Source organism: Eschrichtius robustus, chromosome 6 (assembly GCF_028021215.1).
Source record: "Eschrichtius robustus isolate mEscRob2 chromosome 6, mEscRob2.pri, whole genome shotgun sequence".
NCBI classification, from domain to species: domain Eukaryota; kingdom Metazoa; phylum Chordata; class Mammalia; order Artiodactyla; family Eschrichtiidae; genus Eschrichtius; species Eschrichtius robustus.
The window spans coordinates 58,803,203-58,947,381 of NC_090829.1; the positions used below are offsets into that span (position 1 = coordinate 58,803,203).

The following is a 144,179-nucleotide window of genomic DNA, read 5'->3' on the forward strand; positions in this document are numbered from 1 at the left end:
ATTACATTTGACAAATGTAAAAACTTCTTTGTATGTCAAGTATGTGGGTTTCGGAGTAGACTTCATACAAATGTTAACAGGCATGTTGCTATTGAACATACTAAAATTTTTCCTCATGTTTGTGATGACTGTGGGAAAGGCTTTTCAAGTATGCTAGAATATTGCAAACATTTAAATTCACATTTATCTGAAGGGATTTATTTATGTCAATATTGTGAATATTCAACAGGGCAGATTGAAGATCTTAAAATTCATCTAGATTTCAAGCATTCGGCTGATTTACCTCATAAATGTAGTGACTGCTTAATGAGGTTTGGAAATGAAAGGGAATTAATAAGTCACCTTCCGGTCCATGAGACAACTTGATTGTTCTCTTTAATTTCCATAATGTTGATGTAAAATAAGAAATTTGACTTTTTTGCAGATGTTAAAATGGATGATTTTAAACACAACTTATGAGAACTGTTTTTAACAAGATCTTTTTAAATTTTTTTTCTTGGCATTGCTATCTTTTTCAGTGTATAATTGTATCCTAAATGTGGTATTTTCAATGTATTGTAGTTGGTAGTTTTAACCACTTTTGGTGACTATCATGTTTCTTGCATGTTCTCTGATTTCATAAATTGATAAGAAACAGATGTACTGAAGAAATTAGACTATAGTTTTCCTTCCGTAAACATAGGTGCTCTAAACTTTTTCTTCTTTAAACTCAAAAAAACAAGATCAGTTTTTCATGTATGAAGTCGTTGAAGTACTGTACTATCAGAACTAAAGTGCAACATAATACGCACTTAAGTCCACTGATACTCCCATTAATAAGATCCAGACCCTCCTTTTGCATTCCCCAACAATTATTATCCCCAAGACAATCAATGAACTCCCCATCTGTGTGATTCTTTCAGTGACACTAGGAGGCCAGTGTTATGGTAAGGAGAGATCTGGTTTTCTTGGCAGTCTTTTTTTAATTCTTATTCTACTTTAACCCCATCTATGTGCTAAATAATTTTAAAGGGGGAGGAACTGGTAAGGGGTTTGACAATAAAGTAACATTTCATAACTCATTTATAAATGAATAAACAAGTTATTTATAATCTGTTCACATTTCATTTTCAGTTATGCAACTACAAAGTCATGCCTGAACTTCTGATATCAAATCATTTTCTGAGAAAACCCACTGAAGTATTAAAATAGAAATAGGAAGATGTGGGAGATAGGGGTTGCTGTATGAAAATGTATAGATTACTTACGATAGTGGTAAATCAATCTTCTATATTAGTTTCCTGTGGCTGCCATAACAAATTATCACAAACTGAGTAGCTTAAACAATAGAAATTTATTACCTCACAGTTCTAGAGGCTAGAAATTCAAAATTGAAATATTAGCATAGTTGATTGCTTCTGAGAGCTGTGAGAGAAGGAGCTCTTCCCCGCTACTCTCCTTGGCTTGTACGTGGCTGTCTTCATGTTCACATGGTCTTCTCCCTGAGTGCAAGTCTGTTTCCAACTTTGCCCCTTTTACAAGGAACCAACCAGTCATTGGATTAGGGCCCACCCTGATAACCTCATTTTAACTTGATAAAGACACTATACCCAAATAAGTTCATATTTTGATGTACTGGGGCCCAGGACTTCAACATATGAACTGAGGGGAGTGAGGGAGAGGCACAACAACTACAATTCAGTAACAGCTTTTTATAGTATCAAGGAGATAGCATCTTGTGCATCATTGACCTCAAATATAATAAACACTGCCGCTGACAAACTATATTGTCATTCAGAAATACTGATATAGTTGAAAAGACTGATTTATGACCCACAGTGTTTTTTTTTACTTCAAGACCCATGGGAGTTCAGTCTGTTTTGAGAATGGTGGCAGCAACAAGTTTTTCAAAACCAATCATTTTTATTTCCACCATGTTGTTATATGTGCATACCTGTATTCCTAGAAACTACCATTCCATCTGCTTATCACATTCTGGGTAGAGCTGTCTGATGTAAATGTTTCTTAGAAGATTTAAAATTATAATGAAATTGGAAGAAAACATTAGAAACCATCTGGTCTACACCCTCTAGTTTTCTTAAGTTTCTTATAGAAACAGAAACTTAGGTTATTATTAGGCCAGGGTCCCAAAACTAGTTATAGCAGACAGGAGTGGAATCCAAGTTATTTGGCTTCCAGTGTAGTTATGTTTCCATTACACCATGTTACATAAAAATCTAAGGTTTGTCCTTGGGATGTTTTTCATAACTACGTAACCTAGCCATTCAACTACTGTATTGGTAATTCTGTCTTTATACTTTTTTAATATACATCCAGCTTCAGGAATTTGATTTTCAGAAAAACAAACCTTAAGTAATGCCTGGGTTTTTTTTTTTAATTGTGTATTTTACAGCTTTACTTTTGATCAGGTGTTAGTAATCAAATTAGAGATTGTAATGCAACTACTCCAGAGGTATTAAATCCAAGTTTTAGAACCATATAATTTAGGGCTTTTTTGCTGAATCTGCAGCTTGAGGCCACATCTCACTGACAGTTTGTCCAATAAAACCTTTTTGCTTTGACTCAGCTTTCAAATAAGCCTATGATTGTCCATAAATTGCTGAGGTAGCAAGTCTGTATTTTTAGCTAAATGAACTTCTTTGGAAAAACAAACCTACCTAAAAAGAAAATTTTCTAATTGCTTCTAGATTTTTTCTGCGCAAAGACAGACATTTCCACTGTACTCTTTTGTGACTCGAGCATACATAACAGATGGTGATGTTTATTAGCACTACAATAGAATTCTTGGCAGTAGTGAACAATAGTGATGGATCTCTTTTTTTAATCTTCACTTTGCAGTTCATGTTGTTTGAAAATGATTGTGTGGTACTCAAAAGCTTGTAAATTTGTAAATTTCCTGCTTGTGAATTTGCCAGTTTTACCATTTTAAATCACCTTTCTTATTCCTCTGAGTGTGTATCATCACATATTAACCAGTTTCTCTGTTTCACAGGGTCTGTAGCCTGTTAGGTGATTGCTGAATTATTGGCAGGTGTAGCCAGTAGTGTTTCGTTTTTCCCCAATAAACTAACACTATTCCTAGTTTTTAAATCTGATTTTCAAAGCATTGAATTACTTAATTCCTGGCAATTTACAGTTAATCTTACTCAGCTTGTTTTCCCAGTCTTACCTTTTGCAAGCTGGTTAATATATTCCCCAAACTACTGTGATTAATTTTTGATGGAATTTTCATGACTTTAAAGCACTGTAAGTGACATAAATTTGAAAAAGCTAATAAAAATCAAATAGCCATGGGAATTCCCTGGCGGTCCAATCGTTAAGACTCCATGCTTCCACGGCAGGGGGCATGAGTGAGATCCCTGGTCGGGGAACAAAGACGCCCCAAGACGTGCGGCACAGCCAAAAGAAAAAAAATACATATCAAATAGCCACAATCCTCTTGAGAAGCAGATTGACTTAAAAAAATCAATACTTTTTATTTAATTGAAAATAAATAGTTTAACTGTAAATCCCAACAGAGAAGCAAATCTGGCTAGTCAGTTTTACCCTACAATTTAACAGTCTCATTCCTATAAATTAAAAATGAACTTTTGAATATATATTCCTTTGTAACTCAAGTTCTGATGACTGAAGATAGAGTATCTACAAGAATTATTCATGGCATTGAGTTTATGGATTTACAAATATATTGGTTTAGCTTTCCATAAATTAAGCTCTTAAGACAACAGTCAAATCTAAGAGGAAGAAATGTGTATGTACATTTATGGTGTAAAATATAAATTCACAAAGCTAAAAGTTGTCACATGTAATTTACATGTTTATTACATGAAGTTACATGCTCAATTTGTAAGTTTAAAAAACTAAAAATATTAACAGTCTATTAGTTGCTTGGAGTCTACTTCATACTAGTGATTTGAAAAATAATTTTCTATATAAAGATTTTTCCATATTAAAGCATCACCACAACTTCCTTATTAAGTTCATTCTCCTTAGTAACCTTGGTATTAAACTGGTAACTACCTGAACCCAAAATAAATCACATTTATGAAAAGTAATTTCTTCATTGTAGAAAGAAACAATTTTCTCACATTGCTTAATAGGAATATTGTGTCATCTACTAGTCTTAATCCCATACTTTAAAAGGGATGACTATTTAGGTACTTTTTTAGGGTAATTTTTGTTGTCGAAAACTTGAAGTTTGTTGTTGTTTATTTTGAGTTTCAAATAGGCAAACGAATATGACCTGGATAATTTTTTGCTTGCTAAAAATATTGAGCTGAATGAATTACACATTGAAAAATTTAATGAAAAGTATGTTTTGAATAAAAACTCAATGTTTTCTAGTTTTTAAATATCTTATCCAGATAGTGTCCACTACTGAAAAACATTACAGTTGAAATCATTGACACTTCTGCCCTTATTCTTCAGAATAAGCTGAGATTAGGAATTGGAATCATACCAAAATAACACAGAAATGTAATTTCTGGTGGGTAGTGGGGTTTTTTTTGTTTGTTTGTTTTTGTTTTTGTTTTTGTTTTGTTTAAAGATTGATTGATTGATTGATTGATTGCTATGTTGGGTCTTCGTTTCTCTGCGAGGGCTTTCTCTAGTTGCGGCAAGCGGGGGCCACTCTTCATCGCGGTGCGCGGGCCTCTCACTATCGCGGCCTCTCTCGTTGCGGAGCACAGGCTCCAGACGCGCAGGCTCAGTAGTTGTGGCTCACGGGCCTAGCCGCTCCGCGGCATGTGGGATCTTTCCAGACCACGGTGTGAACCCATGTCCCCTGCACTGGCAGGCAGATTCTCAACCACTGCGCCACCAGGGAAGCCCCTTTTTGTTTGTTTTTTGATCCTCTGCCTAAAGACCATTTACCATGACGTTTTGGATTTTAGTTGGCTGAAATCTGAGATTATTGAATTCTCTTTTCTTGCCTACCCTGCACGTTTTATTTAGGGTTACCACTTCTCTGCTATAGCATTATGTTTTTTAAAAAAACGTTGCTCGAACTATATTCTATGACTGATTACCCTCCTCTGTGCAACTCTTCCTCACCTCATTTGGATTTTCAGAAAGTCTCAAAAGATTAAAATTTTCCCAATTAGCAAGGTGAGAGTGGATTTGTTTTCTTTAATTCTTCCTTCTCTGTATTCTCCAAACTGTGTTTAAAATAACTTAATCCTTTCATACCATATACCCACCACATCACTCGCTTCTATACCCTGTAAATATTTTATAAATTCCTGTCTAACAGCAGTGCTGAATTTAGAAATTTTAATGTGTCTATTTTGGATTTTTAAAAAGCAGAATATCATGGCACTTTTTTGGGGGGGGGGGTGTGGGCGGGCAGGGAGGAGGCTGCACAGCTCTTGCAGAATCTTAGTTCCCCAACCAGGGATGGAGCACAGGCCATGGAGTAAAAGCACCAAGTCCTAACCACTGGACCACCAGGAAATTCCCTCATGGCACTTCTTTCTTTATGGTTACAAGATTACGGTTAAGTGCCTTGTGGCACTGATCCAGTGTTCTTTAGTGAACAACTAAGTTGCTGAAGTAGAGAAACTAACACAAAATGACAGAATGTTAGTTTAAGAGGAACCTCAAATCATCTAATCCAGACTCATAAAGCGCACAACATATAAAAATAATTATATATAGTACATAGTTTTATTTTCATGGTTGTAAATTTTATGTTGTAAGATGTAACATCAAATCTGATTCATGAATATTTTTACTTAGGACAGAACTTTTTTTTTTTAAAGCAAACAGTTAAGGAAAAACATGAAGTAAATAATGATACATGGACATGGAAAAAATTGAGCAGGTGAAACATGAATGACTGAAGTTTGAGAATACAAAATTCTGATCTAAATTTCTTGTTTATAGCTTAGAAAAATGGTTCTCTAACATCATTAGACAAATGCTTTTTAAGCTAGAATAAACAGGACTTTATAACTCTCTACCACTCTTCAAAGAATTTTCTATAGAAAAAGTGAAAATGTGCCCTATTTTTTCCATGGAATGTCATACCAGACAATTGAGAGAAAATAATGTAATAGAGAGTACTGGACCATGGCATGTGACTTTGTTTTCTAGTCCCTGTTTGCTAACCATAAATTGTGTGACTAACCAAGGACAATGGATGTAATGTTACCAAATTTTTCTTGCAGCTCCTTAAAAACTTCTACTTCACTACTAGTCAGTTTAATAAACAGCTATGGAATATCTCCTATCAAGCCATATGCACAGGGATACACAGATAAACTATGGTTCTTGTCCTCAAAGAAATTTACCATATAGGGCAGGAAACTCTTCTCTGTCACCTTTCTGAACTCGAATTCAGTTAAATATCAGGCTGAGTGCCTTCTGTGTTTCTAAGTATTCACTTTGTAGATAAGGCTACCATAAACATTCTTGTATGTTTTAAGGTGTTTTGGGGTTTTGTTCTCTTTTTTTCTGAGGGGGGGGTGGGCTTTGTGTATATATTTTTTTGTATGCTTGTGATTAAATACCTCCAAAATATTATCCAGAATGGCTCAAGTTTACACGCCCATCAGCTGATCATGTTTCCCTACATCCTTATCGACAGTTTTATACAACTTTTTAATTTTGGTAAATCTGAGGGGCATAAAGTAGTATGTTACTATTGTTTGAATTTGCATTATTTGATTACTAACAAGGTTGAAAATATCTTAATATGCTTATGAGACATTTTGGTTTCTCATTTTGTAAAGTGCCTCTCCATAGCTTGCAGGATCTTGGTTTGCAGAGCAGGGATTGGACCCAGGCCACGGCAGTGAAAGTGCTGAGTCCTAACTGCTGGACCGCCAAGGAATTCCCCTTTGTTCACTTTTCTATTGGGTTTTCTGGTTAATTTTCAGAAGTTCTTTAAAAATTTTAAATATTGGTCCTTAGTTGATGATATACACAGCAAAAAATAGATTCCCAGATTGCCATCCGTTACTTATGTCTTTTTATGAACAGAAATCTTTACATTGGGACTTCTCTGGAGGTCCAATGGTTAAGACTCTACGCTCTCAATGCAGGGGGCACAGGTTCAATCCCTGGTCGGGGAACTAAGATCCCACATGCTGCACGGTGAGGAAGGAAGGAAGGAAGGAAAGAAAGAGAAAGAGAGAAAGAAAGAGAAGAGAGAGACAGAGGAGGGAGGGAGGAAGGGAGGGGGGAAAGATCTAATGTAGATAGATCCATCACATTTTACCTCACAGGCTGTGCTTTCTACATCTTGTTAACAAACTGTTTTCCTACATTTTCTCCTAGTAATGTTCTGGTTGTACCTTTTGTGTTTAGGTCTGAGTTTCTTTGTGTGTAAGAATGATTCACGTTTTATTTTTGTTCATTCAAGTGAGCTGATTTCGTCAATACTATTTGTTAAATAATGCATCTTCCCCCAGTGATTCATGATACCAATTTGATCATATATCCACTCCCCATGGGCATAATTGGCATATGGATCTGTGTCTGTACTCATTATATTCCTGTTTGTTCCTGCAATCGTATCACATGTTTTAACAGTTGCTTTAAACATTATAGCCTTCCAATATGTCTTAATATCAGGTAGTGTGAATGTATTCTCCCTGCTCTTCTTTTTTTTTTTTTTTAATTTATTTATTTATTATTTATTTATTTTTGGCTGCGTTGGGTTTCTGTTGCTGCGCACGGGCTTTCTCTAGTTGCAGCGAGCGGGGACTACTCTTCATTGCAGTGCACAGGCTTCTCATTGTGGTGGCTTCTCTTGTTGCGGAGCAGGGGCTCTAGGTGCATGAGCTTCAGTAGCTGTGGCATGCAGTCTCAGTAGTTGTGGTGCACGGTCTTACTTGCTCCACGGCATGTGGGATCTTCCTGGACCAGGGCTCGAACCCGTGTGCCCTGCATTGGCAGGCGGATTCTTAATCACTGCGCCACCAGGGAAGTCCTCTGCTCTTCTTTTGAGAACTGTTTTAGTTATTGGTAGACTTTTTCTTCTTCCATGTAAATTTAGCATTAGTTCCAATTCCATTTAAGTCTTGTTGGAATTGCATTATAGTTATGATCATTTTTGAGGGAATCAACATCTTTACAACGTTAAATCTTTTCTTTTGTAAGCATTGTATATTTCTCCAGTTACTTAGGTCTCTTTTAATGTTTTTTTAAATTTTTTCCATAAAGGTTGTGTGCGGCTTTTGTTAAGTCAATTCCTAGATTCTTTACAGTTTTGGTTGCTTTGACATGCTATCTTATTTTCTAATTGGCTACTGCATGTATAGGAAAACGTCTGAGTTTTGAAACATGGATTTTTGTATACAGAAATAATGTTGTTTGGGTTTTAATTTTTTTAGTTCTAATAGCTGTCTTTGCTTAATTTTTAATGTAAATAACCATATAATCTGCCGTAAATTATATATTTGTCTCTTTACTTCCAGTCTGCGAGTCCAAATGGCTCTTTTTTCTTATCATCGAATTTGTCAGTACTTCCACTACTATAAGGAGGAGAAATAGCATTAGCAGGCATTCTTTTTTTTGTTCCTAGCCTTAGATGTAAGACTCCTAAAGTTTCCCCATTAAGTGTATTTTCTGTAGGTTTTGATAAGTAGCCTTTAGCAGTTTTCTTAGTTTTTTAAGACTTTTTATTGTAAGTAGGTATTAAACTTTAGCAATGACTTTTTCTATAGCTATTGAGATAAACAGGTGGGTTTTCTCCTTTAAGTCCACGAATATGAATTCCATTGGTTGATTTTCTAATGTTGAATTATCTTTGTATTTTTAGGGAAACTCTACCTGTACAAAATTTTTTTTCTAATACAATGTCGGATTCAGTTAGGTAATATTTCACATAGGATGTTTGCCTTATTCATACGTGTGATTTTCTTTACTTACACCTCCTATCCAGTGTGGTATCAAGGTTTTTCTAGTCTTATAAGTGAGTTGGAGTGTTTTTTCTCTTTTTCTATGCTCTGCAAAAACCTGTATGAGAAAATATTAATCTTTTCTTTAAAGATTTGGTAAAATGTTACCTCTAAAATCATCTAGGCTCTCTTTTTTTGTATATATGGGAAATTGCCATTTCAATTTTTTGAATGCTTATTAGCTTATTCAAGTTTTCTATTTTTTTCCTCAGGCTAATTTTGGTATTTGATGGTTTCCCAGAAATTTTACACTTCATCCGAGTTTTCAAGTTTTTTGGCATTTATGATATTTTGTATCTAGAGTTATTTCCCCTTTGGTTTGTGTCTTCCCTCACTTTTGACATTCTTAAACAGATTTGGCAGTGGTATGTCAAATTTATAAGTTTTTTTAATAATTAAATTTTACTTTTTGTTAATCTCTATTTGTTTTAGCCCTTATATTTTAATTTTTTTCTTCTTTCTTCTTTATGTTTACTCTGCTGGTTTTTGCCTATGAGTCTGTTCCATAAAAAGAAAAACAATGGATTAAATTAGTTATTACTTATACAAAAACATTTATTACTTATTATTTTTATAATTTATAACATGCAATGTTACTTTTACTTTGATATACAATAATTATATTAAAGATGTAATTATTTATAAAACTAATAAAGGGATACCATTATGATTTTAAAAATTCAAACAATATAAATAAAGCAAAAGTTTCCTTTGAAATTCCCTATGCTCAAAACTGACTTGAGTGGTTATGGGTTTCACATAGCTATCAACTGGCATAGTCTAGATTTGAACTGAGGTCTTCAGATCAAGTTCCATGCTCTTTCATTAAAAGATTTCTTCTTCAGTATATATTTGTTTAATGAACATATGAATGATCTCAAGTGTAGTAACTGCCTTCACCCTTCACATGCTGGCTGATGCTTGAAATTCATCCTTAAAATTTCATTCCTTTTTGCTTAATGCCTTAACATGATTGTAAATTATAGTGCTTATTGGTCAGGTAAGTACAAAGGAAATCTTTTGATTTCAAAGTGTTTTGTACTTTTTAATGCCTTATCTCTTCTCCCCACCCTCCCTCTCCACACCATAAACAAAAACACTTACAGAAACAGTATGCTAATTATTTCTGCTAGGAATCCTTAGAATTGTACTTGTATCAAAATGTGTTTTACAATGAAGATCTTTATTTATTTAAAAAATTTCATATTATGATGCAAATGACCAAGCATAGTCTCTTATTTTGCTGGCAGGAGGGTTAGAGTGTGTGTCAGTTAGGGTTCAGAGGGTAAGAAATTTATTGCAAGGAATATTACAAGGAATTGAGGGCTGGCTAGGCAAATCCAAAATATATAGGGATAAAGAAGATGTGATATATATATATATATATTATACAATGGAATATTAGTCATAAAAAAGAGTGCGATACTGTAATGCCATTTGCAGCAACACAGGTGCACCTAGAGATTATTATATTGAATACTAAGTGAAGTAAGTCAGACAGAGAAGGACAAATATCATATGATATCACTTATATGTGGAATCTAAAAAACGATACAAATGAACTTATATACAAACAGAAACAGACTCACAGACATAGAAAACAAACTGATGATTACCAAAAGGGAAAGCAGGGGTGGGAGGAAGGAGGGATAAATTAGGAGTTTGGGTTTAGCAGATACAAACTACTGTATACAAAGTAGGTAAACAACAAGGTCCTAATGTATAGCACAGGGAACTATATTCAATATCTTGTAATAAACTATAATGAAAAAGAATATGAGGGCTTCCCTGGTGGCGCAGTGGTTGAGAATCTGCCTGCCAATGCAGGGGACACGGGTTCGAGCCCTGGTCTGGGAAGATCCCACATGCCGCGGAGCAACTGGGCCCGTGAGCCACAACTACTGAGCCTGCGCGTCTGGAGCCTGTGCTCCGCAACAAGAGAGGCCGCGATAGTGAGAGGCCCGCGGACCGCGTTGAAGAGTGGCCCCTGCTTGCCGCAACTAGAGAAAGCCCTCGCACAGAAACGAAGACCCAACACAGCCATAAATAAATAAATTAATTTTTAAAAAAAGAATATGAAGAAGAATGTATGTATATTTATGTATAACTGAATCACTTTGCTGTACACCAGAAACTAACAAAACATTGTAAATCAACTAAATTTCAATTTGTCTGTGAAAAATCAAATACCAATCAAGCTGAGAAGAAAGAAAAGAGAATTTTATGTGAGCCAAACTGAGGATTATAACCCAGGAAACAGATTCTCAGAACCTCTGAGAACTGCTCCATTGATCAGGAATTAGAGGTGCAGTTTTATAGATTTTTGAGAGAAAGAAATTATGTATCATATTGACAGGTTAACATTGTATCTATAGTTCAATCAACAATGGTTTTTTTTTTCCTTTTTTTTCAATTACGCATGTACAGACAAGCCTTTGTAAATGTGACCCCTTGTACCTTTGTATGAGATGAAAAATAAATATATTAATCATAGAATTACAATGTTATAATGCTGGAGCCTGAAGAAAGGAGCGGGCTTTTTCTCATAGGTTGATTTCATCCTCCTGCTTTGAGGAGGTCTGGTTCAAGTGCATAATGTAGATGCACATTGCACATTGGGAAAGGCCTGCCACAAAGGGGGCATGTCATTTGTCTTTTTTTTCCTTCTTTCTATCTTAGTTTGATTGTCCTGCCACGGAATATTTACGATTCTCCTCATCAGATTAAAAAAAAATTTTTTTTAAAGGGTGAAAAGGCAAACCATGGACTAAAGAAAGTATTTATAATACATGTGTAATAGGTTGAATAGTATCTCCCAAAAATATGTCTCCAAGTCCTAACTCTTGATACTTTGTGAATATGATCTTACTTGGAAATAGGGCCTTTGAAGATGTAATTAAGTTAAGGATTTTGAGATGAGATCATCCTGGATTTAGGATCCAGGATCCAAATCCCCATACTGGATCTAGTGACCGGTGTCCATATAAAAGGAAGGAGAGAGAGATTCTAGACAAAGAGACACAGGGGAGAAGGCCATGTGAAGATTCACGAGAAGATAGAGGCAGAGGTTGGTGCCATGTAGCCTCAAGCCAGGGAATGCCTCTAGCCACCAGAAACTGGAAGAGGCAAGGGAAGGAACCTCCCCCTAGAGACTCCAGAGAGAGCTCAGCCCTGCTGACACATAGATTGTAGACATCTGGCCTCTGTAACTGTGAGAGAATAAATTTTTTGTTGTTAAAAAACAAACAAACAAACAAACATTAGGGCAAGTCATCAGTAAGGGCAGAATGGAAATTCTTGGCCAGGAACTGACACTGCAGTCCACAGAAAGAATTCCTTCATTAGGGAAACCTCGGTTCTGCTCTTAAAGTCTATTAACTGATTGGATCAAGCACACCCAGATTACCCAAACTAATCTCTTTTACATAGAGTCAACTGATTATAGATATTAATCACAAATACTTTCCCAGTAATACCTAGATTAGTGTTTGGTTGAATAACTGGGTACTAGAGCCTACCCACAAAGTAGGTATTATTAGTACTCTGATTTTGTAGACGAGGTTCAGAAAGATGAAGTGGCCTCACTTGTAAAACTGTATCTCACTTGCCAACTCTAGAAAGAAATCCCAGGAGTTTCCTCTGAGCAATGTGCAGACCAGCAGCAGCAGCAATCCACGGATGTTAGAAATGCACACTCTAACCCAAAGAATCAGAATCTGCAGTTTAACAAGATCCTTAAGTACAAAATTCCCAAGTACAAAATTTGAGAAGCAGTTGCCAACGATACATCAATTTTCTAAGTCTCACTTTTAATTCAACACACACACACACCGCTGTACTCCAAGCTCAGGAAGTGAATCACACGAGAACAGAGGGTAGTGGAGAGGTCAAAAGGTTTTCCTTTATTGCTGCTGGCCGAGTAAGCAGGAATCCTCGTCTGACACCCTAACTCCACCTCATCTCATCTCACCCCTCCTCCTTTTAGCTCTCCCTCACTAAACGAGCCACTAACAGCTAGCTACGCCTAGGCTGGGCAGAGCTTTGGAAACTCTGAAGGGAGAGGGAGGCGATGCAGAAGTTGGGGGTGAAAGGAAAAGCATTCTTCTGGTTGCATTGCCTGCTCACAACAATTCCTTGCCTTCTGCCCTTAAGAAAAATGGCGCTCGGAGTAGATCACTTCCGGTTACGGAGCCAAACCAAATCGGGAAGGGCAAGAGACCGGAAGTAACCGCCCTCCTGCTACTCCTCCCGCCGCCTTCCAGTCTCCCAGCCTCTCTTGGGAGAATGAGGCGGCTTGAGGGCTGTGGCTGAGGTGCGGTTGCTGGGTTACAAGTCGGAGCCGGGACAGGGTGAGTGCCCGCAGCCTCGGCCGCGGGCCGGTTCACTTTGCTCGGGTGACGTTCGTCCTGCCGGGGGCAGGGAGCGGGGAGTCGTGCGTGGGGCGCTCTGTGACGAGGCGCCGCCGCAGTCCTGCGGAAAAGGAGGGAGCTGCTGCGGTTGCGAGTAGGGCTGGCGGCCGGGTTAGGCCCGCGGAGCCCGCGAGCCCGGAGCCCGGGGTACCGGGAGCCGGGGCCGGCGCACGCGCGCCGGGGGTGGGGTCTGGCCCCGAGCCCTACGGGCGGGGCTCCAGCGCCTGTTGTGGAGGACAGGGAAGGCCTTTCTCCAAGGTCGGCGTTCACCACCAGCTGAACCGAGTTGTTACCCCCACCGTGCTTTCCCGCTCGTCCCCTTTGGTCAGTCATTTCCTGACGCTTTGGAAGGCTCAGCCTTCTTTATGGCCCCTCTGCTCCATTTGACACACATGCATACCAGGATTAGACTGGTGTGTGATCGTTCTTGTTTGGTGTCTTTTCAGGAGAAGCTGCCACCAAAACTTATTTTTCTTAACTTACACTCCTTGAAGTTCTTGGTACTTTGGCTGGAAACGTTAATACTCGCTTTAAGGCTTGCCTCCTTATTTGTTGCGATGAGAACTACTTCTTTCTAAACGTTAGTATTGCATTATGATCTTGGAATTTTATTTCCGCATTATGATCTTGGAATTTTATTTCCTCATTCTGTATATCCACCTCCACCCACCTAGAGGTCCAGGTTGAAAAACTTAATAACTTTGTTACTGTTCATGAACTTGGCTTCATGTCACCCGCTGCCGTGTTCCCTGATGTAGTTAAGAGTCACATGCAATCAGAATTTGGCCAGTTTCATCATCAGCAAAGGGAACTAAAGTAATTGCAATCAAGATTTTGGCCAATAGAATTCACTTATTTTAGTGGAATATCACCCAAAAGTAGTCTTTAATTGTCTGACTAAAACACTTCTCCCCCAGGGACTTCCCTGGTGGTCCAGTGGTTAGGAATCCGTCCTGCAATGCCGGGGGACGCAGGTTCAATCTACCCCTGGTTGGGGAACTAAGATCCCATATGCCATGGGGTAACTAAGCCCACGCTCCACAACTAGAGAGCCCGCGTGCCCCAACTACAGAGCCCACGCACTCTGGAACCCCCCGCGCCGCACCCGACGCAGCCAAAAAGTGAATATATAAGTAAAACACTTATTTTCCCCAGAAATATATCTAAAAGTTTGGAAGTTTGGAAGTTTGTTTCATTGGGGAGTTAATGTTGCTGGAGTGTTGTTAACTCACATGTCTTTATCATTCAGTTTAATTTGTACTTTTCTAACTTTTTATTTTCAGCATAATGGCAGAAAGTGCTTCTCCACTGAAGCACTTTGTGCTGGCTAAGAAGACAATTACAGCAATCTTTGACCAGTTACTGGAGTTTGTTACTGAAGGATCACATTTTGTTGAAGGTTAGCTCCTCTAAGTTTTTTAAATAATTACTTTTGAAAATATATAAAGGTGCTTTATTCTTTCAACCTTGGTTACTGAACACATACAGGGGATTGTGCTCAATGAGAGATACCATAACAAATAAAACCCATTTCTGCCCTCCAAAGGAGGAAGATTGAATTATATTAATAGCAACTAAGAAAGAAGTGCACATGTGAGGTCCTATTCTAAGCACTTTATTTTATTAATAACTCGTTTAATCCTCAAATCAACACTGAGGCAGATTTTAATCACACTCATTTTAAAAATGAAGGAACTAAGGCACAGAAAAGGTAAGCAGCTTACCAAAGGTCACGCAGCTAGTAAATGCCCAGACAAAGTCAGGCAGCCCACATTTAGCCATTATACTTATCACCCCCATCAACTCAGCAGTTAAGCCAAGATCTGAGACCTATCTTATCTTCTCAAATGAGGCTGGGATGCAGTGGGAAAAGGGCAAAAGGAGTTTTCTTAAACAGAGTGTAACTGTTCAAACAAAGGTGGTGAGAATGTCATACTGGGAAATACTACTTTAGAGATAATTGTTGACCTTCAAGCGTACAGTGAAAAGGGAGGGATTCTGTAAACTCCTGTGACAGTGGGAAAACATTTGGTAGGTTGGTAGAATCAAACATTTTTCCTTGTCCCTCCTAATTCTCTTTCACCAGATTTTGAGTTTCTTGCGAGTAGGGATCCTGCCTCATTATTTTGTCCGTATTACCAGATCTGACACAAGTTTTGCTGTTGAATGAGGAAAAAAATACTGGTTCAGAATCTTAGTTTTCAATTTGGAAAGAATTTGAGCTGGCATGGTGACTTTTGAATAATATTTTATTCTGAAAAAGTTGATGGGAAGTGAAAATGAAGTTAAACATAACATCTTCTGTGTATTGAGCATGTAATAGATGCTAGGAGCTATTACTCTAGGAGCTAGTGAATTCAGCTTTAGAATCTGAATTCAATGTTACTGTTATTGGTGGGTATCGAGCCAGTAGACATAACCAAACCACAGAGCGGGAGAAGGAAGGATTTATTACTTGCAGCAGGTGAGGAGAACACTGGGGATCTTTCCCAAAGCAGTGTGTCCCCAAACAGCAAAATTGGGGAAGTTTTAAGCTAAGGGTACATGTGTATTCATGAAGGGGCTTGAGCAGAGGAGAATTCAGCATAGAATTGGAGCAAAGATCAACAGAGTCCAGGTCTTGGTTGACTCAAGTCAGGAGGGTCAACATCATCATTCAGTTCTCCACCTGGGTGGGGACTTTAGTTCCTGCAGATCTCAAAGATCGATAGATAGATAGATAGATACACACACACACTTATATGTATGTCTCTTGAGGAGGAACTAGGACTCTGCTTTATCACTCACTATTGTTTGACTGCCTTTTCTCTTTTGCTGCATTCCCTTAAGATCATCGGTACTGAGACCTGTTCAAGGGCAAGCATTGTGGCCAGGCTTAGATCACAAAATGGCTTAGGCCAGAATGGATTCTCTTAAGTCAAGAAAGCCATTCCTGGTTCTCTTTCTCCAGGGACCCCCTAACCTATCTGCTTACATTACTGGTTCTAAAACCTCAGAAAAAAATGTTGCAAAAAAGAGGCAAAGCAAGTAAATCAGGAAGCACGTAGAAGAGCAAGAATGAAATGAAAAACAAAGATGAATGTAATGGTATTTAAGCCAGTCTTGCCTTTATTCACCAAATTGCACATATTTTATCAATGTACTTGAAAAGTATGGTGAGATGTGAAGCTTAAGTTTAATTAGATGGTCACTCAGTAAGTTGTGTCAGTATTTGTCTCTAATTAGGACCATTCAGATAGCCAAATGAATCTTCATGTGTTCACCTTCAAAACGAGATGATAAAAATGTAAAAATGTATATTCCTGAAATACAAACAAAACTGAGATACTTTCCTACTTTTCAAATCGTTGCTTTCCCAGCTATCCCCATCTCTGGAGGAAGAGAGATTGGGGCTGGGGTAGGCAGTTACTCCCAGACCTGACAGGAGTGGGTTACAGTCTGCAATTCTCTTTTCATTCATGTTCAAGGAGCTGTCTTGCTCCATCCCTGTGGGAAGCAGACAAGAAGTAGTAAGACAGCAAGGTCTAACCTAGCTTGAAGACCTCCTTGAACCATATCTTTATTTTGGGGGGACTACCCATTCAGACCTCACTCTTAGCATGTGAATCCCTCTTCTCAGTTCAAGATTTGAAGCTCCTGTCAGGATGGAATAATAATAGGTGGATATTAGGTTCTAGTTTCACTGTTCAGAAATGCTTTTTTGTCTTAGGTGGGTATTTTGTATCTTTGAGACCTAGATGAATAATAAATACCCTTTTGACTGGACCCCTGTAATTTTTAATAATTTTGAAATTCTTTTGGGCAGTATTCTTATGACCCATTGCAACGAGGCATTCACCTTTTACCAAATATTCAGATACCATGTTATTTTTATTTTCAAATATCATGTTAATATAGAACAAAACCCAAATATATGCATATCTTAAGTATTCTGTTTTATAATTAACTTAATATTCATCTATATTACTTTCTCTAATACCGTTTCAATTTTACAGCAACATACAAGAATCCAGAACTTGACCGAGTAGCTACTGAGGATGATCTGATAGAAATACAGAGGTATAAAAATAAGCTTTCCATCATTGGTGAGGTGTTGTCTCGGAGACACATGAAAGTGGCATTTTTTGGCAGGTAATCCTTTATTTCTTCTCAAGGGTAGTTTCCAGATATTAGCTTTTCTTGATCATATCCGCAGCTTTGTTTCTGATGTTGCAGCAAGTGGTATTCTTCCCCCTTCTCTTCACAACAGTTTCTGCCTGTATTAAATGTTAAAGCTATTAGCATGTAAAAGAACTTGTTCATTTTAGCTCCTGGTTTAAAATAAAGCTTTATGAAGGTCAATCATATTTTTATTTTTTAAGGATGCTCATCTCTAAGAATTGGCTTCTTAGCCAGCTATAAGGATAGAAAAACAGATAAGTATAATTTGTGACTTACTCTTTTTAAGTTTCTGTTGATTGTCTGGTGTGCCTTCCAAAAGGATTTTCAGCTACATGATTCCCAGAGGGAGAATGAGAAGTGCCATTCCTTAATGAAACTTCTGGAGTGGTAGAATGATTTCTGCCACAGCTTACACATTAATTTAAGGACCATTTGTTAACTACCTATGTACCAATCACTCTGTTAGGTACTAGAGATGCAAAGAGAAATGACGAGGCCCCCACTTGGTTGTTCAGATATCATGTGCTGTTCACCAATAGAAGCATTTATTTACTCACTAACCTCGTAGGCCTTCTAAGCTATTTCCCATCTTAGGGCTTTAGCACTTGCAATTTCCTATGCCTAGAATTCTCTTTGCCTTGTTGTATGTCTGACTCCTTCTCACTCTTCAAATCTCATCCTAAATGTTACTACAGCAGAAACCTTTCCGGACCACTCTAAGGTATTCCTTCTCAGTTATTCTCTGCTAAAGCACCCTGTTTATGTCCTTGGAAACTTTTCTCAAAGCTCTGTTTTTGTTTGTTTTTTGTTTTATGTTGTTATCTGCTTCTTCCACTTGACCATATTCTCAGAGCCTTAAACAGAGTCTAGTATGAAGTAGGTCCATGAAAGAGGCCCTACCGCAGGTTAGGGTGGTATAGGAGTGGGAGGGAAGAGGCCTCCTGGAGAAGTGATGACTCAGTTGTCCTGCTTGAGAAGAAGAAATAGGAATGAGCTTTGCATGTGAAAAAGGTCCAGCCCAGATTTAAGATGGGATGTTAGACCACATCTTGTGATGGGAAGAGTGGGCTGTGATTTCAGATTGTAATCTGATGAAATTTTTTTTTTTACAAAATTTGCATTCTAAAAAAGTTGGCCTTTGACCCAGTGAAAGAACAAAGTTTTTACCATTATGTTTTGTCATGATTTTGTGTATTCATTCTTCAGGACAAGCAGTGGGAAGAGCTCTGTTATCAATGCCATGTTGTGGGATAAAGTCCTCCCTAGTGGAATTGGCCATACAACCAATTGCTTCCTGAGTGTTGAAGGAACAGATGGAGATAAAGCCTATCTCATGACAGAAGGGTCAGATGAAAAAAAGAATGTGAAGGTATACTGTTTGATCTTTAGCAACATAATGTACCTGAAATAATGTCCTTAACTTGTTCTTTTAAAAAATTTTTTACAAGATGTCTGCATTGCTAGAGATGGAAGAACCATTAGTATTTCTATTCATAGCTTTTAAAACCATCACTAATATTGTGAATTTTCTAAAATTCTTTTGCTTCAGAGCTAAGTTACTGGAAGAATAAAACCTGTCCTCAACTAAATGAAAGTAAATTAGAATTAAAAGTTTATAAAATTTTTAAAATAGTGTTCCTGGTGAAAAGAACATTATTGAAGTGTGTTGTTGCTGTTTAATCTCAAATCTTGTCTTTCTAAAGAAAACTTTGTTTAAAAAATTGGGCTCTGGAATCTGTTTTTGACACATCTGTGCCTTTAGAAACTGTTTTTGCCTTTGGAGTATTTGGTAAACATATTCATTAGTAAATGTTATAGCTTTATCAGATAAAGGCCAGTGGTAGTTCCCTACCTTTCATAAATTTCTTAAGGAATTCAGTGGCACTAGATTTTTTTCAGCCAAACAAAAATAAAAAGCAGTTAGGATGCAAGATGTTTACTCTGGAATGAAAGCAATTGGTAAAAGGCACTGCTTCTCACTATACTCACTTTATCTTAAGTCGTAAGATCTCTCCCACAAATGCAAAAGTTCAGTGTGTGAAGATCCATGCTATTTTAGTTTTGGCTAAACTGTGGGTGAATTCATAGGTCTAGTCCTCCTTCTGTGAGTTTGCTGTTTGATCAGAGAAGGTAACTCAATCTGTCTAATACCCTTCAGATTACTTACAAACAATAAATAAGATGATATTTATGAAAATATTTTTCAAGGTTTTAAGCCATACAAATGAAGGAATCACTTATTTTGTAATCAAGATAAGTAGCAGACACTATTCTAAAATACTTGTAATAACTCAAACCTCACCACAACTCTGTCAGATGGGTGCTTTTATTATTTTAATTTTATAGGTAAGGTATCAGGATTTTTTTTTTTTAATTAAATTTATTTATTTATTTATTTTTGACTGCGTTGGGTCTTCGTTGCTACGCACGGGCTTCCTCTAGTTGCCGTGAGCGGGGGTTACTCTTCATTGCAGCGCACTGGTTTCTCACTGCGGTAGCTTCTCTTGTGGAGCACAGGCTCTAGGCACGCGGGCTTCAGTAGTTGTGGCTCCCGGGCTTCAGTAGTTGTGGCACGTGGGCTCTAGAGAGCAGGCTCAGTAGTTGTGGCGCACGGCCCTAGCTGCTCCGCGGCATGTGGGATCCTCCCGGACTAGGGCTCGAACCCGCGTCCCCTGCATTGGCAGGCAGATTCCTAACCACTGCGCCACCAGGGAAGCCCAGGTATCAGGATTTTAATACAGGTTTATAATTCTATCAAAAAGTTTATGAAAGCAAGCAGAAAAACCCCTACCTAACATTGTCACTGTGGAGATTCACTTCAAGCCTGATCAGGACCATTGTGCCCATTTGAAAATAGATGTTTCCCTTTAAAATTTCATACAAATCACAAAAGAACCATCGAGGTATGTGTACTGATGCCCTTTCCTTGATTATTAATTTTGTCTTAAGCCCTTTGTACTTAATTGTGTGTTTAACACATACATGAAAGGTAATGAACTAATGTATGTCAGAAGTCAACTTGAGAAATAGAAATATTTTAGGAAATTTAAATGGAAAGAGAAGGCATAGTCATTGATATAAAGCAGGCTTGTGTGAATAAATAACTGCCTAGTGACGTTCCTTTATTTTTCCCCCCCTTATTAGTAAGCAATAAACTCAGTTTAGAAGAGTCAGAAAATACAGTTCGGCAAAAAGAAAAGAAACTCCAAAACTCTTACACTTCCAAAACCAGTGGAAATTCTTTGGTAGAGTTAAATTGGTGTTTCTCTGTATTTTTAAAACAAAATGGTTTTATATCATATATGCTATTTACTTTCTTTTTTTTTTAATAATTTTATTTATTTATTATTTATTTGGCTGCACTGGGTCTTCATTGCTACGTGTGGCCTTTCTTTAGTTGCAATGAGCAGGGGCTACTCTTCGTTGTAGTGTGCGGGCTTCTCATTGCGATGGCTTCTCTTGTTGTGGAGCACGGGCTCTAGGCGCACAGGTGGGCTTCAATAGTTGTGGCATGCAGGCTCAGTAGTTGTGGTGCACAGGCTTTGTTGCTCCGCAACATGTGGGATCTTCCTGGACCAGGGATCGAACCCATGTACCCTGCATTGGCAGGTGGATTCTTAACCACTGCACCACCAGGGAAGTCCCATATATGCTATTTTCTGATTTGCTTTTTTTCTCTTAATATATTGTGAATTTCTTTTCATACATACAATATCAATTTCAGGGGTTGCATGGGATTCATTGCCAGAGTTCCATTTGTTGGACATTTAGAATGTTTCCAGCCCAGATTATTGTTGTAGAATGGTATGAGTAAACCGTTTCAAGGCCTTATTTTTTTTCCTACTTGGTAATTTTAAACCTCAGGTTTCTCAATATTGCTCAGATGGTTTTATTTCAAAAGATTTAAAGTTCTGTTTTTTCTACACGTTTTGCAAAAATAAATGTACCAAATCATAATATTTTAAATTTTTATTGAATTTTGTTACAAGTAGAGTTTTATTTTTTCTTTCCTTCCCACTTTAGACAGTTAATCAGCTGGCCCATGCCCTTCACATGGACAAAGACTTGAAAGCTGGCTGTCTTGTACATGTGTTTTGGCCAAAGGCAAAATGTGCCCTCTTGAGAGATGACCTGGTTTTAGTGGATAGGTAAAATTACATATGAATTGTTTTCTACGTATGTATTTGTATTTTTTTTTTTTAGAAATGCTGCTTGCTTTTAGCATGTAGTACGTAAAAATTTTAGATGTTCAATTGCTTAAAAAAAAATGTTCAATTGCTGCTTTGTTCTCATTTGCTAGATTGTAATGGAACGGATAAGTTATTATTTTTTTGTTTTTTAATGGTTTCATAAAAGTGCAAATTTATCAGTTTAATTCTATTACACGAAATTTCAAGAATTGTCACTTTTTTCTCTAGACTGTAGTTTGGATAATTGGTTGGGCCTTAGAGATTGTCTCATTCTAGATACCTAGATAGATAACTCTAAATAAGTATTATTTTTAATCAGTAATTATTCTTGAGACTTAGTTTCCCAAAATGACCGCTGGACAGTTCATACAGCTTTTCATCATTCAAGAATTAATTGAATGCTTTTGTAATTTATTCGGGCTCTTCTGATTAACCTGCATTTAATATGTTTTTTCAGAAATCATCCTACTATACTGGTGCTTAATAAAATGGTAATGCATATCTGTTTAGCAGAGTCCTTAACCAAAAAAAGTAGTTAAATGATTTTTTTAAATTGTGGTGTGCTCTTTTGTTTTCTTCAGTTAAAATTTCAGTGTTCTATGGAAATCTTTATTTTTTTGGTTGAGGGTCTTCCCTTTTGATTGAAAGAGAGTTTCAAGTAATCAACAGAAATAGCTCAGATGAGAGAAGGTGCTTGGGAAATTAAAATATTTGGTTTAAATATAATATTAACTAATTAATTTTTCTTTATTTCATGGCCAGACTGTATCCATGACCCCAACCTGTTAACTTGCCAATTTGTCACAGGACATATCAAGTCAATGTATAGACAGTTGGACTATACTTTTTATAGTATAGATTGTATATTAGCCTAGGTTTTTTTTTTCTTTTTTTCCTTTGCTTATTTTCAGTCTTCCAAAGCATAAAGATTTAAATGATTAAAATAGTGAACATGTTACTTGCTTTGTCAAAAATCACGAAGTTTTCTCTCTTTAGTAAATAAACTTTTTTAGCATTTGTTAAGTTGTTGATTGGACAGGCTCTGGGGGTTGTCAGCAGAATAGAAGTATATAAAGCACAGATTCTCAGCTTTCCACAACTGCTGTCTTATAGCTGAGAAAGTAATTTAAATCTAGGCTTCAGACTGATAACTGGTAGAAATCCTATCCTTTAGACTTCAACTAATTCTTAAAAGTTTAAAAAAATTATCTCTCTGTAATCTAAATTTTCTTTTAAAGAATATATAATACAATTCTTATTTTATTCCCATTAGTCCAGGTACAGATGTCACTACAGAGCTGGATAGCTGGATTGATAAGTTTTGCTTAGATGCCGATGTCTTCGTTTTGGTTGCAAACTCTGAATCAACTCTAATGAATACGGTAGGGTCTAATCATTATTTTGTTTGAATGATAGGAAATGATGTCTGTTTTAATTCTGAAAAGTGAAGGAAATCTAAGTCATGGATTAGAAAGAAGCTCTAATATCAGAGGTGAACAAAGGGGTTTGTGTTTCTGTGGGATTGGAAGGGCTGATTCCGGTTTGATGGCTCTAGCTTCTAGTAAATATTTGAGTTCATGGTGTGATACATGTGTGTTGTTGACATTCACTGTGGTTATTTACAAGTTTCTGAAGGAATAGGCATCAGAATTGTTAGGCTGTTGGCTTAAGTCTTTTGAATAAAGTATAACACTCCCACCTCACCTCCCTATCTGGCAGGCAAGGCTTTTCATACTTTGAGTTTTGTCAGCCTTTTCCGGCTTTATCTGTGTGCACTGTAGATTTCAGCTTACCTGTGTACACTATAAGCTGCTATCAAACATAGAAGATTATTTATCCAGAATGTCTAGAGCCAGACTTATTTCAAATAAACTTTCCAGAGTTTCAATATCTAATATCCAAAACTATTGTATAATCTTAAAAAAATGTTATTCATCAAAAGCATATAAATGGCCAAACACCATTAAAACCTAGGTGTTACCAGCAAGACCTGTTTTGTCACCGTGTTATTAGTGTTTATATGGCCCAATCTATATCACACAAACCATGTTGCTGTGACCACACTGACAGTTGTTTACAACCTGATGGTATAAAAAATAGGGAAATGTTTAAAATCTGTTTTAGAGTAACTACATTATTTAGGTGTTGGATAAACAAACTTTGATACACATCCTGACTTTGGTACCTTTGTTTATGTTATTCTTTGTGCGCAGTTCTTCGCCCTCCCAATTTTTCATCCTTCAGAAGGCCCTGTTGTCAGTACTTTTCAAGCCCATCTTTACCACCGCTTCCTTCTTTATGGAGCATTTCCTAATTTCAATTGGATATTTATACTATTTATGGCATATACCTTTATTGTTTATTATGATGTGTTGTACATGTGTCTTACATTATTATTTACTTAGTCTAAATCTTCAAAAAGATTTGAGGTAGCTTTTTGAAAATATGGACTGTCATATCTCACAGTATCTTTTATGTCATGCATATAGTAGAAACAGATAAATATTGGTTAAATTGAATTTCAGAAAAAGACTGATGGGAGGAGTAGGAAAATCTTAACTTTTGCTTTCCTATATCTTAGTTTTGTCATCTTTGAAAGTTTAATGCTCAGAGTGCTTTGGGATCCTTTATCAGTTGGTGTTATCACCGTTGTTAAATGGTTCAAACTTTGAGATTCAAATAAAGTTTCAAGTATAAAGGTAAAAATAAAGTGGCTTTAAAAAGTAAACATACTGTTGGATATTTCATGTTTTTCAGGAAAAACAGTTTTTTCACAAGGTAAATGAGCGACTTTCCAAGCCTAATATTTTTATTCTGAATAATCGTTGGGATGCCTCTGCATCAGAGCCAGAATATATGGAAGATGTAAGTTATTTTTTTCTTTAAGTTTTGAAATACAGTCATGTACATTGCTATCTGAAGAAACAATACACCTCATAGAATAGAACATCATAAGCAGCTATTCTCTTGAGAAGAATATAGTTATAGAAAACCTGAAGTGGATATGTGATAGAGACAGAGTATTAAGCTACTTTGAAGGAAAGTTATGATATAAAAGTACTATCTAATCATTTTAGATCTTGAAATGTCATTTTGTTTCTGTTGTGTTTTTTTTTAAAATATTTATTTATTTATTTGGTTGTGCTGGGTCTTAGTCGCAGGCAGGCAGGCTCCTTAGTTGCAGCTCGCCGATCTAGTTTCCTGACCAGGGATCGAACCCGGGCCCCTTGCATTGGGAGGGCGAAGTCTTAACCACTGTGCCACCAGGGAAGTCCCCTGTTTTTTTAATTCTCTATTTAAGTATAACATGACAGAAAAGTGTACAAATCATAAGTGTCCAGCTCAGTGAATTTACAAATTTGACACCTGTGTAAGGATCCAGATCAAGAAGGATCCGGATCAAGAAGCAGAACATTCCAGCACCCCAGTACCCCCCGTTTCCAGCCTCTATCCTCCAACCCAAGAATAGCCACTTACCATGTCTTCTGATACCCTAGATTAATTTTTCTGGGTGTTCAACTTTATGTAATGAGATCACATAGTATCTACTTCTATGTCAGGTTTTTTGCTCAACATTACATTTGTGGTATGTATGCATACTGTTGTGCATAGCTGAAGTGCATTGCTGTGTGGTATTTCATCCTATGAAATAACAGTTGATGTGTTCATTCTGATAGTTATGGACATTTGGATAAATATCCTGTTTTTAGCTATCATGAATAATGCTGCTGTGCATATTCTTTTTTATTTATTTATTTTTTGGCTGTGTCGGGTCCTGTTGCGGTGCGCGGGCTTCTCTCTAGTTGTGGCATGCGAGCTCTGTAGTTGTGGCACGTGGGCTTAGTTGCCCTGTGGCATGTGGGATCCTAGTTCCCCGACCAGGGATTGAACCAGCGTCCCCTGCGTTGCAAGACGGATTCTTAACCACTGGGTCACCAGAGAAGTCCCTGTGCATATTCTTGTATATGTCTTTTTGGTGCACATTGGTGTATATTTCTGCTGAGTATATACCAATGGTTCTCAATGTAAGTGGCTGGGCGATTTTGGCCCCCAGGGAATATTTTGGTTGCCACAATTGAGGGTGTGTGCTACTGGCATCTGGTCGGTAGAGGCTAGTGATGCTGTTAAGCATCCTATAACACAGAACAGCTCCTGCCCCCAAACCAAAGATTTATCTGACTCAAAGTGTCAATAACACAGGAATCAGTAATCCATGGGTATAATCTAGGAGTAGAATTGCTGGATTACAGATTAAGAATATGCTGGGGGTTTATTGTTTGTTTTTTGGCCTCACCACATGGCTTACAGGATCTTAGTTCCCTGACCAGGGATTGAACTCTCCCCCTTGGCAGTGAAAACAAAAGAGTCCTAACCACTGAACTATCAGGGAATTCCCAAGAATATGCTGTTTTAATAAATATAGCCCAAGTGTTTTCTGAAGTGCTCATACCAGTTTATATTCCCACCACCAGACTGAGAGTTCCACATGATTTATATCCTTGCCAACACTTGGTATTTTTTGTTTCTGTTTTTCATTTTAGTCATGCTGGTGGTTTTAGAAACTTCATTTTAGAAAGGATAGAGAATTTGGTATTTGGTCTACAAATAATATTTAATTTGCTTGATACTACTTTTTCTGATTTTAATAGTAGTATGTGTTTATTATTTAAAAAAACCTTAGAAAATGCATTAAAAAATAAAATTTACACTATCCCATCACTATTCACATGTTAGATCATTTGCTTTCATTCTTCCCCTCACCCCTCAAATTGAAATTTTGCTTAATATGACGATTTATATCCTGTTGTTATTAACTCTTGCCTTATAGTCATACTCTTTCAAATTGGGGTCTCATTTAATCATCAGAGAATTAGGAAATATCACCCACAGATTGTTCTTCTCCATTCCTATTAAGCTTAATTTTATTAAGTCTTAACATGGAGATCTCTTATCATAGCCATAATACTAAAGGCTGGTACTAAACCCTAACTAACTTCCAATCCTGATTCCTAATTTAGATACCCAAGTGCTATTGTTAAACCTAACTTTAGAGCTCCAATCCCTAGCTAATGCATTCTCCCCAATTTTAATTCCAGGTAGTTTTTTTAAAAAATATTTATCTTTATTTATTTATTTAGGCTGCACTGGGTCTTATTTGCAGCGTGTGGGATCTTTGTTCCAGCATGCGGAACCTTTTTAGTTGCAGCATGCAGGCTTCTTAGTTGTGGCCTGCTCTTAGTTGCGGCATGCATGTGGGATCTAGTTCCCCAATCAGGGATTGAACCTGGGCCCCCTACATAGGGAGCGTGAAGTCTTACCCACTGGACCACCAGGGAAGTCCCCCCAGTGTTTTTTAGAAGAAAAATATACCATCTATGTTCTGATTTCAAAATATAAATAACTTCATTATAGCAAATTTATTGTAGCACTTAATTTCTGATTTTAAAGGTATTAATAGCTTCACTGTAGAAAATTTGGAAAATAAAAGCTTAAGGAAGAAATTAAAGTGCCACCTAGTTTTGTGGGTATTGCCTGCATGCCACCTGTTAATTTACATAAATATATGTACACATCATATATCCTTAATACAGAATTAGGAACCTTTCCCCATGCCATTAAACACTAATGTTCATCTACAGTATGTTTTTTTTTTTTTTTAAATGGTTTTCCTTCTTTTTTTTTTTTTTTTTTTTATAGCACTGCTCCAGGATGGTAGGGCCATCAGAAAGCAGGTTTTTTTTTTTTAAATTTATTTATTTATTTATTTATTTATTCATTTATGGCTGTGCTGGGTCCTCGTCTCTGTGCGAGGGCTCTCTCCAGTTGTGGCAAGCAGGGGCCACTCTTCATCGCGGTGCGCGGGCCTCCCACTATCGCGGCCCCTCCCGCTGCGGAGCACAGGCTCCAGACGCGCAGGCTCAGTAATTGTGGCTCACGGGCCCAGCCGCTCCGCGGCATGTGGGATCCTCCCAGACCAGGGCTCGAACCCGTGTCCCCCGCATTGGCAGGCAGACTCTCAACCACTGCGCCACCGGGGAAGCCCCCCCCTTTTTTTTTTTTTTTTTAAATTTTTATTTATTATTTATTTTTTGCTGTGTTGGGTCTTCGTTTCTGTGCGAGGGCTTTCTCCAGCTGCGGCAAGCAGGGGCCACTCCTCATCGCGGTGCGCGGGCCTCTCACTATTGTGGCCCCTCTTGTTGCGGAGCACAGGCTCCAGACGCGCAGGCTCAGTAGCTGTGGCCCACGGGCCCAGCCGCTCCGCGGCATGTGGGATCCTCCCAGATCAGGGCTCGAACCCGTGTCCCCTGCGTTGGCAGGCAGACTCTCAACCACTGCGCCACCAGGGAAGCCCTACAGTATGTTTCTTAACGGTTGTGTAGTATTTGATGATCCATCAGAATTTTAAATTAAATGTTCAAGGAAGAATCATTAAGTTAAGAGGAAGATTTCCTGTCAGCAAGTATCAAACTTCATTTATTAGAATTTTTGGATTTGTTACATATAAGGCAACTGTTACTATATCATACAGTAATAATATCACTATAAATGGAGTTTAGTATAGGCCGGTAACTGTTATATTTGTTTATTAGAATTCTTTTAATACCCTGTTTTTCTCTAGGTACGCAGACAGCACATGGAAAGATGCCTACATTTCTTGGTGGAGGAGCTCAAAGTTGTGGATCCTTTAGAAGCACAGAGTCGTATCTTTTTTGTTTCTGCAAAGGAAGTTCTTAGTGCTAGAAAGCACAAAGCCCAGGGGATGCCAGAAGGTGGTATGTATTCGTTATTTCATCCTTTTGAAATACAAATAGATTACAAAAATAGCATGCTAGAAATCTTATCTTGCTATATACTAGGTTTTAAAATCTTCACCTAAATATTACAGGTGGGGCACTTGCAGAAGGATTTCAGGCAAGATTGCAGGAGTTTCAGAATTTTGAACAAATCTTTGAGGTAGGAATTTTGTGAATGTACTGACTAATGTAAAACCGTAGCATTGGTTGGAGAGTGATCATAATCTTCTGTTTTCACTGCTTATCTTTGTCAATAACCTTTGGTGTTATTTAGTGTAGTTTCTGACACAGCAAGTAAAACGAGGAAAGTTGGAAGAAAGAAAGTCCCTGCAAAATGGATGATCCATAAGAACAGAAAATTAAAGATTGTAATTTCTTCCTATTCTTTTTCTTTAATGTATTTGTGTTTAAATGAGACACTAGTTTCTAATATTTTGTTGTTCAGTGGGTAAAATATTCTATATTCAATAGTCAGGCACAAGATTAAAGAAATGTAGTTGCTGTTGGAATGGATAATAGAGCAAAATGAAGATTTTTTTTCTTTTGATAGAACATAGTTAATGTCATTGGACAGAAGTTAATTACATTTCTAAACTGTTTCGTCACCTGTTAATTCTCCATGTTTTATGCCAAATGTCCGGAACAAACGAAGACAAAAATAATTAAGATATAGGTCCTGTATTTTAGGAATCTAAACTGCTGAGGTGCATGAATAGATAATGTGTGTGCAGCACTGGGGAGGGAAGATACTCTTATGTTTTGGTGTAGGTGTTTTATTCAGAGACATTAAAACTTTCTACATTGACTGAAAAATTCTTTAGCTGTTAATCTTTTTTTTTTTTTTTTGCCGTTAATCTTCTTGACTCTCATTTAGCTCTTAGTTGTGCTTATTAGATTGCATATCTCCTTCTCACCCCCAGATGAACACAAATACTTCAGAACTGAAAAAAAACTTCCATCAGTAATTATTCTTCCTTACAAGTAGTAACTGTCTTAATAGTAAGGACATAAATGTTGAATGTACTTGGCGGAATTTTTTTAAAATTAACCATTTGCTCACTATCCCCTATTTTTAATTTGATGAGAGGGAGAAAGACCATTAGGTAGATAAAGACAAGGTGTTTAAGAAAACCCACTCTCTGCTATCTTGGTAAGATGTTTCTGATTGTTCAGAGGCCCCTGGGATATCAGTAGGTGTCTTGTCAAGCTAAGCTATAGGATATATGATATCCCAGTTACTCAAAGACCGTTGTTTATCTTCTTTCCCTTTTGCTTTCACAAGAGATTCAATGCTCTCCTCACTCTTACCAGTTACAGTCATTGCATCCATGGAGAAAATATTGGGGAGCGTATCAGTTTCCCTTGTCTTTTCTTATTTATTGAGCTTTTCTTTCTTCCTGTGTGTTTGTGTGCATGTGTGTTTGTCATTGACTTCTCCTACCAAATCATATACTGTTCAGTTATACGTTTATACCTGTTTCATACTGGTTCCTGGTACAGCATTTGATTTCCCAGAATATCTCCTTGAAGAGGTGGGAATGAGAAGAATAAAAGATGTGCTGTAGAGCACTGGTTTTCAAACCGGGCTGATGATGGGAAACACATGAGGTACTTTAGAGAACTGCAGACTCCTGACTCATCTGAGAGACTAATCCAGTAGGGCTAGGATGGACCTAGGAATCTGTTATATATTTAAAGCTTCCTGAGTGATTGCAGTAATCAGGCAGACTTAGGAACTATTTTTAATGTTTTTAGAAGAAACTTGGCATTTCACTTTTTTATTGTAAAAGTTCATTTGAGCATCTAAAAATTATATATGGAAAAAACTGTTTATGAGCAAGAGCTTTTACATGAAGTTGTGGAGAATGTTAGGCTTTAGAGTTTGAAAGTTTTGTTTAAAACTATGATATAAAATGAGAATCAGCTAGAAATTATTTGAATTTACCTAAAGAAATAATCAGATGGCAAAAAATTTTTGTCTGGATGGCCAAACCTTTTTTTGGTAACTGCACTGACAACTCTTTTCCACTTTTTGCCAAAGCTGAAATTTGTTACTTTTAAAACTAATTTTGGTAATTTATGATTTCCTATAAATTGGTGCATTTCTGAGAATTTATGATTTAGCATAAAATTGTTTATTTAAAACATTTTTGTATTCCTTTTCTATATCTATATATATACTTATATGTAGATATATATAGATAAAGGATATAAGAAATATCTGTGTATTTTAAACCTTAATTGGATTTACCAGTGATCTGATTGCTTTGCTTTTCCTCCAAAGACTTTGGTTAATTTATCAGTTGATACATAGTATTTTTTGGTTTTTATACATTAAGTTCTATGTTAATCTTTACACAAAGTTTCTTTCTGCTTTCATTATATGTGGGATCGTTTTTTGCTTTTTGGTCTTTAAGAAAGAATTTAGGGCCATGAATTTGTCTGTGAGTGTAGCTTTGGATATATTCTATAGGGTTTCAGTATCCAGTTTCATTGTTGATTAATTTTTAATGATAGCTTTTGGCATTTCCTATTCAATACAGGAGTTATTAAAATTCAGATGTTTTGATTGTTATCATCTAACTTTTCTTGATTTTTTTTGCATTGTGATCACAAAATGTGGCCTTTACACACATTTTCTCTGTTTTTAGAATTCAGTATTGTGTGTGTAGTCTTATAAGATGATTTTTGTGTAAAGAAAAACTGTACCAAGTTAATCATTTTATCAAACAGTCTGATCTTTGCCATGGACCTCTTGAGATTTATTTGGTTTAAAAGAAGCTGAATGTTATGAACTTTCAGGGTACCAAGTTAAATAAGGCTTGGAAATTAAATAAAATCAATCAAGAAAATCAATGTTAATTCTATTCATATGTTTTCTTGTTTTCAACCTATACTTGGACAGGTGTATATTCTGAACGCAGTTTAGAAATCTAAAATTTTTTTGCCCAAATATTTGGCCATTAACTATTCTTAATAGTTTTGTGTCAGTGAATTTGTTGTGAAGGACATTTCTGGGACAACTGGTGAAATTTGGAAATGGACTGTAGGTTAATAGTATTTTCCCGGTGATAAAAGTTCTGAATACAGTAATTGTTTTGTGGTTGTATAGGAAAATGTCCCCGTTCTTAGGAGACACGTGTTAGTATATTTAGTAGTAAGGCTGTGGTGGTTACAATGAACTGTCAAATTGTTCAGCAGGAAGAAATATATACAGGTATGTATAAAGATGAATATCTATATAGACTTATCTATATAGATCTGCATGGAGAGAGAGAAGGAAAGGTAAACAAAGCTGAATGTTAACATTTGGTATATTTACTTGAAAGGTATATTGTATCTTGGTGTTCTTTCTTGCAATTTTCCTGTCAGTTTAAGATATTACGAAATAATACGTTGGGAGTGGTAAATAGCATGTTATTGGGTATTTAGGGTCTTTTATCAAGGGGACCTGACAAGCTTGTTATATGTCTTAATTACACATAAATATTAATATTTACAAATTTCTAACTACATATGACTAAATCATCAGCTGTTTTCTATAGATGTTATTAGAAAATCGGAAGATGATCATAATTGAGATGTGATTGTTGTTTTGGTTCTAAATCTTTAATAAGTTTTAAAACAGCCTACAGGATACTCTGACAAGATGGAATTTAAATTGTCTGGTGTAGTATTTTAAACTTCTCCTTGGAAAATTAGAGTTCCTGATAAAATAAGTCTGGGAACTGCTGCATGCTATATATGTCCCTTTATTTAAATTAGCATTCCCTGGGACTTCCTCAGTGGTCCAGTGGCTAAGACTCAGTGCTGCCAATGCAGGGGGCCCGGGGTCAATCCCTGGTCAGGGAACTAGATCCCACATGCTGCAACTAAGACCCGGTGCAGCCAAATAAGTAAGTATTAAAAAAAATAAATTAGCATTCCCTATACTTAGTTTGGAATAGAGTATTCCTTTTGCAGTTGACTTTTGATATTTTTCTGATCAGCGGGAACGTCAGTGTGGGATACTTTTTAATTAGAAAAAGATTGCCTGTTTTCTTCTTTATACTTATTCACCAATGTATATTTTTGAATCAAGGAGTAACTTGTATGTTGCCTAATAACTTTTGGAGGTCTTTTCTTTTTCTCTAGTCTAGCTCTAATACTGTGCTGTTATTTACAAATTTGGGGTCTTCATTGCTGATATCTAGATCTGCTTCATCGAGGAACAGAATTTCTTTTAACTTTTTTTTCTTTTAAAAATATTTTTATTCTTTTATTATAGTCTTTGTGACGGTTAATTTGGCAATTTATGAGATAGTTATTTAAAGTAAAATCAAAACTTTGTTTTGGTCATTAAAAAATAAGCAGTTTGCACTTTAAATGTTTAATATTGTGTAGTTATTGGTGGCTTCTGCTTTGGCATATACAGAACAGGAATACTGTAACTTCTTATTACTAATCTCTTCAGGATTAGTGATAATTGAGTGATGTATAAATGAGCTTGACAATGAGCAAAAGTAAGACTATGCATTGAAAAAAAGTAATGGGCTCTGAGTTAAGACATAAACTGTTAACTAAATGAATTACCCTCATGTGCCCTATAGCTAAAGAAATGAATCTGCTTTGTTTTCTATACCTCAAAAAAATACCAAAGAGAGAATTTAAAAGTCTCTTCTGTCCTAGTGAAATAATCATTTTAGAGATGTGAAGGCTCAGCATAGGTTATAAATAGAACACTAAATAAATAGAGTATTGTGACTACCTTTTAAAGCTTAAAAGCTATTTATTTTGATAAAGGATAGTAATTACTTTCAGAAGTAATTACCACAATTTGTACTGGTTTTATATTAAGTTCAAGAAGATGAATTCATGGAAATATTGGAGAGTTGGGGGGGTATATCCCTAATTTGATGTTGTGACCCAGATGAGTGTTCTTGGTTGTTCAAAGACCAGATAATATTTCTCTACACTTGCAGTTGTTTTCAAATGTTATGTCAGTACAGAATTTGACTTTTCTATGATGTAAAAGTGAAAGGCCAATTTTAATTTAATAATTTTGCTAGCACTTAAATGATGAATCACAGTAAATGTTTTAAATAACAAGTAATATGCACATATATTGAAACTGAAACAAAGTTTCACAAAAGAAACATCCGTCATCATATGTGGTGCATTCTGATGTATTCTCTGCGTAAAAAACACTGGTCGTGAAACACTAATTGATTTGTACAACTGTTAGTAAGTTGTGAGCTACAGTTAGCTTGAAAGTGAAACATGAGATAAGGCATCATTCTGACCTGTATGCACACACTATAGTCCAATGACAATAATGGGATTATCTTAGAAATAGCTTTAGATATTTTTCTATAAACAATTTAAAATATTACTTAGGTTGTTTGCTGTTAAATAGTATTTTTCAATTTGTTCAAGCTTTAATCTATAGAAGTCCTTTTTACTAACTTTATGTGAATCGTATCATTCATTTTTTTCAATGTAGAATTCTATTTCATGGCTTAAGAACTTCATGAGGTTTTCATTGCAAATATGAGGAAAGTCAAGATAGATGGACTAGAAGTAGATTAAAGGTGATCCAAATAAAATTAGTCATCCTAATAGGAAACCTTTTTTAACATTGAAAATAGCAGCCTTTTTTATTTATTTTAAAAAAATAATATAGTCAAACAACCATTGCACATTACTGTGTAAAATTACACAAAGCTATGAACTTGCTGTTAAAGCCTTTTAACTTTTAAATTTTTGACATTTTTTTTTACCTTTATAATTTTAAGTTGTGTTTGTCTTCCATTTATTTTCTATCCTTATGTCTGTTTTGGTTAACATTACAAACAGCAAGTTTTTGTGTTTAAATTCCTGAAAATGTTGGGATGGAATTACAGTAATGTGTTATGGCTTGGGCCCCTCGCAGGAGTGTATCTCGCAGTCAGCAGTGAAAACAAAGTTTGAACAGCACACTATCAGAGCTAAACAGATACTAGAAACTGTGAAAAACATAATGGATTCAATAAACGTGGCAGCAGCAGAGAAAAGGTATGAATTCATTTTATTGCAAAATAAAAATTACTTTTGTGTCAATATGAATTCTTTAGAGTAAGGTTTAAAATTTTTATATTATTAAATACCTTTCACACTAACATCAACCTTGTAGGTTTAGCTGATGCCTACTTGCATGTTTTTTAATGAATATTTGAAACTGTAAATATTTTTTTTACAACCTTGAACAAGTACATCATTTACATCCCCTGGATCTCAGTATTCTCGTGTGTGAGCTGTGATTTTAAAATGTTCAGTGGCTTTAAATGTCTTTAAAACAGTGAAAGAACCATTTCTTCCAGCAGAATTTCTCGAAGAAGTCCAAAACAGGTGACCCTCTTTTTACATTCAATCTATCACTCATCTTTCATATATTCATACATTGAAACCTTGAAATCACTCCTTTATGTCAGTTGTGGTTTTATATCAGCTGGTAAACAAACAAGGTGATACTACCTGCCAGCCAGAAAGTGAATTTGGTAAGCATTACTCTATATGTCATACTATACTGCAGTATTTTATTCCATTTATTACCTTGTAATGATGAAAATGAATACACAAAAGTGCCAACACTAGTCGAAGAAAAGGGTAGTTCTCACGAACTTGGTATACTTGAAACAGAGATCAAGATGTTATTAGATGTTATAAGCATAATGATGTTAATTAAGCCTCAATTGGACCTTTAAGTGGGCTTAAGCCAATCAATGGAAAGATATAAAGCATCTAAGATTAAATCCAAGATATAAAATTGGGGATTTTAAATGTATTTGATCTTGCTGAGAACAAAACTCCACTCATATCTAGGTCTGTTGCCTAATTTTGACACTTTTGCAGGAATGCATCATGTACAACATTAGAGAATTTGCAGCATATAAAACTCAAGGATCAGAACCCAGATTCTGATCTCTGGCCCTGTGCACACTGTTTCTGTATAGTGAGCTCAGTTGCTTTATTATGGTAGCCAAAGTAAGTAAGTATTCGTCCACTGGATTGACCTTAATTTTTATAAAAATACAGGACATTGAAGTAAACGTAGCACAAAAAAGATGTGATTTGAGGGTGGTTTGTATAATCGTGCGTTGGGAACAGATGTCTTGGGAAAGATGATCTTAAAAGGATCTCAGGCTTTTGTTTTGCTATATCATCCAGGGGTTGACAAATTTTAGCAGATAGTAAATATTCTAGGCTTTGTAGGCCATACTGTCTCTTTGGCAACTACTCAATTCTGCAGTTTTAGAGCAAAAGCAGCCATATACACAATAGGTTCATGAATGCTTGTGGCTCTATTCCAAGAAAACTTTAACAGAAACTAGCGGATGGCTGGATTGGGCTTGCAGAGTGCTGTTTACTGGCCCCTGTTTATTACGTAGACTTAATATTGAGTTAGTTCTGTTTTGACTGTTCATATCTATGAAATGGGTGGAGATTTAGCATCCTTATTAATCTTTTGTGGGATTCAGGTACCACATGAGCAGAGAGACAGTTTATATCCAATCATCTGTAAAACATTTTATAAGTGAAATATTATTTGAATCCTTTTAGATGTTGAAATACAAGATTTTTTTTTCTTCTATCATGCTAACAGATGGTTCAATATATAAGTGAGTGTTTGTACTTAATTTCTTCGGGACTTTAATATACCCTGAATGTTAATTACTTTTCATACTATAATAGGGTTTATTCAATAGAAGAGAGGGAAGACCAAATTGATAGACTGGACTTTATCCGAAACCAGATGAACCTTTTAACACTGGATGTTAAGAAAAAAATCAGGGAGGTTACAGAGGAGGTTGCAAATAAGGTGGGTAACATTAGCTTTGTGATTATAATATCTGGGAATGGAAATACTTTTGATAATGCTAAAAATGTTATCTGTTACCTTAAAGGAATATTTAAGTTTTTTTCAATTTAATTTTTTTGAGTAGTTGGTAATCGTGTTTAAATATTTTAATTCTGATTTTTTAATATTTTTAGGTTTCATGTGCAATGACAGATGAAATTTGTCGACTCTCTGTTTTGGTTGATGAATTTTGCTCTGAGTTTCATCCTACTCCAAGTGTATTGAAAGTATATAAAAATGTAAGTTAAATTGTAGTTAAGTGTTATTCAGATACAGTTTCCTTATCTTATTCTGACTCTTATTCCACTCTTTAGTGGTTTGGCCATTTTAGTGTCTTCATGGCAATCGGTACATGATTAAACTATTACATCTCCTGTGCACTCTTGTAATAAATCTAAACTGTAAAGTACACAGAAGAATTATCATCTTAGAAAAGAATACGATCATTTTAGTGTTTACTACTTTTTTGACATTTTAATAAAATCTGCATATATTCTAGAGAAAAAATAATGTGGACATTTACCATTGTTAACAGGAGTTAAATAAGCACATAGAAGATGGAATGGGAAGAAATTTGGCTGATCGGTGCACTAATGAAGTCAATGCTTCAATGCTTCAATCCCAGCAAGAAATTATTGGTAATATTTGTCTGCAAGTTCGTGTGTAGTTTTTTCTTTATGTCGTTGTTAAAAGATTTATTATAAAATCCTTTAGATATTTTATAAAATATTATTTACTGTTGTTAACTAAAATATCATAATTCGGTTCTTTCTAGAAAATTTGAAGCCATTACTTCCAGCTGGTATACAGAATAAACTACATACACTGATTCCTTGCAAGAAATTTGATCTCAGCTATGACCTAAATTGCCACAAGTTATGTTCAGATTTTCAAGAGGATATTGTATTTCATTTTTCCTTGGGCTGGTGCTCCCTTGTCCATCGTTTCTTGGGTCCTACAAATGCTCAGCGGGTGCTTCTAGGATTATCAGACCCTATCTTTCAGGTATATATATATATATTTTTTTTTTTTTTTTTTTTTTTTTTTGAGTAGGCTTTTTATTAGGTGGTTATTGCTGTACTATACAGGTATGTATCTGATTCTACCAGTTTAGAGTCTCTTTTTAAAAACTTTTTTGAATTTATCAATTCAATAATTTTTTTAATTAATTAATTAATTTTTTTGGCTGCGTTGGGTCTTCATTGCTGCGCGTGGGCTTTCTCTAGTTGCAGCGAGCGGGGGCTGCTCTTCGTTGCGGTGCGTGGGCTTCTCATTGCGGTGGCTTCTCTTGTTGCAGAGCATGGGCCCTAGGCACGCGGGCTTCAGTAGTTGTGGCATGCAGGCTCAGTAGTTGTGGCTCGTGGGCTCTAGGGCGCAGGCTCAGTAGTTGTGGTGCATGAGCTTAGCTGCTCCGCAGCACGTGGGATCTTCCCGGACCAGGGCTCGAACCTGTGTCCCCTGCATTAGCAGGCGGATTCTTAACCACTACACCACCAGCGAAGTCCCTCAATTCAATAATTTTTCAGAAAACTTACAGAGTTGTAAAACCATCGCCACAATCCAGTTTTAGAACATGTCTGTCACCCCAAAGGCTACCCTTGTGCCCATTTGCAGTCAGTTGTCATTTCCACCTCCAGCCCTACTGCTAGTCAGGTTTCTCTAGCTGTCATTTTTACCCTTCTGGACATTTCATATCAATGGAATCACACAAAATGTGGCCTTTTGTGACTGGCTACTTTCACTTAGCGTAATGTTCTCAAGGTTTGTCATCATGGTATATGAATGTTGTAGCATGTATCAATACTCCATTTCTTTTTTTGGATGAATAATATCCCATTATGGATATCACACATTTTATTTATCCATTCACCAACTGATGGGCATTTGAGTTGTTTGTAGTTTTTGGCTATTATGAATAATGATGTTTTAAATACACATAGACTGTTTTTATGTGGACATCTGTTTTCATTCCTCTTGAGTGTATGTCTAGGAGTGAAATTGCTGGACCACATGGTAACTCCATGTTTAACTTTCTGAGGAACTGCCAAACTGTTTTCCAAAGCAGCTGCACCATTTTACATTCCCACCAGCAATGTATTAAGGTTCTCTTTCTCCACATGCTCATCAAGACTTGTTATCATCTTTTTTATTATGGCAGATGTGAAGTTGTACCTCATTGTAGTTTTGATTTGTATTTCCTTAATGACTGATGATTTTGAACATCTTTTCATGTGCTTATTCATGTATCTTATTTTGTAACATGTCTTTTCAAATCATTTGTCCATTTTTAAATTAGGTTATTTGGCTTCTTATCGACTTGTGGGAGTTCTTTATATATATTCCAGATACAAGTCTTTATCAGATACATGATTTCCAAATACGTATGTTTTTCTAGTCTGTAGCTTGTCTTTTAATTTTCTTATGGTGTATTTTGAAGTGTAAAAGATTCTAATTTTGCTTTTATTATTTTTTTATTTTTTATTTTTATTTATTTTTTTTGGCCACGCAGCTTGTGGGATCTTAGTTCCCCAACCAGAGATTGAAACCGGGCCCTCGGCAGTGAAAGCGTATAGTCCTAACCACTGGACCGCCAGGGAATTCCCAGGGTTTTAAATTTGAAGTCCAGGTTTTTTTAAAGGATTGTGTTTTTGGTGTAAAAAAATTTTTTTAAAAAACGTAATTTTATTTATTTATTTATTTATTTATTTATGGCTGTGTTGGATCTTCGTTTCTGTGCGAGGGCTTTCTGTAGTTGTGGCAAGTGGGGGTGACTCTTCATCGCAGTGCGCAGGCCTCTGACTATTGCGGCCTCTCTTGTTGCGGAGCGCAGGCTCAGTAATTGTGGCTCATGGGCCCATTTGCTCCGCTGCATGTGGGATCTTCTCAGACCAGGGCTCGAACCCGTGTCCCCTGCATTGGCAGGCAGATTCTCAACCACTGTGCCACCAGGGAAGCCCCCCAAAATTTTTTTTAATATACAGTTTTAATTTCACTTGAGAGTTGAAGGCCTGTTGTTTTAGGTAGACTCATTGTACGTTACGAAGATTCATTCTTCATGATATCATTGGTTCATGTCACAGGAGATAATTTTCAGACCATTTTTATTTTCTTCATGTATTTATGGTAAACTCATTAATTGGAGTCATTCTTTTTGTAGCTTGACTACTGTAATTTTTAAAAGAATACAGTCAAATTTTGTAAATGTAACTATTCCATTTGTAGTGGTTTAATTGAATTAATCCTTTCCCCCCACCCCGCAACCTTATTAGCTTCCCAGATCTTTAGCTTCTACTCCCACTGCTCCTACCAATCCAGCAACACCAGATAATGCGTCACAGGAAGAACTCATGGTTACCTTAATAACAGCATTAGCTTCTCTTACGTCTCGAACTTCTATGGGCATCATTGTTGTTGGAGGAGTGGTAAGAAATAGTACCTTTTTTTTTGAAACAGTATTTTTTAGTGTAATTGAAATTGAAATTATTGCAAAGCTACCTGCTAGATAAGGAAAAGAAAGATATATTTACTTCAGTTTCCAGGATCTATAAGATGACATGAAAAGTTGTAAGTTAAAATTAGTGAATTGGGTTTCACAAGTCTAATCTTAAAAATAAATATTTAAAAAAATTTTTAATTGAAATATAATTGACATATAAAATAGTATTAGCTTTAGGTGTATGACATGATTTAATATATGTATTGTGAAATGATTACCACAACATAAACAGTACTTCCTACTTTTACATCATAGCACACGAAGAAACAATATTTGTGCATTGGAGTAACAGGAATGATCCAGGTCCCTTATCTAGCCTTCTCCAAATACCAAAGGGATCTGCCTTAAAGTATTAAATATTATTTTTTGTAGTAGTTCTTATATGCTAAAAGTTTTTTTCATATCATTAACAGCATAGGTTTATTTTGGTTTTTTGTTTTATTTTTATTGACGTATAGTTGATTTACAATGTTGTGTTTCAGGTGTACAGCAAATGATTCAGTTATGCAAATATATATCTCTCTATTCTTTTTCAGATTCTTTCCCCTTATAGGTTATTACAAAATATTGAGTATAGTTTTCTGTGCTATACAGTAGGTCCTTGTTGGTTATCTTTTTTTTTTCCTTCTTTTTTTTTTTGGCCACACCACGCAGCATGTGGGATCTTAGTTCCCCAACCAGGGATCGAACCTGTGCCCCCTGCAGTGGAAGCATGCAGTCTTAACCACTGGACCGCCAGGGAACTCCCAGTTAACTATTTTATATATAGTTCATTTTGGTTTTTTAAACCTTTGACCTAAAAAACTTAACATCCCTTTTTGAGATACATTGAATCAACTTGCCAAATGCCTGGCAGGTTATAAAAGTTCGTGCCTGGTATTTATGTGCTGCTCCTTTTTTCGGCTTGATTTCTGGTAATTTCATATTTTCTCATAGAGAAGGAATATACATTTTTTAAAAACGGATCTGACTCAAAGATCTGTAGGGAGCCAATGAGTTTTCTAAAATGCCTTTTAGTACAATCTCCCTAGTGGTATTTTTCTTTCTCAAAGTAAGCTGTGAATTTATCTTACAGATTTGGAAAACTGTAGGCTGGAAACTCATATCTGTTTCATTAAGTATGTACGGAGCTTTGTATCTTTATGAAAGGCTGACTTGGACCACCCGTGCCAAGGAGAGAGCCTTTAAACAGCAATTTGTGAATTATGCAACTGAAAAACTGCAACTGATTGTTAGCTTCACGAGCGCCAACTGCAGCCATCAAGTACAACAGTAAGTTGAAAGATTCATCTGTTTTTGTTTTAAAGCTTTACTGAAGTAGGACATACATGCAGAAATGCATAAATAAGAGTACAGCTCGAAGAATTATCACAACATGAACACATTTTATAATTGCCACCAAAGTGGAAAACAGAATGATACCAAACAAGTGGGCTCAAAATGCATGGTGGTAAACGTAATTTATTTTTACTATTATAGCCCAGATTTGTAGGTTTAAAGGCATGATTTTTTAAAACTCAAGAGAATTTTATTATAATAATAAATACCTGGGTCCACCGAGTTTACGTATCTTAAATATTTGTTTCATTGATTTAGTGAAGATATATAGAACTCCAGTCAAATCAATGCATAATATTCTGTATTAGAGTGCTCCTGAGAGCTGAATTAGAAAGTTTTCTGAGCTAAAGATGATTGCAATTTAATAGAAGAAACAACATGTACATAATTATAATAAAAGGTGAAAAGTGAAAAGTAACGAGAGCTTCATAATGTGAGGCTCTAGAATCTTTTTTTTTAAAATCACATTGAGTATTTATGTATTTATTTATTTATTGGCTGCATTGGGTCTTCGTTGCTGTGCGTGGGCTTTCTCTAGTTGCGGCGAGCGGGGGGGCTACCCTTTGTTGTGGTGCGTGGGCTTCTCACTGTGGTGGCTTCTCTAAGCGCGCAGGCTTCAGTAGCTGTGGCTCGCAGGCTCTAGAGCGCAGGCTCAGTAGTTGCGGCACATGGGCTTAGTTGCTCCGCGACACGTGGGATCTTCCCGAACCAGGGCTCGAACGCGTGCCCCCTGCATTGGCAGGCGGATTCTTAACCACTCTGCCACCAGGGAAGTCCCTAGAATCTTAAATCATGAAGGACAGTGGATCAGCAAAGGTTTCCTAGAGGAGAGGTAGCCTGATGAGACTTGAACATCAGAATAGAAAGAGCGAGACAAGAGAAAACAGCTCAAACCAAAGGCAAGAATGTTGGGGGAAAAGGAATGTGTTCAGAAACATGAGATAATTTCAGTGTGGCAGATGTGTACATAAGAAGGGGTCCATTCAAGTATAAGCCTAACACTAGGACTGAGGTTTGGATAATTAGGAACCCTGGGAGTGATATCATTAACATTTAGCTCTAGAACAGATAACTTTGCAGTGGTGTGGTGTGTAAAGTGGTTTAGACTCAGGAGACAAGAATTGCAGGGAGATTAAACTGTTTCAGACACAAGATCAGAGCCTGTACTAGCCTTGTTAGAGCTGTAGGGAATGGAAACAATGAGGGCACAGAATTGAGACACTGAATTAGTTCACTCATTTACCAAATATTTCTTGAGCTCCTATTTTACATAACCGTGTTTAATTTTGATTTATTTATATTAAGATCTTTTCTTTAATGAGGATAACCTGGACCTCCAAACAAAATCAGCTGAGGTTCACATTCATAAAAACAGAATTAATGAAGCTTACTATTCATTTCATCATCAAACATTTATTAATTGCCTACCGTGTGACAATAACTACGCTAGAACTTATGGGAAATTAAGTTAAAGATGACTTATATTATTCCTTAGAGGACTTTACACTCTAATGGAGGCAACCTCAAATAATTACTCCAGTTAAAATAATACTAGCTAAATATTAATGTAATAAAATATTAAAATAAAAAGATGCTTCATTTGTCTAATATTGGTATTTGGTCAGATAGGGAGAGAATGGAGGGGGAAAGGACCCTGGGAAAGATGAAGATGCGCAGGAGAATAGTTGCAGAGAAAAACAAGTCAGTTCATCAGATTCCAGCGGTACACACCTACTAGGCATGCTCCCAGTTGCAAAAATATAAATATAATATTTGCCGAAGTTAACATATTAACTAGCACACAAATACAGCCGTTTTGTTCTAGAAATGTGGTTAAATGTTGCTATAGTTTAAAGTATTTTTGACTGTCACAGAAGTTCATGAAATTTTCTTTCCTGTTCTCAGTAATTTATTTTTATAGGCAGGGGACAAGAGTAAGGCTTATTATGCTTCTGAAGAAATATACCCATCCTTTGCCTTTTTATAGCTTATTCATATTCACAGCAATATGGCAGAGTAATATTATTACCCACTGAGCATTTGTCTTGAGGCCAGATGAAATTAAGCCCACAGTCATATTAAGCTTATAAGTGCCATACCCTCCCTCATACCAGTCTTAGCCGTGTTCTTTGATACCTTACATTTTTGGGAATTTTTTAAACTTGTGATCTGTTTTTTATATAAGCTTTAAATTAAAGCTTATTCATTTTAAAAGACATTCATGACTGCTGATAAAATTATTTTTTATTTGAAGGGAAATGGCAACCACTTTTGCTCGCCTGTGCCAACAAGTTGATATTACACAAAGACATCTAGAAGAGGAAATTGCCAGATTATCCAAAGAGATAGATCAACTGGAGAAAATACAGAACAATTCAAAGCGCTTAAGGTATTTGAACCTTTTTTCCTCAATAATATGAACATTTATTGGTTTCATTACCAAAATATAATTATGTAAAATCACTAGCAAATTTATGTTAAAATTTTTGGCTTTCTGCATTGGCTTAATTGTAATTTTGCAATTTCAGTGAAAGCTAATTTGAACAACAACAAAAAAATCTGAATTTAAAGGAAATTTTTAGATCTAAGCTTATAGCTCTATGTTAAGCTATACTAGTCCTTTTTCAGAGCAGAAGTTTTGTAATTAAAAGTATGAATTTTCAGTCCTACATATCCAAGACCCATAGCTTTTCTTCTCATTGGGGACTGTTAGGTATACTTAAATTTGAAGCAACAGAAGTAAACAAGATATCCTAATATAATTTGGAATTCTGGTTTAATATGATTTGCCATGGATTCTTTGGAGTCTAAATAAATTGTGCTTTGGGGGTCAAGACCAGAAGTGTCACCACGAGATCTATGCTTCTTGGCAGTTCTTAACTTTCAGCTTTATTACCCATTAGCTGACTCACCTACAAGTCTGGTAGAATCATTAAGCATCATTTACTTCCTGCTGCTACTTACCAGGGCACATGCTACATACAGTTGCCTGTATAAAAACAGTTTGCAACGTCTGCAAATTGGAGAGGCTGTCCTTATGACGTGGATTTTGGGACATTATACTTAAAACACCTGTGATAGTGTCCATCCCTGGTACCTTAATCTGAAAAGATTAAGATTAAGCAGTCACATTCTCATTGCATCTCCGTTTCAGGGTCTCTGAAAAAGGTGACTGCCTATCACTTAAACCCCAGCATCACTTCACACACACAAACACACCCAAATGAATTTCACATATTCCATTGCTCCTATTTTAAGTTAGATCATCCCAAGTACAGCCTTTCAAATTTGGTGAAACTATATCCAATAGAAATTTTTTTTTTAACCTAGGTAGGTTTTTAAATATTTTTTCATCTTGCTATAGTAAAAAGCCGTAACTGATAAAATAGATTATTGGTACTTATGTAGCTTTCAGATTTTGGCAGGACTGACTTGAATAAGTATCAATATTTTTGATCTGCTAATTCTTCTAATTGGAAAGTTTAGAATATTATTAACATAATATTTGGAATCTCCCTTGTTACTAAATTAGGCTTAGCCATTCAGATATAATTTAACTTAACTAATGCTTCAGGAGCGTTACCTGAAGAAATATACAGTGGAGTTCACATGAACATTTAACTTAACGACCTTGACCATATGCACTTAGCAACAAACAAAACAGGACCAAGAAGAAAAGAGAGAAACTCGTTTAAGTATGTGTGTGTGCCCTGGCAGAGTATGAGAATGGGAGATACAAACCTGCATTCCCCTGTCAATTTACATTGTTTTCCCTCTTGTTATGGGCATTTGGCTGCATCAAGTACAATTTTAATATTAAAAAAAAATATTTTTGGTAACTATGGTCCTTTGACATCTGCCAGCTACTTTGTGAATACATAAAACCACTTATTCTACGCTTTATGCTTAACAGGAATTCAAGAACAATTATGTCTTTATGTGACTTAGGATGTAACTCCCATGTAAGGTGATATGACTCCACTGTCTCTTAGGCTTTTCATTCTTATTAAAGATTTTATCTCAGTATACCTTTCTTCTGGCCATTGGATTCTGTGTTTATTGCAAAGTTACAGTAGCACGTATAATAAATGCTTTAGAAAGAGTTGATGATCTGAGTTCAGACAAATGTAGCAACAGCTGGCTAGTGATTTTTTTTTAAGATTTGCATGGGATGCATTTTTTCTCATTGACCTTTATGATAATTAGATTGGTGTTTTATTCATTTTTTTAAATTAGAAATAAAGCTGTTCAACTTGAAAATGAGCTGGAGAATTTTACTAAGCAGTTTCTACATTCAAGCAATGAAGAAGAATCTTAACAATAGAGATTGCTTTGGTGATCATGATAGGAGAAGATGGAACTTGGAAGATTGGGGCAGTTATTTTTATGAAGTGACTTTAAATATGAATTATACGAACTATACCTAAATAGCAAATCCTTGAGTAGATCCTGGTATTGATCTATCTCAGGGTGTGTGCATTTTTGCAAAGTGTTGTGATGTCTCTTTAGTTTTAGTTTTGGGTAAAGAAAAATCCTTTGATATGTGAAAATGATGAATTAGTTTAAAGCAAAAGAACCAACTCTCTGACCCCTGAGGGGTGGGGCCTTGCTCTTAATTAGGGCTCTCTTTGTTTTTGATTCTGAAAAACTCTGCTTCCTGGCATCCAGGAGTTAGAGAATGCTCCTTTCATCTTCTTTCTCAAAACGAATTTTTGATGCCTATTTCAATGGGCATAGTCACATTTTTGTTTTATAAAACTGCATTGCTCTAACCACAAAGGAGTGTGGAATGTTCTTGAGTGTATTATTTATGCAGGTTACAATCACTTTTGCCATCCTGGCAGGTATGTAAACCACTAATAAATAATGCTGTTTTTACTCCCTCTTTTATTCCCATTAAAATTGATGTAAAACAGTATATAGGTTTGTTATTATAGAGTCCTTATAAAGGTATTTGGGTCTAAATAGTTTTCTCATGTTTCTCAAGAAACACTTCCAGCCTCAACTCTGATTCCAGTAAGGAAAGCTTTCTATCTCAGTTTTAAGAGTTAAGTTTGAAGTGATAAAAATAGCCAGAGATATGGGAGATCTGAATTTTGGGTGGCTACAGTCATGTACAAATGCTGTTCTTTATTTGCCAAGGATACTGCTGGGTTGTCCCCCGGGGTGGCTTTTAAACATTTATTTAATTGTATGAATTTGACAGGTCACGGTTAAAAATTATTACGTTTTTTACCTTAATGAAATGTTTATGAGTTCAAGTATTGTTTGTTTCTGTGTTAAAAACTAATAGAAAACTTATATGGAAACATTAAAAAACTGACATTCTAAGGCTTTGCTACTACACAAAACGTAGTTTTGAGAACCACCAAATCAGCATCACCTAGACGCTTGTTAGAAAGGCACAATCCCAGAAGACACAGCACATTTGGCCAGTATAGTTTATGCTGCTTTTCCATGGGAGGGATAACATTTCATGCTTTTTTCTTTTAATACTCAGTACTTCTTTTTCTGTGCCTTTAAGGCTCCGGGATGCTATTCAGTCTTTTCACAACAGGTGCAACACTGTTTTCCAGGATATTTTAAGGAGAAAATAACATTATTTAGGCCATAGAAGCCTTTCAAAAATATTTTTTATGCGAATCAGATATTAGAATGCAATATTCAAATCCAAATAAATATTCATTTATGGCTAATATTATTGCTTTATAACCAAAAAATGATACAAGCCACCAAGAAGTGGGATTAGGTTAACAATTGCAACATGAAAAACATGTCTAAGACTGGGTACTGCTAATTAAGTTTACAATTTCAAGGCCTTAATCATCTTATTTTTTTTTTTTTTTTTTTTTGGCCTTAATCTTTATACGCAAGTACTTGAACTTTTGCAATAGCATAGTGGTTTGGTATCACCTCATTAGTATAGTACAGTGCTCCTCACAGTTTAGTCCCTAACAGTAGCACTAGGGAAGTTGTAAGAATTACATTCTTGGGTCTCATCCTAGACCTACTGAATCAAATAGTAGGTTTGGGGACCAGTAGTCTCTGGTCTAACAAGCCTTCAAGGTGATCTGATGCATGCTGAAGTTTGGGAACTACAGAATGGTGGTTCTCGTATAGTAAGTAAGTTTATACTAAGTTTTTCATCACTAGTTTGAATCCAGTTCCGCCTGATCAAGCTTGAAAATATGAGTGTTGGAAATGGGACACTAAAATAATGAAGCCCAGCCTTTATGCTTAGGGATAATAAGTGCACCTATGACCAAGCCCATGAATTATAAAGAATTGTAGCTGTTGTCGTTCAAAGTTATTGCACATTTACTTGACTGTCTACTATGTATGTTTGCAGGATTATTTATAAACTTTGTGTAACCTTCAACTTTTTAAAACTAGATTTTTTATAAGAAGTATGCAAGGTGAAAATAAAATTTGTTTGCCTGATTGATAGTTGATTGATAAATGTAGCATTTATACTGGCATTTAGTGAGTTTTAATCTTTTAATGATTTTTATGGCTCTCTTGGGGAGACTGGCTCATCTTTTTCCTAAGGGAGCTTTAAGGGAAAAAAATGACAATTTCGCTTTTTGATGAAAATCTGTGGCCTTTTAACAGTAGGCTAACAAACATTCACAGTACTACAGAATAGGTCAGTGGCACGCCAATCTCTTCCTTGCTTCCAGCAGCCCATTCATTTTTCATGAAGAAAATAATTACCAATGTTTAGATAAAGGAATTAGAACTGAACATGAACTATTGGGCTTGGAGTTTAGTTCTGGGACTTACAAGTAATTCTAAAAACATGCTACATGAAATCTGTTAAAAGCACTTTATTGATTACAGTATCAATTCACAGCAACATTATTTCACAGAGCTACTGTACAACTAAAGGAACAAATTACTGCAAGAAAGATTCAAGAATACTGTTAAATCATGATACAAGTCCATAGTTGTGTGGTTTAAAGCTTTTTTCTAAGAGCTTTAATCTAATACATTCACCTTTCCCACAAACTACTGACATTCAGATTCAGTTGGCCACAGCTGTTGTAGAAACCATTCTAGGTGAAGAAAAACATTTTAATCAACTTAAAAAACCCACTTAGACGTGAATGCCTTTGGATAAGAATATGCAAATGCAAGTGTTCAGATGCTTCTTTGAAAAGAGAAAACAATAGGATAGAGCACCATTGTGTAAGACACAGAAAAGGCTTGAAATATCTACCAAGTATATCATCACTGAAGTTCTATTAATTAAAAAATACTGTATGATGTAAGATTTTGTCAGGCACATTTAACACCAGTTGAAACATATAACCAGCTTTTTCATATGCTGCATTAATCAACTATTTTGTAGGATCAATTGGATTTAAGAAAAAAGACTTAGGAAATTTTATCAACATGCAAACAAATTTGCTAAACACAAGGTGTACCATCATTCTGATTAATAAATTACTTTTTAAAACAATGCTAGCTTAGACATTCAACTACAGACCACTTTACTGAGTACCTATTATAACCAATACTTTTAAATATAGCACTGAATTTAAGGCAACTTACAAAGAACAATGGGAGAAAAACTAGTAAATATGAAGGGTACTTCACATTCTACTTAACCTAATTTAAAATACCAATTTTATTCACTGTGCTACCATTTCTCACAAGATAGTCTGACTGGTGGGTGTTTTAAAAATCCTAACAGGAGGTAAGAAACACTTTAAAAGTTTGCTTTCCGCAGTGGCAAAAGGGAGATTAGAAACTGAACATAGTACTTAATTTAAAAATGTTTTTAAGTCTGACTCACACCGTGAAGATTTTAGAAAAAGAACATCTTTATTACTAAAATCATAGGTCCATTTGGGAGATTGTTTAATCACTTTCCATTAACGTTTAAACACATCAACAGGTAAGCCACAAGTATTCAACTGTTACACTTTAAACTGAGACAATTCACCAATGATCAAGCATAAATTTCCCTGAATGTCTTCATTTTTAAAAGTCTTAATAATATTACTAAATCTAAGACATCAAAAGTGTTGGAGAAGGTTAGTTATATAATATTGGCACAGTATTTTTTTTTTAGCAACAATAAAAATTTCACTTTGTCACCTGGAGAAGCCAAGATCCATTTCTCTTTCAATATGTTAACTTTAAAATCACTTAACACATTCCAGAAGCACCTACCTCCGTTATGTCTAGGAAACTAGTTTACTATCATCATGCAGTGTTCATCAGTTCAACTGAGTCTAAATTAAAATAAGGAGATTGCTTACTAGGCTCTCTTGAAGAATTAAGTATCTCTTGATACTTAAGTATCTCATGAAATACTAAGCCTAAATCTTTGCCTCTCTGAAGATGGAATTCAATATGCTGTTGTAACTGCAGACTCACAACTATAAAAATCTGAGCTAGGGAGGGATCTTGGATATTTAGTCTAAATCTCTGATAGCACAGCTGCCCAAAATGAGGCCTGTCCATCAAAGTGGAGGTGATGGTCTTGGCTGAGAGCACAGAGTGCTTTCTTTAGCAGGTTTATGGGATGAGTTGCTGAAACACATGGCAATCAATCACTCCACTTTGCTTTAGAAAAGAATATGTGCCTTTAAAATATTCTTGCCACATCTTAAAAAAAACTGTTCTTTATGAAGTGATTAAAGACTCTACAAATAAACCTAACTGAGGCGCATGACGTTTAAATGTTTCTCAGGTAAAAAGAAAAAAAATCAGGCACCAGAACTGCAACATTGATAAAATTCCTTAAAACTACTTTTGGCCATATTTTTTTTTTAAGTTTTGAAAAACTGAGATTCAAACTGTACTGTGCTTCTACAAATTATACTGACTTTAGGAAGTTCTTATGCACAAAAGAATTAGACGAGCACATGAACTCAAACTGCAAGTAAACAAGTATTGAGCAACTGGAACCCATATCACTAAACAAAGGTTTAAATAGTAAGTTAATGTAATGAGGTCACCATTCGGTCATATGTATAATACGGTCATAACAGCCGTAGTAGTTGTTAGTTTTCAGTTGCCTAGTACATATTTAATTACGGGAATTGCTTTTTAACTATCTACAAAAACTTTAATAACATTAAATCATCTTTATTAATATTTTGAAGACCACAGACTTCTTATAGTCTGTGTGCCTCTGACTAAAGTATCTTGTTACTAGAACCACTTCCAAAGTAGAGGAGATACTCTCTTTTTATATATATAAGGCTATTTTGCACATGGTAGAAGTGCTTTCTTGAAGAGGATTTTGGAATAAATTGCTGAACTACATGGTAAACCCTCACCCCTCTCTATTTTTGGAAATGAATATGTCTGTTTGAAGTATTCTTGCCTTATCTCAAAGAGCTGCTCTTTATGAAGTGATACAAATGGTCCACAAACATTAACAGCTAAAGTTCATAGAAATCTTGAATGTGTATATAAATATACATTCATGCCTGCCATCTACAACAGTCTGTTTTTTTGGTCCTATATCTTAATCTTCCTCTTTCCATTTTATTCTTTTTAGTATCTTAAAACAGTTACTGATTTCATTATGGTTGATGCACTTACTAGCACATCCACAATATAAAAATGAAAATTTACAAGTAAAATTTGGGAGTATTTAGGTTAGGGTTACAGGTGATCAAAAGTTAACAGACCTATCTCAACAGTTACTGACACAGTTTACTTAAAGTTACAAAACACAATGCACTCCTACATCAGAAAAACCCCACGACTTTACCATCAAAGAAGACTAACAATCTTCTACTGTCAATCATTTAGATTATTTTTAAGAGAGAAATCTAAGGGGCAAGGATCTCTGTTTAAGTTCAAGGGGGCCCGTTCTAGTAATGCACACATTATTATATCACTGACAAGCAGAGGAATTGCTTAGTATTTCCCTCTGACCCCTTCAAGAACTGCTCTTAGAATCTTCTTTTGGCTTTAAAGTGGGGGTCACTTTGATCTTGGTATCCTTTGAAGCAAAACCACTTAGAAACCAATATTTTGTGCTAATGGGAGGAAATATTATAGAAGATCAAAAAGCTTGAATGTCTGCTTTTTAAATTTTTGAAGGCACAGAGAGTTAACATCAATTCAGATTTTATATTATGTGAACATAAATTCATAAAGCAACCTTCTTAATGATTATAACTAGTTATAACTAGACCTGGTGACTGGTTAGATTTTATACTTCTTTCAAAAACGTAATGCCATCACATTATTTTTCCTACCTAGATACACATTGATGGAGAACACTGGGAAAAATCCTTCAGATGCAAGGACAGTCCAAATGTTCATCTTCTGAAATGAGTGCACCTTACAAACTCAGTTCTAGAATATGAAATCAATAGGAAAGCCCAGCTATTTCGAATGCTACCTAAGTGTCATTTGATCATAACCAGCTTTTTAAAATAACAAGAACCATTCTCATGTGATTACTGCTATCTACCAATTAATGTAATATGAGTTTCTTATGTATGTCTAAAATTTCAGAGTGAGATCTCTATTCCCTGGCCATCAGATTATGTCCCCTTCAAAAGACTAAACATGAGCACGAATTTAAATTGATAAGATGGCAGAGGATATAGCAGAAACTAATGATATTCACAAGGACTCCCTTCAGTGGTACCTAGGCCTGTCAGCATTCTTAAACAGTAAGCAACCAGTATCTCTTTCAGATCAAAATGGTCAGAATACAAGGAGACTTGCTTCAAACATCAGTACACACATCAATGGTATCACTTCCATCTATTACTGTGCCTGGTTCCTCCACTACAAAACTCAAAACTATGACACTTTTTAAGGTATACAAGGTTAAAAATGTAGTTCTTAAAAAATGCAAACACATACTCTCAAACATGATAGGCTGCTATAATGTGTACATTCTGTTCTACACAAAGAAAAAAATTATAGACAGTACAAGCAAAAATTCATCAAGGTTAAATTAGCTCAACTCCTCAAATTAATACACTGGTCCTGATCTCAGCAAGCACCTTTACCTTGTTTTCACCTTTTTTTGTTTTGTAGTTTACTGAAAGCTTCTTTTTGTGTATAATAATCTTAATAGAAAAATCTTCACCTGCAAATATAAGGTAAATTCTTTTTCACAGCTATAGGCTGTAGTACGGATTTCTCCAGGTATCAGTGGAGAACAGAAAATTTGTGCTGTTAATTCCAGATTCTAAGAAAACTGTCCCAAGACCCTGTTGCCACAGCCATGCCATCATCAGTTACACCTAAACAGCTGACACGGTTGTCATGACCAGCAAGAACACCTGAAAAACAAAAGTTCAGTAAAAAGTTAGCAATGGGCAAGTTTTAGAATTAAACAAGTGTATGCATAAAAGATCTGGGAGGGTACTTAAAAGCTAACAGGTTCCCCTGAGTTGAGAGACTGAGTGCCAGGGGTAAGCTGGGCATGTAGGTAAAATAAAATTCTTTGTATTACGTGAACTTCTGACATGTGCATCAAATTGTGTTTTTCATTTTTGAAAAATTATTTTATAATTATGCTTATGTTCAAAATCATCTGTTCGACATGTAGACTTTTATTTTACATCTCTAATAAGTTCACGACACTTCTAAATTTTGCCAATAAGCTATGCTATTTTCAACAAAAACAAAATTTTAAATGAAGTTCAATGAACTTTTACCACCAGAACAACAAAAACATGAGAATGAAGCTGACTTAAACTACCACTTCCAAAAATAACAACATAATTTATTTACTTTATTCCTTTAACCACCAAACCCTGGAATGTTTTTGGTCATAACTTTCTGAAACCATCAAACTCATCTAGTCTTAGTTTTCTTTTGTATATTTAACCTATTTGATCTTCTGACCACTACAAAGAATAAAATTAAATATTCCCAAATATTTGGGAGGAAAATGAGAAAAGTAAAGATTTAAAAGAAAAATTAGAATATATCAAATTCTCAAAAAGAATTTTTTCTTTAATATACTGTTTGAGTTTTCATTATCTCCATATGTAATTAAGCATATGATTTTCACCCAATCTCAGGAACAGAAGTTCATCTTGTCTAACTCGTTAATATTCTGTGCAGTACCTTCAGTATGGCAATGTTTGGCAACGGGCAAATTTACCATTATGGGTTGAAATAACAAAAAATGACCATTGTGACTAAATACTCCAAGTCACATTGGAAAGAAGAATGAATTAGCAATTCATGAGTCACATTTCAATTTTAAGGTCAAAGTATCCAGTTGAGTCAACTTGAAACCAAACAGCTGTAAGCAAAGCAAAACTAAAACTCAAGCATATGTTTAAAAAAATATGGAAAACAAACATGTTTTTATTTTGTTATGGATATTAATTGATTCGATCCAAGCAAAACACCTAATACCTCAAAAAAGTAATTGGCTTTGGACAAGAGAGTATCTCCAAAAATTTACTTGCAAAATGCTAACCCGTGAACTTTTCTGCAGTCTCAAGAGAGGTTGTAGAAAATTATTCCTGGTAATGTTGACATTGCCTCCACTCCCTCAGAAACCTCAACAACTGTATAGGTGTTTAAAAGGGCAAGGACATAAACCCACAAGGACAGCAAGGATATGAGAGCAAGCAGTGGCAACAAAATTTTGTGAGATGTATGATGGTAAGTGTGTTAGTGGACCCCAAAATGCTAAGTTCAAAGCAAATGGTCTGATAAGCCAAGAAACAAAAGCAAACTGCAGAACCTCCAAAAGAGTCAGATACTAGTGGAACCAGGTATCTCTGGAACTGGACATGGGCAAAGATGGGGTAAACTGAGGCTGCATTAGAAAGTGTCCAGGAATCAGACTCCCCAGGTCTCTTCCTTCACTCTGCAGAGTCAGATGATTTATCATCCTGCACTAGAACATAAGACTAGAGACTTATTTGCCAGAAAGAGTAAAAGAGGGTCTCTTAACTAGAAGAAAATAGGCACAGTTGAGATTGGTGAAACTGCTGAAAATGGGGAATAAGTGAGTTTACTTGCTAATTGTCTTGCACCCCAGCTTTTTCCCGGAAATCAGCCCCCAAACTGTCAGTCAGCTTATATACTTCAGGTAGAAAAGTGGAACAATCCACCTCAGAGAAGACAGCTGGCCCAAGGGAGAAAAGGCCATAAGATATATCAGAGGTTCCCCAATGAAAGCCCGGCCAGATTCACTGTTCAGTGAGGCCTACAGTCAGTACACCCCAACCATGGGCAGAGGGCTTTCAAACAGTTTTAGTGCCTCACTCTTAAGGATAAATAAGAGGCTAAGAATCATCAGAGTTTTAAGGAAATATAATAGATAGGAGACTGAAAAAATAAGAAAGAAGGGGGAAAAAAGGCAACTTGGAAAACAAAAGATTATGCTTACAGAAGAAAACTTCAAAAAAGGCTTTCATTAATGGCCCCAGAAAAACAAAAGACTTTTATTCATGAAAAAAAGAATGGGGGCCCTGAAAAAAAAACTCTCAAAAAGATGGTAGCAAAAATGGAAAACCAAAGCTTAACAGAAGGTTCATGGAAAGAAAAGGCAAGGATTTCTCCCAGAACATGGAGCAAAAAAAGACAGATGGAAAATATGAGAGAAACTAATAAGAAAGTCCAAGAAGTCCAACATCAGAATAAGGGGAGTTCTGGGCTTCCCTGGTGGCGCAGTGGTTAAGAATCCGCCTGCCAATGCAGGGGACAGGGGTTCGAGTCCTGGTCCGGGAAGATCCCACATGCTGCGGAGCAACTAAGCCCTTGGGCCACAACTACTGAGCCTGCACTCTAGAGCCTGTGAGCCACAACAACTGAGCCTGCGTGCTGCAACTACTGAAGCCCGCATGCCTAGAGCCTGTGCTCCACAACAAGAGAAGACACCACAATAAGAAGCCTGCACACCGCAACGAAGAGTAGCCCCCGCTCGCCACAACTAGAGAAAGCCTGTGTGCAGTAACGAAGACCCAGTGCAGCCATAAATAAACAAACAAATAAATAAAGTTATATATATATATATATATAAAAGAATAATGGGAGTTCTATAAACAGAATGATAATGGAGAAAAAAGTCCAACCAATTAAATAAGCCTCCTAAACTTCCAAGTACTACAGGGTATACGTTTCCAGGTTGAAAAGGTCCACTGAATGCCCAGAATGAGGGATGAAAATGGATCTACTCCCAAACATATCAAAACTTGCAAAAAGTTTGAAGATTAATTAGTGAGAAGTACATCAAAACTAAGAATGTAAGCCAAAAAATTAATTTGACCCTAGAGAATATTCAAAAGCAGCACAGCAAAAGAAGTCACAGCATATACCTCACTGCTTGGCAGTAAGTACTGTTTAAAAATTCATAATTGTGTAATAAACACTGACTGATGTTCTAAACAAAATTCACTACATGGGAAAAACTGGAAGATGGAAGCTGTGGTGGGAGGAGGGATGTTGAAACCAAACCCTCAACAGATAATGCTTAAAAGTAAAAAAAAAAAAAAAAAAAAATCAATACAGGATGTTCTTTAAAGATATAAAAGTAAATACTTAAAAGTAGCTACCACTGGGAGCAGAGAACATGGGCTGGGGTCAGAGGACTGCTGTGTTTTGGTAACAAGCCATGTAGACCTATTTGATTCCTTGAGTATAATTTTGATGCTAAAAAAATTTTAAGTCACTCTGTAATTTGTTATTAATGACAGTCCCCAGTAGGACTTGATGCTAATATTCTGGAATCTGCAGGGAAGAACACAGAGTATGGGGTTAAGGGGAGACAGTGGTTCCATGTCCTGTCCCATACAAGATCTGAGCCAAAAAGAAGATCCATGTTTCCTGTCAGGTTATAAGAGAACTGTAATTTGGAAAAGACCATACTAAATTATATTCACTATTCATCTTTATGTCAAAACTTACCAAACAAGAAAATATAGAATCAGATATTACTCTTCAGAAAACAGAAACATAAATATGGTTTATGGACTGTAACTGCACTCAAAGATCAACAATGACCATGAATGAGAACTGCCACGTTGCCATTCCCCAGGGTGTCCATGGGGGCCCCAGAAACAACCGATGGGAACCTTTTCACATTTCCTGACAAAATCAAAACCTAATGTGTACTTATTCACTAACCTGCACGATCTCCTTTTAGTGTGTCCCATACGTTACAATTGAAGTCATCATACCCAGCCAACAGGAGACGCCCACTTTTTGAGAAGGCTACGGAAGTGATCCCACAGATGATATTATCATGAGAATACAATAATAACTCTTGGTCTGCACGAAGGTCAAAGAGCCGGCAAGTAGCATCATCAGAGCCAGTGGCAAAGGCATATCCATTTGGGAAAAACTAGAAAGAAAAGCAACAAACATTTATTCCGTAGAAGTACACAAAAATTATGTGAGGCAGTGTAATAATAGACTCTGGGGTAAGACAGACCTAGATTCAAATTCCAACTTGGCTTCGTACCAGGTGAATGATGTTAGGCACTAAAGATTCTTAAACACTTGAGTCTTAGTTTCAGAATTTAGTGTGTTGGTTAGGGCTGAATGAAATAACACATGCAAAGTACCCATAACCCACTGTTCAGCACAAAGCAAGCACTCAAAACATCCTGGCTCTGGTCCTCCATATGTCTTACTAAAACGTTTAAATCAAATATTACTATTTATAGAATTTATATATGTACGTATACTCTTAAATGTTCCAATAATCTCATTATGAGAAATAAATAGGAAACATTTTATAAAAGAGAACAAAACTCACCCAGTTAGGCTAGGTTATAAAGTTAAGCTAGTAGTAAAGAAAACTATGCATTATTAGTTTGTGAATCCCCTTTCTCAGATACTGTGGCACTGCTCAACACTTTTTACAAAGAGGAAATCACTTCATATATCTATTGGTCATCTGTATTACTCTGTTAGTACTTGCTGATGTGTAGGAATAAAATGAAGAATATAAATTTGTTTTCTTTGTGGCAGATATTTTATAGTTTGTCATTTGCCTTCTAATATTGTTTACTTTTTTAAAAATATAAAGCCATTTTTTGGAGGTATCACTCTCCCTGATTTCAAACTACTACAAAACTATAGTAATCAAAACAGTATGTTACTGACACTAAAACAGACACATAGATCAATGGAACAGAATAGAAAGCCCAGAAATAAACCCATGCACACACAGTCAACAACAAAGGAGGCAAGAATATAAAATGAGGAAAAGGCAGCCTCTTCAATAAATGGTGTTGGGAAAACTGGTCAGCTGGATGCAAAAGCATCGAACTGGATGACTTTCTCACACCATATATAAAAATAAACTCAAAATGGATTAAATACTTACATGTAAGACCTGAAATCATAAAACTCCCAGAAGAAAATACAGGCAGTATGCTTTTTTCTTTTCTTTTTTTTTTTTTTGGCTGCATTGCGCAGCTTGTGGGATCTTAGTTCCCTGACCAGGGATCAAACCCAGGTCTCCCTCAGCAGTGAAAGCACAAGGTCCTAACCACCAGACCACCGGGGAGTTCCCAGGCAGTACGCTCTTTGACACTGGTCTTAGCAGTATTTTTTTGGATCTGTCTCCTCAGGCAAGGAAAACAAAAGCAAAAATAAACAAATGGGACTACATCAAACTAGAAAAAGCTTTTGCACAGTGAAGAAAACTACTGACAAAAGGAAAAGGCAGCCTACTGAATGGGAGAAGATATTTGCAAACAATATATCCAAAACATACAAAGAATTCACAAAAGTCAATATCAAAAAAACAAACAACCCAATTAAAATATGAGCAGAGGAACTGAATAGACATTTTTCCAAAGAAGACATACAAATGGCAAATAGACACACGAAAAGATGCTCAACATCACTAATCATCAAGGAAATGCAAATAAAAACCACAATGAGACAGCACCTCACACCTGTCAAAATGGTTATTATCAAAAAGACAACAAATAACAAGTGTTGGCAAGGATGTGGAGAAAATATCCCTCATGTGTTGTTGGTGGGAATGTAAACTGGTGTAGCCACTATGGAAAACAGTATGTAGGTTCCTCAAAAAATTAAAAATAGAACTACCATATGATCCAGCAATTTCACTTCTGTGTATTTACCTCAAGAAAACAAAAACACTAATTGGAAAAGATATACATGCACCCTGTTCACTGCAGCATTGTTTAGAATAGCCAAGATCTGGAAGCAACCTCAGTGTCCATCGATAGAAGAATGGATAAAGAAGATGTGAGATATACACATACACACACACATACATACACACAATGGAATATTAGCCATAAAAAAAGGAAATCTTATACCATGTTCTTGAATTGGAAGAATCAATATTGCCAAAATGAGTATACTACCCAAGGCAATCTACAGATTCAATGCAATTCCTATCAAACTACCAAGGGCATTTTTTCACAGAACTAGAACAAAAAAATTTTAAATTTGTATGGAAACACAAAAGACCCTGAAGAGCCAAAGCAATCTTGAGAAAGAAAAACAAAGCTGGAGGAATCAGGCTCCCTGACTTCAGAGTATACTACAAAGCTACAGTAATCAAAACAGTATGTTACTGGCACAAAAACAAACATACAAATCAATGGAACAGGATAGAAAGCCCAGAAATAAACCCACACACTTATGGTCAATTAATCTACAACAAAAGAAGCAAGAAGATACAATGGAGAAAAGACAGTCTCTTCAATAAGTGGTGCTGGGAAAACTGGACAGCTACATGGAAAAGCATGAGAGTAGAACATTCTCTAACACTACACACAAAAATAAACTCAAAATGGATTAAAGATCCAAGCATAAGACTGGATACTGTAAAACTCTTAGAGGAAAACATAGGCAGAACACCCTTTGATATAAATTGCAGCAATATCTTTTTGGATCCTTTCCTAGAGTAATGGAAATAAAAACAAAAATAAACAAATGAGACCTAATCAAATTTAAAAGCTTTTGCACAGCAAAGGAAACCATAAACAAAACAAAAAGACAGGGACTTCCCTGGTGGTCCAGTGGTAAAGAATCCGCCTTCCAATGCAGGGGACGTGGGTTCAATTCCTGGTCAGGGAACTAAGATTCCACATGCCGCAGGGCAACTAAGCCCATGCACCACAACTACTGAGCTCGTGCACCTCGATGAGAGAGCCCACGTACCGCAACTACAGAGCCCATGTGCCCTGGAGCCCATGTGCCACAACCAGAGAGAGAAAATCCACATGCCACAACTAGAGAGAAGCCCATGCACCACAACAAAGAGCCTGCACCGCAATGAAAGATCCTGCATGCCGCAACTAAGACCCAACGCAGCCAAAAAAATAAAGAAAATAAATAAATAAAATAAATAAATATTAACAAAACAAAAAGACAACCTACAGAATGGCATAAAATATCTACAAATGATGCGACTGACAAGGGATTAATCTCCAAAACACACAAACAGCTCATGCAGCTCAATATCAAAAAAACAAAGAACCCAATCAAAAAATGGGCAGAAGATCTAAATAGACATTTCTCCAAAGAAGACATACAGATGACTCAACATCACTAATTATCAGAGAAATGCAAATCAAAACTACAATGAGGTATCATCTCACACTGGTCAGAATGGCCATCATCAAAAAATCTACAAACAATAAATGCTGAAGAGGATGTGGAGAAAAGGGAACCCTTTCAAAATGAGAAAAAAACATTTCAAGAAATGAAAAATCATATAATAACTTATCAATATGGATGCAAAATTTAGAATTTTAACAAATCAAATCCACTAGTAACTAAAAAGGATTACGCATTATAACCCAGTGAGGTTTGTCCTAGAAATGTAGGGTTGGGTTAATATTTGAAAACTAATCCACATAAATTCACCATTTAACAGACTGAAAAAGAAAAACCACATGATCATCTCAATAGATGAAGAGAAGACATCTGATAAACTTCAACACTCATTCCTGATAAATCTGTAGCAAACTAGGAACAGAAGAGAAGCTCATCAACTTGATAAAGGTGGTGGGATGAGAGATGGAGAGGATTGTGTTTGCCTGCTCCAAAATTCTAGTCTTCAAACCAGGTTGGCCTAATATGGGGTGGGGGTAACAGCCTTTACTTTCTCTGATATTCTCTAAAGATTATATAAAATTGACTTTCAATATGCACATGATAAATAAAAACCGATTTTTCCCAAAAAATATCTTCTTGCAAAATTAGAGTGTATCTTATACCCATAAACACTTGCAATTACAGTACTTTAGGAAATTCTAGTCATATCTATACATTTTGGCATCTGATCCGCATAGGACAATTTACCTAAGTCAAGCAGTATCCCACCTCCTCTTAATATCCCTCCCCTCAATTCTGACTGTTTGATAAATCATTTTGATGTTCATTCAAAATGCCATTTTAGTTTTAGTTTATAAAGACGTATGACTAGTTCATTCTCGTATATACTAAGTACTTATTGTCTGGCTTAATCTATTTGTGGATACCTGTTTGAGGGTTTTTTTTTTTCCAATATGAAGGAGATTATAAATAATTTATACCATTTATTGAGCATCCAATCTATAGTTTCATTTAGTCTTCACATTATTCTTTAATGTAGGTAGCATTATTCCTACTGAGGAATGTGTAGCTCACAGAGGTTAAGTAGCCCACCTGATCTCACACAGCTGGTTCCCAGCAGAACTAAGATCCAGAGTTTGCTGACTTCAAAAGCTATACTCTCTATACTAAACAGCTGCCTCTGTCTTCCTGACTGTCTCTCTTTGGGTTGTTCCCTTGACCCCAGAGAGATGGGACTTTGTTCTCCTCTTAACACACTGTTGATATTCATGATCTGCTTGTTTGCTCAAGATGATCTATCCCTCTAAATCTGGAAAAAAAAAAAAAAACTTATTCCTGTTTACCTGCAAATAAGGACCTAGGCCTATGGTTTAAAACCTTTCCAGTTTTAAAAATCAAACCCTTGTTATTTGGGGGTTAAATGTTATAAAAGCATACTATTTATAAGAATCCTTGAAGGCAATGTGTTGTTAAAATCATACTATAGAGTTCAACACTTTATATGCACAATAAATTTTCCTTAGAAATGCTCTTCACTTACACTGACAGCATTAATATCCGACACATGGCCAGTGAAAGACTGTCTACACATTCCATCTCGAATATCCCATAATTTTGAAGAGGCATCACAAGCACCAGAAACAAAAGTCCTCATGTCAGGACTCAGAGAAAGACTCATCACATCTCCAGAATGCCCAGTGAATGTAGTGGTCTGCTGGGCAGTTTCGATGTCCCATAAAGCACTATAATTAAAAATAGAAATAATTAATGACTGTTCTCTCTTCTTACATTAGTTCCTACTACCACCCTCAACCTCAAAATCAGTAATCTTCTGGAATAAACTTACCAAGTTGTATCTCCTGAACTTGTAACAATTTGGCTGTCATCTAAAAAACGACAGCAGGACAAGTAGCCTACAGCATAGAGAGTAACAAATGTTAGGTTATCACTGATTAATTCAATTACCATATGAAATAGCAATATATATTTTAAAAAATATGATACCTGGGCAACAAGTGTTTGTTAGTATAATCTATAGTTCTACTTTTAATTACTTCCAACTCTATGCTGCCTGCAACTGAATTTTATCAACAAACTCTCTTAGGTATTTGCTGTGTTGATGACTCTGAAAGTTACAAACTTGAGTAAAAGACACAGTCCTTTCCACCTACTACAATTACCTAAGAGAAAGATATCCTTAATACAAATATCTATTATAATCTATAGCAGACTAGGTTAGGTACCTTGGAGAAATACTTTAAAAACCTCAGTGAAGGAAAGGTGGCACTCAAATGCTCAGAATTCACCTGTGCTTCAAAATATGGAAATTGCAGGAACAATACCATTATTGAGATTGTGTAAAAAGCACAGCCAAACAGTACTTCCAAGAATCCAGAGAGGCTGAAACCTGGTGAGTGGCGATAAATTCCTAATTAACACTGCTAACCAAATACTGTATTACTGAACTACAGTGTACACATTGGCAAATAAAGCAATGCACTATCACATAGTGAAAAATACTTCATAAATGTATCTTGATACACACTTTCAATTACATAATTAAGCACCAAAATCCCATAATTGTTATAGGTTTGCAGAGAACACAGAAAATTATATTTGCTTTCTTTTTGTATTTTTCATTATTGTTCGAATTTTTCGCAATAAATTTATAATTTTTACAAAAACAATACTATTTTTTGGAGTTATTTATTTTCTTTCTTTTTCACTGATGTATAATTGATGTACAATATTAAAAACAATACTATTTTTGAAAGAAAAATAGAAGTATGGTCGTATCATTTGTATAATTATAAAAAGTCAGTGTTTCCCAGATTCATGGTAATTTCTACTCTCACTTGATTAATATGCATCCTTTGGCCAGCTGATTCCACTTTGTCACTCCTTCTCCTTGATCAGCGCATTCTTCAGGAGGAATCAGGTTTAGGAGAAAAGGACAATATGCAGTGAGGCTCACCCGTGTGACCCGGTAACTCTCGGCTCACTCTCACATTTCCCTCTCTGGTTTTCAGGTTATATATAGAGCAGATGTTGTCCAGTCCTCCACAAGCAACATAATTACCAGAGGGAGCATAAGCACAGGTCATCACCCAGGAGGACCTCAAAGGAATAGCATGCATCTGTAGGATAAATACAGCACAAAAACTAAGTCAAGAGCACAAAAACAGTAATTTTTCAAACCTATTTACAGTGAAGCAAATATTACTGCAATTTAAATGTACTTAAAAAACAGGCCAAGTAAAATAAAGAATGAACTGGTTTGAGAAAGTGAACAATAAAAAATAAAATACTAATGCACACTGAAATGCCTGTTATATTTTCTGTATTATTATCAAATCATTTGGATTGAAGTGCTCTTTTCAGAATGTATTCTTTTAAGAAGAACAAGAACATACAGGACATTTCAACACTAACAGAGCCATTTGAAATAGTAAGTGTAAATGTTAAAGAACTTAATAAAATTTTTTGGTTTTGCATTAGTGCTCAAAAGATGAATTTCCTCTAACATAACACTGAACAATATAAGTACTGGAGTTGAACAGAATGGTTCTTCCACAAAGAACTATGACCTTCTAATAACACATATTCTGGGCTCAAATTCAAATAATGGTAATAGTTTGCACTGATCTACTCATACCACTGTATGATGCCTTATTACCCAACACCAAGCATTTGCAGGTTAGGTAGCAAAGTTTAATGTGAATGGGAACATAAAGGCTAAGTGGCCCATACACAGAATCAACACATTGTGGGATTACTATGCTCTCACTTAACCTAAAAGAATATTTTTCTGTTTTAGGAAAATATAGTTGAAAGACACACTCAATTCTGATTGATACAGGAAAACTATTATATTACAAATGTGTCTTGGCTAGCTTTAAATTCTCAACCAGGCTGAAGTTACTGTTTATTTCACAAAATAGTACTTCTAAATCTTTACTAGAAACAGTGGTGTAAGTGCACACAGAATCTAGAAGTATTTGACTTGTGAGCATTTTCCTGGAGCTTCTTCACGACCACTCAACACCTCTATGTCAGGGGTTCCTTCCAGTGGACACATTAAGAGGACCCACTGGCTTTTACCACCAAGGGATCTAAACAAGTTGTAATTTGCCTCCAATCTACTGTAACTTCTGAGCAGTCCAGAAACACAAATCAATGCCTAGTGTGGACCAAAGAAAACATTCTAGCTTATCCACAACTAAAAATAAAAATTGCAGGGTCGCTGTCACATTAGGAAATGGGACCTTTTAAAAAAGTCATTTATATGTAAAACTGATGCACACTGTCTTCTAATATTCAAGTATGAAATATGGGACTCAAATAAGACACACTGAACTATATTCCTGTAGTTGTCACTGGGAATAAAAAAAAAAAGGCTAAATATTAAAAGCAAACACTAGGTCTAAAGAAAGAATCTGAGTTAAAATCAACGGAGTAAATTTATCCTGGAAAGAAATTAAAGCTTGAAGTAATAGAATAAAGGAAAGAACTGGTGGACATCAAACCAAATAAAAGGTTATGTAAGAGGATGATTAAGAAACTCTACCTTATTTGTTGTATAGCTATCCCAAATAATTAATTTTCCATCTTGGGAAGCACTGACTAGTAGCCTAGAGGAACAAACACAAAAATAACGTGACACTTAGAGGAAAAAAGTAGTTTAAATTAGTTATGCATTGCATTAATGTAGAACAGTTCAGAAAAGACAAAAATAATTTTTCGAATTAAAAACTTGATACCAGAAAATATTCTCACAACTTTAAAAAAAAATCTATTCTGCATGCCAAAAAATTTCAACATTAAATTTTTTTAGACATTTTACTAAAAATGTCTCTGGTTATAATTCAACTTTTTCATGGTAATAACATTCTAGTTCTTATTCAAGATTCTGGTAGCTATTAGCCGACTGGTTTAGTATGTACTGACTTAAATATAATGACAGTAGAGTGCATATAAGCCTAAGAACCACGTTTCATTCAATCTAAAAATATCAATTGAGAGCCTGTGAATGCAAGGCAGTGTTATGGGTACAATACAGGCTATACCGCCTACCCTGGGCCCTCCATCATCTGGTGGAGATAAGACATTTAATAAAATAAATTAGGTAAATGAAAATAGTCAGAGGAGTGGTATAAAATAAAGGCCATAGGAAAACAAATGAGGGACAAATAAGTGCTAACTGGGTTACTCAAGTAGTCTCGCAAAAGAAAACAAGTCTTGAAAAAATGGAATTTCGAAAGCTAAAGATAGAGAAGTCTGTGTTCTATGAGGAGGGTATGTTCCATGGCAAGAGGTGGAAAAATACAACAGGTGTTTCAGGAATTGTGAATTTTCCATTTACACAGAGTTTGTAAGAAATGGGAAAAACAGTTTAGAAAAGTAGACTGGGCTTAAACTACAGAAAGCTCTGTTTGCCAGGCTAAATATATGAACTCTTGACTAAGTTGCCTGCCACTGATTTTTTTGTTTTGTTTTGGAATTTTATTTTTCACTATGGTATAAAATTCAAAAACTACAAAAGGATAGATATACAGTGAAAAGAATCACCCTCCTGTCCCTATCACCCTTCACTGTAGGTAAATAACATCAGGTTCTTACGTAGTAATTACTGTAAGTTTTATGAAAGGGAAGATCTAACCACAGGGTATGGGATGGAACCTAAAGTTCTTCAAAAATCAGTTGGCATCATCAACATTGAGTTGAGAAGGACATTAAGTTACAAGTTGATAATCAGAATGGGTAGAAAGACAATGTGAGATAGGTTCTGTTGACACTTTTGGTTCTCTATTAAGATTAATAGTCTTGAGAAAACTATAAGAAAGTAAGAACCATTAACATTGTTTCAAGTGATTGTATTTCGAGTTACACATTTGCTATCTCAATGGATAGATTACTTCTTAAACTTCTTTAAGAAAAAGAATAAAACATTTGGCCAAGCTTTATGTCAGTTGCCAATTATATAATTTTATTTATTCCCTCCTAAGAGGCACAAGTTCTATATTACTGTATTCAAGTATCTTATTTACATCAAGATGTGCCAGGCATTAGCAACAGGTAGCAACATTTTTAGGTTCTCCTGGAAGAAGAGAAAAAATATGCAACTTCTATTAAAAAATAATTTTTTAGTTAAGACTTTTTCCCAATTAGATGAACCAAATCAAAGGAACAAGTCAACCACTATGGAAGCAGTGCCAGATACTCTGCACTATTGCCAGATACTCTGGAAAAAGCACAGACCACACTGTAACCCTATGAACAAAGTAAATCATCATGACCAACCATCCAACTGCAATCCAGATGGCGGCTGTGTGTGTGTGTGTGTGTGTGTGTGTGTGTGTGTGTGTTTGTGTTCAATACACACACACTTGTATGATGAGGTTAGGGGAATAAAAGATGTATTCAACAAAAATGTCATTGTTTTATGTAATTCCATCCTTTGTGAATTTAGGTAATAAATAATTACAGCAATATCTGGTAACTTGTACATAGCAATATTCAACAAATATTTCCTTATTAACTGAAATTTCAATGTTAATACACAATAAAACTGCCTTGGCATGTTAAAAAAAAAACAAAGTATAATACCCCACTGCAAAGAAAAGAAATCCTAAACACTTTTCCTAAATCATTTGATAAAGGATATTTCTGAGAGGTAAATTTGTTTTCCATATTAAAGGTTTCTAAACTTTTAAAGTGTCAATGAATATTTTTATTAAGCAAAGAGTTCATATTAGATGTATTTTCTGCAAATACTTCATAGATATAGGTTGTTTCTAAAAAGAAAATGAAATGACGACTCAACAAAAATAATTCTGCACACAGTCTGAAAATGGCAGGTACAAACCTCGAATCATATCCCCAGTGCATAGCATAGATTTTAGCTAGGTGACCCCTCAGTGTACGTCTTGTTCGCATTTGTATTCGACCCACGGAATCCATATTTGATGTGATCTATAGGAAGTGACGAGAATGTCATTCTTTACCTTAGACATAGCTCAGAAAATAAAGTAGAAACAATTAATAGGCAAAAAAGCAGACATAAAACAAATTTATAGCTATTGAAAGTATTTTAATACAAACAATTCCTAGAATCATTATAGGATTAATATGCTGTTCAAGAAGAAGTATGATTTATTTGCACACCCTTCCAGTGAGAACATCTTCTGTAGACTATTAAGTAAAAAGAACAGACATACCTTCCAACCTTAGTAAAAAACCAGCCACAAATAAAAATCTAATAGTAGATGATCAAATAGTAAAACATTTCTGATTTTAACTATCTAAAGAAAGCCAATTTTATATTTAAACAGCACATAAAATATCTCCTTAATAAAAATGATCAATATTAATTAAACTAATGAAACCTTCCTAATAGTTTATATAAGAAAAAAAAATCTTAACCAGGGCATATCAAAAGAATCAGAAGCTACCTAAAAAGAAACATATACTATATGAATCTACATATTTTTATTGTATTTTTTCGCAGACTTCCATTTTAACAGGTATGCTTTAAAAAGCACTTCTACCAGCATCTGACAAATTACAAAGTGTTTTAAAATAGAGATCTCATTTTTCTTTCAATTAAATACTAATAAAGAGAATCTGAACATCATTTGCATCAGTATCAAGCAGTTTCATGTGAATTAATAAAATGAATTGAGGAAAATAAAAACTTTACCTGAACAAGCGTGGCATCATTACATGCTTTTCTAGCATCCTGAAGTAAAGAAAGATGATTATACATTTAGATATGGAAATCCCTAGATATGATTTAAAATAATATTTTCATTGGAAATATAGATTTGAAATATACTTCTTACTGTACCACACAATCTTTATTTTTAAAAGGTTTAATGAGATAAAATTCACATAACATAAAATTAACTATTTTAATCATTTTAAGGTGTGTAGTTGTATTGCTTAGCATATTTACAACGCTGTGCAACCATCACCATTACCTAATTCCAGAACATTTCCATCACTCCAAAAAAAGAAACCCTATACCTTCCAATTCCTTCCTCCCCCATCCCCAGGTGATCACTAATTTACTTTCCAATGGATCGCTCATTCTGGACATTGCATACAAATGGAATCGTACAATATATGACCTTTTTTGTGTCTGGCTTCTTTCACTTAGTGTAATGTTTTCAAGGTTCATTCAGTTGTAGCATGTGTCAGTATTTCATTTCTTTTTATGGCTGAGTAATATTCCACTGTATAAATGACATTTGGTTTATCCATTAATTAATTTGATGGAAATTTATGCTGTTTCTACTTTTTGGTTTTACGATTAATGATGCTTTGAACATACGTTTTCAATTCTCCTGGGTATATACCTAAAAGTGGAATTGGTGGGTGATAAGGTAACTATGTTTAACATTTTAAGAAACTGTCAAATGGTTTTTCACAGTAGCTGCACCGTTTTACATACCCACAAGGAATGTATGAGGGTTCCAATTTCTTCCAACACTATTCTTGTCTTTTTATTCTTCTTCTTCTTTTCAAAAAAAATTATTACAGCCACTTAGTGGATGTCAAGTAGCATCTTATTGTGGTTTTGATTTACATTTCCCTAATGATTAGTGATGCTAAGCATCTTTTCATGTGGCGTGTCTTTACATGCACTTATTAGCCATTTGTATATCTTCTTTGGAGAAATGTCTATCAACTTCTCTGCTCATTTTTAAATTGGGTTATTTGTTTATTGTTGAGTTATAGGAGATCTTTATATATTCTGGATACTAGACCCTTATCAGATTATGATTTGCAAATATTTTCTCCCATTCTGTAGGTTGTTTTCATTTTCTTGATAGTTTCCTCTGACACACAAGTTTTTATAGTTTTGATGAAGACCAATTTGTCTATCTATTTTTTTCTTTCTTGCTTGTGCTTTAGTGTCATATTAAACTGTTGCCTAATTCAAGGTCACAAAGATTAACAACTAGGTTTACTTCTAAAAACTCTACACTTTCAGCTGTTATATTTAGGTGCCATTTTGAGTTAATCCTTATATATGGTATGAGGTAGGAGTCCAAACTCATTCTTTTACATGTGGATATCTAGCTGTCCCAGCAATATTTGTTGAAAAGACTATTCTTTCCCTATTGAATTGTCTTGTTACCCTTGCTAAAAAATCAATTGGCCATAGATATATGGCTTTATATATAGACACACAATTCTATTCTATTGCACAAATATACTTTTGGTTTATGGTTAAAAGATTTTTAATTGCATCCCCCGAATAAACTGAACTAGACTGATTTAATAAGCCCATCGTATTCAGAGTTATATTTGTTAATAAGCTTCACCAAAAAGCAAGAGTTCTGAGTTCCCTTCTATTTGTTCTGGCAACTAGAAATTGAGGTGATGGGAAGAATATTTACAGTATAACCCAAGTCATTTCAGAAATATTTTAAAAAATACATAGTACTTGAAAACTGGACAGCTACATGTAAAAGAATGAAATTAGAACATTCTCTAATACCATATACAAAAATAAACTCAAAATGGATTAAAGACCTAAATGTAAGACCAGAAACCATAAAACTCCTACAAGAAAACATAGGCAGAACACTCTTTTACATAAATCGTACCAATATTTTTTTTGGCTATGTCTCCTAAAGCAAAAGAAATAAAAGCAAAAATAAACAAATGGAATCTAATTAAACTTAAAATCTTTGCACAGCAAAGGAAACCATCAACAAAACGAAAAGAAAGTTAGACAAAATAAGACAGCAGAGAAATATGTTCCAGACAAAGGAACAAGATAAAACCCAAGAAGAACAACTAAGTGAAGTGGAGATGGACAATCTGCTTGAAAAAGAATTCAGAGAAATGATAGTAAAGATGATCCAAGATCTTGGAAAAAGAATAGAGGCACAGACCGAGAAGATACAAGAAATGTTTAAAAAGAGCTAGAAGATTTAAAGAACAAAGAGAGATGAACAATACAATAACTGAAGTGAACAATACACTAAAAGGAATCAATAGCAGAATAAATGAAGCAGAAGAACGAATAAGTGAGCTGGAAGACAGATTGGTGGAAATCACTGCTGCAAAACAGAACAAAGGAAAAAAAGAATGAAAAGAAATGAGGACAGTCCAAGAGACCTCTGGGACAACATTAAATGCACCAACATTTGCATTATAGGAGTCCCAGAAGGAGAAGAGAGTGAAAGGCACAGAGAGTCCCATACAGGATAAACCCAAGGAGGAACACGCCAAGATACATATTAATTAAACTGATAAAAATTAAAGACAAAGAGAAAATATTAAAAGCAACAAGGGAAAAGCAACAGACAACAAACAAAGGAATCCCCATATGGTTGTCAGCTGATTTTTCAGCAGAAACTACGCAGGCCAGAAGGAAGTGGCACAATATATTTAAAGTGATGAAAGGGAAAAACCTACAAGCAAGAAGACTACCCAGCAAGGCTCTCGTTCAGATTTGACGGAGAAATCAAAAACTTTACAGATAAGCAAAAGCTAAGAGAATTCAACACCACCAAACCAGCTTTACAACAAATGTTAAAGGAACATCTCTAGACAGAAAAGAAAAGGCCACAACTAGAAACAAGAAAATTACAAAAAGGAATGCTCACCCGTAAAGGCAAACATAGAGTAAAGGAAGAAAATCATCCCCAAACAAATATGATATCAAAACCAGCAATCATGAGGAGAATGCAAATGCAGGATATTTGAAATGTATTTGAAATTAAAAGACCAGCAAATCAAAACAATCTTGCATATATATAGACTGCTATATCAAAACCTCATGATAACCGCAAACTGAAAATCTACGATAGATACACACACAAAAAAAGAAAAAGCAATCCAAACACAAGACTAAAGATAGTCATCAAATCACAGGAGAACAAAGGGGGAAGAAAAAAGACCTACCAAAACAAATCCTAAACAATTAACAAAATGGCAATAAGAAAAACATATTGATAATTACCTTAAATGTAAATGGATTAAATGCTCCAACCAAAAGACACAGAGTGGCTGAATGGATGCAAAAACAAGACCTGTACATATGCTGTCTACAAGAGACCCACTTCAGATCTAGGGACACATACAGACTGAAAGTGAGGGGACATAAAAAGGTATTCCATGCAAATAGAAATCAAAAGAAAGCTGGAGTACCAATACTCATATCAAACAAAGTAGACTTTATTTTTTTTTATTTTTTTAAATCAAAGTAGAGTTGATTTACAATGTTGTGCCAATCTCTGCTGTACAGCCAAGTTGACTCAGTTTTACACATATATACTTTTTTTTTTAATATTCTTTTCCATTTTGGTTTATCCCAGGAGACTGGATATAGTTCCCTGTGCTATACAATAGGACCTTGTTGTTTAACCATTCTAAATGTAATAGTTTGCACCTACCAACTCCAAATTCCCAGCCCATCCCTCTCCCTCCCCCCTCCCCCTTGGCAACCACAAGTCTGATCTCTGTGTCACAAGTCTGATCTCTATCTCTGCGAATCTGGTTCTGTTTCACAGATAGGTTCATTTGTGCCATATTTTAGATTCCACATATAAGTGATATCATATCGTATTTGTCTTTCTCTTTCTGGCTTACTTTGCCTGTGTGTCACAACTAGAGAGCCCATGCACTGCGTCTACTGAGCCCATGCGCTCTGGAGCCTGTGCGCCACAACTAGAGAGAAGCCCGTGCGCTGCAACGAAGAGCCTGTGTGCCACAACAAAAGATCCCACATGCCGCAACTAAGACCCTGCAGTGGAAGGGCAGAGTCTTAACCACTGGACCACCAGGGAAGTCCTCCTTATATATGTTTTTCTTCTCTGATTGCCATGGCTAGGACTTCCAAAACCATGTTGAATAAAAGTGGTGAGAGTGGACATCCTTGTTCCTGATGTTAGAGGAAATGCTTTCAGCTTTTCACCATTAAGTATGATGTTTGCTGTGGGTTTGTCATATATGGTCTTTATTATGTTGGTAGTTTCCCTCTATGCCCACTTTCTGGAGAGTTTTTTATCATAAATGGGTGTTGAATTGTGTCAAAAGCTTTTTCTGCATCTACTGAGATGATCATATGGTGTTTATTCTTCAATTTCTTAATGTGGTGTATCACACTGATCGATTTGCGGATATTGAAAAATCCTTGCATCCTTGGAATAAATCCCACTTGATCATGATGTATGATCCTTTTAATGTATATTGGATCTGGCTTGCTAGTATTTTGTTGAGAATTTTTGCATTTATGTTCATCAGTGATACTGGCCTGTAATTTTCTTTTTTTTGTGGTACCTTTGTCTGGTTTTAGTATCAGGGTGATGGTGGCCACATAGAATGAGATTGGGAGTGTTCCTTCCTCTGCAGTTTTCTGGAATAGTTTCAGAAGGATAAGTGTTAACTCTTCTCTAAATGTTTGACAGAATTCGCCTGTGAAGCCATCTGGTCCTGGACTTTTGTTTGTTGGAGGTTTTTTAATCACAGTTTCAATTTCAGTACTTGTGATTCTGCTGTTCATATTTTCTATTTCTTCCTGGTTCAGTCTTGGAAGGTTGTACCTTTCTAAGAATTCATCCATTTCTTCTAGGTTGTCCAGCTTATTGTCATATAGTTGCCTGTAGTAGTCTCTTATGATTCTTTGTATTTCTGTGGTGTCCATTGTAGCTTCTCCTTTTTCATTTCTAATTTTATTGATTTGAGCCCTATCCCTTTTTTCTTGATGACTCTGGCTAAAGCTTTATCAATTTTGTTTATGTTTTCAAAGAAGCAGCTTTTAGTTTAGACAAATATTGTATGGTATCATTTAGATGTGGAATCTAAAGAATAAAACAAATTAGTGAATACAACAAAAAAGAAAAAGACTTAACAGATATAGAGAGCAAACTACTGGTTACCAGTGGGGAGAGGGAAGAGGGAGGGGCAAGATAGGCTTAGGAAATTAAGAGGTATAAACTACTATGTATAAAATAAATAACGTACAAGGACATATTGCACAACACAGGGAATATAGCCAATATTTTATAATAACTATAAATGGAATATAACCTTTAAAAATTATGAATCACTATGTTGTACATCTGAAACTTATATAATATTGTACAACTATACCTCAATTAAAATTTTTTAATTAAAAAATAACACTTCTTCAAAATACTTTGCAAGTATACTGTATACAGGTGCTATTAGAAATAAAATACTTTTGATCTAACATGATAAAAAGATACAGTATGTCAGGAAAATAATTTTTTATATAATGAGTTATATTTTTATATTAAAAGCAAATTCCCTACATGTAAGCAGGTGTTTTTGCCTAAGTATTATAGGGTAGCCTTTCAAAGAGACCTTAAATTTTTACACAAACTGAAGAGAATTATTAAAAGGAAAATAGTGAAACAAAAATTAATGTAACAAAATAAGTAACGGCAAGCAAAGAACATGTTTAATAAGCAACAAAATGTTTTAAATCAAGTTTATCAGTTAATAATAAATTTAGAGGATTCATATACATGGGAAGCACAATTAATTCTTCCGACTAGATTTGTTCCAATTTTTTCCCCCAAAGGTTAGGGTAGTGTTGTCTTCAACTTTGTTCTTCCCCAGTGTGCTGTGCACGCTTCTGTGCAGAGAGGCACACACGATTTGTTGAATTACTGTCCCCAAAGGACAACCTGTTCCATTCAGCCAGGGGATGCCTGCCACCGTCTGCAACAAAGACTGGATAAGTATGCAATCTTTTTGGCGGCCTTTTCAACCTATTTATAAGCACTTAGACTATTTCTATGTAAGGGTGTTCATAAGTAGTTACACAAACATATGATTTGATTCTCTCATTCTCAGATTGTGGGTTTAGAAACCTCATTTGGCAAGGAATAATTTAGCCCACTTTCCTACAATGAAGAGAATTTCCAGAAACGACAGTGACAGCCTGAGCCATGTCCAAAAATGCTGGAGTAGAAGACAATTCTATAAAAAGACCTGATTTTAAGCTTTATGAAAATGAACTATCACTGTTTAGATCATCTTTCTTAATTAATTCAGTCATTCAATTAAAAAAATCTGTTGCACACTGTGTCAGGTACTATGCTAGGCACGATGGATAGAGCAGTAGACAAACCAAAAATCCCTGCCCTGATAGAGCTTACCTTAATATTAACAACACAATTAAAACACTGCAAGTTAAAATTACTGAACTTATGAACACTTTTATCCATTATAAAACTGAATATAAGAGAATCATTCCCAATTAACAGCTGAATTCCTTATTGCCCACCTTAAGAAATAAAGCTCTGATATTAATATCTTTGTGCAAAATAAAAGTGGTGTTTCTCACTCCAAATCAAACAAGTAACAACTACAAAAGACAATCTACATTTTCTCTATTTCTGTTTTTTTAATTTAAAATGAATTATAGTTAATCAATGCTACTCCAATATAAAATAAAATAAACTTTTAAAATGAATCATGTATTGCACCAAACAGCATATATTTCCATTATGTCATGTGTTTATAGCACAGTTAAATATATAGTTAAATTATATTTCTGGAATTAAGGGGGGAAAAAAAAGGAAAGAAGGAAGAAATGGTCTTTAAATATAGCATGACATGATTAAACTGATAAGAAAAGTACATGGTATTTTACATACACGTGGTTACTTGAAATCATGGAAGATGATTCAGTGAGCAACTATGCCCATGACATTCAGCTTGGATGCTGGTGAGATACAAAGATAATTAAAACACAGAATTTCCCAGCCAAGTACAGGTAGTAAAGACAAATGTGCACAAGGAGCTATAATACAAGGTGGGCTGTAATCAGCCTTGTAACACAAATCCAAAGGGCTGTACAAGTAAGGAACTGCCACTTACTGGCATTGATCTAAATCCTTTACATGTCATTTTGTTTTACTCCTCTCCGCAAACCTATACAGTGGGCAAAGACATTGAGCATCAAAAAAAGCTGTAAACATGTCCTGGCCACAAAATAATTAAAAGATGGAATCCATGTCCTTTCCACCAGGTAATGCTGCCTTCCCACAAAAGAATAAGAAATCCAAGTGCAGGACTCTGGTGAGGCTTTTTAGAGGAAGACTAGGATTCAATGAACAGAACTCCCAGGAACAAAATTAGAGCAGAGGTAGTATAATTCCAGGCAAAGGAAACGATTTGAAGAAAGGCAACAAAGTGGAAAAGAGCAATGCATGTTCAGGGAATGACAACCAGATTCATGTGGCTATAGCACAGGCTACAGAGCCAGATCTGAGCAGACATGATGGGGAGGCAGGGCCACAGGAGCAGCTATGGCACGGGTTCTGGAACCAAAATACACCTGGATTGAGTCCTGGATCTACCACTTCATAGTTATGTTCCCTTCGCCAGTTACTTAATCTCACTACGGCTCAGTCTCCTCAGCTACGAAGTAACACCATCTACCTCATAGGGTTGCTACAAGCATTAAAAGAGATCAGCACATGACCAAGTGATTGGCCAGTCACTCCAGACAAGAATACCACAAGAGGGCTTCCCTGGTGGCGCAGTGGTTGAGAGTCTGCCTGCCAATGCAGGGGACACGGGTTCGAGCCCTGGTCCGGGAAGATCCCACATGCCACAGAACAACCAAGCCCGTGCGCCACAACTACTGAGCCTGCGCTCTAGAGCCCGTGAGCCACAACTACTGAGCCTGTGTGCCACAACTACTGCAGCCTGCGTGCCTAGAGCCTGTGCTCCGCAACAAAGAGAAGCCACCGCAGCGAGAGGCCCGTGCACCAAAACAGAGCAGCCCCCACTCGCCACAACTAGAGAAAGCCCGTGTGCAGCAGTGAAGACCCAACGTAGCCAAAACATAAAATAATAAAAATAAATAAAATGGGCAGAGGGTCTGACTGGCATTTTTCCAAAGGAGACATACAGATGGCCAACAGGTACATGAAAATGTGTTCAACATCACTAATCATCAAGGAAATGCAAATAAAAACCACAATGAGACAGCAACTCACATCTGTCAGAATGGCTATCATCAAAAAGAGAAGAAATAGCAAGTGTTGACAAGGATGTGGAGAAAAGGGAACACTGAGTACTGATGGTGGGACTGTAAATTGGTGCAGCCATTATGGAAAACAGTACGTAGGTTCCTCAAAAATTAAAAAAAGAACCACCATATTATCCAACAGTTCCACTTCTGGGTATTTATCTAAAGAAAACAAAAACCCTAACTCAGGGCTTCCCCAGTGGCGCAGTGGTTGAGAATCTGCCTGCCAATGCAGGGGACATGGGTTCGAGCCCTGGTCTGGGAAGATCCCATATGCCACGGAGCAACTAGGCCCGTGAGCCACAATTACTAAGCCTGCACGTCTGCAGCCTGTGCCCCGCAACAAGAGAGGCCGCGATAATGAGAGGCCTGCGCACCGTGATGAAGAGTGGCCCCCACTTGCCCCAACTAGAGAAAGCCCTCGCACAGAAACGAAGACCCAACACAGCCATAAATAATAAATAAATTAATTAAAAAAAAAAAAAAACCCTAACTCAAAAAGATATATGCACCCCCATGTTCACTGCAGCATTATTTACAATAATCAAGATATGGAAACAACCTAAGTATCTGTTGACAGATGAAAGGATAAGAAAATGTGAGATACATACACACACACACACACACATACATACACACAATGGAATATTATTCAGCCATAAAAAAGACTACCTTGGGGCTTCCCTGGTGGCGCAGTGGTTGAGAATCTGCCTGCTGATGCAGGGGACACGGGTTCGAGCCCTGGTCTGGGAAGATCCCACATGCCGCGGAGCAACTGGGCCCGTGAGCCACAACTACTGAGCCTGCGCATCTGGAGCCTGTGCTCCGCAGCAAGAGAGAGGCCACGATAGTGAGAGGCCCATGTACCGTGATGAAGAGTGGCCCCCGCTTGCCGCAACTGGAGAAAGCCCTCGCACAGAAACGAAGACCCAACACAGCCAAAAATAAATAAATAAATAAATAATTAATTAAAATAAAAGACCTATAAAAAAAAAAGACTACCTTGCCATTTGTGGTGACAACATGGATGGACCTTGAGGGCATTACACTAAGGGAAATATGTCAGACAGAGAAAGACAAATACCACATAATCTCACTTATATGTGCAAGCTAAAAAAAGACAAAAAACAAAAAACCAAGCTTACAGATACAGAGAAAAGATTTTTAAAAATGAGACGGCCACGTGACCAATGTGCTTGGCCAGTCATTCCTGCTCAGCATCTGGAGCAAGTGACACAAAGTAGAGATGGTAGAGAATCCATTCTGGTGGTGGTAGCAACATCTAACTCAGAGATTAGCCTATGAAGGCTTCTCTAATCATCCCAGAAAAAATAAATCCCTCCTTTGTTTTGACAGGTTTGTTCAGACACCTAAGGTAACCACTCAGAGTTCTCATTCACATCTAAATCATTAACTTCCTTGAATTCCTGGTGATAAGAATGATTATGATTTTAATCTGCTCAGAATCAACATTTTTCTGCTGAGTGTTCTTCCCCCATCCCTTGTTTTTCCTGCTCCTTTCCTCTCTTTCCTGTAATATCTTTGCATAGATCCTATGATTGTTCCTTTTTTCTTATGCTTCACTTTATTTATTTATTTATTTATTTATTTATTTATTTATTTTTGGCTTTGTTGGGTCTTCGTTTCTGTGCGTGGGCTTTCTCTAGTTGTGGCAAGCGGGGGCCACTCTTCATCGCGGTGCGCGGGCCTCTCACTGTCGCGGCCTCTCTTGTTGCGGAGCACAAGCTCCAGACGTGCAGGCTCAGTAGTTGTGGCTCACGGGCCCAGCCGCTCCATGGCATGTGGGATCTTCCCAGACCAGGGCTCGAACCCGTGTCCCCTGCATTGGCAGGCAAACTCTCAACCACTGCGCCACCAGGGAAGCCCATATGCTTCACTTTTAAATTACATAAGTAATTCTGAAATCGCTACCGCAAAAGATTCATACTGGAGAGATCACAGCAGTGTTCCAAGTTACTAATAACTTGGATTCTCCCTGCATCGTTATGAAGTTTTTCATTTATATTTGTAAGTTGTTTAGCTCTTACTTTTCCCTGTGAAAAGAAGTAGGCAGCAGCAGGCTACACGTAATTCAGTCTCTCCTCTACCTTCTCGCCAAGAGGCTTCCTAAAAGACAGCATGTCTATATCCTTTCATGTTTATCTCTGCCTTCCTTGATATTTCTCAGTCCAGGGAAGCATCTGTTTTCACTGTTCCAAAAGAAAGGAACGATGTTGTCCCTGAGGGAATATGAGATTTACAGTCGCAGAAGCCCTCTCTCAGAGCCTTTCCACACCCTAACATTTGACAACTTTTCCCCACTCTATTAGGTTTTGAAGTTCTAAGTGTCTTTAATTTTGTTAAAGATGAAGCTTGTATTTGTTCCTTATGCTCTTTATTGTTTTGATTTCCAAGAGTAAAGATGACAGGCGTCTTCATTATGCCACGAATCATTTTTAATGTTTTTCTGCAACCTAATAATTTAGAGATTAATTTTCTAATATATTACATTATGTGATATTATGATATTATGTAACATTATGATATTACATTATGCCTCATCATACCAAAAATCAAACTATGATTCCAGGTGTGTGAGTAGAAGAGAATTACCATGTCAGCAGAGATTACATGTACACTATTAACTTCTTAGGGATACAGAGGCCGTTGGTTCACAAAGGTATTTGTTAGGAATGATTTTTGGAGAGATCTTTAGAGGCATGATAAAAACAAATTGACCATTTCTCACCTTATAAATTATTTAATATATGTAGACTGATTAACGCACAAATTTTGTTCATCACTGGTATTACATAAAAATGTTAAAATTTCAAAATGAAAAAGTTTGCTCTTACCTGGATCTGATTCCGCAGCTGCTCGGCTTCCTGCCGCAACTGTTCCAGCTCACTCATCCTTGAATTTGTTTATCTCAGAAACTAACAAATGAAAGTCACTATTCAAAAAGAAAGAGAGAGAGACTGACTCAGTTCTCCATTTACATATTAATCTACTTTTTAAATATTGACATGTAACTTCCTTTTGGTCCCTCTGAAACTCAAGTGAGATAATTATTACTGGAACTTAAAACTGCTTAGTAAATATAGATCTAGATTATTTACTAAAGGACTTTATGGAGGAATGGGATCAGAGTAGGGAAGAGACAGCCTGAGTTGCAGTATTCAAGACTTAATTATAGAGAATCAGTACTAGAATGGAGTCCAGGGAGAAATACTTTACAACAGTTTCAAAGGCACCAATAGACATCCGCACTTGGATGCCTAACAGGCACCTCAACTTACTTCAAAATTGAACCCCAAGCCACCCTGAAGTCTTCCCCATCTCTGTAAATGGCAATGCCATCCTTCCAATTGTTTAAGCCAAAAACCTGGGAGTCATCCTTAACGGCTCTGTTCTGTTTCTTTCATACCCTACATCTAATCCACCAGCAAATCATGTCAGGCATTCCTTCAAAAAATATCCAGGATTTGACCAACTCTGATTACCTCCACTTTGACTACCTTTGTCCAAGCCACCATCATCCACCTGCTCTCCTTTCTACTGCCCTTGCCCACTCTCCAGTCTATTCTAAATATAGCAACCAGAGATGCTTTTAAAACACAAGTCACTCTTCTGCTTTAAATCCTACAATGGCTTTTCACTCCACTCAGAGCAAAATCTAACTCTTTATCTTGACCCACAGAGCCCTACACAGTCTCTCACACACACCCCCTCTGACCTCGTATCTCTCCTCCCCCTACCCCTCTCTGCTCCAGCCACTCAAAAGCTTTCTTGATGTTCCTTGAACACACTAAGCAGGCTCCAGCTTCAGTGAAAATAATCTAAGAACTAAAGGAAAATTCATTCTAAGGATTTAGCATGAATCCTAGAAGTAAAAGGCAAGGATGTTATAACCTCAGGAAGAAAAGAGAGACTGGAAACTGGCAGTATTCTTTCTCTACCTGTCCTGCTTTTCTCTTCATACCTGCTTTGTTTTTTCTCTTTCTACAGAATGACTTTCTGTAGGTATATCAAGGGGCTCAAAGAGGTCTCATATAACTTTTAAGGGCATTCAAAACCACCTCTTACCCAACTCTACTGCCTTTCCACCCCCCAAAGCCACCCATACACAAGGGACCCTCTAAAGAGCAGCTATCTGCAGCTAACAAGAGTTATTCAGGAAAGACTATGAGTTGTTCCAAATGAATGAAATTTTCCAGCTTGGGTGCCAAAAGGATGGAGGTACTGCGAATAGAAATGACAAAGAGGAAGCAGTTCCCTCATCACCACCACTACTCTGTGGAGGGGGAATATTAGGAGAGGCCATGGGGCCCTGAGCATCCCTGCACATTCTGCTGCGTATGCCAAAAATACAAGGCCCTAGTCACTTTTACCTAAGCCATTTCTCAAGGCTGCATTTGGAGTGAGCAACCTTGAGGGATGAGACAACGTCTGCCCCAAGACAAAGAGAGACCTTGCTTCTTCTTACTATAAAAGTGGCAAATTCCCTTAGCTCAGTGTTTCTAGACTGCGATGCAAACCCAATGCATGTGTGGCATCCATCTAGGCACACCTGGGTCACCTCCATGGGACTGAGGAGCATGGGGAACGGGCAAAAACCAACATCAGGCCATGCTACCTGGGGTGCTGTGAGTAATAAAGTCCTTGGTCTCTGACCCAAGAGTCTTATGTCTTCTGCCAGCATCCACAAAACACGAACAGGCTAATTTATTAGCTTATTAAGTAGGTAAAATCCCAGACCCTTTCCAGTCCTTGACAGGGAGAAGGTTCATATAAAAGATGAGGGATCCAATGTGAAATATAGTGAGTTTGTGGCAATTCCCCCTTTTTCAAAATTGAGGTATGTATAGTTGGCATATAATATTGTGTAAGTTTAAGACACACATGTTGATTTGATATTTACATATTTATATGATTACCACCAAAGCGGTAACTAACACCTCTATCACATCACATAATTACAATCTCTTTTTTGTGGAGAGAACATTTAAGATCTAGTCTCTTAGCAGCTTTGAAGTATATAACACAGCGTAGCTGGCTACACTCACTATGCTGTGCATTAGATCTCCAGAACTTATTCATCTTCTAGTTGCAAGCTGCACTCCCTTCTCATACAGGCTGAATTTCAGGTCCAGCACTTCACTGACAACTCTGCCAGTACCCTAGTTTCCCCTGCCCTTCTATTTGGTCACATTCAACTGACAAAAATCACAACTTCGATGAACCCAACTCCGTACTTTCTTTCAGCCAGCACTCCATCTATCAAACACTGATTGAAACGTCAAACAGCAGGGCAAGTTAGTTCTACTACAAGTTCATATAAGCAATCTAGCTGGGCCCTCAAAACCACCTGGCTACCATATGCAGCTCTTTACCCATCACGTCCACTCAATATCAACGATTTCAACTCCTTTGCATCCTTCGCCAGCTTCTGACCTTCTCACAACCCCTCTTGCAGCAAGTGAGCTTACCTTCTACATCACAGAGAAAACAGAAGCCACCAGACATGAACTCTTTCAATTTCTCACTATTAGTTTTACAAAATGATACATACAGGACTGACTCATCATATGCTCCTCCTTCCCTTCTGTTATAATAGAGAAGCTGACTTTTCTGTCATTTGGGTCAATTCCTCCTCCTGAGATTTAGATCCTATCTCTCCCTACCTTTTCAGTAATCTTACATTTCTGATTATCCCTTTTCATTTAGTACATTCAACTTCTCACTCTTTCTCGATTGTTTTAGTCTTTTTATTAAAAAAAATTTCAAACACAGAGAAAGGCAGAGAAATTAATATAACAGACATCCATAATGTCCACCGTGAAGGTTTACAGATTGTTAATACTGTTACTGTATTTGCTCCATCTTTTGTTTTTGCTGAAGTATTTTAAAGTCAATCACAGACATCAATGGATAAAGATATACACACAGACACACACACACACACAATGGAATATTTCTCAGCCATAAAAAATAATTAAATAATGCCATCTGCAGCAACATGGATGGACCTAGAGATTATCATACTAAGTGAAGTCAGAGAGAGAAAGACCAGTATTATATAATATCGCTTATATGTGGAATCTAAAATATGACACAAATGAACTTATCTACAAAACAGAAACAGAATTACAGACATAGAGAACAGACTTGTGGTTGCCAAGGAGAGAGGGGTGGAGTGGGATGTATTGGGAGTTTGGGATTAGCAGACGCAAACTATTATATATAGAATGGATAAACAACAAGGTCCTACTGTGTGGCATAGGAAACTATATTCAATATCCTGTGACAAACTATAATGGAAAAGAATATGAAAAACAATGTGTATATATATATATATATATATGTGTATAACAATCATTGTGCTGTACAGCAGAAATTAACACAACATTATAAATCAACTATACTTCAATAAAACAAATTTTTAAAAAATCACAGACATCAAGATACTTTACCCCTAGGGCTTCCCTGGTGGCACAGGGGTTAAGAATCTGCCTGCCAATGCAGGGGACATGGGTTCGAGCCCTGGTCCGGGAAGATCCCACATGCCGCAGAGCAACTAAGCCCGTGAGCCACAACTACTGAGCCTGTGCTCTAGACCCCGCAAGCCACAACTACTGAGCCCATGCGCCGCAACTACTGAAGCCTGCGCGCCTAGAACCTGTGCCCCACAACAAGAGAAGCCACCGCAATGAGAAGCCCACGTGCCGCAACGAAGAGTAGCCCCCGCTCAAAGAGTAGTCCCCGCTCACCACAACTAGAGAAAGCCCGCGAGCAGCAACGAAGACCCCAACACAGCCAATAAATGAATAAATTTACAAAAGAAAAAAGATACTTTACCCCTAAACACTTCAGGTACACATCTCCAAAAATATCAAGACATTTTCCTACTAAACCATGATACCATTAACAAACCTCCCAAATTAACACCAACTATTTAGTAGCTAATACCCAGTCCATTTTCAAATTTCCCCAATTATTCCACCAATGTCTTCTACATCAGATTTGTTCAAATTAGGATCCAATTAAAGGACTATATAGTTGGTTTTATCTCTTAAATCTCTCCATCCAGAAGTATCCATCTCCTGCTTTCTTTTTTTCTATGTTAATTGACTTATTGGAGACAGCTGTCCTGTAGAATGTCCCACATTCTGTTTACTTCCCATGGTACTGTTTAACTTGTTTCTCTATACTCTATACTGCCTATGAACTGGAAGGAAGTTAGAGCTACAGGCTACATGATATTCAAGTTCAATGTATTTGGCAAGAATACTTCTAGGTGAGACTAGACTTCATATTACAATACATCAGAATGAACTTAATGTTTATGCCGCTATTAGCAAAGCTAAGGTTGATCAGTGTATTCACGTCCACTGTAAAGTTATAATTCCTCATTTTCATTCAGCAAACAACCTCTGGGGAGCATTTCACTTTCAACTGTATCCTTTCCATTAGGGGTTACACACTCAAGTCTCTCCCTTTAAGAAAAAAAAAACTCCTTGATTCTACATTTCACCATCACTAACAGTCCTTTTTCTATGTTTAAGAACTTTCAAAGACAGTTGCCTTTACATGACCCTATTTCCTCATATGGAATTCTGAATTCTCAAGTCTCATGCCCAATGACTTCAGTTAAGTTTAAGCAGGCATAATGGAAAAGAAGGGGGTAATTATAAGGCAACGGATTGTCTGAGAAACGTTTCCAAGCAGCAAAATCAGAACCCTTGTGATGCTTGTGACCAATGAAGGGTAGCAAAATATGCCTCCCCAAAATATGCCTCTTAGGCAGGAGGATTATCTTGAGAAACAACAGACACAAGAGAAACTCTGAAAACAAGAGTAGAAATTACCCCTTTGCAATGGAGAGTGACATTTACAAAGCAAATCTCCATTTGTAAGGGGGTCTCCCTCTCGGTACCAGAAGTGAGGGATGACTATAAATGACAAGAGTCTTAGGATTTAAATCTGCACATCAAACCCTACCCTTGCTTTTCCTAGGATCCTCCCAAGACTAGTCTCCACCCCTAACCTCCCAACCTTTCTTTTGTCTTTAGCTGAAGATGGTATTGGGTTGGCCCAAAAGTTCATTCGGGCTTTTCCTTAAGCTGTTATGGGAAAATCTGAACAAAGTTATTGGCCAGCCCAATATTTAAGCTGGTGGCTTGGGTTACCTCAGGGAGTTACTCATTTTTCCCTGGGTATTTCACATGTTTACTGGAGGTATACATATTAATAAACTTCTGTATGTTTTTCTCTTGTTAATCTTTTATTACATGGGGTCTCACCCAAGAACTCAGAAAGGTAGAGTGAAAATTACTTTTCTTCCGCTATTGAATACCGCAAACTTTCTTTGGATGTCTGAAAAATATCAAAGCAGCCTTCCCCGCCTATCATATCTGTTGCTAAAAACAGGAACTAACTTTTCACTCTTTAATTGAAAACTTATTAGTGTTACCCGAAAACTGGGTTCACCTCTTGGTGGGTGTCAAGCCAAAAAACACAACCAAGCTAAAGATTGGGAGAAGGAAGGATTTATTACTTGCACCAAGTAAGGAGAACACTGGGGATCTTTCCCAAAGCAGTGTCTTCCAGCAGCAAAACTTAGGAAATTTTAAGCTAAGGATACATGCAGACTCAAGAAGGGGCTTGGCCGGGTCTACAGAGGCTAAACTGTAGTTGACTGAAGTGGTGACTTCAGAAAAGGTCAACAAACATCATCATCCCTTAGGTTCCAGTTGATCTGGTGGTTGAGCCCTTCAGGCTAATCTTTTACCACAGAAATAAAACTGGGAGTCTTTATGACTGATATATTATCTTTGTTGTTGTTACTTCTCTTGCCTGTCATTCTTTCGTTCCCTTAAGATCATTAATTACTAAGACCCGTTCAAGGGCAAGCGTTGCCGCCAGGTTTAGAGCACAAAATGGCTTAGGCCAAAATGGATTCTCTTCTGTCAAGAAAGCCATTCTTGATGCTCCTTCTTGGGGACCCGCTACCTGATCTGCTTACATTAGTCCTGTTACTATGGAGGAAGAACATTTTGATTGCACAGACTTTCTGTTGATGTTTTCTTCTCACCTGACAATTGTTGTATTCCCAAGAATACCAAAAAAAAAAAAAAGTACATCCAGCACAGACTAGTAGATTATAAACTACTTTCAGACAAGCCCAGAGGCTGATTAGGGTAAAGAGAAGCAACAGGATAACCCCAGATGAAACCTAATATGATAAATCCTAATAAATTATGCTTCGAAGGGGAGGATTTAAAGAAGTAGCCAATCTGTGTATTTGACATGGTCTGTGTGTATATAATATGGCTAGAAAAGCTTTGAATTCTGAGAACAACATTGGTGCATGAGGTATAGTTTATTAAAGTAGCTCCCTCAAACGATACACCTAACAGCATGCTCAAAATCAGAAAAGTGAAGTCTCTATGGGCATTTATTTTGACTTGTAGAAAACAAAGTCATCTGACTACTTGCCCTCCTGCAGTTCCTTTGCATCCACAGTTAATACAGGACAGAAATCAGGGAAGTGGCAAAATATTTTATAAAAGCATTGTAAATTCTATGTGGGGAAAAGAAAAATATGGAAAATAATGACAGGAGAAAACCAGTAAGACAGTCACCAACGAATGAAAAAATCCTCAGTGGGTGTAGCCAGGCAGACTAAGTGCAGTATAAATTAACTTCTTAGATAAGGAAGAGTCTTATCTAAATTTTAAAATAATCAAGATCCGAACCTAAGAAGGGAGTAAACCAAAAAACAGTCTCTGATCAGACTTTCCCTGAGTTATTGACCAAAAAAGGAAGTGATTATAGACAGAAATAATAGTATACCATCTACACTGGTTACGTGCATAACAGAAAATTGAGTATAACTTCTCCTAAGGACTCAGACCTGGTAACTGGCCCAAAACTGAAAACAAAGAGGCATCAAACACACTACTTTTTAAAAAAGCTTCCAACATATGGGAGCAGAATCATCCTCCAGGCTTACTAAACAGCCCAATAGTCTGCTGCACACCACGTCACACACACACACAGTTGATGACGATTTTCACAATTATCCCTATATACAAGAAGATGGAGGAGCGGAGGAAAGGTCAGCTATAAGAGCTAGCATCTTCAGCTGTGTAAGTGCAGTGTATGCATGATGAGAAGAGAGTTTCTCCTCTACCCCAAAGAGAAAGAAAGAAAAAAAACAAAAAACGAAGACACAGATCGGAAAAGGACAGCTGCAAGCTAAAATTCAAAGAAAGGATTAGCCTCATAAAAAATTAATAAACAGAAAATTAAATAGAGTTGGGAGGTCAGAAGAGGGAGCTCTCACACCCTGTGACATAACACAGCCCAAAAGAAAGACACCTCTTCTTTCCTGGCAAGGACTCAGCCAATGAAAAGCCATGGACTCTGTTTACTACAGCCCTCCCAACTTCATTTTCGTCTCTATAAAAGAGTTCTCATTCCCTTGCCCTGTGAGACTTGCAGCTGGTTTGCCATGGTTGCAGACCCGGAATTGCACTTCTCTGCAATAAACCCAAATAAACCCATCTTTGCTGGAGAAATATCTGGCAATCTGTCTGTTTTAGGTCTGCAGAATCTAGAATTTAAAATTCCTACAAGCTAATAATAAAAAAGGCTGATGACCCAAAAGAAAAATGTGCGAATTATAGCACGAATAGCAGGTCACAGCAGGAAAACCAGTAGAGGCCAACAGACAAATGAGAAGATGCTCAACCTCAGTAATCAGGGAAATGCAAATAAACAATTTCATACCTATCAGATTAACAGAATTTTTTTTCTCATCTAGGAGCTGGCAAAGCTGTGGGAAAATGGTAACATATTCTGGTAGGACAGCTCTTTGGGAAGCAATTTGGCAATATCTAACAAGGGTGATGATATGTGTATCTTCAATCTGACAATTTAATTCCACTTCTGGGTAGATGAGCCCTAAAAGAAACTTAAGTACTTGTGCTCAAGGGCTGGATTCATACAGCACCACCTGTAATAGCAATAAAATAACACCCGCCAATAGGAAAATGGATAATTACAGTGTTTTCACAGCAAATTATTACATCGCAGTGAAAACGAATGAGCTACAACATAGATGAATCTGAAAAATACTGCTAAGAGGAAAAAAGCAAGTTCCAGAAGACACATACCAGCATAATACCCTACAAAACTCAAAACCAACTAAAACTAAATAACATATTGTTTAGGAATGCATACATATGCAATAAGACTTTTTTGAAGCAAGAGAATGATAAAAGAGAAGGAAGGAACACACACGGAGTTGCAAGTAATTGTTAATTTCCAAATTCTTGAGTTGGATATTTGCTTTACGGGTGTTTATACATTATCAATAAGCAAGCAAATATAAATATATAACAGTGAGTCATACATGGATCCATGAATACTATATTTACAATTAATCCAACTCTTGCACATGTTCAGTTAAACAAGGAGGCCATTAGACTGAGGTGATTCTAATACCTTAGCAGCCTGAGTAAGCAAATCAAAACGTAAGCCTGTAAATGCCTCAAGGTTAAGAAATCAAAACCTAAGGACAACCAGTGGGGACTTCCCTGGAGGTCCAGTGGTTATGACTCTGCGCTTCCACTGCAGGGGGCTAGGGATGGGGGAACTAAGATCCCACATGCCTCACAGCACGGCCAAAACAAAACAAACAAAACCAATAAGGCAATCACATAAACTACAGCCAATCAAGTAATTCCCTTGCTTCACTTCCTCCTCTTCTCTATAAAAGTCCTACCCCTATCTCCAGAGGTGGCTGGTGGAACACTCCTAACCACTCTGGTTTGGCAGTGCCCGATCCAAATCGATTTCTGCTCAGAAAACTTAAGCTTTTTAATACTGGGTTGGCCAAAAGGTTCATTCGGTTTTTTCCATAAGATGGCTCTAGTAGCGCTTAGTTGTCTTTAACTTCATTCAAAACAATTTTGTTACACTGTATTGTGACAGCTGTCATATTAGCGTGCATTTAAAAAAAAAACTTATCAAAATTGGTGAATTTTTGTGTAGCCATTTAATACTGAGGATGGGAGAAAGAAGCAACATTTTCGACATATTATGCTTTATTATTTCAAGAAAGGTAAAAACGCAAGTGAAAAGCAAAAAAAGATTTGTGCAGTGTATGGAGAAGGTGCTGTGACTGATCAAACGTGAAAAGTGGTTTGTGAAGTTTCGTGCTGGAGATTTCTTGCTGGAAATCGATGCTCCACGGTCAGGTAGACCAATTGAAGTTGGTAACGATCAAACTGAGACATTAATTGAGAACCATCAATGTTATACCACGTGGGAGATAGCTGACATACTCAACATATCCAAATCAAGAGCTGAAAATCATTTGCACCAGCTTGGTTATGTTTATCGCTTTGATGTTTGGGTTCCACATAAGTTAAGGGAAAAAAACCTTCTTGACCATATTTCTGCATGCAATTCTCTACTGAAATGTAATGAAAATGTTCCGTTTTTAAAACAAATTGTGACGGGCGATGTAAAGTGGATACTGTACAATAATGTGGAACAGAGGAGATCGTGGGGCAAGTGAAATGAACCACCACCAACCACACCAAAGGCCGGTCTTCAACCAAAGAAGGTGATGTTGTGTATATGGTGGGATTGGAAGGGAGTCCTCTATTATGAGCTCCTTCCGGAAAACGAAATGATTAATTCCAACAAGTTCTGCTCCCAATTAGACCAACTGAAAGCAGCACTCGACGAAAAGCGTCCAGAATTAGTCAACAGAAAACGCATACTCTTCCATCAGGATAACTCAAAACCGCATGTTTCTTTGATGACCAGGCAAAAACTGTTACAGCTTGGCTGGGAAGTTCTGATTCATCCACTGTATTCACCAGACATTGCACCTTCAGATTTCCGTTTATTTCATCTTTACAAAATTCTCTTAATGGAAAAAATTTCAATTCCCTGGAAGACTGTAAAAGGCACCTGGAACAGTTCTTTGCTCAAAAAGAAAAAGTTTTGGGAAGGTGGAATTATGAAGTTGCCTGAAAAATGGCAGAAGGTAGTGGAACAAAACTGTGAATACGTTGTTCAATGAAGTTCTTCGTAAAAATGAAAAATGTGTCTTTTATTTTTACTTTAAAACCGAAGGAACTTTTTGGCCAACCCCATACATCTCAGTTTACCTTTGTTTTTATTTTATTTTTGGCTGCACTGGGTCTTTGTTGCTGCGCGCGGGCTCTCTCTAGTTGCGGCGAGCAGGGGCTACTCTTTGTTGTGGTGCACGGGCTTCTCATTGAGGTGGCTTCTCTTGTTGTGGAGCATGGGCTCTAGGCACGTGGGCTTCAGTAGTTGCAGCACACGGGCTCAGTAGTTGCGATATGCAGGCCCTAGAGTGCACGGGCTTCAGTAGTTGTGGCGCATGGGCTTAGCAGTTGCAGAATGCGGGCTCTACGGCGTGCAGGCTTCAGTGGTTGTGGTGTGTGGGCTCAGTAGTTGTGGCTCGCAGGCTCAGTAGTTATGGTGCACGGGCTTAGTCGCTCTGTGACATGTGGGATCTTCCCAGACCAGGGATCAAACACTGGCAGGCGGATTCTCAACCACTGCGCCACCAGGGAAGTCCCTCAGTTTACCTTTTAACACACCTTAAGTCCACTGGGAACCATAAAATAAATGTAATGGAATGAAATTTAAAAATAAACTGAGTTAGGTTAAACAACTTGCCTAAGATTAGAAGCAGAGTTGGGAATTGAATCAAAGTGTGTATGACTCTGGAACCCAGTCTCTCAACCACTCCACTATGCCTCCTTGGAAGGGCATTTCGTTAGATCTCTCCGTTGAATCTAATGATCCTCCCTCTTATTCAAGCTTTACTCCAATAGCTTTCCAGATCCCTCACTTCCTAGATCCTCCTTGTACTTCACTGACTATTCCTTATCTGTATCATTGTGGGCTCCTCCCCCCGCCCCCTCCCACCCCCAATTCATTTCTTAAATATGTATGTTTTTCCAGATCTATCTTCGGTCAGCTAGTTAAGAAGCTTCCCTCCTGGGAGGAAGGAAAGATACAGACGTGTATGAGATATGAGCCATCTCTACCTTCCTTTACAAAAAACAAAAAACAAATCATCAGAAGAATACAGTCAAGGAATTTCACCAACAGTGATTTTTACTCAAGGTCCAACTGGAGCTGTTTTATCACAATCTCTGCAGTTGTACTGAAATTATTAATTAAAGCAATTTTAAACTAATAATTTAACAGAAATTAGTTTGATATAAGCATACTGCTCTTTTAATTACTATAACTTCTTGACTAGGTTCTTTCTCAACATGAATATTTGATTCATTTAACACATTTTAAATAACTTGATCATACAGTGAAAGCACTGTTAGTTGAGTAGAAGGCAGCATATCAATTATCCTTTAAAAAGTTCAGCTGTACCAGTTACAAATATCAAAAAATACCAATGGGTCATTGTATCCAAGCCAACTTATTAAATAAAATGGAAAAAAAATACAATTGCATAATTCAAATAGACTTCTCTCTACACTTCTTAAAATGTCCACAGAATTTTTACTAAAGCAAGGCATTATGTAGCCTGTACAATTATACTGCTGTGTTAGTGAACAGTTATTTTAATCCATGTAAGACAAAGACATACAAGTATTTCTTAATTATTAATAATTTTCATATGGATCATGAAAGCTCATGTAAGGCATGAAAGAATACTTTAAACTGTACTTTAAAAATTTAAATGTAAACTACTTTTACCTACTAGTAGTCTATCAGAAAAGTTAAGTTTGCTATTATTATCATTAAATTCTCTAATGTTCTGCTTTTTTCTCTGCAATCCTGATTCATAATTCCTATACTTTATTTATTAAAAAAAAAAAAACCCTGAACCCTTAATGAATTAGTTAAGGTATTTAAAGCTTTTATGATCATTCTCAGAGGAATGTAAAATCACACTTGCTTACCCACCCCAAGTAGTCTTCCCATTACAGATATTCCCATGTGGCTTTCTTTCTCAAGAAGTTGGCCAAAAATCTAAAGCTGTATGGGGTGAGTGGATAAGAGAGGAAAATAGAAGAGATGCTGATACTGCAGTACAGGCATTATGTTTTGCTTTTTTATTTTGCTACCAAATTTCTCATTACACTGAACATTTTTAAGTGCCCCAAAAGTAACATGATTCAGCCTCTTGTGAACTAAAGGCAGTCTGTTTTGTCTGCGTTCCAGGAAAAAATAAGGTGCTTCTCTCAAGTCTGTTTCCCTTCACCTAACTGGTTTGTTCTGGCACAGTTCATTCTCTCACCAAACATTTACCGAACGCCTATTATGTGCCAAGAACCGGGGCTACACATGAATTAGATACAGGCCCAGCTCTCCAGGAGTTTACAGTCTAAGAAGGAAAACAGAGGTTTAAGTGCATATTCACAGAAGTCCATAATCCATTACCCTAAGCCCTAAGGGCCAGATGCATTTCAGAATTTGGGAGTCTACAGATTTTAAAAAGATTTTTTAAAAAGCTTTTCAGATTTTTTTTTTTGGTCGCACCGCGTGGCTTGTGGGACCTTAGTTCCCCAACCAGACATCAAACCCACGCCCTTGGCAATGAAAGCGTAGAGTCTTAACCACTGGACCACTGGGGAATTCCCAGCTTTGCAGATTTAAAAAGGTGTATTCATCACGTATTTCATTCCACACCAACTGGACTCTGGGGCAGCACCCACATAATCCAGAAGGAGTATTTCTGCAGCAAAATATAAGTGTCGTCACAACTAGGTGGGGAAAAAGTAGACCAGCAACAGTTTCACATTAGTTCAAGTTAGGTTGTGCCACCAAACAAGTTCAAATCACATAAGGTTTTGCCACTAAGTGATATATGAAAAAAATTGCAGTTTCAAAGCATTCTGGATCTCCAAATTACGGATAAGAGATTCTTTTATTTTTTTAAGCAAATAACAGTTTATCTAAAAGATGTTTGAGGCATTCCCAAGAAATGAATACTTTTCCAGTAAATACAATCTATTATGTAGTGATTAATCACTGTATCATTACACAGTTAAAGCAAATCTCCTAGGATATAACAAATGATTTCCTACAAAACTGATGGCTACACGAGATGCGGCTGGTAACACAAATCAACCTCTCAAGCATAAGCGGCCAATCCTGATTCTGAGCCTCCACCTTCTCATGGCAAAAGCCAAACAAACTTAGCTTGATCCGTGATTCTCAACCCTCGTGGCACACAGAACCACGTAAGCTGGTAAGAGATTCTTGACCTATAATATATAAGAGGAGGATTACCTGGATAACCCCTGATGTTAAAAGATACTTAGTATTTAGCCAACCAAGAGATGACATTTATTGAGCACTTACTATGTGTCATGCACTGTTCACAACTCTTCACAGTAACTCACTTAACGACCTCAAATTAACCTCAAAAGGTAAGTACTAATATCATCCTCATTTTACAGATGAGGAAACTACATGTTTTGGAGGTTATGAACCTCACCCAAGTTCACACAACCTAATGAGAGTTGGAGTATGACTATACTTACTGTGTGATCCCAGAAACTGTTTAACTTCTGAGTCTCAATTCCCTCATCTGTACAGTGGAGACACTTATGTCTACGCCCAAGTGATTGTTTTAGGGATTAAATAACACACATTAACAAAATGTCCTTGGAACTTTAAGTCAGAGCTAATTTGGCCCAACAAGGGAAATACATGAAGAAGGTATAATCATAAACATGACTCAGGCTAATATTCGTATCTGTTGATGGATCAATAGATATAACAAAATAATACTTTAAACAAAAAAGGAAAATAAAATTATTACCAGAAAGAATTCTGTTCATGGTCTCAGCACCCCAATTCTCCTGCAACGTAACCTCTTCTTTCTCTCCTCAGCTCCTTGAGAAGCACTGAAGCTTCCTCCCTGACTCTAGAAGGTATACGCTTGCTGGGAGAGGACCTAAACTACCCCTACCCCGTTTGCACCCTTACTTACAGACTAGGACTCTCAAACGAGCGTGGAGGAGGAAGATTCAGAGGGGGAGAGGATAGGAGACAAAACATCCAAGCATTTAAAGGGCTATCTCAGGGACTTTCCTGGTGGCTCAGTGGTTAAGAATCTGCCCGCCAATGCAGGGGACACGGGTTCAAGCCCTGGTCCAGGAAGATCCCACGTGCCACGGGGCAACTAAGCCTGTGCACCACAACTACTGAGCCTGCACTCCACAACTACTGAAGCCCGTGTGCCCTAGGGCCCACGTGCCACAACTACTGAAGCCCGTGCTCCGCAACACGAGAAGCCACCGCAATGAGAAGCCCGCGCACTGCAACGAAGAGTAGCCCCTGCTCACTGCAACTAGACAAAGCCTGTGTGCGGCTATGAAGACCCAACGCAGCCAAAAATAAATAAATTAATAAATTAATTTTTAAAAAAGGGGGCTATCTCAAACTACACCCACCTCCTGAAGATCTCAATACCTGACTCTCCAACAGCACCTTGTCCATCCCACTCCAATGCCATGACTCCTGGATTGGGGCATTATTAACGGTATATCAATCAGGTGTGTAAGGGAAGAAACACGGTAGATAACCACTAATTTAACCAAATAGCCTAATCATTGGTTCTCAAAAGGTGGGGACCAGTAGCACCAGCATCACTGAGGACCTTGCTGGAAATGCAAACTTTCAGGCCCTTTGCCAGGACTAAAGAACCAGAGACTCTGAGATGGAGCCCAGCAATCTGTGGTTAACAAGCACTCCAGGTGATTCTGATGCCTCCTGGAGTTTGAGAACCACAGGTCTAAACTCTTGTCTAAAACCACTGGATTGGAGGAAACCTCAAGGGTGTGTGTTCATGTATTAAGAAGTTCCTAAAAAACTAAATGGCATTTATATTATCTTCCTGGTCAAACACAACACCTAGATACTTTAAAAAAAACAAAGATAATAGATGGAATACATAATTATAGAAACAAATCATTCCCATTCCAATTGGTTTTAAAATAGAGCAAAACTGGGACTTCCCTCGTGGTGCAGTGGTTAAGAATCCGCCTGCCAATGTAGGGGACACGGGTTGGAGCCTTGGTCCGGGAAGATCCCACATGCCGCGGAGCAACTAAGCCCGTGCACCACATCTACTGAGCCTGCGAGCTACGGCTGCTGAGCCCACGTGCCACAGCCGCTGAGCCTGTATGCCTAGAGCCCGTGCTCCGCAAAGGGAGAAGCCACCACAATGAGAAGCCCGTGCACCGCAACGAAGACCCAACACAGCCAAAAATAAATAAATAAATAAATAATAGAGCAAAACTATTTCCCACATCTGAGTTATGAAATTTTTTAGTTTTATTTTTCTGAAGGATAGCCTGGGAATGAGAAAAGAAGCAACAGGAAAAAAAGACAGAGAAGTTTCCATATACATTTCCTATTTCAACACTCACACCTTAAAATATTTTTTTACAAAGAAATCATTAACAATTCCTTGACGTATTTCAGGTGTTATCTTTCCTTTCCTCAAGGGAAACAATGCATCTGGCAAAATCTTTATTTTCTTTCTTTCTTTTTTTTTTTTGGCAGCCATTACCTTCTTTAAAATGATCTACTTGTATTTGGTCTTGCTTTACTCTTTAAGAAATATAAGAATGAAATAAACACCAGGATTGAAAAGGACAACTTAAGAACCAAGCTATCTTCTATGTTGAAATACCCATGTCACCTGAAAAGACAGATACTTGAAAACAATTTTTTTAAATTCAAGGCTTAAATGTATTAATCTTTGGTAAAGTAGCAAAGTATATGAGAAAATACCCCAAAGAAAACAGTGTTTCATGTATCCTTGAAATTAACTAAAAAAGGAACTTGGATTATGAAATGCCAACACTGACTTTTATATATTTTTCTTTAAAAAAAAACAACAAAAAACCCACTTGTGATTAAGTTTTCTTAACAAGGCACAACAGGATCAGTCCACACATAGTTATAAATCAATCAACAAGAAACCAAGTTCTTTATCCAAGTGTCATAAACAGATCCACTTGGTGTGAACACTTTGGATAATAATTTGAGGCTCTATCATTGAACAGGCTATGTCATCGTTGCAGAAATCTAAACTGAGATGGTAAATTCCATGACCCCATAAAATATCATGCATAAATTTTTTTTTAAAGAATAGGAATTCATGAAATTAAAAGCAAATGGATTTTGTTGTTTCATTCCTACACATTTTTTACATTTGTGTTATAAATTAAATGTGAGACATCTGCAATGTCTTAAGACTATTTGCCATTTATAAAAGCTGTGTTTAACCCTAAGTTCTTCGAGTTTGATTTTTAAATTAAAATTAAATTAAATTTTTAATTAAAAAATTATCCTTAATCAAGGAAAGGGAAAAGAAGGGGAAGAAGTCTTGAGGCAAAGCTAACAAAAACTAAAACTACTGTAATATCAGGTACTACATGAAAACCTGATGCAGAATACATGTTTTAAATATAAAGTGGATATGCTTCTGTTCTTTTTTTTTTTTTAATATAAATTTATTTATTTATTTTTGGCTGTGTTGGGTCTTCGCTGCTGTGCACAAGCTTTCTTTAGTTGTGGTGAGTGGGGGCTACTCTTCGTTGTGGTGCACGGGCTTCTCATTGTCGTGGCTTCTCTTGTTGTGGAGCATGGGCTCTAGGCGCGCAGGCTTCAGTAGTTGTGGCTCACGGGCTCTAGAGCTCAGGCTCAGTAGTTGTAGCGCACGGGCTTAGTTGCTCCACGGCATGTAGGATCTTCCCAGGCCAGGGCTCGAACCCATGTCCCTTGCATTGGCAGGCAGGTTATTAACCACTGCGCCACCAGGGAAGCCCTGCTGCCTTCCTTCTGCTCCCTACCAGCTCTTCTGCTTTCCGGTGATATGCTTCTGTTCTTTTTAGTGTATCCCTTTTAAATTCCCACATACATATATACAGAGAGATACAATGGAAAATTTAAGTGAATAGGTTTAGCTTTTTTCCATTTAACATTTTGGGAAGGCTTTCAAAAAAAGAGTTTTCTTCCTGCATTTCCTATTATTTTTATCTCTAGTCCCAAGTACATAATAAATGAGCACTATTCCAACTGCTGTCAATTCAAATCATCATGTGATTTATTCTTCCACTCAACAAACACGTATTTAACACCTACCCTGCACCAGGCACAAGAACTGACCCATCCCAATCAGAAAAATTCATCTTCTCACAAGAAAGATAAGAATAATTATATTAGGATATAAGTGCCACAATACGGCACGTATTTAGAGTGCTATGTCACCAAAACCAAATGTTTCATGAGAATGTGACTGAACTCAACACACTAAGGATTTCCCTTAAACTAAATGCAATACATTCTGAAACCACTGTCTGTGAATCCACTGAAACCACTTTCAGTATGCTTGTATTTTTAGCTGTACAACCTCTTAAAGTAACCAGTTCTATAAATTCGCTGTCAGAGATGTAAAATAGGAGGGTATTTCCCCTTTTACTTAGTCCTCAAACTACTTTCTCTAAGTTGTGACGCCTCTAGTTTTCGTATTTCCAAGGATTTGTGAACCAAACATTAGGAAAGTGAATTACGATTATGTACATTACAGATCATAACCTTGTCAGCCCGTCTTTTCTCATATGACTTCACTCAAATATTATCACCTTTTGGATTTTTTTGATAGGACCATGCATGGTTCATCTCTGTACCACTAAGTCACAAAGTCTTATACCCTTTAAAGTCACATAATTTGCTTTTGTTTTACCAGAAACAACACAAACTCACCAGACCTGATTACATATTACTCTTGGTTATATCTAAAAAATTTTAAAAATTAATCCCACCGCTAAAGGATGAAAATATGACAGCTGGATATATCAGAATTTCATCCAACAAATTTTTATGAGTGCCTAGCAGGCATCAATCATGATCTAACTCATTTGCTGAGTTGGCTTGATAGCACAAAATGTGACTTGTGTAATTAACATATTCATAGAAAGGTAGCTACAATTCTGTATGTTCAGTTTTAATAAAAGTAAAATATCTTAAAATTACCAATAATAAGTAGAAATAGAGTATAGCACTCAGAGTCTTTCTCCCAGGGCAGATTTCATTCTTTCCAACATAAAGCTATAATGCCTATGCACGAGATAAAACTTGAGAAGTTTTACTAATTAAGAAGCAAGTGTACTTATATGATGTTGGTCTGAGATGAACAGATATCCACCAACGCTACTTCAGGATCACACTTTCTTTACCAAAACGTCATCTGATTGCTCTCTTGGGTTTAGACTAACAGCTAATTAATAACCCACACTAGCTATTTGGAACTCCACTCCATCCCCAGCTCCCTACTCCTACAACTAATATCCTCAAAATCCATCAATCAACAGAGAGTTTATCTCCACCAGGTGGCTTAGACAGTGTACGCACCTTTAGTTACATTTACATTGTAGTCGCATACAGTTTTAGTCTACTGTTCAGACTGTCCTATGGATGTCTTCATCCTGCCACACTCACTATCACATACACCAATACTGCCCTTCAGCAGCCTTAAGGAAACGCACATTGCTCCTGATGCTTCACAATCCCTTCATAACCTGTCTCTCTATCATCTCTAGAAACTATACGCAGATGTTCCCTCATGAAAAGATTAGTTATAACCATGGGGGAAATTTACATACAAACATTTCTCTCCTTTTTTATATCTTAAGGCATGGAGGAGTCTTTGTGCGTGTTTTTAAATTCATTTTCCCCCAAAATCTTCCTTAGTGGCACATTAATAATTAATAAACATAATAAAATCCTTTGTTGATAAAGTTTAATTCCCAAAAGTAAAGGTTAACAGAACCATGAAGACTAATATCTATTAAAACTTTAAAAATACCAACTGCTTTTGCTTTTTTACACCAAATGACAAGACCACATTTTTCAAAAAGTTTATTCTCTCCCAACAGCTTCCCTAGGGGCACATTTAGCAAGCAATGCACACAATGACGATCCCTTGTTGACGAATTTCAATTCCTTAAGTAATTAGCTGTCTACCATTTTTCCATTTAAATACATAATTTAATTTACAGAAGCCTAGAAAGTAAAAAATGGTTCAAATTATTTCCTTATAAAACTGGTCATTATAAGCCTTGTTAATTATCCTAAATACAACGTATCAATATAATCTATGTCACATGCCAGTTGTACAACAGAGCCTCATTCAGCTTAAGTTGCATTACTGGGGTTTTAATGTCACAAACCAAAGAGTTAAAGTCCAATTTTCGTATTTTAAACAATTCCTGAGTAAAGGTGTTTAGGTGGGGAACTCATAAAAATTGAAGGGGAAAAAAACGGAGTCAAGGGCTTCCCTGGTGGCGCAGTGGTTGAGAGTCCGCCTGCCAATGCAGGGGACACGGGTTCGAGCCCTGGGCTGGGAAGATCCCACATGCCGCGGAGCAACTAGGCCCGTGAGCCACAACTACTGAGCCTGCGCGTCTGGAGCCTGTGCTCCGCAACAAGAGAGGCCGCGACAGTGAGAGGCCCGCGCACCGCGATGAAGAGTGGCCCCCGCTTGCCGCAACTAGAGAAAGCCCTCGCACAGAAACGAAGACCCAACACACCCAAAAATAAATAAATAAATAAATAAAATTTTAAAACAAACAAACAAAAGAAACGGAGTCAAGCCATTGGTAAATGTCATCATAACAAAAATACCAAAAATTCCTATGTAAGAGCCCACAGGTTATTAGCACTTTGAGCACAGGGACCACTGTCCTCATCTTTGTCCCTACCAAAGTAGTGTTCTCACTTTATGATACAGATTCTATCTATTTCTCTATAGCTAGAAATGTATTACAAGTTAGATGATGAAGAAGAAAAAGTAAGGCTTCTAACAACATGGTAGGACTTCCCTGGTGACACAGTGGTTAAGAATCCACCTGCCAATGCAGGGGACACGGGTTCGAGCCCTGGTCCGCGAAGATCTCACATGCCACGGAGCAACTAAGCCCGTGCACCACAACTACTGAGCCTGAGCTCTAGAGCCCACGAGCCACAACTACTGAGCCCACCTGCCACAACTACTGAAGCCCGCGCGCCTAGAGCCCGTGCTCCACAACAAGAGAAGCCACTGCAATGAGAAGCACGCGCACCACAACGAAGAGTAGCCCCCGCTCAATGTAGCTAGAGAAAGCCCGCGTGCAGCAATGAAGACCCAACACAGCCAAAAATAAATTAAAAAATAAAAAAAAATAAAAACATGGTATTTTTGAAGAGGTAAGAATGAATGTTTAAAGACAGTCATTACCTAATTGTTTATATAACCAAAAATTATAAAAATAAATCAATTGGAGAGCTAAAGGCGACACTGGGGAAAAAATTTTTAAGCTGTATATTGCCTTAAATATTAAATATGGACATTAAGAGAAACTTTATATTATTTTAGCAAATCAATAGTACACAAGTGTTGAAATCATTTAATGTGATTTCTACTTCAAAACAGATTAAATAAGATATAGTTCTCAGCAATTCTGTAAGAAAAAGCTCTCCATAATGCAGACTAGGAAAGTGGTATTGAGGAACACATGCTGTGAACTTATCAAGCTTTTTTTTCTGTTGGCTGTGCTGCCCGACCGGGGATTGAACCCGTGCCCCCTGCAGTGGAAGCACGGGAGTCCTAACCACTGGACCGCCAGAGAATTCCCCTTATCAAGCATTTTTGTTGTTGTTGTTCATAACTATTACACCAAAGGGAATTCCTTGGTGCCTGTACCATTCATAGGACATTAGTAGGAAGGCTGTAGTGAAGCACAGTAGTTAAGAGTGCTGCCTCTAGTACCCAACTGTTGGGGTTTCAATACTGGCTTTTCCCGGGGCATATGTTAACTGACAACTGGAAAAGTCAACAAAGGTTAGCTGAAATTATTAGTACAGTTGAGAAAAAGATGTCTTTGAACTAAAGATGGAAAAATGTTAAAAATATTTTGAGAAGAATTATATTTAAGCAGAAATTATTTTAAGTAATCAAAACATTTTGGAGCTAGTTTTAGTTTTCATCCTAAGCCAGACAGTTCTTTAAATCTAACTACTGCCAGTTTTCTTTTCATTCTTTCCAACCTTATTATGGTTAATTTTGAGGCTTACCTAAAATTTAAATTCTCAAATCTTTGTAATTTAAAAGTTAATTATCCAGTTTGTGATCAAGACTCATCCACTTTTACTTCTTCCTACTGACCTACTCTACTATCTCCTGCTTATTAGTACTCCCTCCACCAGAGGGCAGACAAAAGAAAGGCGAAGTCGTGAAACACAAAGCTGATAGATAACTTGTTAGCTTCCAGAAAGCCTGAAGCAGTGTCACCAAAAAATAGCACCGATGTTATGGGATTCTCTGAGACAATCTTCTCCAATTGCAATAGCGTTAAATAAAATACAGCCAGAAAGTTGGCAAACATTAATTCATGCATTTATTCATTCATTCAACAAATATCTGAATTCCAACCACATGCCTGGCACATTCCAGGCTCCAGGGATTCAGCAGTAAACAAAACAAAGTTTCCCGTGGTCATGGAGCTTTAGTCTATATTTGTCTAGGAGAAGATTATAAAGCTCGTGAATAAATAACAATTTCAAGTACAGATAGGTACTATGCAGGGGGAAAAAAAAAACCTGCAAGAAGTTAGAGGGTGACCGGGAAGGCTATTTTTAAATAAATTAATCTAAGTAAAGACCGGAATGAAATGAGGGAATGAGCCATGCCTTAAATGGGGAAGAGCATTCCAGGTACAAGAAATAGTACTGATACATGCAAAGGCCCTGAGGCAGAAACTAACCTGGCAAACTGAATCAACGGGAGAGAGTAGAGTAAGGCTGGAGGGGAGTAAGCAAAGCAGAAGCTGTAACAGAGGTGGGCAAGAGCCCAAGTGTGTGATCACGCAGGCCTCCTGACCATAATAAAAACTTCAGTTTTCATCTAACAGTAATGTGTTCTGATGACTGGGAAATATAATCTGATTTGATTCATACCTTTTAAAGTTCATGCTGGCTGCTAGGGGACACAGACACTGAAAGCTGAAAGACCAGTTAGGCACTGCTACAGTAGTCTGGACCAGGAAAGATGGTGGTTTGACACAAGGGTAGTGGCAGTGGAGGTGACGAAAAACAGACAAATTTGGAATAATTCTTAAGTTAGAGGCCATGATACTTGCCAATGGAGGAACGGATATAGGATGAGTCAATCAGGATAACTTTTAGGAGTTTTCAACTGAGCAACTGGGTGAATAGTGATACCATTTACTGAGTTGGAAAAGAATAAGAAGCCACAGCCAGTGAGGCAGGATGAAAATCACAGTTAGAGTCCCAGAAGTCAAGGGAAAAAAATGCTTCAATAAGGAAGGAGTTATCTATCACTTGTGTCAAACGTGGCTGAGAGATCTAATTGGCAAGACTGACATCCCTGCTGACCTTGAATGGTTTTGTGGGATACGAAGGATGAAGTCTCTGGAGTAGGTTCAGAAGAAGAGGGACAGAAGGAGTTGCGAAGTAGGTACAGCCTACATGGAATCTTTCCAAGAGTTTTGGACACTAAGTAGCTTTATTAGTTTTTAAAGTGTTAACTTTCCATGTTTTTGGAATTTCAAACTTAAAGTTGAAAAGTTTAATATAGTGAATACTCTTATTCCCTTCGCCTAGATTCACCAGTTGTTAACATTCGCCACATTTGCTTTATTGCTTTCTCTATATGTAATAATTATTATTGCTTATCCATTCGACAGTAAATTGAAGATATTTTGACCCTTTACTCCTAAATAATTCACTGTATATCTTCTAAGAACAAGGGCGTTTTCCTACATAACTACAGTACAATTATCAAATTCAGGAAATTTAACATATGTTAAATTTGATACAATATTATTTAATATTCAGTACATATTCAAGTTTAATATTTAATATTCAGTACATATTCAAGTTTTGCCAACGTCCCCATAATGTTCTTAGAGTAACTGGATTTCCCAAAACCCAAGATCCAATCCAGGATTATGCATTGCATTTAACTGACAGGTCTCCTGAACCTCCTCTAATCTGGAACAGTTCCTTTGCCTTTGTCTTTCATGACATTAACATGCTGGAAGAGTACAAGCCAGTTACTTGGTAGAACAATCCTCAGTTAAGGTCTCTCAACTGTTTCCTTGTGATTAGATTTTGGTTACGCACTTTAGAAATACCACAGAAAAGTAATGACATCCCTATTTCAAGCATGTCAAAAGGAACATTTTTTTCCTACCACCTTTATTGGAGTATAATTGCTTTACAATGGTGTGTTAGTTTCTGCTTTATAACAGAGTGAATCAGCTATACATATACATACATCCCCATATCTCCTCCCTCTTGCATCTCCCTCCCTCCCACCCTCCCTATCCCACCCCCCTAGGTGGTCACAAAGCACCGAGCTGATCTCCCTGTGCCATCCGACTGCTTCCCACTAGCTATCTGTTTTACATTTGGTAGTGTATATATGTCCATGCCACTCTCTCACTTCTTCCCAGCTTCCCCTTCTCCCTCCCCGTGTCCTCAAGTCCATTCTCTACGTCTGCGTCTTTATTCCTGTCCTGCCCCTAAGTTCTTCAGAACCATTTTTTTCTTTTTTTAAGAATCCATGTATATGTGTTAGCATACGGTATTTGTTTTTCTCTTTCTGACTTACTTCACTCTGTATGACAGATTCCAGGTCCATCCACCTCACTACAAATAACTCAGTTTTGTTTCTTTTTATGGCTGAGTAATATTCCATTGTATATATGTGCCACATCTTTATCCATTCATCTGTCGATGGCCACTTAGGTTACTTCCATGTCCTGGCTACTGTAAATAGAGCTGCAGTGAACACTGTGGTACACAACTCTTTTTGAATTATGGTTTTCTCAGGGTATATGCCCAGTAGTGGGATTGCTGGGTCGTATGGTAGTTCTATTCTTAGTTTTTTAAGGAACCTCCATACTGTTCTCCATAGTGGCTGTATCAATGTACATTCCCACCAACAGTGCAAGAGGGTTAAAAGGAACATGTTTATGCCACTACTGGTGATGTTAATTTTGATCACTTGACTGAAGTGGTATCTGCCAGATTTCTCCACTGTGAAGTTACTGTCTTCCCCTTGGTTGGTAATCTCTAGAGAGATCACTGGAAACAGTAGTAATACCCTTTTCCTCATCGACCTTTCTCTATTTGTAACACTTGCCTGAATCAGTATTATCATGATGGTTGCAAACCAGTGACTTTTCTAACTCTATTGTTCCTTCTACAGTTTTTATTGGTGGTTTACTGGGAACAGTTTTTCCCTTTTTCTTATTTTATTTATTTATTATGGACTTGTGGATTCTTCTCATTCAATGGGTTATAAGGCATTACTGTTATTATTCATTTTGATGCTCAAGTTTTCCCAGATTTGGCTGTTCAAGCTAGTTCCTACATCCCTTTGACATGCCCCCATTATTTTTTTGAATCTTTCCTTACTTTGTGTTCTACGCTCATCTTATACTTTCCCTTCCCCAGCTCTCGAACCAGCCATTTAGGTCTGTGCACTGGTTGTGCTCACTGCTACTAGGGTGTCATTACTTCTAGCCCTTTCATCAGACAGAGCCAGGAATTATATGCATGTCTGTATGAATGTAGGTATATTTTGATCATGAGTTCATATGGATAACTCTAATTCCAGTCCAACACCATAGAGGTCTTCATTGCCTTCTTCTGTTTCATATTTTTTATTTCCCTTCTCCCACAGAGAAAACCCTAGCTCTCAAAATAGCATGAATTTACTCATTTGCTCAGTCCTACAATACACACAAAATCGTTTCAGAACTGCTATATCTCTACACTATAGATAACAGCCTACTACACATGGTTCAAGGTTTTTTGTTGTCGTTGTTGGCAGTCCTTTCACCTTTAGGTTAAAGGTATATAATCAAAGTCCTGTGTTAAAAACTTACTTGGATTCATTTTTTTTCTTCTGAGAGTTTACGTTATTCACTAAAATACAGTTAGTTCATCTGTTGCTGTTTATATTCAATTTTGGAGGCTTTTTTCTCCCAGTCCTGTTAATTTCATTTTTGAACATATAAAAATTACCAAGTTTCCAAAGCTCATAACTACTCAAAAAGGTATAATCAGAGCAATGCCATTCCCTCCACCATCCCTTTTACTCAGTTCCTACCCACCCTCTACAGGTAGCTAATTCATTTCTGGTTACCTCTTCTCTATTTTTGTTCTATCAAAAGATTATGTTTTCTCAATGTGGAACAGAGAAATGGGACAGCATACTGGATGAAGAAAGAATTTTAAGATGGGAGACATAACAGAATGTTTGTATTATAATGTAAATGATTCCACAGAAACTGAAATTGAAGGTGGAGAACGGATGGGATAACTGCAGAAAGAAATATCTATCAAAATAACTTCTGGTTTAAATTTGAGGGGTATCAAAAGGTTCCCATATTCCAAAATAGATTGCCATCCTGTTTGTAACCTTCCTAATTAGTTATACCTATGGCTCTAGAGAACCCACATAAAATGGGGTTATTATTTTGGAAGGATAATTAAGCTATCACTACCTATTAATGTCAGTAGGAGAAATTCTGCCCTGGCAAGAGGGAGGTTTTGAACTTTGAGCTAGACATTTAAGCAGGAATAGAGAGGTGAGAAGAGAATGGCTGACATGAGGATCTGTGTAGTAACACAGATGGATAGTAATGATCATGCTAGAAAATCAAACCCACATCTCTGGCACGTCTTGGAAAATTTACAAATATGCTATTGAGTAACTGAGGGTTATTCCTCATGTCCTGGCAGTAAGTCAGTGTGGCACAGAGGGAAGAACATGAACTTTAGAGACAGAGCGGTCTGGCCTTAAATCCCAACTGAGTTACCTAACAGCTACATAACCACTGGCAAGTTACTTAACATCTCAGAGCCACAATTTTCTTACCTGTAGAACTGGATAATGTCTCTTTTGCCAAGTTAATGTGGAATATAAACAGAATAATGTATAGCATTGCCCCTGGCCCAGAACATATGCTTAATAAGTAGTTCCTATAATAAATGCAGATTAACAAGGTAAAGAAATTACACAGTGTGTTTCAATAACATGCCTAAAAGAAATCAGTGAAATCACACCATCTCAGGCAGTATTTGGTAAGGGCAAAAAAAATGTCCAACACGTAGTTCCAATTCTCAATTTTCAAAATGTCCCAGAGTCTATTTTTAAAGTGTAAAAATATGTGCTAACATACTAAAGTGCCAATGATTTAAAGAAACAATTCTGGGGAGATGTTGATCAAATGTTAAAAACTTCCAGTTAGGGACTTCCCTGATGGTGCAGTGGTTGAGAATCCGCCTGCCAATGCAGGGGACACAGGTTCGAGCCCTGGTCTGGGAAGATTCCATATGCTGCAGAGCAACTAAGCCTGTGCGTCACAACTACTGAGCCCGCGTGCTACAACTACTGAAGCCCACATGCCTAAAGCCCATGCTCCGAGACAAGAGAAGCCACCGCAACAAAGACCCAAAGCAGCCAAAAATTAATTAATTAATTAATTTAAAAAAACAAACAATTTCCAGTTATAAGATGAATAAGTTCTGGGGGGTTAATGTACAACATGGTGACTACAGTTAACAGTACTGTATTGCATACTTGAAAGTTGCTAAAAGAATAATCTTAAATTTCACACACACACACACACAAAGGTGATGAATGTATTAACTTTAACTGTGGTAATCATTTTGCAATTTACATATCTATCAAATCGTCACGTTGTACACCTTAAACTTACACAATGTTATATACCAATTATATCTCAATAAAACTGGAGAAAATAATAAAAGAAGCAATTCTGCAAGTTAACGAAGACCAACGACTCTGAATAACCTAAGTAATGCCTATGGCTCACAAAGAGATGAACATAAATGTATCAAAAGCCATATTAACCAATTTTATAATTTTATAAATGTGTACACACAAGAGAATTAAGGACGTTCAATAAAGCAATGTTTTAAAAGTTTCTATTTCACTTTCAAATTAATCTACAAACCAAAATGCAACATGGAAAGTCTTAAAATGATATTTAACTAAATACTGAAACATACAATAAACTTTCAGAGCCTAGAATCAGTAATAACCCTAAAGCCCCACACTGAAGAGCCTTAAAATGCGCAATGGCAATGAGACTCAAAGCATACAATTTTACGTTACAGATCGTCGTTTTCCTCGCCGACTAGAAATGACTTATCTTTCATCTTAAATAAGCAGTGTGTGCTCTACCTCTGTTCTAGAAGACGCACTTAGAGGTCACAATCTCAGTATGCAATACCAAAACGATTAGAATTCATCAACAATTCAATGCCGAACGTCTTAAGAAAACTTTCCAGTAGGGTGCTAATCCACAGACCGAGCTATTTTGCTTGTGGAAGGAGAAAGATGCATCCACACCCTTTACTGAAAGAGAAAAGGAAGGAGTGGGAGAAAAGGGAAGAGAGAGAGATGCAAAATAACAAGACGCTGCTTCTATAAACAAATTAAAGTCTGTTTTTAAACTTTGGGAAATTCTTCCTCTGCCGAAGAGCAATAAATATCAAAGTACAATACAAGGCAATCATTTGTGTTTTGAAGCAGAAAAAGAATGTGGAGAGAAAAGGAAAACATTTTATCATGTACTGAACTTACAAGTATTCAAAATCCTTAATTCCTCCCCCCCCCCCCCGCCAAATATTGGGCATCCTATCCTCTACAAAATAAATTTAACACGAAACCACTGGACTCATTTTTAGCACTCGGTGGAGAACTTTTATCTCTCCCAGCGCTCACCACCCAATAACCCTTCTGGGAAGCCCTGAATAACCGCTATTCTCGGGACAAACACAAGCTCGCGTTCCAGTGCCCCGGAGGCGCCTCGGGGCGCGAAAAGGAACCTGGGGGTCTGGAGGCCAAGGACCACAGACCGCCCCCTCGCTGCCCAGGAAGTGCCCGAAGCGGCGGCCGGGCGGCTGGTCCCCGCACCGGAGCGGAGCGCCACCGAGGCGCGCCCGCCCCGTCCCTCCCGGGCAGGGTCCGCCTCCTGGAGTCCCCCGTCCCCGAGTCAGGAGGACCCCGCCGGCCGCGCCTCACGCCCCCTGCGGGAAGCCCGGGATGCCCCCGCGGGGCGCATCGACGAGCCGCAGCTAGCGCGGCCGCCGCCTACCTGGAGGGAGCTTGGGCCCGCGTGGACTGGGCGTGCGGAAGTCAGCTGGGCGCTCAGCAGCCCCTGGCGCGCGGAGCCGGCTTGCAGAGCGCAGAATACGGCCGAGACCAGCGCCGCCGAGATCCGCCGACCACACCCAGGCCCGCGCCTCCCAGCAGCCAACTCCGCGGCGCGCGGGGCCGGGGCGGGGACGTGGCTCGAGGCGCGAGGCGCGAGGCGCGACGCACGAGGCGCGCGAGCCCGCGGGGACGCGCCGCGGACGCGCGCAGACCCTGGAGCGTGCGCGGCCCGGGCGGGGGGCGAAAGCAGCTGGCGCGGAGCGGAGCGTCTGCTTCCTATTTTCTCTCTCGTTTCCTGCTAGAAGAAGAAAAACATTTATTCCCGGGCAGTTTCGTTTTCTTGGTTCGGCGCCTGGACGCCGGAGCACACTTCTGAGTAGCGCCCAAGTGGTGTGGCCGGTTTCCTTCCTGCCACCGCACAGGCCTCAGCTTGCTCGTGGGCAGGATAGAGGGGCTGATTTAGAAGACCTCAAGGTCCCGTTTAGGTTTAACATTCTGGAATTCTAAATGTAAGAGAGTAAACTGAAGCCCGGAGTCTTACAAAATTGCATTGCAATCCCAGCTCTACCGTCCTTAGTTGTATGACCGTGTACCATCTCAGGAACTCAGTTTCATCATGGGCAAAATAGGGATACTGTACCTGCCTCAAAAAGGTGCGAAAAATTTAACTGCGATAACATTTGCACAGAGCCTGCCTCTAAATAAATGATCAATGCTTGGAAGTTATCGTTACTGTTGTCACTGATGAAACCGGGCCTTCCAGATAACCCTGTCAAGTTGCTCATCTCTGCATGAGTTAAACATCACATGCAACCGACTTTTTCTAGATTTCTAGGGGTGTTTTATGTTTAAAATGTCATAAAATGAATGCATCTACCCAATTTGCTTCCTCTGAAGTCAGTACCACCCGGGAGCAATTTTCCTCTCCCCACCCCCATCTTTCTTCTGAGTTAATTCCAGTTTGACAGACTGTTGCTATAGCATTCCTTCTCTGACGTCAAACAATTTAAAGAAACAGCCCTGGGTAACGACAACTGCAGAGGAGTTCTTTGTGGAGTTTTTGTGCTGGAGAAACGTTTGAACAATATCTTAAGAGAACTTTAACACCTCCGCAGCCTTCCATTTCTTCTTCAGCAGCGTCCCACCATCACCTGGAATAAATCTTTTAGTACCTTCATGATGAGCACACCCTGACTGCAGCTGTGGAGAAAATGTGACCGTTTTGTTTAAAAGCCAGACCATGACAAAAATGGAAACAGCTGTGGTGCTAGGGTGATGAAATTATAGGTGGTTTTTTCCCCCAAATTTTCATTTTCCTTAATGTGGGGTGCTTGTTTCCATTAAGAAGAAAGAGGAGAAATGCCAAATCTTCTACATATCAGTGTCTGAAAAGTTGATTGGGACCCGAATAGTTTGCAGCTGTAACTATTTATATGTTTTAATGATTAAATCCTGAGCTTTATCATTGTCATTTTTAGGAGGAAGCAAAGGGAAATTATTATTTAAGGAACTCCTATTACATACCAGGCTCCCTGCTTTCTTATATTGTACTTAATTCTCATACTAACTTTACAGTGTGCATTCTATCCCCATTTTACAGATAAAGAAGCTGAGGCTCAGTGAGATTAAGTAATTTACATAGAATACACAGTAAGTGTCACAGCCTTACATGGAATCTAGATTGGATTGACTCCAAAGCCCACTTTCTTTTAGATTCTTTTCTGTCTTGTTCTTGTGCACTGGCACTTGTACAGGTCTTTGAGAGGTGGTTGGGTTAAGATTATTAGCTGAAAAACAAGTTGCTGGTATTTAGGAAAACCCAGTGGAAAGTACTGTGTTATTCTATTCCAGAAAGGATTAGGGGAAATATAAATCAACAGCTCCTAAACACAAAAACCTGAAAAAAGTTTACAAGAATTTTACTGACCATTATTTGAAGACTTGAGAATAAATTACACAAAATGATCACTTCAACCTTCCTGAAAATTTGATGTGGACTAGAAGAATAAAGTCTAAGTACAAGAAAGGAAAGTTTATTATCCAAACTAGTTCACTTCCAAGAATATTATATTTCTGTTTTGCCACATCTGCTGCACATTTTTCTGGAAAGAACACTTACTTGTTAAAGGACAAGCCTGTGTTGTAAATCTGAAAGTAGAGCTGATGAAAAGAATTTCATTAGCAGGAATAATTTCCTAAAAGCACAGTGATGCATCTAAGTGACCCAGCAATTAGTAATTTTTCAAATGACAGCATAATCCATGTAGAAAGAAAAAGAGAAGGAAAGAAAGAAAGAAAAAAAGAAAGAGAGGAAGGAAAGAAGGAAGGAGGGAGGGAAGGAAGAAAGGAAGGAAGGAGGAAAGGAAGGAAGAAAAAGAAAGAAAGAGAGAGACAGAAAGAAAGAAAGAAAGAAAGAAAGAGTTATTAATATTCTCGAAGCCTGTAGATTTGTGTAGACAATTGTAATGATGTATCCTGCCTGCTTCTAATGTTTAAACCCAGTGTTCTTGTGTTTGGATGCCACTGGCTGATATTTAGATTTCTAACTCATTAGGCCCATGTTGTCAAATCCTATTCTGTTAAAAGAGGATGGTGGGGTCCCTGCTAGAGAACCTTTGAAGACAAAATCCCTGTCTGTTTCACCCTTGTGTTCTTTGTGGTGTTTAACAGAATACCTTGCACCTACTAATTACTCAGTGAGCAGATGAATGAATAAAGGTACCTGGCTACTTGTTTTACTCAAATAACCTTCATACCAACCACCCTCAGGCCCTACTCAGAATCATAGAAAGGAGAAGAGTGATCATTATTTTTCTGGGAGTTCAGTTGTAGTTGCTTCTGCAGGGTGTTTTGCTCTTTTAGGACCAAGTTCAGAGAAGCTCTGCTCTTGGTCCTCCATTGGATGAATCTGAATCCTTTTCTCAGCAAGCTACCCTAAAATCCACAGTGCCATAGGTTCATAACCTCTGCTTTTAAATCATATCCCAGGGCTTCCCTGGTGGCTCAATGATTAAGAAGCCGCCTGCCAGTGCAGGGGACGCAGGTTCGAGCCCTGATCTGGGAAGATCCCACATGCCGCGGAGCAACTAAGCCCGTGCACCACAACTACTGAACCTGTGCTCTAGAGCCCAAGAGACACAACTACTGAAGCCCGTGCACCTAGAGCTCGTGCTCCGCAACAAGAGAAGTCACTGCAATGAGAAGCCCACGCACCACAACGAAGAGAAGCCCCCACTCACAACAACTAGAGAAAGCCCACGCGCAGCAACAAAGACCCAAAGCAGCCAAAAATAAATTTAAAAATAAAATAAATAACTCATACCCTAGAAATAGTCTATTTTTTTTCTGAGCCTGCTTTGCTGTTAGACAACGCCAAGTGCATTATGAAGAACAGAACCGTCAAAGTGTACAGTATTCCAGTACGACCCTGTTGTATATGTTGTATACATTCCAATTCTATTGTATTCAGGATGAGACCAAATTACATACATGGAATATACTTTATAGAACTAAAGTAACAGGTTTTCTTCCAACTACAACAAAATAGTTCAAAAATATTAAATGGAAATTGTCTAATCGGATATGCAGCAGAGTTCCTCAAGGATGTGGGAAACGATTCCTTAGTAGACTCTAAGAAGTGAGTTTATGTGTTGTTTCAGACATCCTTAATCCCAAGAAGTCATGTCTAAACACTTCCCTCTTGCTCATGCACATTGCATTTAGATACAAGCTTTTTCTACAGCTTATATTTTGAGCCCGCCTTTGCTGTGTTCTTCTGACACTCCTAATACATATCAGTTATAGCTCTTGTGCCTTTCTGCTCAGGTTCTCTAATGGCAATTTGGGTCTGTCATCTACATGCACATCAGTGACCTTAGGAGAGCACTGTACTTGACTAATGATGTCTGTCTCAGGCATAGGAGGGGAATATATATTTGCTGCTCTAGGTCCTGTGGTTCATTTCTCTGGAATCTGTTATTGGGAAGGGACAGGCAAAGTGGAAAGAATACTAAACTGCACATCAGACGACGTGATTTAGAGCTTTGGCTCTAGTACTAAATATCTGTGTGAGCAGGTCACAACCTGCCTACGTTCTGTCTTGTTCAATATATACAATTGGAGTGCTGGATCTTAACAGGACTGGCAAATAGCACTGATGCCATCACTCAGTACTATGCCCAATGTACAACTTCACTAATCAGAAATGCACTCTTTCCCTCTAAGCCTCATTACCATCCCCCAAATTCTTCTGAATACAGGTATCCTCCCCCCGTTTCAACAGTTCACTTTACACCACTTCACATTTATGAAGGACTTACATTAGAACCTGTTTTTACTAACTGAAAGAAATCTAAAGAGGATTTTGCTTTTATGGAAAAGCAAAAAGACCAAAAGTGAGAATAGCATTCAGCATTTGTTTTGTAACAGCCCTTATAGAGGCATTGCACACCCAGAGCAGCAAGGAAAGCAGCACTGCCCAGCTCCTTCCCTGGGAAATGCACTCAGCATCTCAGCATCCAGCCGCCATATCTTTGAACTATGTCTGTGAGCATCTGGGCTTTATCTCGATTTATTTTGTGCTTCCATTAGGAAGATGGGTCCTAAGGTAATTACTTCTTCACTTTAGGCTATTTCAGCTTTCAAATGGTTTCCTAGGAAGGTTCTACTTTTGGATAGCAGGGGAAACCTATACCACACACCAGGAAGGCATTCTGATCTATTGGTTTGATAAGTGAGTAAAAACATTGTTATTGGCTATCTATTGCTGTGTGACAAGCCTCCCCCAAACTTAATGGATTAGCGCAACAGCAATCGTTTATGCTGCTCATGATAACCTACTTAGGCAGGGCTTGGCTAACACACTCTGCTCTGCTCTGGGCCGTGCCAGCTAGTTTGACTCTACTTTTAAGATGGCTCTGTCATCTGGCTGGCAAGGTGGTGCTGGCTGTTGGTTGGAAGACCATCCAGGGCTGTGGACAGAGACCTCTGTTCCTCTTCACTTGGCCTTTCCATGGGCTACTTGGAATTCCTCACACTACGGTGGCTGGGTTCCCAGAGCAAGTGTTCGAAGAGAACAGGGAGGAGGTGCATAGCATTTTTATCACTTAACTTGGGGAAGCACATACTGTAGCTTCCAGCATCCTCTCTTGGTCTAGACAGTCACAAATTCAAGTCATAGGGACATAGACCTTTTGATGGAGGAGTAGCAAGGTTCTAGAAGAGCATGTAGGCTGACACCTATTGCTGCAGCCATTTTTGGAAATACCATCTGCCACAAGCATATTTGCTGACCCTGGGTTAATCTATGAGTCTAATGATCTAGGATTCTGTTTTTCCATTCCTTTTTCCCATTCAGCATTGTTTTATTTAGTTATGCTAATGTGCTCCGTCTAACAGATATTTCAAACGATGGAAAATATCTTGCTTTCCTTGCTAATTTGGTGTTTTGGTTTTTTTTATTTTAATTTTTAAAATTATCATACTGTGAAATTGATCTTTTTCTTTTGGTGTATGGTTCTATGATTTTAAACACATGTACAGATTCATGTAACCATCACTACAATCAGGATACAGAACAGTCCTATCATCCCCCCAAAATTTCTCATGCTATCCTATTATTATTATTATTATTATTATTATCTCACCTCCCTCCCTATGCCCTAGCAATCCTTGATCTGTCCTCCATCCCTACAGCTTTGTCTTTTCGAGAATATTATGTAAATGGAATCATACCGTATGAAACATTTTGAGACTGGCTTCTTTCACTCAACATAATACCTTGTTCCTTCTTATTGCCGAGTAGTATTCCATGGTATGGAGGTACCACAGTTTACCCATTCTCCCACTCAATGACATTTTGGATGTTTTCCAGTTTGGGGCAATTATGAACATAGTTTCTATAAACACTCATGTACAGGTTTTTATGTTAACGTATGTTTTCATTTTTCTAGGGCAGGTAACCATGAGTGGGATTGTAGTGTTATATGGTTAGTGTATGTTTAACCTCATGAGAAACTGCCAAATCATTTTCTGGAGTGGCTAGTCCATTTTTCATTCTCACCAGCAATGTATGGGAGTTCCAGTTGCTCTGAGTCCTTGTCAGCACTTGATACTGTCAGTGTTTGTTAATTTTTGCCTTTCAAATAGGTGTGTAGTGGTATCTCATAATGGTGGTTTATTATTGTATCTTCTTCGGCATCACATGTACAAGGTTATCTCCTGCCTTCCCCTACCTTGATCTAGTCCATGCATTTCTGTCAAATTAATTTTCCTAAAACACAATAGTGATTAGATTCACTTTTGGCTCAGAGAACCTGCAACAATTTCCAATTACTTACTGAATTGAATATATCTGCCTTGCACTGGCTTGCAAGGCCTTACATAATCGGACTCCAACCTACATTTCCAGGTTCATCTTTTACTCCTCTATTTTTCTCTCCACCTAGCCTTTTTGCTCTTCTGAGAGTAGGTTCTTTGCCTTCTCATCTTTGTCAGTGTTGTTCCCAAAACTGTCTCCTCTGTCCTTCTTTCTGTATCTCTCAAGAACCAAGAACCTGAGGGGACTGTCCTTGCCCCTCTGTGCCTGGAATACCACCATGTAATAACATGCAATCTAACCCAGACACTCTTCCCAGGCTCTTTGAGCACCCTCCTGGGCAGGTCAGCAAATCCAGGACCGAGCAGGTATCCAGCTGGGGAATGAGTCTCCTTTGCTGATACAGACCAACTACTTTCCAAGTGATTCTACTTGGAAATAATGATATTATCTCATGTCTATCTTACCAGTTCTCTGAGAGGTTTTTGAACCATTTTTGAGATTTGAGATTAATGATATGGTAATTTTTCAACTGACTTTGCAATAAAGCATGAAGAGCTCTGATAGCTGTCAACAGTATATCACTTCCCTTCAGCAATGAAAGCTGAGAAAGAATAATTTAACAACATTAATTGTTTCCTGATAGAAACAATTGCTTTGGTCTGATACCAAGCCACTTAGCCTGGACTTCAAACTCTACCTAGGAAGTTTAAAAAAAAAGGTGAAAAGATGATATATAAATCAACTATTACGCTAAACATTTTTATTTGAATGTTGAAGAGACACCATTCTCAGTAACAACAAACATTAATGAACCTACTCTTTAGAACAAACCTCTAAGATTAAAGGAATGATTTTGAAAGCCTCTGCTTGCTCCAAGGATTATTTAAGAGAAAAAGAGTTATGCGTTGAGACTCCCTTAGCCATATTCTCTAAGTGGACCAGGATATCTAAATCATGTTTTCAAAAGCCCATATAAATTCTAAGAAAGTTAAGTGAAATTGTTAATGATAGCAAATTCAGTTCAGGTCAAGAGTATGATGTATTCAAGTTACATTCTACATAACCTCCCTCTTCTATAATTATGCCCATATTTATAGTGTCTAGAGCATAATATATTATTTGCATGAGCTAGAGATTTACAATTATATGACTCTTCCATGCCACAATCTCACGCCTGGGACTCACGTCTTATCACTGTATCCTTAGTCTTAGCACAGTACCTGCATATAGCAGGGCTCTCTCATGTTTGTTCAATGAATGAAACAATACAGAGCTCTAAGGAGAGGTTGCTGGGAGTTTCATTCATTCATTCATACATACATCCACTCATTTATTCATTCATTTGCGAGCATTTAATAAGTTCTCAGACAAAAATGTATCTTCATAGCTATTTAGGAATAAATAAAATCAGACTAACAAAATGCTTGATTCAACATTAATGCTTCTAGGAGTGGAGTCTTCTCCTGGCAGATGGGTGGTCAAGCTGAGGTGGAAGCAGAGCACAAGGTCTAAGGCTTGGGACAGTTTTACGCTTTTCCTTCACTCAGCCCTTTTATTGTCATTTTAAGTTCTTAATGTGACGTGGGGAGGTGCAGGGGACTGCTCTCACACTTTTGTCATCCAAATGACAGCAGCTAATAAGGGTTTCTGGAGCAATTCACTCTCCTCAGGGACCAAGGATGGGAGAAAACTACTGGGCAGAAGCCAGCCTCTGTTCTCATAGGGTGTGCTGAGTGCAATAATGAGTGTGATATCATCACCTGTTTTTAAGTGCTCTATGGGAAAACCCAGCTCCTTTGCATTTGAGACAGACTATTAGTGGGGGTAATGATGGTTTGAACAGGATGCTTTTCTCTTCTTTAAAGTACCTTTAGAGGAAAAAAATCAACAAATAGGACTAAATATCTGAAAATAAATATTTAAAATGCTCTAGAAACACGGCTGAGTTAAGGTTTTTTCAAAACAGAAACAATCTTCTTTGGAACAGATATCCTAATTTAGTATTTCCCCTTTGGTATCTTTTAGGTTTATACACATTTATTGAATATTTAGGAATCAGCACTTCGCATTATTTACCTCATTTACTATCTACAACAGACTTAAAAGGAGATATTATTATTCCTATTGTGCAAAGGAGGAGATTTAGGCTCAGAGACAGTAAACTCTTGCTCAATGTCCTGAGGTAGTATCAGGGGATGAGAATGAAGGGTTCAGGCTCTCATCCTTCTTATGTCTCTAACCTCCACTTCCAACAGCCCTCCTGACTACCCCAAAAACTATACAACCTAAAGAAAGGGTTATGCAAATTTTATGTAAATATAGCTTCAAAACCTGCCCCTCCCTCAGCAGTTCCCTACCCCTTGAGCCTCTCCTGTATCGAATCAAACACCTAATACATGATAGAGCTTTCAAATAGAGCCAGAACTTTCTGACCCGATGCTTGGGTGTGTTCCCGTCCCTGCTCTTTGAAGCCTACTCGCCAGCAGTAACACAACTGCCCTCACTTAGGTTTCATTTTGGATATTGTATTTCTTTCTAAATAAATTAGGTCAAAACCTCTGGTTAATGAATGCCTCAGAAGTTTTTCTATCTCTTCAGTTGTATTACATAAATAAAAATCAGGCAGGTAGAGAATTTAACCACTCCACCCTCATCCAGTTTGACTTGCCCCAACACTTACCCAAATCCAAGAGACTTCACAAATTCTTTCAGTCAGAGAACATCAACTTCTTTGCTCTTGTTTGCCCCCCACCCCTGCCCCTTTATCAGGATAGCTACTTACTGCTCTTCCTGTTTTGCTTTAACTGAAATGAATTTGAGCTCTTATGCCTTCTGCTGTTTGGATTTCCTGGCTTAAAAGCTCTGAATCAGAATGACATTAATCCTACTTTTTCTGCAATGTGGCATTATTATTCATTACAGATACATGTACTGCTCCTTCTCACTTTCTGAGAATTTCATGGACTTTCTCATTGGAAATGAGTCAGTGATTTGGAATTTGCATCTTCCCAAGTAACAAGTAGGCTGCCTCATTTTTTAAATCTCATTTTTTAAAGAAAATTCTAGTCCAATTTACCAATTTTTTCAAAATCTGATTTAGTTACACCCAAACCCAGAATTTAATTAACTAGCATTTACATTATTAGCAATGTCCAAATTTAAGTATATTTTCTGTAGAGATCAGCCCTAGGGCAGCTGCACAAGTCTCTGCAAGAAGGTTCCTCTTCTTTGGTGACAATGAGTCAGATTTGTATTAACTCAAAAATGAACTTAAGGAGAAAAAAAAAGAAACTTTGTCATCTAATGAGTAACTGTTTCATCTTGGTTTAGTTGATAAAGCAGCAGCTCTAAAAATAAAACTTACTGTAGATTTGTTCTTTTTTCTCTCTTTTAAAAACTAAACTCTTAACTTTGCCCTTTGTCATACCTAACGAATATATAATTTAACAAAATGACGCCAAGAATTAGTAGTTGGAAAGAATTTCTTGGTTTGGAGATGGCGTGCTAATTGTTTGGGTCCACATGTGAGCTGAAATACAAATTTCAAGAAAGTTTGAATGTCCCCAATTTAATTATTTTCCCTGAAATCAGACCTAGTTGTGTTTTTTTTCCACATTGACAATGATTGCCTAATAAGTCTAACCTAGACCAACTAAAACATGACAACTTTCCAGATCTTTTTCTTCCTCAACCTACAACTATGATGGTATTTTATACATTTCAGTGACATTTATTAAAATCTGCCTTTTACTGAAGTTATTTGTATAACTGTGTAAAAAGTGATTGTGTAATAAGAGTCTTAGAGATATAAATCAAGTCTGAACCACCTTTGTATCCCTTATGGCACCAAACAGAGTTTTCTGACTTTCTGGGCCCCAATCCATCCAATATACTACTGTTAAATTCATTTTCCTGAAGTTGAGCTTTGCTTAAGTAAATTTTTGGATAAGAATCTACAACATTTTCGTGTTGTTTACTGAATTAAATGCCCCATCACACCTGGCACTCATAGCCTGCCATTACCTAGCCCTATCCTGTCCTTTCCAGCTTTTTCTCTATGGTATTTTCCATTGAAACTTGGCTCTTCCCACTTCTGAGAAGAGGTCCTGGGATTTCCCACATTTCTTGTGCTATTCTCACTAACTAGAAGGCTTCATATAGGAACCTATCCACAAAGCCACATCCAATCCTCCCAACTGAACACATCTCTCCTTGTTTCTGATCTCGGCAGCACTTGGTTTATACTACTCTTGTGTACTTCTGTCACTACTGCCCACTTTGGCTTAAATCATAATCATCTGTGTGCTTGTTTTATCTCCCAGATTTGAGATTAGGCATGGCATGCTGAAGAGAACACGAGCTATGAGGTTGGAAAAATCTAAGTTCATATAGTGCCTCTATCACTTCTGAGCTTTTTTTTTTCCCACTTAGAGAAAAGTCATTGATTCACTTGCCCTCTCATGCTCTGAGTTATCACAAAATTATTGTGAGTAAAAAGAAGATTCTTTCCACCTTACCCAATCCCATTTGTAAGTACCAAAAAAAAAAAAAACTGGTAAAGATAAAAGGGAGTAAACAGGCTAATGAATAAAAAGAGACAGAAAGCTTGTACAGAAAGTCTAAGGAGGTTTGAAAAAAATAATTTAGGGTGTTTAGCTGAGAAGAGAAAGAGCAGAAGAACAGATTGTATTTTTCAATTTCTTTAAGAAATGTTATTAGCGGTCTTTACATTCACTGAGTCAGGAAGCAATATCTGCAGTCACTCAAAGCAAAGAAGCCCCTGGAAATCAAAAAGAAGTCAAACTCACTTCTCTCTGAATCTGTCATTCCTCTACTATGTCTTTCAGAAATAAGACATTGAAAAGAAACAGTGCCATCTGGCATATATTGGGAGATTAGATACTTTGTCTCACAAAACAAGAAATTTATCATATTATAAAGGACAATTTCCTGAAATAAATTTGCCATTGCTTCTGCAGGAGAGGAAAATAATTAATGTACACATTAGTAGTAATAGTAAAAATAATAACCCTAAACATTTGTCAGGTGTTTATTATGAGCCCATTAAGTAATTGTTATCCAAAACTGTTGTCTTGCTTAATAGCCCAATAATTTTGCTACTCAAAGAGTGGTCCACGGAGCTTGTAACAAATGCAGAATTACAGGTCCTGCTCCTCATATTCAACTTATAGAATAGAATCTACGTTTTAAAAATATTCCCAGGAAACCACCAACAAAATAAAAAGACAACCTACTGAGTGGGAGAAAATATTTGCAAATCATACACTGATAAGAGGTTAATAGCCAAAATACATAAAGAACTCATACAACTCAACAGCAAAAAAAAAAAAAAAAAATTGTGATTTAAAAATGGGCATTTTTCCAAAGAAGACATGCAGATGGCCAACAAGCACATAAAAAGATGCTAAACATCATGAATCACAAGGAGATATTACTTCACGCCTGTCGGAATGACTGTCATCAAAAAGACAAGAATTAACAAGTGTTGGCAAGGATGTGGAGAGAAGGGAACACTTGTGCACTGTTACTGGGAATGTAAATTGGTATAGCCACTGTGGAACACAGTATGGAGGTTCCTCAAAAAATTAAAAATAGAGCTACAATGTGATCCAACAAGTCCACTTCTGGATATTTATTCAAAGAAAATTAAAACACTAACTGGAAAAGATATATGCACCACCATGTTTACTGCAGCACTATCTACAATAGCCAAGATATGGAAACAACCTAAGTGTCCATTAATGGGTGAACGGATAAAGAAGTTGTGGTATATGTATACATATATTTGTGGTATATATATATAATAAAATATTATTCAGCCATAAAAAAGAATGAAATCTTGCTATTTATTACAACATAGATGGAACTCAAGGGCATTATGCTAAAGTGAAATAAGTCATACAGAGAAAGACAAATACTGTATGATCTCACTTATATGTGGAATCTTAAAAAACAAAACCCAAAAAACCAACCTCATAGATACAGAGAACAGATTAGTGGCTGCCAGAGGTGTGGTGGTGGTGGTGAAATGGGTAAAGGGAGTCAAAAGGAACAAGCTCCCAGTTCTAAGATAAATAAGTCATGGGGATGTATATACAGCATGACAAATATAGTTAATACTGTCTTGCATATTTGAAAGTTGCTAAGAGAGTAGATCTTTTTTTTTTTTAATTTATTTATTTTATTTATCTTTGGCTTCGTTGGGTCTTCGTTGCTGCACGCAGGCTTTCTCTAGTTACAGTGAGCAGGGGTTACTCTTCATTGCAGTGCGCGGGCTTCTCATTGTGGTGGCTTCTCATTGCGGAGCACGGGCTCTAGGCGCACGGGCTTCGGTAGGTGTGCCACACAGGCTCAGTAGTTGTGGCTCGCAGGCTCTAGAGCTCAGGCTCAGTAGTTGTGGTGCACGGGCTTTGTTGCTCTGCGGCATGTGGGATCTTCCCGGACCAGGGCTCGAACCCATGTCCCCTGCATTGTCAGGCGGTTCTTAACCACTGCGCCACCAGGGAAGCCCAAGAGAGTAGATCTTAAAAGCTCTCATCACAAGAAAAAATTTCTCTAGCTACGTATGGTGATGGTCATTAACTAGACTTATTGTGGTGATCATTTTGTAATACATACAAATATTGAATCATTATGTTGTACATCTGAAACCAATGTAATGTTGAATGTCAATTATACCTTAAAAAAATCCCCAGGTAACTCATAAGTACACTACAGTTTGCGAAGCACCGATAAAGTCCTTTCCATGAGGATTCTAAGATCCTTAACATTAAGAAATAGTTTTTTCCTCTCCCTTTCCACCTCAGTCTTAGTCACTTGAGGTTCTTTAGTGTCCAATAATGATTTGGACTAATATGGGCTTGAAAAATGCAAAAACATACTAATGTTAATATGGTTGCAAGAAGGTTCTGAAAGTGATGGCATCTTTTCCACCTTGACTATACTGAGGCCAAGGAAATGCAGCCAATAATCAGAGATTCTTTTCTTTTCTTTTCTACCTGAACTTTTTGGGTGAGTTAGTGTTAGTCTCACATAAAAGAGCTGTGGGTTGAACAGGTGAAAATAGACTTTGAGGAAATCAAATGGAGAGACCACTTGTAGCAGAATTTCAGATTCAGGTGGATAATTGTCAGTATACCCTTTCTGTAGGACAATTTGCCAATATGTATTAAGAAAACTAAATCTCTTTGACCCAGTGATACCACTTCTAAGAAGTTATCTAAAATACATAATCAAAGATGCACACAAAGATTAATGATTGAAAATTTTGTATGTGCCATTATTTATGTTAGTGAAAGTTATGTCACTTAGATATTCAACACAATAATGGAATGATTAATTAGATGATGATGTAGCCACATGATGAATTAATATGCAGCTAATAAAATTTTATTTTTGATTTGCGAAAAGCTCACAATATTGTAAATGTAAAGGTAAGCTCACCAAATAAAAGTGGAGTATGATCCAAATTTTATACAAAGTATTTACACATAGAAAAGAAATTGCTGAATTGGGCGATTGGGATTGACATGTATACACTGATGTGTGTAAAATTGATGCCTAATAAGAAACTGCAGTATAAAAAAACAAACAAAAAAAAAATAAAAAAGAAAAGAAATATATCAAAATATCAACAGTAGTTATTGCTCAGTTTTAAATTGTGGGAATATTTTATTTATTTATTATTTTTAATATTTACCAAATTTTTTACAGTGTGTTATTTCTATCGTTAGGAAAAAAATTAAATAACAACAAAATGTATAGTCGGTACTCCTTGATTACTGCTTCTGATTTCAAGTCTTGAGTTGGAAAAGAGAGTGTATTTTTGAAGGAATATTCTATCACTTTTTTCTACTTACTGCCCCTATATTTGGAAAATGACCCTCCACGGACAATAAATATTCCCTTTGAAAATGACAAAGGTCTGACTACAGACACCCCTTCCTTTATTCTTCTACTAAACTCAAGAATATAGCAGTAATTTTATCGAAGTTTAAAAGTCCATTACCCATAGTGAAGGAACTTTAAAAAAAAAGTTTTACTTTGGAATAAATATAGATGCACAGGAAGTAGTAAAGATAATACAGAGAGGTGTGTTGTGCCCTTCACCCAATTCCCTCTTGAAGCAACGTTTAAACATGAATTATTTGCTGGATTTCATTTCTTTATCCTTATAGCAGGAGACTAGTGCTAAGCAGCTGTGTCATCAGTTCTAAAGGCAAGTCCAGTCCTTTCAGTTTCTCTATTTTGAAAACGGGGAAATAACTTTTTTCTTAACTTCCCACGGTGACTCTGAGTCATAGATGTTTACAAAGAAATCTCAGCCTGTTATATTGTATCATTTCTTCTGCCAAATCCATGTGTAAATGTAACCTCTTAGTTGCAGTTTCAGTTCAAGAGTGCATTTGCGCTGAGCTTCTCTCTTTATAGGGAATTACCAGGTACTGCTGGTACTCTGTTCAGCCAAGTTGATGTAATGGATGCAGAGAAAGAGGATGGAAAAACTAGTCTTGACTGATATAAACTTCTCTATTGTTTTTAATGTGTTGAGGCTTCAACATAACTGAAACTTAAAACAGTGAGGATTGGGCTTCCCTGGTGGCGCAGTGGTTAAGAATCCACCTGCCAACACAGGGAACATGGATTCGAGCCCTGGCCTGGGAAGATCCCACATGCCACAGAACAACTAAGCCTGTGCGCCACAACTACTGAGCCTGCGCTCTGGAGCCCGCGAGCCACAACTACTGAAGCCCTCATGCCACAACTACTGAAACCCACGCGCCTAGAGCCCATGCTCCACAAGAGAAGCCATCGCAACGAGAAGCCCTTGCACCGCAAAGAAGAGTAGCCCCTACTCGCCACAACTAGAGAAAACCTGCGCGCAGCAACGAAGACCCAACGCAGCCAAAAAAATTAATTAATTAATTAATTAAATCAAAAAACAATTGAGGATTGAAAAAAATAATACCCTATTAAAAGACATCTGCTTGATGATGAGAGCCAAACCAAACCAAACAAAGTGACAAAACCTGACTACTTTTCTTAACCATTGTTAATGGTAAAATCACGGAGGCTCAGAGATGGCAGGAGTCAATGGTTAAGTGGGCACTCTGGAGTCACTTTGCCCAGATTTAAATTGTGGTTCTGCCGCTTATGAGCTGTGTGGCCCTGGGCAATTTCTTATTCCTCAATTTCTTTATCTTCCTGGCCCATAGTAGGCACTCAAGAAGTATTAGCTATCATTCCCGTTGTAGAAATTATAAATAGTGAATTCACGTTCTTTGGGATTACCAACCCCACTTTACTCACATATTCAAGAAATCTTTTTTTTTTTTTTTTTTAGAGTTTGAGTAGGATTGGTATTAATTCTTCCTTAAAAGTTTGATAAATTTCACCAGTGAAACCATCTGGTCCTGGACATTTGTTTGTTGGGAGGTTTCTGATTACTGACTCAATCTCCTTACTAGGAATCAGTCTGTTCAGATATTCTATTTCTTCATGATTCAGTCTTAGTAGGTTGTATGTTTCTAGGAATCAAGAAATCTTTAAAACCAGTATAAAGTTGCATATGTACTGTGATAATGTTGATTTACAGGACACTAAGATACACTTCAATTTTAGCCTTTAACAAGTGATTCTATATAATCTCACGTGTCTACTTGTTTTTCATTTAATTTAATTTTTAATTTTTTGGCCACACCGTGTGGCATGTGGGATACTCTTTCCTCGACCAGGGATCAAACCTGCGTCCCCCCCTCATTGGAAGCGCAGAGTCTTAACCACTGGACAGCCAGGGAAGTCCCCACTTGTTTTATTTATTTATTTATTTATATTATTATTATTGTTATTTTGGTTGCATTGGGTCTTCATTGCTGTGCATGGGCTTTCTCTCTAGTTGTGGTGAGCAGGGGCTACTCTTCATTGTGGTGCGTGGGCTTCTCATTGCGGTGGCTTCAGCTTCTCTTATTTCAGAGCACCGGCTCTGGGCACGCAGGCTTCAGTACTTGCAGCATGCAGTCTCAGTAGTTGTTGCTCACAGGCTCTAGAGCCCAGGCTCAGTAGTTGTGGCACACGGGCTTAGTTGATCCGCGGGATGTGGGATCTTCCTGGAACAGGGATCAAACCCGTGTCCCCTGCATTGGCAGGCGGATTCTTAACCACTGCGCCACCATGGAAGTTCCTCCACTTGTTTGGGCTTTTTTTTTTTTGTCTGCATTGGGTCTTTGTTGCTGTGCGTGGGCTTTCTCTACTTGCAGTGAGCGGGGGCTACTCTTTGTTGCAGTGCGCGGGCTTCTCATTGCGGTGGCTTCTCTTGTTGCGGAGCACGGGCTCTAGAGCGCAGGCTCAGTAGTTGCTCCGCGGCATGTGGGATCTTCCTGGACCAAGGCTCGAACCCGTGTCCCCTGCATTGGCAGGCAGATTCTTAACCACTGTGCCACCAGGGAAGCCCCCCACCCACTTGTTTTTAAATGGCTGGAATTCTTTTCTCTCAACACACATCTTCAGGTGCCCAGTTGAACAAATTTCCTGTCTACGCTTGTGTTTGTCTCCCATAAACATTCAGGTATCCTAACATTTTTATGTTCATTTTATGTAGAAATTGAAAAGTTATTTGAGAGAAAATCAAATGAGATTATTAACCAGAGGGCCACCACTTTTCAGGCCAAGAGCCCAGGACAGGGATAATTTGGCTTTGTCTATCCAGTGAAGGAGTACCAAAATTGAAAAACAAATAAAAAATCCCTGCCATTTTGCCAAGCTAATGGAGGAGTATTTCCCTAATCCACATAAAGGCATCCTATGAGCTAATTAATTAGTTCAATTAAAAGTAGAAGAAACATTGAAGTGCACAATGTATAAGAGCGCATGTTAGAAAAAATACTCAAATAGTTGCAAACTCTTCTTAAATAGCAAGTATCAGATTATAACAGTCTTCAAGTCTTCTTAAGTGCTCCAGCATCCCTTAGAAATATTGTACATTCTCAGGTCATAGAATTACAGAATTTTAGAAACATGAGAAATCCTAAGGATGGTGCAGCCCAACCCTTCATTTTACAAAGGATAACAAGTGCCCCAGTGGAACTGAGTTGCTTAAGGGCATTGGATACATCTAGTAGCTGAACCCAAATATTCTGACCCCCTGTAGTGACAGCAGTAACAATTTTCTGGTGCACAGCTCTGAACACTTTTCCTTATGCTATTTAACTCTCACTGTCTTTGTTTTTCCTTCTCTCCATCATAAGCCAGCCTGTCATTCCCAAGGTCCTGGTATCCTCTAGGAGAAGCCTGGGAAACGGTTTGTCCCCTTCACGGCCCTTTTCTCGTACCATGCACAATCCCACCCACTACTTGATACTGTCATTAAGTACAGAGGGGTTTGTGTTTATTATCCAAGTCCATACAGATAAGATATAGTGTAAAGAAGCAGAATTTACTATTACATGAAAATACTAATGAAATCACTGATCAAATTCCAACATCTTTAACACTGGTCTTTTCTTGTCCATGGCGTCTACAACTTGGTCAGTCATCTCTATCTGATTTTTAGATATGGTCAACATCTGCTAAAAGAATGGGAATACAGTGCAAACTGACTGAACACTGAAGTTGTATATCTTGTTAAAGTTGCCAGACAGAATTCCATGAGGTCTGTAGCTGTAAAATCAGTCCTAAGAAACAGAGTTTCTTACTTCCCTCCAATTTTTCAAAGACAGCTAATGTCATTGATAATGATGATCTGACACAGTTTAAGAAGATTAAACTTGTTAATTAAACAAAAGAAGTAGACAAGAATCACACCACAATAGGCATTTTTCAAAAGAATAATTTAATATAAAAATCGATGAACCGTCTTTTAAATTATGCTACAAGTATCAAATATATTTTGTTCAATCAATTGCTCCAAAACAAAGTTGACTTGATTCATTCTAAGGCTTTGTGCATAGTCTCAACTCCAACCTAAATTTTGTTCAATATAAGATAAATTGAATTTATTTTCATAATTTGCTCCTTTTAAAGATCAAGTTTCAATCAAATAGTTATTTATCATCTGCTGTAAAAGTATGGTCCCCTTCTTTAAGTGATCTTTTTGTAACACCATAGCTCCTCAGAGAGGGAATGTATGCATACATTAACAAAGATTAGAAGACTAGAAAGACAGAGTAAAATCTTAGTACAAAATAGGTCATCTCTGGAGTGGTAGTGTGGCAAGTGATTTTTGTGTTCTTCTGTGACTTTCTCTAAATTTTTCAAAATTTTCTAAAAAAGGAATACATCCTGCTCTTGAAATATGAAAATACTTACTTTTAAAAAGACAGAATTCTCCTTCCACTCCATCTCCTCATAATCCACCACTCCCACCAAGAACCTGAAGCATTGAGGCTGCAGTTCCTCTTTCTACTAAGACACTAATTATTCCTGCTGTTTTCAAGGGTAGAACCACTTCTACTGCCTGTCATCGATGCAGTTAATCTTCAATTTTGCAATTCAAAATTAAAATAATTTATATTTCTGAGTAAGTTTGCAATTATTCTAAAGCTTTTCATGACCCTCCTTTTTCAAGCAAGGGAGGTGGTGTAGGTAACATCTGACAGGTGGAAATCTCTTAATTTTTTGTCTGACTTTTCTGGCCTTGGGGTGTAAAGTTAGTCCTGAGAAATAAAGTATCTTATCTTCCTCCCCCTAAAAGATAGTGAGCCTTTTATGATTTTTATCCTTTATCACGTCAAGTGTAGGAAGTCCTTACCCTGAAGCCCTTCTTCTAGCAACAATCAGCTAATGGGCCAGTGGTCTGTTAAGGCCAACCCTGGTTCATGATCATAAAACCATGATGCCCACATATATAAGAAGCCATAGACATAGTTCTGCTGGCTGGAAAACAAGGGCTCACCCTCTTTCTATCCCAAAGACAGTTTAATGTTTTCTTTTATTTATTTATTTCCTTTATTTGTCTGTTTTCCTGTGTATGCTCTGTCTCTTTCCACAACGGAGAATACTTTTTCCCTTCTAATGCCAGAATTGTATGGCTGACAACAAAAGACCCGTAAAATGAAAGAGTAAAATAGAAATAGGAGTTAAAAAGTCAAGGATTGAGAAAATTATAAATAAATAGTAATACACTTGTAATTAATTAACATATACTACATTATAAACATATTTTTAGTCAATTTATAAGTAACAAATAGGATTAGGAAGAAGAAAAGGCTCATAAAGGCACAGGTCTTGAAAAACTATATAGTTGTTATTGTTGAGCTTCAAATTTCACTCTAAGCTGCCTGGCAATTAAAGCTAAAAGAAAGAAATAATCAGCATAATTTCATTTTCCTTCGTTAATTCAGTGGGGGACTCTATAGTAGATTTATATGATAAAGCAATTATTGAAATCACAAATGGCAGAAAACCTGTGACAAACAGACAATGGTTTCTCATGATACTAAATATAACCTCTATTATTAAGACTAAAAAAATTGTTACCTTTTACCAGATAATGGTTTAAATAATCTTTTGATATTCTCCGTACATTATTTAGATGGCTTATTTCCATTTTCACTTTAAGAGAATTTTTTTCTTTTCTGACAGTGTCCTAATAAAGATTAGGGTTAGAAAATGTTAACTAAAGTAAATATATTTAAAGAGTTTTATTACAATCAATATAGTTTAAATAATTTTGAATTATCCCTCACCCGTTCCTTCTTAAGCCTCTTCAGTCTCTCAAAATTGCAGAATTCAGACCCCAAAGAAAGGACTTTAGAACTTTTCTTGTTCTGTCTCCTCATTCAGCAGTTATGGGCATATTTTCTCAGTGTCTTAGTCTCTGAAAATGTATAAAGTACAATTTCCAAATTGTAAAAAACAGTGACTGTCAGGTAAATAAAAAATGAACACGTGTCAAAGATTTTATTCAACTTGTTAACTAATAAAGGAACCAGGGAATTCCCTGGCAGTCCAGTGGTTAGGACTCATTAGGACTTGCGCTTTCACTGCCATTGCTTGGGTTCAATCCATGGGCCGGCAACTAAGATGCCACAAGCAGCACAGCGCGGCAAAAAAAAAAGGAACCAGAAGATATTAAAATCAGTTCAAAGAGCAAATGAGAAACTGGCCTGACAAAGGCAGACTAATTGATTTCTGTCTTAGGTATAAAATTGGGTAACTCTCCAGCAGAGCCACACACCATGAGCTATAGCGTTCTTTCCACTGGTTAGAAATTATTTGCATCTCTGCAGGATGAAGAAAGTCGATCTTCATTATTTGCGGAGTCCTTATCTGCGAAATTCTGCTCATTAAAACTTATTTGTAACCCCCAGATTAATACTCACTACGCTTTTGTGGTCATTCGAGAACATGCACAGAGCAGCGAAAAATTTGAGTTGCCTGATGTGCATGCTCCCAGCTGAGGTCAAACAAAATGACACTTTGCCTTCTTCTTGAAGCTCTCACATTGTCAACAAGTGTCTTTTTTTGTGGTCTATTGAGTGCCATGTTTTTTACATTTTTGTGGTTTTCTGTTGGTGATTTCACTGTTTAAAATGGCATAGTGCTGAAGTGCTGTCTAGTGTTCCTATTGCAAGCAGGCGGTGGCGTGCCTTGCGTGTGGTGTGTATTAGATACGCTTTGTTCAGGCATGAGTTATAGTGCTATCAGCCATGAGTTCAATGCTAATGAATAAACACTATATATGTATATATTAAATAAGGTATTTCAAACAGAAACACACGTAAAATAAGGTTCTATATTGCTCAGTTAATGAAAATGTGACCAGAAGCTCTCAGGAACTTAACATTGTATTTCCCATAGAAGCAGCAGTATTTGCTAATTCAGTGTTCACGGCGACTTTATAGAACACTACTGGGATTAATGAGACTCAGCTGTATCTATAAATTAATCTCCGAAGAATTATAAAAGAGGCCTGGAAATAGAAAGTCAAACCAGCACTGGACGGCGAGAACATGTGGTAACCCTTTCCCTTATTTCCAAATTTCAGATAATATTTCTAGTAATATTTAATTAGCTTTGTAAAATGCCTTCACACCACTAGAGTTCTCTGCTCTTTTCTGAAACTGTGAAACACAAAGCAGGACATATTTCTCCACTAACATTTTGATCAGTACCATGTGGAGTGCCTTTTCCCCCTTCTAACTCCAGAAATGCATTGTCTTCCAACATATAAAATGTAGTCTCCTGTGCTTTAAACATCATCACTTTAAATTCATATTTAAGCTGTTATTCACTGACTCTTAAATCTCTTTCTGCTATTCCTACTCTTTGGAAAACTTATATTTCAGTTATACAGTTATTATATTCTATTTTGGTCTCAACCCAAATATAAGATGGCAAATCAAACTCTTACAGTTCCTTAGATTTGTTTGCTTTTGGAAGTTTAGAGAACCTTATTTAGGAAGTATTGTTTAGGATAAGAGCCATTTAGCTAACTTAAAAAATTTGCTATATACCATCAGAAGACATTTCATCAAGTTCTGTCACTCACTAGTTGTGTGATCACAGGTAAATCATGTCACCACTCTGTGCCTCGGTTTTCTTATGTCTGTCTCTCAACTATAAAATGAGGTTGAGAACAACCTAACTTGCTTACCTCTCAGTATTATTTTAGTGGCCAGGTACAAGTGCATAAGGCAAACAATGTCTAACCTAGTCTCAGGGATCAGGAAGTAACATTTGAGCTGAAACTTGAAGAAAATAAGGGGAAAGAAGGGATAGCTAGTGAGAAGTCTCATCTGGAAGACAGAGTGTGACACAAATCCTCACACTGTAAATCCAGTGTGACTGGAGGGTCGAGGGGGCCTATGGTGAGGCTGGATTGAGATGTGGGTTTTGTAACCGCCTTCTTTCCACTAATTGTGAATATTCTTCAAGCCATTCTTCTGTTAAGCAATTGAAAATAATCACATGTTTATTTACTTAATAAATCCCCTTTTAGGTGAACATTTCCCTGCTTATTTTGCTCCACATTAAAACTGTGATATTAATCTGACGGATCTTAATCTAGCTTTTCCAGTTCCCAGCTACAGTCATCAATTCTTGCCTAAAGTTGAAGAATATTTGTATATCTTTCGCTAAACAAGAGTAAGAAAATGTAAAAAGTGAACAAGAATACCACTGACATCTCCTGCGATATTATAGGATTCCAACTGAATTTTAGGAGGACTTCCTAGTGACATAGTACAGGTTTTGATCCTATTTTAGTTGATGTGGCAAATTACAAGCACACGTAATCCCAAAAGACATCTTAGCAGGCAGAAACTGGCCAACCCATTTTAGAAAGCAAGGTTTTACCTCAAATTCAGTAATCTGGGTGCACAAACATACGCTGCACTGCCATGAACTGGATTACGAGGGAAAATCTAAGCCTTCAGAAACAGTTTTCAATCAAAAATTAGGAAGTTGTGTTGCCCTGTGAAAGGTGAGCTTGTGCCTGCAACTTAAAAACAAAACTGTTTAAACATCTGGCCTCACAACATAAGCATACAACTCTTTTAAAGACATATTGGCATAAACCAAGCTGGAGAAATTGGGCCTGTAGTTAGAAAACACTTCTATTTAAAAATGGCTCCTTCTAAGGGAAATCTGAAAGAAAAAAAGAAAGCTTTCATCAGAAGCATGAGACACTTCATTATTTCAAAATCTAACCAAACCTATTTTAAATAGGAGTCATTTAAAGCAACTTGTGCTTACTCTGAATGTCTTTAGACTATAAACTAATTCCTACAGTGTTTAACAAAGAAAGGCATACTGTTAACTGTGATGAATATGCTAACAACATTTGAAGGAAGGAAGATTATACAACCACATCTTATCACATCACCTGATTTTGTTAGAAAAATATTCTTCATGTGTTATCAGCATCTTATATTAAGTGTTTTTAAAATGGGTCATATATAGGAGCAATGCCAGTTTAAGATCTAAAATGCTAGCCCTAATTGTAAAATATGAATTTCAGTTGTAAGCTGTGACTATTTTATGACCAAGTGTTCATGACTCTGAAATAACTATATCTATTTTAATTTGAAGTGATTTATTTTATAAGGAAATAACAGCAAACTTTCAATTCAGGGACATAAAATGTTTAGTAGTACCATATAAATTAAAAGGCATAGTATATAGTAGCTTTTTTATGGTTATATTCTATCTACATCCAAAAAGCTTAAAATATTTTACCGTAAAGGTCACATTATACTATTCGGCTATTGCAATTAAAAAAATGGAAAATAAAATGGCATGTTATTCTACAGAGGCAAATATACCAGTTCCACAAATGAACATATTAATTGCTCATTGCACTTAGCTCTGAGCCTCCTGTCAGCCAAAGCAGGAAGAAAAATACAAGTTACATAATTCTTACCATATGAGCAAAAGAAGCATACTATTTCTTCAGGCAATCTTTTCCTGATACTACATTCTAAAAGGAAGTGGAATTAACATTTATTTTGTATCTTATATGTGCTGGGGAATTTATAAACATGATATGATTTTTATCCTCTCAGTGAACATCATAATAATCTATTTTCCATTCTATGAAATGTAAGTTCAAATATAGGACTGCTTAGTTTCAAGGTTTATGCTTTTTTGCACATCTCCCAAATTCTTTGCACAGAGCACTTTAAACCCTGCAATGGATCAGGATACATCTTAAGGACTTTCCTAGCAACTCAGAACCATTCTTCGTATGGTCATTTCTTCTATTTAACCTCTATAGAAATGAAGGACATACATTTTTCAAATGACTTAGTAAGGTTCTGTTCTGGGCAAGATAGCACAATTCACTCTATTTCATCCACTGAATACCACTATGAAATCTAGACAGAATACATGGAACAGCTATTTTAGGACTCTTGAAAAGTAAGTCATAGCAGATAGATTGGAGAAGAAGATCAGAATTGAAGTATCACTGAACTGGTGGTGACTTTCCAATTTTTATCCCTCTAATATTCCCTAACCTGAACTGAAGGCAGCCCCAAACCCAGAAGTGTGATCAAAATTTGTAGCCTGAACCCGACCAGGTCAATTACCCACTAAAACAAAAATATCAACATTCTCCATAGGATTTCAATAAGACCCTATAATATTCAAAATATCCACAGCACAATCCAAAATTACTCAGCATCGAAAGAACCAGTAAAGTCTTGACTCACATTGGAAAAGGCAATCAATAGATGCCAACACCAAAATGACACATACATTAGAATTATATGACAAAGTATTTGAAGCAGCTATTATAAAAACTCTCTAAGAAGTAAGGGTGAACAATCTTGAAACATATAGAAAGATAAAAATTCTCAGCGAAACTCTGAATACTTCCTTCTTTCTAATTCTTTTTGAACCATCCTCACCATCATGCAAGTTCTATCATTCATTAGTGAATTAAATATTTGACATGTGCTCACTTTATGTTCATATGAAAGTTATATATTTAACTTTTTGAAAATTATACTTTGACATATGAAAAAAGACTCTCAGCAAAGAAACAGAAAATATAAAGAACCAAGTGGAAATTTTACAGAGAGCATAAGCAAAGGTCCCTGTGCTCAAAGCGTTTGTGATCTAATTGGAAGGATAAGAAATGTTTAAGTTACAAAGATCCAAATGAACGGATTGATGTCCATTCACAGATTTCAACAAACTCAGAGCACCTAATAAGACACCTAAATCATGACAATCCATTATGGAAAGTGTGGTGACAGAGACATGCACAAAGAACAGAAGGGCCAGATGGAGGGAGTGGTCAACCCTGGGGTAGGAAAAGATTAGGGTATATGTACTATTTAGGATTAGATTAGCCTAAGAGTGACAGAAACTCCAAAAAAATCACTATTTTTTGCTCTCATAAAAGTCTGGATGAAAGCACTCGAGAGCTGGTATAGAGAGTCTACCATTCCAGACTGACTGGATCCCAGACTGACTGCCTCTTTCTGCTCCACAATCCCTAAGGTAAGGTGTCAACCCTGGCCAGGATGGAGTTTTAGCCATCCTGGACATGTTCTAAGCAGCAGGAAGGAAGGGACAGGAAAGGGCAAAGATTGATTTTGCCCTGCTGTTTTTGTTTTGTTTTGTTTTGAAGGAAGATTCCCTGAAGCAGCCACTGACGTATTATTGGCCAGAACTTAACACATCACCACAAAAACTTTAAGGGAAACTGTGAAATTTTGTCTTTATTTTGGTTGGCCAGGTGTCCACCTGAAATCTGGGAGTTCTAAAACTCAGGAAGAAGACAAGAACAGATATCGGGGGGCACCCCAGGATGTTTGATACAGCAGGTTTCGTGGAGTAACCATTCAAACTTCTCTGGGCTTCTAAGCCTCCCCTTTTTCTTAGTTACTCTCCTGCTTCAAAGGCCTCTCTTTCTCTCCTAACTGGTTTCTCCTTGTTTTTATGTTATAGGTTTAGTTCTCTGGGAGCAGATGCTGAGACAGTTTGGTGTATGAGATGTGTCTTAGGAATCAACACCTATGAAAGGAAGGAGGAGAGAGCCAGAATGGATGGAGAGAGAAGTCACTTGCAATAGAGGCCCAAAAAAACAGTGGTCAGCCCAGTGGGGCGCCTGAGCATGTGTTACTGGTCAGCGCTGTCCTGTCATTGGACAAAAATGACCAAGCTTCTATACTCCAGCCCTGGGAGAGGGTGGGGCTTTGGGCAAGGTGTCCATGTTGGTTGAGGAAGCTTCTGCTGGCAGGTAGGGTGAAAGTCTTTCCTTGAAGCGGAATCTGGGCAACACCTCTCTTTGTCTACCTAGCTCTCAGTTTCCAGACCTTGATTCCTCTTTCTTTATAGTTACTCCCTAGATTTTTTCTGGTGTTTATAACTCTAGCCTGAACATGGACTTTTTCACTCCCCTGAACTCCAGACCCAAATATACAGTTGCCTACTTCATATTTCCTCTTGCATGTGTAATGACCATCTAAAACTTAACATTGGAAACTTATAACTGAACTCCTGATCCCCTTCTTCTCCCTCTTAGTATTTTATCCCCATCTTCCAATTCTCAGTGAGTAACTCAGGTAAAAACCTGGCGTCGCCCTTGCGTTCTTTCTTTTTCTCATGCCGCATGTCTGATTCACCATCACAGTCTATTTTCTCTACCTTTGAAATGCCCAGAATCTGACCACCTCTCACCACTTCCAGTATTACCTCTTTATTCCAAGTGCTACCATCTCCTGCTTGTGATTATTATACATGCATTTATTTAATAGGGTAATATGCCCTCTTATTCTTCTGTTTTAGACTTTTCTGTCATAAATTTTACAATTATTTTGCTATAGTATAGATGGAAATTCCCACTGATATTTCAGTTTCAAAGGTCTTAAGCCTATAAATTAAGTTGGGGAGAATCAACATCTTTACACTGTTTAATTTCTCCACTCAGGTATATGGCTTTTTTTTCATATTATTAAAGCCTTCTTTTATCTTTCAGTTGATTCATGGTTTCCTTTATTTATGTTACACATTTCTCTTGTAAACTTGTTCTGAGGTATTTCATATTTTAGATGCATTTGTGAACAGCACCATTCTTATAATATTTTCTAGTCTGCTATTGCTGGTATATTTGTTTAATGAGTGGAGGGAATAATTGAGGAGGTGGTGGTAGCCTGTAGTTTATCCTTTTGGTGGTCTTTGAAATTCAAGCTTTTGAAAAAAAAAATTAACTTCAGTAAAACTTGATGAGATGGAATACGCAACCCTAAAAGTAAAATATAGTCATTTAGATCGGAGATTAAAAATCTATGTTCCAGGTGTATGCATTTGTTAAAACTTGTCAAGCGGTACATTTAAGATTTGCGCATTTCACTGTGTGTAAATTTTACCACACACAAAAAAGTCCCTTAACAAATGTTGAACTCTAGCTAATAGGCAGGCTTAAGTGTTAAGAGGTGAAGTGTACTGATGTCTGCAGCTTACTTTGAAGTGCATAAAAAAATAAGATGGATTGGTGTATAGATAGAAAGATGAATAGATAGGTAGATATCTACATAAGAAGACAAATATAGCAAAATGTCAGTTATAAAATCTAGGTGGTGAATATGTGAGAGGTTACTACAATTTTATCAACTCTGGTGTGTTTGAAATTTTTCATAATAAAATTTCAGAAAAAAATTCCTCTTATCAACTACACAGTTTGTTAAAGTATCCTGGGCTTCAGTAACTGGTCAATATCTCAGTGGTTTTACCTCCAACAGAGAGAATTTCTGCCATTTGTGGCTTGCCATTTGTTTGCTAGTGGTGAACTAAGAACATCTTTGATTTTCTGTTCCATGTTTCTATTCTAAGACCCTTATAATTAACACCGTTGGGAGCATAATGTCATTGCACCCAGTGCTATGTAGTGCCAGCAAGCAGCACAGACACAGCCATCAGCCTTCATGGTGTGTTGGCTCATTATCCAGACAAGGATGCAAACCTACTATAGTTGCATTCAAAAGGCTAAATTAAAGGGCAATGGCTTTCAATTGTAGAATGAATCATAAGCCAAATTTGTTCAATCTGTTTTTCATTTGCTAGCAGCCGAGATTTGAAATATTACTCTCAGGTCTCTGCATTGCTTTCTTTTGCTTATAAGATTAATAACAGATAAAGCTAAGTTGAACTAAACTGGGGTATGACTGAGCTCTGAATTCCCAGATCTTTCTAACCCTTTTCCCAGTTGATCAGAGTTTCCAGGGATGGATGGGACATGTAAGTTTTCATAACTGCTTTCATTTGGTATTATAATCCTTTTCATTTATATCAATCAGAATTCTGAACTTTCTAATCTTGTTTGCTATTTCACAAGTCTGTGCTTTCAAAAAAAAATTGTGGTGAAAGTCTTCTATGCAGCTATCTTAGATATAAGAAAGAGGTAACTTTTTATAAAAATAACTAGATGTCACCCTCTCCCATCTCTCACTCATGCCTGATGTTAACCAGTTTAGGTGTAAAACATGTCACAGATAGAAAATATAAATTCTGAATATATATGGCATGATATTCTCTTGTCTTTGTAATGGTTATTGCCCCAAAGTAGTAAACAAAAGGAGCTTTAAGGAGCTGGTAGGAGGTTATAAAACTTACTTTGTGACTCTAAGCCCAACTCCCGCCTCCAGCCTGTAGATGAGATGAGGACTGTTGGAGGTGAGAGTCACTTTTGGAAACAGTTATTGGGGAGCTATGCTTTGAAATCTTCCCATCCCACCCCCACCTTAAGTGAGATAAGAGCTGTAAAAGGGAATTCCCTGATGGTCCAGTGGTTAGGACTCGGCACTTTCACTGCCAAGGGCCTGGGTTCCATCCCTGGTTGGGAAACTAAGATCCAGCAAGCCTCCCAAAAAAAAAAAAAAAAAAACTCTAAGAGAACATCTCAGAGAACTTGCCATGGGTCTTCAGGTGTCTGGAGGACCCCAAAACTGACTTGCACCTGGAAGTCTAAAGACAAGGGCTCGCTAGAGCTGCCGCTGATGACAGAGTGAGGAGTGAGGGCTGTAGTGGGAATAGCCAGCACTTTCAGAATTTGGAGGAGCAAAAATATGAGCATTTCCAGTGAACCAGACTGGACATCACAGTAGGTGGTCAGCATGAGTGTCTTAAAGCATCTTCATTCTAGAGGTCTGTCTACCTGACAAGATGGCCCTGAGAGGAAGAGTGGTCCTGGGGTGTAAAGCAAGAAGCACGAGCTATGGGAATAGTGGTGGGGTCAACTGGAAGATGCTTGCCCACATCGGGGAACAGTGCAGTGGGGACCTCTAGCAAGGAGTCTTTAAACAACCCACAAAACATCCCATAAGAGAAAGAACCAGAAGCTCTGCATCTGTTAGAGAGAGGGCCTAAACCAATGTGGCACCAGTGAAGCAAAATGATTAGAGGAAGAGGTAGAACAAGTAGAGAAAAACAGACTCACTGCAAGTGTCCAAACCTAGGTCTGATTAAGAGCTGTGGAAGAGAGAAGTGTTAACTGAATGAGGGATTAAAGTTTTTATTTTGATCAAATTGAACTTTTTAAGTCATCAAGACAAGACTGTGTGATCAAAACCTCAAAGGTGTAAGAAAATCTTTCAGATCTGCCCAAGATAACGTCCATAGTTGGGGAAGGGGATGCCGCTCAGTCATATTTGAAAGACAGTAAGAAAAATAAAGCTATTTAATAATTTTTCCCACAAAATCCACCTTGTTCATAAAGATGATGCATAAAGAATAAGCAAAACACATGTATCCATAGGAATTTAGAACTGAGGTGGATTTTATTATTGCTTCAATGACTCACTGTCTCTCCATGTGAGAGGATTCTACTTCCCCACCCACTGACATCAGGCTTCACCATGTTACTTGCTTTGACCAATAAAGTATGAGTGGGAGTGATGTACAAAACTTTCAAGCAAAAGCTTTAAGGGTCATTTCATGACTCCCCCAACATTTTTTTCCCCCTGCGGCAGAATGGCATGTCCCAGATAGAGGTTGCTTCAGCCTACATCCCAAAGTGAAGAGCATGAAATATGAGTGAGAAATAAATATTTTTGTTGTTGGGACTTCCCTGGTGGCGCAGTGGTTAAGAATCTGCCTGCCAACTCATGGGACACGGGTTCGAGCCCCGGTCCAGGAAGATCCCACATGCCGCGGAGCAACTAAGCCTGTGCGCCTCAACTACGGAGCCTTTGCTCTAGAGCCTGCGAGCCACAACTACCGAAGCCCATGCACCACAACTACTGAAGCCCATGTGCCTAGAGCCCCTGCTCCACAACAAGAGAAGCCACAGCAATGAGAAGCCTGTGCACCACAACGAAGAGTAGCCCCTGCTCAACGCAACTAGAGAAAGCCCGCGTGCAGCAATGAAGACCCAACGCAGCCAAAAATAAAATAAATAAATTTATTAAAAAATATATATTTTTGTTGTTGTAAGCCACTGAGATTTGGGGATTGTTGGCTACTGCAGCATAACAACCTAAGCTGATACACACAATATTTGGTAAAACCAAAACACAAGCTTATAAAAAGTTAAATAACAATATAAAAATACCATAAAGTAGGTTGTGATAAGAGGTAAAATAAGTGGCACTGACAATAAACATTTTGAATTTGGAGAAGGGAAAGATGGCATAATGTTGGAATGGTCAGAGTTGTTCTTAATCCTGAAAATTGGAAACGACAATAAAATACAACATAGTGCTATTAGGTCATTAAATATTATGCTATAGAGGAACCTTTAAGGGCAGAGGAGGAGATCCTTGTTATATTGTTTGGGTTTTAAAAAGGCATGTTAAAAACCAAAATATACACTATGATCCTCTTTTTGTAAATAAAAAATATATTTTCTCTCCTCTCTGCCCTTCATTAGGAAAAAAATGGAAAATTATCCTAAAACATTAACAGTATTTATCTTTGAGTAACAGGATTATAAACTGTATTTAAATTTTCTTCTTTTTGCTTATAGGAAAATATTTTTAAGTAAAATATTTTAAAATAAAAAATACAAGCAAAAAGAAGGAGAAATACACAGATTAAAGGAACAGGAAGAAAGTGTCTGAGCTCTGGTGATAGCAATGACAATGAAAAGGAAGCTACAAGAAGGTAAAAGAAGGTTCTCCAGCCTCTGAAATTCTCCGTGGCTTCAGCATCCATTCATACGGAAGCAATTTTAGGTCAACATACTGTTCGGATCCTTGAGATCAGTTACTTTCTACATGATTCTCAAATGCAAGCTCCATACTCTCATCCCCATTAATACTCATCCCTCTGTTCTTTTCCCTCTCATTTTTCCTAAGTCACCCTCTCTAATCCTCTCTCTATTGTAAATAAACTCCTGCATATCATAATCTGTTGCAAACTCCCAAGAAAACATTGTGCCTTTCACAGAGTAGAAGTTCAACAGACATTTGTTGAAGGACTCCTTTGTTCATACTGCTATTCCAACTGGTACCGTCATCATTTTTCCCCACCCTCCAGCCTGTTGCTTATCCTTTTGTGCTCCTATTCTAAGTGAATGGTGCCCCCACCCACTTAGTTGTCAAAACCAGAAGTCTGGGAGTGTCCTAGAGTCACCATCCATTTGCCAGTCCTATTGGTTCTGTCTCCTTCAAGTCTCTCAAGTCAGTTTTCTTCCCACTATCTTTTCTGCCACTGCCCTTGGTTCAGGCACTCAGCGTTTCTCCCCTGAATTATGGCATTAGTCTTGTCTTCAGATTTTTCCTCTTTCATTTCATTCTTATTCTCTGACCAACCTTAGGGCGATTTTTTTAAAGTGCAGTTCTGATTATATCACTACACAATTTAAAATCCTTCAACGGTTTCCCCGAGAGTTCAGGTGAGAAACCAAAATTTGTAACATGGTAAGGGAAAAAAATTCTTCACCATCAGGTCTCTGATTCTCTTTCTTCTTCCGCCAAACTGTGACACTCCATGAATACTGAAAAATCTGTAGTTCTTGAAACACATCCTGCTCTCTTTTACCTCTGAGCTCCCCCTGGAATGCTCTTTCTCTCATCTTTTTTTTTTTTTTTAAAGATTTATTTATTGATTGATTGATTGCTATGTTGGGTCTTCATTTCTGTGCTAGGGCTTTCTCTAGTTGCGGCAAGCGGGGGCCACTCTTCATTGCAGTGCGCGGGCCTCTCACTATCGTGGCCTCTCTTGTTGCGGAGCACAGGCTCCAGACGCGCAGGCTCAGTAGTTGTGGCTCACGGGCCTAGTTGCTCTGCGGCATGTGGGATCTTCCCAGACCAGGGCTCGAACCCATGTCCCCGGCATTAGCAGGCAGAGTCTCAACCACTGCGCCACCAGGGAAGCCCCTCTTTCTCTCATCTTCATCCTCTTCTTCTCATGAGTAAATCCTACTCCCACTTCCCCCCCAAAACTCAACTCAGGCATCACTCCCTTTGTGAAGTTCTCCTTCATTAGAGTTTTTTGTACTCCCTTTGTTCTCCCAAACCATCCCCTGCCTACTTCGATTACAGCACCTTACACCATACCGGGGTCATTTATTTTTTTCTTTGACTTCCCCACTGAAATGTAAGCTCCCCCTTGGAGTCACCAATCATGTCTTATTTATCATGTGCTTGCCATATAGTTGATGCTCAAAAAATATTGATGTCAGATGTCTTAGTGATTGATAGAGTATGAAGACTAAACAGAACAGAGAAGTCCACGTTGACCAAAGTTTTGATACTGGGTGATTAGGAGAATTGAGGTGCTGAGCACACATAGAGGGAAGTTTGGAGGCAGAGTTAGTTCGAGAAGAAGAGGGATGCTTTGGCTTTATACATAATGAATTTTAACTGACAGTATCCAAATGGGAAAGACAAATATGGACATTTTCTTACATAACCACAATGCTCTTACCCACACAGATCCATGGCAAACATACCACCATGGGGGACATGTGGGCACGGCTGACCCCTCACTGGAGTGGCAGCCAGGGCAGTGTGAGTCTCCCCTGGTCACTCCTCTCAGTATTGATTATGAAGGGGGTAGGGTTAAAATAGATACCTATCTGCTTATATTTGCAAAACAAAATGTTGCAAACATAAACCAAAACTAATAAAAATGTAGATGGAAGTAATCCTTCCCAGAGTATACTTTATTATACAGTTTTAGCATCTTGTTAATATTTTAAATTTCCAAGATAAGTCAAAAAAGAAAAAGCAATCTCTAAAAATTGAAAAAGAATTAAAATGAATGTTTCCTTGTTTTAAACTGTGTATCAAGTTGGTGATATAACTACACAGAGAAAATAATTACTTCAAGTTATTAATCCAGCATTTTGACTATATATATATTTGTCCCTATATTCTAGGGACAAATAGAGCTGCAAAGAAATCATAAACTTCATGCATTAAATAGTTTTATTGTTAACAGTAATATTATTTTGTAACTATTTTTTATTTTGCTGGATAAAGCAAATAACTATGTTAATGTTGTTAGGAATCAAGATTTTCCACAGTAATTTTATATATATATGGGTGTGTGTATATATATATATATATATATATATATATATATATATATATGCCTGTAATGTTAAATTTGAATTGGAAATATCAGTATGTGCCTGTGATTTTTTTTTTTTTAAAGTTTACAGAAATATGTATTTCCTAGCTCTGACCACAGAAAAGTCCTAGATGTAATGACAGCACAGATTGTGGCCTTTAAATACCATTTCCCACTCATGAAGACAAGGCTCCTTGGAGGAATGACTGATTCCAAATCTAAGACCTGGTATATATATGTCATTTTATATATATATATATATATATATATATATATATATATATATATATATATATATATATATATATATATATATATATATAAAATCACAAAGAAATTTAATTATCAGGCATGTCTTAGATTATGAGGTCCTGGGTTTAACCAAAAGAGATGAATTTATAAAATCAGAATGCTTATTTATTATTTTAGGAGGTGAAGTGAAACTACCAAATAAACTGGGTATTCATATTTGCATTCTCTGTCTGTGGACAGATCTTGGGAAAACAAATTATAAGCAGAAGTAGCATGGGGAGTACCAAGCCCAAGTGACTAGAGTTAGCTGCATAATTCTAGAAGCTGTTGTTACCAAGCCATAACCATCTGAGGCAGTCATCTCCACACAGGTGATTCAATACACACCTGTTACGTGGAGCGGATTCTTGTGCTCTGCTTACCTGGTATTGCAGTATTACAGAGCCTTGGTCTCTGTTCACTCTCTACTCACCCTCCCTTCATTATTCTTTTCTTCTGGCCACTCCTCTCCCCATAGGCAGCCTTTTTCTTTAGATATGGTGAGATTATCAAGTCTTAGGAGCAAAAGACCACATCTGTCCTGCAGATGTGGATTGTGTCACTTAAAGTACAGCATTAATTGCCCACATAGCACATGAAAATACAGATTTCTGACTTCTCTTTTTAAAAAGAAGAAAAATGGAAAAAAGGAACTGGGCAACAATTAACTGGAGTAATAGGAGCAGCACACGATCCCTAGTTCACCATGAACTCCACCCAGCCCACATCACTCGTTTCTGTCACCTGTCTTGCCACTGTAGGCACTGAGTTTGCAGCTGTCATTTTAAGGTGCCTCTGTAGAATCAGTCACTCTTCTGAGCCACTGCCCTTGTTCAGTAGTTAAGTCTCAGAAGGCAAGCTTTCTTCCTAGTGTCCAGGTTCAAGGCTAGAGCAGGATATCTCCCTGGTGGCCTCCTGTCTATATTTGCATCATCTACTGATGCTGGTTAAAGTCATGAAATAGAGTGACTTTGCTGAAGAGGAAGAAACTGAGGCCTGAGTCTTGGGGAAAACCCACAGCAGAAAAGTGAGAGGAGAAGAAGCCTCTTCTGAACAAGGTTCCTGTTTGCTCTTTTCTTTCTTTTTAATTTTTTTTTTCTTTAACAAAATTTCCCACTTACAGAGTTAAGAATCAGTGCTCTTTCTGGAGCAAAGTCTCTGGAGTCAGAAGCCCTGAAGCAAATCTCTAACTCAAAGTTTCCTAGCTGAGTTTTGCACACACTTGCTGTGTCACCACAGACATGACTGACACAAGCATGTGCTCAGGTAGCCCCTGTGTTTAAGTTGTGCACAGGCTGAAACCCAAATTATTTTCGGTCCCCATTACAGATGTTAGCCTGCGTTCCATTTTTAACTCTGACGTAGGCACGTGCGCTGGTTGCCCAGGAGACACGAGTCTGGGCAAACCAGGGAGAAGAGTGCCCTGAGAGAGGGCAAATTTGGTTTCTGTGTGGTCCTGCTCACCCAAGCCTTCAACCTCACCCTTTTCCCCCCTCCGCCTCCTCCCACAGAGACCCGTGGTAAACACATCACTGCAGGGGGCACAGCTGACCCTCCCTGGGTGGCAGCAGCCAGGACAGTGCAGGCCCCCTGATCGTCCCTCCTCTGGGTGTTGGTTGCACTGTTCAAGTTTCACCTGCTCACAGGAGTCACGCCTGGCCTCTCTGACTGGGTCAAATCTCATTAAACATTCTCAGTACTGAAGGCCAGTCCTTTGGCACACTGCTCCCCACGGCAATTGTCCATGTATTTATGTTTGAATAATGTCTGCTTCTCTCACTATGAGGGACCGTGTAGGCTTTGTTTGTCCATGTATACCAGCATCTAATATACCCCCATCCAGAGCAGACACTCAACAACCACTGCGTAAGTGAATGAATCCTAGGCCATTGGCAGTGGAAAGGACCTCAGGGGGCATTCGGTCTGCTTTCCTCGTTTGATGAGTGAGGTGAAGAAATTTCCCCAGGTCACATGGATTTTCAGAAAGGCAGCATTAAGTAGTGGTTAAGACCACCGACTCTGAAGGCAGAATTCCTGGGTTCCTAGCCAGGCTCTGCCACTTAACTGGTTCACTAAGTTAATGTCTTTGTGCCTCAGTCTCCTCATCTGGAAAATGGGGATAGTTGTGAGGATTAAATGATTTTATAGAGTGCTCAGGATTACACTTGGTACATAGTAAGCACTACATAAGGGCTTGTCAAAAAAAAAAAAAAAAGCTGGACTAGGACCAAATTCTGGGTCTCTCAACTCCCTATCTAGTGCTTTTTACAAAACGGCCTAATGTTATTTTGTCATTGGTGTAGACCAGTGCTGTCCAATCGAATTTTCTGTCATGGTGGAAATGCTCTACATTGCCCAATATGGTAGCCCATTAGCCACATGTGTCTACCGAACACTTGAAATGTGGCTAGTGTGACAAAGAAAATTAATTTTTAATTTAATTTTAATTAATTAGAATTTGAATTTAGACTCAATGAGAGACAGTTGGGAGCAGGTTCCTTGCAGCAGCTGAGTCATCATGGCTGATGGAATAAGTGTCTGGCTACCCTGGGAGATCCTTTTGAGCATGAGAAGCTCAGTCTCCTGGAAGCCAAGAAATTCCCCACGTCTTTATTTTGGTCAGGCCTCCCAGTCCAGGCACCTGGCATCAAGGCAGAGTTGCTATTCTATCAGGTAGCTGTGCAGGTTGGCTCCCCTGAAGAACTGTGGTTGAATAAACTAATTAAAAGCATCTTTCCTTTTTTTAGGGCCATACACTGTGAATTTTAAACCAACAGTCTACAGATAAGCAAGAAGTTTCAAAGCTCTAACATGAACCTTTTTTTCAACTGGTTTTAGAATATATATTCTTCAAGAACACTTAAAATGCTTAAAACTCCTTTTCCATGTGTATAGATACCTACTGCCATTTAAAAAAAAATCAATCCAAGGAAAAGGCAAGACCTCAACTGGTTGGATTCCAAATTAAGCTACGGCTTGAGCTAAAAATAGCTTGCCAGTGTTGAGAATGTGTTCTCTGAATTTAAATGGCTTGCCTCTCTCCCAGAGGACAACATTCAGTGTGTTCTATGGCAGGATTGGACTTTGGAAAAGCACACTTCATGTTTTCTCTGGACTCATTTCTACTTCGTGTTCAAAGCAGAGTGAAAGTAACCCACCATAGTTTTAGGTTCTACACTGTGCGTTGTTAAGTGTAATGAGCATAAATATCTATAACTTCTCTTGGTAGGTGTGTGTGTGTTTGTGTGTGTGTGTGAATTCAGCTTTGTGTCGATAATCCTAAAGGTATACATAAAAATCTGAAGGAACAGTCTTAAATAGATTTTACCTTTTTTCCCCCCAACCATGTTATCATTTACTGTACTAAAATCTATCTTCTCCTAATTATCACTGAAAGACTGCTTTTTCTTTTTTCTTTTTTTTTTTTTGGCTGTGCCTCACATGGGATCTTAGTTCCCTTACCAGGGATCAAACCTGCGCCCCCGGCAGTGGAAGCACAGAGTCTTAAACACTGGACCTCCAGGGAAGTTCCTGTGCTTTTTAATTTCAAAAACAATCTCTGTTTTGTCTCTGGAACTCTGAGATAGCT

At 37.4% G+C, this 144,179-nt stretch overlaps 3 protein-coding genes across 9 annotated transcripts in view; 2 read left to right on the forward strand and 1 right to left on the reverse strand.

Moving 5' to 3' along the window:
* The window catches only part of ZNF639 (zinc finger protein 639), a 12,964-nt gene extending 11,873 nt beyond the window's left edge, over positions 1–1,091 (forward strand). For all 5 annotated transcript variants that reach the window (XM_068546275.1, XM_068546273.1, XM_068546278.1 and 2 more), the window contains one exon: positions 1–1,091. This exon is cut by the window's left edge and continues 788 nt beyond it. In XM_068546275.1, the coding sequence (XP_068402376.1) occupies positions 1–366 (366 nt within the window). In that variant the 3' untranslated portion in view covers positions 367–1,091.
* A 12,049-nt stretch (positions 1,092–13,140) lies between these two features.
* On the forward strand, positions 13,141–47,610 carry MFN1 (mitofusin 1). 2 transcript variants are annotated; one of them, XM_068546280.1, is made up of 19 exons: positions 13,147–13,252; positions 13,759–13,892; positions 14,596–14,711; positions 17,308–17,443; positions 18,680–18,842; positions 21,497–21,621; positions 22,937–23,045; positions 24,421–24,528; positions 28,283–28,436; positions 28,550–28,617; positions 34,369–34,490; positions 36,168–36,294; positions 36,468–36,572; positions 36,869–36,971; positions 37,109–37,338; positions 39,603–39,755; positions 40,905–41,101; positions 43,422–43,556; positions 45,404–47,610. In XM_068546280.1, the coding sequence occupies exons 3-19, from the start codon at positions 14,600–14,602 to the stop codon at positions 45,483–45,485; spliced, it is 2,229 nt and encodes a 742-aa protein (XP_068402381.1). In that variant the 5' UTR covers positions 13,147–13,252; positions 13,759–13,892; positions 14,596–14,599; the 3' UTR covers positions 45,486–47,610. The 2 variants fall into 2 exon arrangements, with proteins under 2 accessions (XP_068402380.1, XP_068402381.1); XM_068546279.1 differs by lacking the exon at positions 13,759–13,892 and having other exon boundaries at positions 13,141–13,252.
* Positions 47,611–47,979: 369 nt separating this feature from the next.
* On the reverse strand, positions 47,980–116,211 carry GNB4 (G protein subunit beta 4). 2 transcript variants are annotated; one of them, XM_068546282.1, is made up of 10 exons: positions 115,998–116,211; positions 78,557–78,654; positions 67,374–67,412; positions 66,540–66,646; positions 64,242–64,305; positions 62,649–62,811; positions 61,521–61,587; positions 61,215–61,416; positions 56,249–56,465; positions 47,980–52,437 (listed from the first exon to the last, which is right to left on the reverse strand). In XM_068546282.1, exons 2-10 carry the CDS (start codon positions 78,611–78,613, stop codon positions 52,331–52,333), a joined length of 1,023 nt encoding a protein of 340 aa, XP_068402383.1. In that variant the 5' UTR covers positions 78,614–78,654; positions 115,998–116,211; the 3' UTR covers positions 47,980–52,330. The 2 variants fall into 2 exon arrangements, with proteins under 2 accessions (XP_068402383.1, XP_068402382.1); XM_068546281.1 differs by lacking the exon at positions 115,998–116,211 and adding an exon at positions 106,940–107,157.
* Between the last annotated feature and the right edge of the window lie 27,968 nt (positions 116,212–144,179).

Bases quoted from the DNA above. Each gene is read 5' to 3' on its own strand.
- MFN1 (XM_068546279.1), top strand. From the start codon at position 14,600: ATGGCAGAAAGTGCTTCTCCACTGAAGCACTTTGTGCTGGCTAAGAAG. The intron at 14,712-17,307 runs GTTAGCTCCTCT...TCAATTTTACAG, and splicing joins AGGATCACATTTTGTTGAAG to CAACATACAAGAATCCAGAA. The intron at 28,437-28,549 runs GTATGTATTCGT...TAAATATTACAG, and splicing joins CCAGGGGATGCCAGAAGGTG to GTGGGGCACTTGCAGAAGGA.
- GNB4 (XM_068546282.1), bottom strand. From the start codon at position 78,613: ATGAGTGAGCTGGAACAGTTGCGGCAGGAAGCCGAGCAGCTGCGGAAT. The intron at 64,306-66,539 runs GTTTGTACCTGC...TTGTTCCTCTAG, and splicing joins CACTGGGGATATGATTCGAG to GCTACTAGTCAGTGCTTCCC. The intron at 61,417-61,520 runs GTAAGTTTATTC...TTTTAATTATAG, and splicing joins AGTTCAGGAGATACAACTTG to TGCTTTATGGGACATCGAAA.